General features: G+C 47.9%; 10 protein-coding genes across 24 annotated transcripts in view; 4 read left to right on the plus strand and 6 right to left on the minus strand.

Moving 5' to 3' along the window:
* Positions 1 to 8296: 8296 nt before the first annotated feature.
* TSACC (TSSK6 activating cochaperone) lies at positions 8297 to 15158 on the minus strand. 3 transcript variants are annotated; one of them, NM_001076989.3, is made up of 4 exons: positions 15048 to 15089; positions 14118 to 14177; positions 9958 to 10080; positions 8297 to 8587 (listed from the first exon to the last, which is right to left on the minus strand). In NM_001076989.3, the coding sequence occupies exons 2-4, from the start codon at positions 14152 to 14154 to the stop codon at positions 8370 to 8372; spliced, it is 378 nt and encodes a 125-aa protein (NP_001070457.2). In that variant the 5' UTR covers positions 14155 to 14177; positions 15048 to 15089; the 3' UTR covers positions 8297 to 8369. The 3 variants fall into 3 exon arrangements, with proteins under 3 accessions (NP_001070457.2, XP_015317848.1, XP_015317849.1); XM_015462362.3 differs by having other exon boundaries at positions 8357 to 8587; positions 15010 to 15158; XM_015462363.3 differs by lacking the exon at positions 15048 to 15089 and adding an exon at positions 14729 to 15003 and having other exon boundaries at positions 8357 to 8587.
* Positions 15159 to 15356: 198 nt separating this feature from the next.
* CCT3 (chaperonin containing TCP1 subunit 3) lies at positions 15357 to 29915 on the plus strand. The gene is given in 14 exon segments (NM_001017934.3): positions 15357 to 15460; positions 17457 to 17518; positions 18203 to 18253; positions 18343 to 18405; positions 19448 to 19544; positions 22547 to 22664; positions 24116 to 24302; positions 24936 to 25085; positions 25974 to 26106; positions 26287 to 26368; positions 27429 to 27609; positions 28331 to 28576; positions 28832 to 28963; positions 29582 to 29915. Coding segments are annotated over 14 exon segments (1638 nt in total). The 5' UTR covers positions 15357 to 15429; the 3' UTR covers positions 29687 to 29915.
* A 5208-nt stretch (positions 29916 to 35123) lies between these two features.
* Positions 35124 to 38009, plus strand: GLMP (glycosylated lysosomal membrane protein). Of its 2 annotated transcripts, NM_001105476.1 has the most exons (6): positions 35156 to 35270; positions 35723 to 35980; positions 36186 to 36386; positions 36511 to 36729; positions 37133 to 37389; positions 37504 to 38009. In NM_001105476.1, the coding sequence occupies exons 1-6, from the start codon at positions 35157 to 35159 to the stop codon at positions 37667 to 37669; spliced, it is 1215 nt and encodes a 404-aa protein (NP_001098946.1). In that variant the 5' UTR covers position 35156; the 3' UTR covers positions 37670 to 38009. The 2 variants fall into 2 exon arrangements, with proteins under 2 accessions (XP_005203658.1, NP_001098946.1); XM_005203601.5 differs by lacking the exon at positions 35723 to 35980 and having other exon boundaries at positions 35124 to 35270.
* A 266-nt stretch (positions 38010 to 38275) lies between these two features.
* Positions 38276 to 44323, minus strand: TMEM79 (transmembrane protein 79). Its single transcript, NM_001014920.1, has 4 exons — positions 44240 to 44323; positions 42642 to 43444; positions 42172 to 42385; positions 38276 to 39271 (listed from the first exon to the last, which is right to left on the minus strand). The coding sequence occupies exons 2-4, from the start codon at positions 43399 to 43401 to the stop codon at positions 39058 to 39060; spliced, it is 1188 nt and encodes a 395-aa protein (NP_001014920.1). The 5' UTR covers positions 43402 to 43444; positions 44240 to 44323; the 3' UTR covers positions 38276 to 39057.
* Positions 44324 to 46055: 1732 nt separating this feature from the next.
* On the plus strand, positions 46056 to 73730 carry SMG5 (SMG5 nonsense mediated mRNA decay factor). The gene is given in 22 exon segments (NM_001083679.1): positions 46056 to 46255; positions 49811 to 49909; positions 50426 to 50549; positions 51152 to 51308; positions 53182 to 53271; positions 54441 to 54530; positions 55224 to 55302; positions 59087 to 59212; positions 59311 to 59379; positions 59840 to 60048; positions 60693 to 60830; positions 60968 to 61567; positions 63059 to 63234; positions 64389 to 64464; positions 64904 to 65079; positions 66117 to 66275; positions 69092 to 69151; positions 69477 to 69636; positions 70034 to 70124; positions 70946 to 71020; positions 71988 to 72126; positions 72306 to 73730. Coding segments are annotated over 22 exon segments (3051 nt in total). The 5' UTR covers positions 46056 to 46181; the 3' UTR covers positions 72390 to 73730.
* A 1225-nt stretch (positions 73731 to 74955) lies between these two features.
* Positions 74956 to 79840, plus strand: PAQR6 (progestin and adipoQ receptor family member 6). Of its 5 annotated transcripts, none has more exons than NM_001046225.2 (8): positions 74956 to 75079; positions 76503 to 76578; positions 77024 to 77151; positions 77284 to 77489; positions 77599 to 77725; positions 78105 to 78201; positions 78402 to 78552; positions 78869 to 79486. In NM_001046225.2, exons 2-8 carry the CDS (start codon positions 76528 to 76530, stop codon positions 79141 to 79143), a joined length of 1035 nt encoding a protein of 344 aa, NP_001039690.2. In that variant the 5' UTR covers positions 74956 to 75079; positions 76503 to 76527; the 3' UTR covers positions 79144 to 79486. The 5 variants fall into 5 exon arrangements, with proteins under 5 accessions (NP_001039690.2, XP_005203765.2, XP_005203766.2 ...); XM_005203708.5 differs by having other exon boundaries at positions 74995 to 75895; positions 76503 to 76626; positions 78869 to 79840; XM_005203709.5 differs by having other exon boundaries at positions 74995 to 75895; positions 78869 to 79840.
* A 114-nt stretch (positions 79841 to 79954) lies between these two features.
* BGLAP (bone gamma-carboxyglutamate protein) lies at positions 79955 to 80999 on the minus strand. The gene is made up of 4 exons (NM_174249.2): positions 80909 to 80999; positions 80617 to 80655; positions 80348 to 80417; positions 79955 to 80193 (listed from the first exon to the last, which is right to left on the minus strand). The coding sequence occupies exons 1-4, from the start codon at positions 80970 to 80972 to the stop codon at positions 80064 to 80066; spliced, it is 303 nt and encodes a 100-aa protein (NP_776674.1). The 5' UTR covers positions 80973 to 80999; the 3' UTR covers positions 79955 to 80063.
* Positions 81000 to 82577: 1578 nt separating this feature from the next.
* On the minus strand, positions 82578 to 104355 carry PMF1 (polyamine modulated factor 1). Of its 2 annotated transcripts, none has more exons than NM_001038212.2 (5): positions 104168 to 104355; positions 87633 to 87738; positions 86444 to 86544; positions 84786 to 84981; positions 82578 to 83084 (listed from the first exon to the last, which is right to left on the minus strand). In NM_001038212.2, exons 1-5 carry the CDS (start codon positions 104326 to 104328, stop codon positions 83031 to 83033), a joined length of 618 nt encoding a protein of 205 aa, NP_001033301.1. In that variant the 5' UTR covers positions 104329 to 104355; the 3' UTR covers positions 82578 to 83030. The 2 variants fall into 2 exon arrangements, with proteins under 2 accessions (NP_001033301.1, XP_059740854.1); XM_059884871.1 differs by having other exon boundaries at positions 84786 to 84920; positions 104168 to 104338.
* A 188-nt stretch (positions 104356 to 104543) lies between these two features.
* Positions 104544 to 121405, minus strand: SLC25A44 (solute carrier family 25 member 44). 6 transcript variants are annotated; one of them, XM_015462082.3, is made up of 6 exons: positions 121245 to 121389; positions 120953 to 121077; positions 120205 to 120336; positions 115645 to 116289; positions 110653 to 110780; positions 104544 to 107206 (listed from the first exon to the last, which is right to left on the minus strand). In XM_015462082.3, exons 2-6 carry the CDS (start codon positions 121071 to 121073, stop codon positions 107015 to 107017), a joined length of 1218 nt encoding a protein of 405 aa, XP_015317568.1. In that variant the 5' UTR covers positions 121074 to 121077; positions 121245 to 121389; the 3' UTR covers positions 104544 to 107014.
* A 14471-nt stretch (positions 121406 to 135876) lies between these two features.
* Positions 135877 to 138443, minus strand: part of SEMA4A (semaphorin 4A) — a 19868-nt gene continuing 17301 nt past the window's right edge. The window contains exons 14-15 of one of the 2 annotated variants that reach the window (XM_005203690.5): positions 137557 to 137657; positions 135877 to 137181 (exon numbers count right to left, since the gene is read on the minus strand). In XM_005203690.5, the coding sequence (XP_005203747.1) occupies positions 136589 to 137181; positions 137557 to 137657 (694 nt within the window). In that variant the 3' untranslated portion in view covers positions 135877 to 136588. 2 annotated transcript variants of the gene reach the window in all.

Raw genomic sequence — 138443 nt, forward strand, 5'->3', positions numbered from 1 at the left:
TCACACATCATACCTTCTATCACCAAATCCTGAGAGCTATACCTTCAAAATATATTCCAACTCCAAACATTTTCACCACCTTTGTAGCTATGACCCTGTTCCAAGCCACCTTCACCTCTTGTCTAGATTATCAAATAGTGTCCTCCTCCTCCCTTTGCCTCTATCAATTTTCAACTCAGCAGCTACAGTCATTCTGTAAAAATATATTTCTGGGATTTCCCTGGTGACCCAGTGGTTTAGAATCCACCTTCCAATGCAGTGGGCTCAAGCTCAGTTCCACTAAGTTTCCACACGTTGTGGGGCAGCTCCAGGGCAACTAAGCCGCGAACGGCAACTAGAGAAGCCCACGTGCTGCAACTACTTCATCTAGAGCCAACGCTTTACAACAGAAGCCCTTGCAGCGCAACTCAGACCCAGCATACCCAAAAAAATAAGGGGATTTCTGACCACATGACTCTTCACAATCCTCCAGTGGTTTCCCATTTCGCTCAGCGTAAAAACCAGAGTCCTGAAAACATCCTGCAGTGCCCTACACGTCGTCTGGGGTTCTCATCCCTCTCTGACCTCACCTCCTTCCACTCTTCCTTGCAGTGATGTCACTGCAACCATTTTGACCTATCTGTTCTCCCAGAATTCCAGGCACTCCTCATAGCCTTTGCACTTTCTGTTCCCTTGGTCTGTAATGTGCTACTCCCATATGGCTCATTCCTTCTCTACCTTCCCATCTCTGCTCAAATGCTACTTTATCAGTAAGACTTCCACTGCCTCCCACAATCTCTCCCTTCCCCTCGTTATACTACACCAAGGGTTTTCACACGCTGATTTCAGGACCCCTTTCCACCCTTAAAAATTGAGGACCCCAAACAGATTTTGTATATATCTTTCAATATTTACCTTGTTAGAAATTAGAACATTTAAAAATATTCATGTATTCATTTGAAAATGAAAGCAACCTCATGTTAACAAATATTTTAATAAAAATATAGTATTCAAAACAAAATTAGTGAGAGCAAGAGCACTATTTACCTTTTTCAGTTCAGTTCAGTCTCTCAGTCGTGTCCGACGCTTTGCAACCCCCATGGACTGCAGCACGCCAGGCCTCCCTGTCCATCAACTCCCAGAGCTCGCTTAAACTCATGTCCATTGAATCGGTGATGCCATCCAACCATCTCATCCTCTGTCATCCCCTTCTCCTCCTGCCTTCAATCTTTCCCAGCATCAGAGTCTTTCCCAATGAGTCAGTTCTCCGCATCAGGTGGCCAAAGTATTGGAGTTTCAGCGTCAGCATCAGTCCTTCCAATGAAAACTCAGGATTGATTTCCTTTACAATTGACTGGCTTGATCTCCTTGCATTTCATGGGACTCTCAAGAGTCTTCTCCAGTACCATAGTTCAAAAGCATCAGTTCATTGGTGCTCAGCTTTTTTTATGGACCAACTCTCCATACATACATACATCAGATATCCATACATGACTACTGGAAAAACCATAACTATGACTAGAAGGACCTCTGTCGGCAAACTAATGTCTCTGCTTTTTAATATGCTGTCCAGGTTGGTCACAGCTTTTCTTCCAAGATGCATGCGTGTGTGTGTGTGTGTGTGTGTGAAAGTCGCTCAGTCACGTCCAACTCTTTTTGAGTCCATGGGATCGCAACCAGGTCTCCCACATTGCAGGTGGATTCTTTACCAAAGGAGCAAGTGTCTTTTAATTTCATGGCTGCAGTCACCATCTGCAGTGATTTTGGAGCCCAAGAAAATAAAGTCTCACTGTTTCCATTGTTTCCCCATCTATTTGCCACGAAGTGATGGGACCAGATGCCATGATCTTTTTACCTTTTTACCAATCTCTTTAATGTCTGGCTTAATAGAAAAGTAACTGGATTCTCATATCTGTTTCCAATCTGTTGTGATCTCACATTCCTGTCGCCTCTGGAAGATCCCACTGTATACTGAGAGAATGAGAATGCAGGCAAATAATGTCTTAGTATTACTTATTACAAAAATTGTCTTGACCTCACAGACCCCCTAAAAGGGTTTTAGGAACACTCAGGAGTCTCTGGTCCCACTTGGAGAACTATATACTATATTTTAATAGTTCTTATTGTCATCCAACATAACTATTTACTTGTTTTCTTACTATCAGTCTCCCTGCACTAAAACGAAAACTCCATGAGGTGGAGACTTTGTTCTGTCAACTGTTCTATCCAGCTCCAAAATCAATGCCTGCCACAGGCATTGTGAGAGGCACCAGTAAATGAGTGAATGAAGAAATGGGGGAAAAAAGGAACAACTGGTATCATTTTTAGGATTATCTCATCATGAAGAATGCAGAAATGCTGTAAAACACCTCATTTTTAAAACAATTCCATTGATGAGTCTACCCTAAGTCTGAAGTACCTATCAAACAGATAAAACAATGAGCCACTTGTGATCTATTTCATCCACACCCCAAACAAGGTTCTTTTGAGGCAAACCACAAACATCATCTGCATAAGTTTCTGTATGTGTCTTCAAATATACCGATCTTCATTTTCAAAATTTTATGATGCAAATATTCAAAATTACATAAAAGTTGACTTTTTTCCATGAAAACTCATAGATTACCACTACCTAAATTTTATAATAATATTTTATTCTATTTGTCACATAAATATTTTCCCATCCTTCCATCTGTTTTTTTTTTTTGGATGCATTTCAGAGTGAATTGTAGACATCACTAAACCCTTCTGTATGGACATCGTTGCTGCTACTGCTGCTAAGTCACTTCAGTCGTGTCTGACTCTGTGTAACCCGATAGATGGAAGCCCACCAGGCTTCCCTGTCCCTGGGATTCTCCAGGCAAGAACACTGGAGTGGGTTGCCATTTCCTTCTCCAATGCATGCAAGTGAAAAGTGAAAGTGAAGTCGCTCAGTCGTGTCCAACTCTTTGAGACCCCATGGACTGCAACCCACCAGGTTCCTCCGTCCATGGGATTTTCCAGGCAAGAGTACTGGAGTGGGGTGCCATTGCCTTCTCTGATGGACATCATTAATTAGAGATTAATATTTGTTTAGTTTCTTTCTTGTTTTTTATTTAATTTTTAAATTTATTTGGCTGCACTGGGTCTTAGCTGCTTAGCTGCATGTAAGATCTTTAGTTGTGGCATGGAACTCTTAATTGCAGCATGCAGAACTTAGTTTCCTGAACAGGGATTGAACCCGTGGTTCCCTGCATTGGAAGCTCAGAGTCTTAACCACTGGACCATCAGGGGAGTCCCTACAGTTTTATCTTTTTAAATTAAAATTTACATCCAATGAAATGCACAAATCTTAAGTGTATCATTTGATAAATTTTGACAAATGCATACACCTGTGTAACCCAACCCTATATCAAAATATAGAGTCATCAAACAGAAAGTTCTCTTTACCCCTTCCCAGTCAATTCTTATTCCCACTCCATCCCCAGAGGCAATTGTTGTTCTTAGGTTTTCTTCCATCGTATATTAATATTGCATGTTTTAGAGACTCAAATAAATAAAATGGTACAATGTATGCTCTTTTCTGCAAGATGTCTTTCCCTCAGTATAATGTAATGTTTTTGAGATTCGTTCACCTTGTTGCATGTATCAGTAGTTTGTTCCTTTTTATTGCTAAGTAGCAATGGCACCCCACTCCAGTATTCTTGCCTGGAAAATCCCATGGACAGAGGAGCCTGGTAGGCGGCAGTCCACGGAGTCACGAAGAGTCGTACATGACTGAGTGACTTCACTTTCACTTTTCACTTGCATGCATTGGAGAAGGAAATGGCAACCCACTCCAGTGTTCTTGCCTGGAGAATCCCAGGGACAGGGAAGCCTGGTGGGCTGCCATCTACGGGGTCACACAGAGTCAGACACGACTGAAGCGACAGCAGCAGCAGCACTCTATTGCTTGAATATAACAGTTTATCCTGACTTGTCATTATGAAATGTCACTCTTTATCTCTGGCAGTATGAATTTGTCTTGAAGTCCACACCATCTGATACTAATACAGCCCCTCTAGCTTTCCTCTGCTGTTAGCATTGTAGTTTTTTTTCCTACCCATTTACTTTCACCAAAATATATTTTTACAAGTAAAGTCTGCCTTATTCAGATTGACTCCTGAGTTCTTCCAACACAATTCTTAAACAGTTTCTTCCTACCTGATACGATAAGATATTCCAGGTCTATCTTGTATTTTTCCTGCCAGAGAATTGGAAATAGTCATTTCTTTAAGGAATTCTGCTTCCTTTAGTTGAAAAAAGTGGCACTTAAAGGCTATATTCTGGGTGCTAGGGGTATTCATTGCTTCAGAGTTGATCAGTTCTGGGGCCTTTTCAGTGAATATGACTTTCTGAGAAAGGTGTAAGCTCAGTGTAGACTCACTTTATTGCATGTGGATGCCCAGTTAACAGTTTAGAAAACACTATCCTTTCTCCATTGGATTGCCTTTACTTCTTTGTCAAGGATCAATTGACTATGTGGGTCCATTTTTGTGTTTTCTCTTCTGTTCCACTGATTTGTCTTTCATCAATACCATACTTGATTAGTGTAGCTTTATATGAAGTCTTGAAGACTTAGTAAGTCTTCCTCATTCTCTCCCCTCCTCCTCCTCCTCCTCCTTCAATAGTGTACTGGCTATGCTTAGTCTTTTGCCTCTTCATATAAACTTTAGAGTCAGTTTGTCAGTATTGACAAAGTAATCTGCTGGGATTTTGATTGGGATTGCATTGAATCTATAGATCAAGATGGGAAGAACTGACATCTTAACAAGACTGAGTCTTCCTTGAGACTTCTCTGGCAGTCCAGTGGTTAAGAATCTGCACTTCCAATGCAGGGGATGTGGGTTCCATCCCTGGTCAGGGAACTAAGATCCCACATGCCAAAAAAAAAAAAAAAAAACAACTCCCAAAACCCAAGATTGAGTCTTCCTATCCACGAACATGGAATACCTTTTCATTAAGCATGATTATAAATTTTTATTGAATATATTTGACAAATAACATTGTGTATGTTTGAGGTGTGTGCAGTATGTTTTGTTATGTTACTTTTGATATCTTATGTTACTTTTGATATCTTTATATTTTATACTATGATTGCTATTGTAGTTATACTTATCATATTACATAATTATGGTACAATACTGTTGTCTGTGTTCATTATAGGGTACATCAAGATCAGTAAGGCTTCAGTTTAGTTCAGTTCAGTCGCTCAGTCATGTCCGACTCTTTGTGACCCCATGAATCGCAGCACGGCAGGCCTCCCTGTCCATCACCAACTCCCAGAGTTCACTCAGACTCACGTCCATCGAGTCAGTGATGCCATCCAGCCATCTCATCCTCTGTCTTTCCCTTCACCTCCTGCCCCCAATCCCTCCCAGCATCAGTCTTTTCCAATGAGTCAACTCTTCGCATGAGGTGGCCAAAGTACTGGAGTTTCAGCTTTAGCATGATTCCTTCCAAAGAATACCCAGGGCTGATCTCCTTTAGAATGGACTGGTTGGATCTCCTTGCAGCCCAAGGGACTCTCAAGAGTCTTCTCCAACACCACAGTTTAAAAGCATCAATTCTTCGGTGCTCAGCTTTCTTCACAGTCCAACTCTCACATCCATACATGACCACTGGAAAAACCATAGCCTTGACTAGACGGACCTCTGTTGGCAAAGTAATGTCTCTGCTTTTCAATATGCTATCTAGGTTGGTCATAACTTTTCTTCCAAGGAGTAAGCGTCTTTTAATTTCATGGCTGCAGTCACCATCTGCAGTGATTTTGGAGCCCCCCCAAAAAAGTCTGACACTGTTTCCACCGTTTCCTCATCTATTTCCCATGAAGTGATGGGACCAGATGCCATGATATTCGTTTTCTGAATGCTGAGCTTTAAGCCAATTTTTTCACTCTCCTCTTTCACTTTCATGAAGAGGCTTTTGAGTTCCTCTTCACTTTCTGCCATAAGGGTGGTGTCATCTGCATATCTGAGGTTATTGATATTTCTCCCGGCAGTCTTGATTCCAGCTTGTGTTTCTTCCAGTCCATTTACTACTTATTGAAAGTTTGTACCCTTAAACAACATCACTTTTTTATCCCTCCACCCCCATCCCCTGATAACTACCATTTTACTTTGTGTTTTTTTAGATCCCATAAATAAATGATATCATACAGTACCTGTCTTTCTCTGACTTCTCTCACTTAGCATAATGTGCTTGAGGTCTATTTATGTTGTCACAAATGGCAAGATATCCTCCTTTCTTATGGCTGAATAATATTCCATTCCATACCACATTCATTTTCTGAAGGGCATTTAGGTTGCTTCCAAATCTTAGTTATTGGGAACACTGCAATATACATGGGAGTGCACTGCTCTCTTCAAAATACTGTTTTCACTTCCTTTGGGTATATACCCAGTAGTGGAACTGCTGGGTCACATGGCGTATCTATTTTTAATTTTTTCAGGAATCTCTCTATTGCTTTCCATAGTCACTGGACCAATTTACATTTCCACCAACAGTGTTTAAAGGTTCCTTTTTCACCCACATCCTCACCAACAACTGTTATCTTTTGTCTTCTTGATGCCATTCTAATGGGAGCATAACTCTTAAAATTTTTAGTGTGAATGGAGAGATCACTGGCTAAGGGAAGAGGGGACCCCATTCAGATCTTACTCAAAAATTGCATTTTAATGAAGATGATGAGATGATGAAATAGACATACTTCCAGACATAACATATCCTTCCTCTTTCCAAGCAGTTGGGTCAAAACTTATGCACAAATGTCAGAGCCTCTTTCTAAAATTACTTTATTTCTCTTTTCTCCACAAATAATAGCTTAATCAAAAATTTTCAATCCCCAACCCCAATTCCTCAAGCTTCACTTCAGCCTTATCCCTGCTGTCTTCCTTTTTTCAACTTTATTTTTAATTGGAGGATAACTACAGTATTGTGATGGTTGATGACATACATCTCTGCTCAGTCTTCCTTATTCATACACAATAAAGAACTCTCTCTGGAAGCAGATTCAAGATGGCACTCACCTTCTCCTGTCAGACCAAGTCATGCACTCATCTCCTCCTGCGAGACCATCAAAATCACAACTAGCTGTTGAACAACCACCGAGAGGAGGACACTGGAACCCAACAACGGTAAAGGACTAGGAGTCCCCAGAGAATTTTACTTTGAAGGCCAGCAGGATTTGACTGCAGGACTTTCACAACTGTTAATTGGTTATACCCCAATACAAAATATTAATAAAAAGTTTTTTTTAAAAAAGAAGTCTCTGAAAAACCATTCAAAGAGTTGAAGCCAATGTGAAATTCTCTTCTCAACCACTGCTTTCTCACTTTCTCATCTCTGAATTCAGGCTTAACTCTCCTTTTATCTTCTCCACATTCCATAGGAAAATAAGCTTCTGGAAAAAGGACCTAGTCTCAGTCTCAAGAATAACTTGCCAACACAAATGTATAAGAAAGCAGTGATCTAATGTGGTCCAAATGACTAAGCCAACCTCTGGTGTCCGCTTCTCAAACACTGAAAACATGTGGCTGGATTTGAACCCCCATGAAAGCTGAACTGATTTCCCAACTTAGAAATTTCAGGATGCTGTCGCTTGGTTCTTCAAGCTCGAGACTAGTCCCTTTCTACAATATAGCTAAGATTTACCCATTGCCTGTCTTTATATCTAAACCCTTTATCCAGACCCTGGTAGTTTCACAGGGGCCTCTCCACTTGCATCCTCCTTCCACCCCAAAATGTTTTGCCCATTTTGTATCCTTTGCTACCTGAAAGCCTTCAATGGCTTTCCGGTGCTTCAAATAAAACCAGAGCTTCTAACAGTTGTTAGCAGAACAATTCTCCAGGGAAAGCTGCTCTGTTCTCAGCTGCTCCAATTCTGCTTCACATCACATTCTACATTCTGGGGGTAAAATAATCCTCTTTTCCTAATTTTTGATGACTTATTCCCCTACCTCTCGGTTTTTGCCCAAGCTTTCCAACTGACATGGAACTACCTTACTTCATCTGCCCAGGCCATCCAATGTAGCTCCTTCATCAAGTGGCACCACTTCCTCTGGCAAGATTCCACAACTGATCCAGTATCCTACTAACCTTTATCTCTGAACTTCCATTCCCTCTTAGAGTACTGCTAAATTTTACAATGAACTGTCTTTTCTGCTTTGCTAGATAGTAAACTCCCTCCCCACAATTTCTCTCTCTTGTAATATGCATTCCCAAGTGCCTTGTACAGCGCTTTGCACTCAGTGAGCACTTAATACGATCTTGTAAACCAACCAACCACATATAGAATATATAAGCCCAGATTCCATCAATGGTTTACTGAGAAGACAGCAGGGAAAACATACACAATAACTTTGTTCCACAATTCATTTACTGAATTGGGGCAGGTGACTTAACAATAGATTGCGAGATAAGGCTGGGAGAGAAGAGTTCTTGTTTTCTTTCCCAGGAGCCAGTTGTGTCATGGATGCTTGTAAATTTTCCAAAATAGCCATCTGTTGTTGGGCGAGCTGGGTCTGAAGCTGGAGATTGGCATACATACATTCTAGGAGTCCTAGGCATTCCTTGGGCTTGTGGTTAATACCTGAAGGAAGAGCAATGGAGGTGCAAAGGGGACAAAAGAGATTTTATAATTGCACTGAGATGGGAAAGGTTCTACTAAGACGACCCCTCTTTCTGGGCACAACTCAACCCAGATGTAACTATGCTCAACTGTCACCTTCTCTATGAAGCCTACCTGGCCAGCCTATTTGAAACCAATACACTGGAATTTATTATTCACTCCCTTGCTTCACTTTTCCCCTTAGTACTTATGATTATTTGGTTAATTGTTGGCTAATTCCCCCTTCTAGAATGTAAACTCCAGGAAGGCATGGATTTTTGTCTGATTTGTTCACTTGTGTGTCCCCAGCATCTAGAAGGATACCTGTCATGTAAGTGTTCAACAGATATTTGATGAGTGAATGAAATGGTTTGAGACTGAGGCCTAACCTCCCTTTCAAGAGCTCAGGAGATGCCTCAGCCTTCTTCTCTCTGACCTGACACAGTAAGGTCATTAGCAGTGACTCGAAGTTCTTCCTGCTTTCTAACTTCAACGAGTCTTGCTGCACCCATTTTTAATGTTTTTAACTACATTATACACATCCAGCTCTGCCAGTTAACCCCGGCAGTTATTTATACCTTGTATATTCATTGGTCTTGACTTCTTTATTAAACCCTGAGGTCCTCAAACTCAGGAGTTATGACTCTCTAGGAGATCAGTCCTGGGTGTTCATTGGAAGGACTGATGCTGAAGCTGAAACTCCAATACTTTGGCCACCTCATGCAAAGAGTTGACTCATTGGAAAAGACCCTGATGCTGAGACGGATTGGGGGCAGGAGGAGGAGGGGACGACAGAGGATGAGATGGCTGGATGGCATCACCGACTCGATGGACATGAGTTTGAGTGAACTCTGGGAGTTGGTGATGGACAGGGAGGCCTGACGTGCTGCGATTCATGGGGTCACAAAGAGTCGGACACGACTGAGCAACTGAACTGAACTGAACTGAACTGAGTGCTGTTTGGCTTCCCACGGGTATGCTAAACTTGCTGATTTTTCTGTGGGAGGATGAATAACTGAAATGCAAAGAAACTGAGCTAATAGTTACTATTTCTTTCCCTAGTCACTTTTTAACTAACATTACTAAACAAGCAATGGAAGTCTTATTTCAGTCCTTCCAGTCTAATAAAGGCATTAATAAGCAAAACAAACAAACAAATGAACTGGTAAAATCAGGAAGAAAATGAAATCAACAGAACTGAATAATCAACAAACTACCAGCGAAAAATCTAAAGTTGCCTGGACCCAGAAGTCAGCACCAAAATCAATAAAAGAAACCTCCAGCCACCTTGTCCAGAAAACCCTCCCTGCTGCTGAGCCTATTTGGGAAATCCACCCTGCCTCCTTCCTTACCTGACGGCAACTTTGTTGGCAGGATTTTCAGTAAAGTGACTGGTGGGGAACTTGCTTGAAGATTAATAAAGCTGGGGGAGGGTTTGGCTCGACAAAGAGGCACAGCATTACCCTCCTCTTTGGCTGGAACAAAATCAGAGGCAACTAAGTCAGAGTTCATTCTGACTAGGGACAGCCTAATTAGAATCCTGCATCTGGTCTATGAATTCAAAATGCTGAGGCCCTGGCCTGAATGTCTCCAAAGAAAGTTATATAAGACAAAAAAAGAAACCACAGTGAGACTAAGGGAAACCAAGCAGAGATGGGATAAGCTAAAATCTAATTTGCTTACATTTTACAAGTTCTTATTGATCTGTGCTACATGCTGACTACTGCACTGAATGCTAGAGCATAAACATGACCCAAGACATAGTTTCATAGGTGTTTAATCAGACACTGGTGAAATGGTGATATAGCAACACAGAACATAAACAGTGAGTCTGATAGTCTTGCATGAAAATAAGTCCTTTTATCTTTTAGTTATACTGAAATGTGATCAAATGTAAAAATGAATGTTTTTGAAAGGGCAGGGGAGAGGTATCAACATGAGCACAATAGACAAAGACAACTCCAGGCAGGTGGAGGATATTTCCTAGACCTTGAAAACAGGAAGCTTCGGATAAGTGGAAAAGATAATTCAAGTGGGAGGGAAAAAGATGGTATGAGCAAAGACAAGGATGCAAGAATGTGGCTAGAATGATAAGGAGCCCTAGGAAAGTGGCCAGAATTAGGGTGGGGAGAGTGGGAAAAGCAGGATGGGTCATGGAAGACCCTTTCCAATATAAATCTGAGACTCTCTCAGAAAATCACTGAGCCTTTTTAGGGTTAGAAAATATGATACAATTTTTAATCAATACATTAGGATTAAAATGGGTTGAACATGGAAGTTCTTAATGGGGAAAAATAGATTACCTTTGGCAAAAATAGTTAAGTTAGAAGGAAGTTTTGATTTGTAGGAAGAAAATGACGAGTGTTATAAGAGACATATGTTATTTCTGTCTACTGAGCCACCCTTCCTCTGAGAAGCTACTCGTTCTCCAGATTCTAGGTCATACATACATCAGGCCCCTCTCCCTATTCCAACAGGAATGGACATGTGACCTAATATAGGCCAATCATGGTAGCCTATCCCACTTGGCAACTGGGACTGATCCAAGGGGTAAGCACATGAGGCAAACTGGGCTTGTCATGCCTTGGGACTGATAGGTAGATTCTGTGTCCAGGCTTGCTTTCCTCAATTTGCTCTGCTGGGAAGATGTAAAGCTGGGGTCAATGAAAGCTAGTGAATTTGGCTAGCATGTTTTAAGAAGCAGGTATAAGCAAGAGATTAGAGAGAAGAGACAGTATAAGAGAAAGAGAGATAGATGGGCAGATAGCTACAGGCACTGAATCCTCAGTTCCAGTCCCTGTGGTCCTCATCACTCTTATTCATTCTTATTCTCCAGCTATCTCATCAACCCTCCCAACTGCACAAGCATCTGAATTTCCTTTTTCACTCAAGGAAATCTGAGTTTCAGTAATATCATATTAACATAAATCACATTTTGGACATATTGGATCTGAGATGAGACAAGGCAGCCCAAACGCCTAAAAAACAGCCAAAGAGATGGTACTGAACTCAGGTGAAAGGTCAAACTTCCAGGCCAGACACAAAGAGGTGATGAAGGAGCTGCAAGAATAAATTAGCTCTCCAAGGTCAAAATCTGGGAGAGAAACCTGGACCTTTGGGGAACTCCTTCCCAAAGTTTGCAAGATGAAAAGGAAGTGGCAAAGTAGACTGAGGAGGGCTTCTCTGGTGGTCTAGTGGTTAAGAATCCACCTGCCGAAGAAAGGGACCTGGATTGGATTCCTGGTCCGTGAGTAAGCCCAAGTGCCACAACTACTGAGCCCACGCTCTGGAGCCCGGGAGCTGCAACTACTGAAGCCTGGGCACCCTAGAGTCTGTGCTCTGCAACAGGGGAAGCCACTGCAACGAGAAGCCACTGCAACTAGGGAGTAGCCCCCACTCACCACAGTTAAAGAAAGCCCATGTGCAGCAAGGAAGACCCAGCATGGCCAACAGTAAGTAAATAAATAAAAATCAAAAATAAAAAATCCAAAGAAGAGCAATGGATGGAAAGGCAGACTATCTGGCTCCACGAAAGAATTAAAGGGATCAAGACAGTGGAAATCCACAATTCACTGTCATAATAAGATCAAAGAAGATAGAAAACTCAAATTTACTCATTCATACATAGAAGACATAGCTTAGTGCTTCTATGTATCAACCACTGAAGATGCTACAGTGCATTAAACAGACATGGCTGCTATTCTCAGGAAATGACAGTATTACACTGTAGACAGTGCATTTTCTACTGAACTGTAAGGTTTGAAGAGTACATTACACACAATCCATATTAAAAGAACTATACTGATGACTACACAATGTATAATAGAGGACGAGACTGGGGAGCAGCAAAAGGAAGAACAGACAAAATAAATATAAAAAGTGATTTACATACATTATACATTTCTCATACTGACCCTATGAAGTAGGTAGCCTGTGGAAAATTCTTCAAGAGATGGGAATACCAGACCACCTGATCTGCCTCTTGAGAAATTTGTGTGCAGGTCAGGAAGCAACAGTTAGAACTGGACATGGAACAACAGACTGGTTCCAAATAGGAAAAGGAGTTCGTCAAGGCTGTATATTGTCACCCTGTTTATTTAACTTATATGCAGAGTACATCATGAGAAACGCTGGACTGGAAGAAACACAAGCTGGAATCAAGATTGCCGGGAGAAATATCAATAACCTCAGATATGCAGATGACACCACCCTTATGGCAGAAAGTGAAGAGGAACTCAAAAGCCTCTTGATGAAAGTGAAAGTGGAGAGTGAAAAAGTTGGCTTAAAGCTCAACATTCAGAAAATGAAGATCATGGCATCTGGTCCTACCACTTCATGGGAAATAGATGGGGAAACAGTGGAAACAGTGTCAGACTTTATTTTTCTGGGCTCCAAAATCACTGCAGATGGTGACTGCAGCCATGAAATTAAAAGACACTTACTCCTTGGAAGGAAAGTTATGACCAACCTAGATAGCATATTCAAAAGCAGAGACATTACTTTGCCAACAAAGGTTCGTCTAGTCAAGGCTATGGTTTTTCCTGTGGTCATGTATGGATGTGAGAGTTGGACTGTGAAGAAGGCTGAGGGCCGAAGAATTGATGCTTTTGAACTGTGGTGTTGGAGAAGACTCTTGAGAGTCCCTTGGACTGCAAGGAGATCCAACCAGTCCATTCTGAAGATCAGCCCTGGGATTTCTTTGGAAGGAATGATGCTAAAGCTGAAACTCCAGTACTTTGGCCATCTCATGCGAAGAGATGACTCATTGGAAAAGACTCTGATGCTGGGAGGGATTGGGGGCAGGAGGAGAAGGGGACTACAGAGGATGAGATGGCTGGATGGCATCACTGACTCGATGGACGTGAGTCTGAGTGAACTCCGGGAGTTGGTGATGGACAGGGAGGCCTGGCATGCTGCGATTCATGGGGTCGCAAAGTCGGACACGAGGGAGCGACTGATCTGATCTGATCTGATCTGAAGTTAGGAGATTTGCTTAAGATTTTTCACTGAGGCAGTGCTCGAATTAAATCCAGGCCTATAGACGCCAAAGTCATGTTCTTTACCACTGCACAATATAATCTGTGAAAAGAGCTAGTTCACTTATGTTCACGTTAAGACAGTACAGACCTCTCAGATAATCTATCCCACCTACAATTAAGTGAATAGGCTCTGGAGTCAAATGGTTTCAGGCACTTCCCTGGCCACTAGTGGGACTGTCCCACTCAGTTTGATTATCTGTTCACTCGAGTCAATAGTATGTCTTCTGTCCTAAATATTAAGAGGAGATGCAAAGGAATAATACACTTCAACTTATAATTACTGAGTATCTACTATTTAATAGATCCAGTTCTAGGCACTAGAAATACATTTAGTGGGAAATGCATAACAAATACAAATACTTTCCGACTAAGTAACAGGAAAAAACCATACATACAACTAGTTTCATTTCCCCAAAAGCTGGGCAATTAAGGTCTGGTTTTAAGGGAGAGGAAGCAGGGCATCTGACACACACCTCTTCTGTTAGTAGGATGACTAGGAAGCTGCTCCATCTGAACACCCATAGGTGTGGTGCCTGGGGAAAAAAATCATAGTATCTCATGACTGACAACCCATCTTACTGTTTTATTATTAACAATTTAAGTTCTCCCCAGCAGACCTCAGGCTGTTCCAATTTGGAGAGGGAAAAGTGTGAAAGGATGTACTGTCTTAGTTTATGGCGAAATAGAAGTAACTGTTCTTGAATTGTTTTTGGTCTCAGGGCCCTTCCTTTAGTTTGGAAAACAGCTATTTCCTTTTTTTCTGGACAAAACAGTACTTTAACCACGCCTAAACCTTACAAGTCTCCTATGAACAGGCAAATATTCCGTGTTCTCTCGTTTTAATTTCTGTAATATCAGTCCTTTTCTCATTCTGTAGGGTTATTTTAAAACTCGTGCTCTCCAGCAACTCTAATGAACCTGCAGTTGAGGCGATGAGGAGGGCAAGGGAGGGAATGGGCGTGGAGAAAGAAAATCTTGAGAGCACTACAGGGAACACTTGAAAAAGTCTTTTGGATAGGACAACTCGGGGAAAAACTTAAGCCACCTCCTGGTACCGCTGACAGCCTCAGAATAAAGCATTTACCTAAGAAAGGGAAAGTCCACGCACAGCAACGAGTCAGAGACAATAAACCACAATTCCCAGCGTGCCAGGAAGGATAGTCACCGCTCAGCCCAGCCGGATTGGACTACAACTCCCATTTCCCAGCATCAAACCGGCCAGGTCTTCTCTCAACAGCCGGTTTAAGTCCCGCCCCTCTATCGCTCGCCGTTGCTAAGGCTGGAACGAAAGCGTGGAAACTGCCACGCCTTTCTTGACCTTCGCGGCCCGAGAGAAGCCTAGACGCCAGAGTTTAATGACCTCACCTGCAGTGTTAATCGAAAGCCTCAACCCCAGCACCCACCCTTGTTGTTGATACACATGCGCAGTGGCGTGCCGACCAACTGCCGGAGCCTCGGCGCTTGCGCTGAGGTTCGCGCCGCACGCGGCCGGGAGCGGCCACCCTATTGCGCAAGCGCCTGTGCCCTCGCATTTCTATCATCGTGCTTTCTCTATCTAACTTGCCCTGCGTTCTTACGCAGGGGGTGGGGCTAAGAATGTCAATTGGTGTGTTTTCGTGCCGGTCAGTGACATGCATGCAGTGATTGGTGGTGACTCAGAGGGTAGCGGGTTTAGGTGTGAGCCCCGAGGAGGCAGCGTTTTCTGGGCTTCTCTCTGGTTCTCTCTCTCCAGAAGGTTCTGCCGGTTCCCCCAGCTCTGGGTACCCGGCTCTGCATCGCGCCGCCATGATGGGTCATCGTCCGGTGCTCGTGCTTAGTGAGTTGTGGGGAAGGTTGGGAAGGGACTCCCTTCGCCGCCCTCCCCTTTCGCACTTAACAGCCTTGCCCCAGCCCAATCGCGCCCTGGTTCGGCCGCGGAGCCTTCCAGTCGTTCATTTTGGAAGCCCCTTCTCCCGTTTCCCTCTTTCCTTAACCCATTCCCCTGTCTTCGCAAACGCCAATTGACCTTACCCTCGCCGAACGCGAGGCTCTGTCTTTCCGGGCAGTGACCTCGGAAAGATGCTTCCCACTCGGCGTTCCGTTCTTCACTCCCAACCCTTGCCCCTGCACGCTTCCTTGAGCGATTTTCAGTGTGTAGCTGAATGAATAAATATTTTTTAATTTGGCCTAGCTTTATAATCTTGGTCCATCCTTTAATAGTGGTGTGGTTTCGGCCAAATAAAGATCGAAATAGTTCCATCTTTATTATTAGGGTTAACAGTATTTCCTCGTAGAATTGTGAGGCTTAAATGAGATAAGTAGATACAATTGTTTAAAAGAGGGTCTGGCAAACAGCGAGTTTCCTTGGCCACTTTTTTTTATGATAACTGTTGTCTTGAATTTTCATTTGTTAACCCCTGTTCCTGATGTAACCCTGCTTCTCTCACTGATCATATTATATTAGATGTAATTATCCCTGCAAATGTCTCGTCCGTTGTAATCTTTCCCACTTACGAACTGAGTTTTCCCAAATTTCTTAATTAGTTCTTTTTACCTTCGGGAACATCCCAGATTTCTTGTTTACTTATGAGTCCCATTTCACTTGTCTTCCCCTGGTATGTTTCTATCCTGTGTAACTTCTGTACCTCATCCTGCATGATCACTTGACATGCTTGACTAGCCATTTTGCCTTTCTCACCATCTTCTGTGTAAAGAATGCTGTTCCGAGATTTTATCTATTTTCTCTACACCTGAAAAATAACTATTTTAAGACAAGCATTCGCTTAACTCAGAAATAAAAAATATTTTTTCCTGATGAATCCATCAGAAAGATCCATGCAGGATTTTAGTTAACAATGCCTGAAATAGGGATCTAAATCCAGAGAGTTGTGTTTAGATTTGATGGGACGGGATCGAAAATTTTACAACAAATTGTAAGGAAAATATAATTTGGAGAGAGGAGTGAGAAAAACAATACATTGGTTCAGTTATGGCCATTGGCTTGTCTCTCATTGAAAGGGCCCTAGGGTGAGTTAGTGGTGCATTGTGCAACCTTTCTGAGGTCCGTGTTAATCCTTGGCAGTAGCAGCTGTAACTGATTGTGCTCCCTATTAAAGTATATAGTACACTGTTACTGATGGTAAGTGGGTAACTGAGGCATTCTGAGTATATCCAAGCATGAAGTGACCATATCTTGCAAACCCCAATACTTGTGAGTGTGTGTGCTCATTCCACAGCACACTGGGGGTCACTGTCAATAATTTATGCTGGGACTGGGTATGGTTCACCATATCCTAGTGTGAGAATGTAAATCCCCAGACTCTTTCCCTTGTTATATAAAGGAGAGATTCATGCTTTTTTAGGGACACCAGCCCTTTGAGAATCCGATACAGTTCAGATTATGAATCCTTGCTGTAAGTACATGAATGTTTGGTTAAAGGGAAAGTGATGACCAAGATTCTGAAGTGAAGCTTTGTGGATTGTTCTTATTATACCAGGAATTGAAGTAAATAAGTAAGTAGCCATAAGTACATGTGTTTATTTTTTAACAGTTTGTTGAGGTATAATTGATATTTAAAGAGTACAAGTCGATAAGCTTTAATCAGTGTATACATTCATGAAACCTGGGTGTGTGTTTATTTTCAAAGATTAGGGAGTAGCTTATATACAGTGGAGCAATACTGGTGTGTCGCCTTTTTTTTTTTTTGAAGGATAATTGCTTTACAGAATTTCGTTGTTTTCTGTTGAAACTCAACATGAATCAACCGTAGGTATACGTATATCCCCTCCCTTTTGAATCTCCCTCCCATGCCTTTTGTTTTTATCTGTTTTAGGCCAGAACACAAAGCGTGAATCTGGAAGAAAAGTTCAATCTGGAAACATCAATGCTGCCAAGGTAGCATATTTTTTTAAGTTGTTTATAATAGTTTGCCTGTATTTGTATTTCTGTATTTGTGATTTGGTGGAAGAAAATTTGATTTCCTTTCCTTCAGGACATTTCCCTTTTGGTGGTAAGGAGAAAGAAGCCTTCCCTCTCTGAGATGTATCTAATGGTCTTCTCATATTGTGCATATTATATTGCATGTTTGTGTTTGCCTCCCATACTAGACTGAATTACTTGGGTAAAAGAACTATATTAATTCCCTTTTGTATTCCTAGTACTTACTGTAGATCCTGGATATGTATATTCAGTAAACATCTGTTGAATGAAAGAATAAAATAGCCCTGGATATAATTTAGCATGGGGTGGAAGCCACTATCATGGAAGGAAGTACAAATATGTGGACTTTCAGTTATCTGTGGACTGCTGGGAAACTGAAGCTGTGAGAGCTATGTCCCTTTTTTTTCCTTGTGAAAAGTTATTTCTTTGCATATCCAGAAAACATTCCCAAAGGGGGAAAGACAAAGAACAGAATCTAGCCATATGACACTCTATACTGAAAGTCAGTTGCAAACCCTACTTTAGAAGTGTCCTTGTTCAAACACTGGCTCTGTGAGTTGCCCATGCCCCTTCCCCTAAAACACACAATCACCATCCTCTGGTTTGTGCTTAACGTGTTTTGTATTTTCTTTCCAATAGACTATCGCAGATATCATCCGAACATGTTTGGGACCGAAGTCTATGATGAAGGTAGGCTTATTTCATACTGAAACTTCAGCTACACGTTTTCCCTTTCTGTTTTCTGGGACACTTAAATATAATCTTTGCTTTGGTCCTAGATGCTTTTGGACCCCATGGGAGGCATCGTGATGACCAATGATGGCAATGCCATTCTTCGAGAGGTAGGACTTTTCGTTTTGTTTTCTAACGTTTTACAAAAGATACATAAAGAGATAATGTAAATAATGGTTAGTTTCTTTGGGCTACTTAGAAGTTACCACAGACTGTGTGACTTGAAACAACAGAAATTTATTCTCATGAACTGGAGGCTGGGGGTCCAGACTCAGTGTGTCAGAAGTGACACACTCCCTCTGAAGGCTCTACGGAAGTACCCTTCCTCTTCTAGCCTCAGAATCTTGACCACATTCTTTGGCTTATAACCTGTCTTTCTGTCATATGGCATTCTCTTGTGTGTCTCCACCATCCCAGTGGTTGGATTTAGAGCCTACCCTGATTTGTCCTATAACCTCGTCTTAACTTGATTTCATCTTCAAAGACCGTATTTCCAAATATGGTTGAATTCACAGTTTCCAGGGAGTGAGGCATCAGCATGTTCTTTCAAAGGCCACAATTCAACCACCACAACGGTGCTCCCAATAAATTAGCTAAAAGATACTGTTCTGTTCTCGAGAAACTTTAATAGTTAAGTTGTCTAATGCATTCCTCCTCCTTCCCTCTGCCCCACTGCAAAAACTACTTGAAAAAGTGGTTTACTTAGATATCTTGGAGGCCAGTTTTAATCTTTAAATCTGTGATCAAACAATAACAGGGAGTAAGTGGAAGCAAGAATCTTTAAGAGTTAGGACCAAGCAGAATGGGTTAAGAGGTCTTTGAGTCGTGTTGATTCAATGAATTCTGCATTTTTCTTTTTCTAATTATTTGTGGCTGGGCTGGGTCTTCATTGCTACACCTGGGCTTTGTCTAGCTGCGGTGAGCAGGAGCTACTCTTCATTGCAGCGTGAGGGCTTCTCGTTGCCGTGGCTTCTCTTGTTCCCAACTACAAGCTCTAGGGAAGGCGGGCTCAGTGGTTGTGGCACACGGGCTTAGTTGCCCTGCAGCGTGTGGGATCTTCACGGACCAGGGATCAAACCCGTGTCCCCTGCATGGGCGGGCAGATTCTTTAACCACTGGACCACCAGGGTAGCCCTGTACTTTTCTTTTCAGATTCAAGTGCAGCATCCAGCAGCCAAGTCGATGATTGAAATTAGCCGGACACAGGATGAAGAGGTTGGAGATGGGACCACATCAGTAATTATTCTTGGTAAGAAGAGAATGGAAGGTTGATAAGGAAAATTAGATTGAAACATTAGATTTTTGCCAGAGATAATGTCAGTCTTTTTTATATTTTTGCCACACTGCTCAGTATGTGGGCTCTTAGTTCCCTGACCAGGGATCAAACCAGCACTCCCTGCAGTGGAAGTGCAGTCTTAACCAATGTACTACCAGGGAAGTCCCCTGAGTCATATTTTAAGAACATTTTTACTAATCCATTAATTATAACTATTTAAAGAACTTGTTGCTAATTTTCTATGTATTCTCTCCCAACTGAGCATAAAATGTTCATCATGGTAAAGAGTAAGTTTTTCAAATGTGTTAGAGTAAATTACAGTCTATTCTCATTACAGTAAATTATTTTCTATAAAGTCACCGCAAACACTGAATTAGTACTAAACCATCGCTCCCGGAGAAGGCAATGGCACCCCACTCCAGTACTCTTGCCTGGAAAATCCCATGGACGGAGGAGCCTGGTAGGCTGCAGTCCATGGGGTCGCTAGGAGTCGGATACGACTGAGCGACTTCACTTTCATGCATTGGAGAAGGAAATGGCAATCCGCTCAAGTGTTCTTGCCTGGAGAATCTCAGGGACGGGGGAGCCTGGTGGGCTGCCGTCTATGGGTCGCATAGAGTCGGACACGACTGAAGCAACTTAGCAGTAAACCATCACTCCAGGAGGTAATATGGGGTTAGATGCCTTTGAGCCTCTGGTCACATACTTTATCAAGCATAAATATGTGTTTTATGTTTTGTTTTAAAGTGAAGTTGCTCAGTCGTGTCCAACTGTTCATGACTCCGTAGACTGTAGCCCACCAGGCTTCTCCGTCCATGGGGTTTTCCAGGCAAGAATACTGGAGTGGGTTGCCATTTCCTTCTCCAGGGGATCTTCCCCACCCAGGGATTGAACCCAGGTCTCCCGCATTGCAGGGAGATGCTTTACCCGCTGAGCCATTAGGAAAGCTCTGGATGTTGTTTTTAAGTAAACATGGTTTGTTTTAAAGATACTGTATTTAATGTACATTGTTGACTCATTAACATTGAACTCATGCCCAATATCATTGTAACTCACACCTGAACTAAGCTTATCTAGTAAGTTCATTGTCTTTACAAGGCACATCAGAGCCTTCTTGCACGTGGGAAAACTAGATAGTACTTAAGGGCTTTCAACAGTGAAATCACCAAGAAAATGCACAAATTTGAGGAAAACTTGCCACTAAATATACCACATAAAGGACACTTTTTTACAAGATGAGAGCTGAAACAAGGCAGAGCATTCAGTCTTGCCTGGGAATTGTATGCATTGGGTGCTTTAAATTTTTCATCTCTGCGTGTCTGTGAATGACCATTTAAGTGCAGTAAATACTGATTTTGAGATTACAGATTTTAGTGAGTAGTAAAATAGAGAAATATAGAAACTTAAGACTGAGTCTTAGCTATACATGTTTTAATGGCCTAATCTTTCTGCATTCTGTGGGATCATAAAACATCCATTTGAAAACTTAGCGTGTTGCCTTAGTTTCATAAATTTTAAGTTGATTGTGAAATTTTTATAATAGCATTCATTTTGAAAATATCTGTAGCAACATGAGAATTTTCTGATGGTAATCTTACTGGCTCAGTAATAGAGAATCCTTGGCCACCTCATGCGAAGAGTTGACTCATTGGAAAAGACTCTAATGCTGGGAGGGATTGGGGGCAAGAGGAGAAGAGGATGAGATGGCTGGATAGCATCACTGACTTGATGGATGTGAGTCTCAGTAAACTCCGGGAGTTGGTGATGGACAGGGAGGCCTGGCGTGCTACGATTCATGGGGTCGCAAAGAGTCGGACACGACTGAGCAACTGATCTGATCTGATCTGATCTGAATAGAGAATCCACCTGCCAGCGCAGGAGGCTGGGATCCCTGGGTTAGGAAGATCCCCTGGAGAAGGATGTGGCAACCCACTCTAGTATTCTTGCGTGGGAAATCCCATTGACAGTGAAACCTGATGGACCATAGTCCATGGTGTTGAAAAAGTTGAATACCAACAACAGCAATCTTAGTTGAATCTTCTGAAGATACTAAATAGGTTAACTATCCATAGGTCTAGGTATTTTAGACATAGCTATTTAAAAAACACCAAAATATTGCCATTTCTGAAGATAACTTCTATGATACTATTCTGGCTGCTGTTTAACAGGGCATAGTCTTTTCTAAGTTATTAGAGCATCTTTTAAAATATTTGATTATCTTTTAATATACTTAATAGTCACTTATGAATTCTAAAGTATCAAAATCAAACATTTGAGCTCATGTCAGAGAGTAGATAGGTGAACTTTGACACATTTGTGTACATTTTAAGAATTACTGTCAAAAAAAAAAGAATTAGTGTCAGTGGACCTGATAATATAAGCATTTTGTAAAAGGCCCTTTTTTGACCAAAATTAATGGTGTTTTAGAAGCAAACTTTTGTATGTCAGTGTGTATTTGTATTTCTCTGTGTTTGTGTGTGTTTTAATTAGAATTAAAAAGTAAGGATAGTTTTTAAAAGAAAGAGGCATTTTACCAATAATTCCTCTTCCAAAGGGTAAGATTTTAATGGGTATTCTCTGGGTGTAGAGTTTTGGTGGGGGGGTTCAGTACCTGCAGTTTGACTACATCTTAGGTATTGAAATAATAATAAGCAAATAGATTTTCCTTTATGTATTTTTCTTTCTTTTTAGAGTCTTTGGAAAAATATTTACTGTTTAAGAAACTGATAACATAAGTAGTTAGATCACAGAATTAAGTAAACCCTAGGATCAATCTTTAGTCATTTAAAATGTATCTGATTAGTACTTTATTTCAGAGTTGGCTTGTACAGAGTACAAAATTTGAAATAGTGTTGGCATACCTTTGGGGCAGACCTGCTTTAGAAAAAAAGAGCAGGTATTTTAGAAGCTTTAATGAAGTTGTTTTGAAATCCAGATACTTTTTAAGATGTTATGGTATATATATCTTTTTTCAGCTGGGGAGATGCTGTCTGTGGCTGAGCACTTCCTAGAGCAGCAGATGCACCCAACAGTGGTGATCAGTGCTTACCGCAAGGCATTGGACGATATGATCAGCACCCTTAAGAAAATAAGGTATTGGAGGTGGGGACCAGAAGCGGGTGGTGTCGACCAAGGAAGGCCTGAAGACCGATCTGTTCTTAGGTGGTAAAGGAAGGCCGGGCACATCACCAGTAGTTCGTATTATTTTGCAAGGAGAAAGAGGGGAGCAAAATGAAGGGAAGGATAAGGGGAATAAAAGTTTTTAGAAAACGGCCAAGGATCCAGAACAGACAAATAAAAGGAGCTAGGTTCAGTTCTTCAAAACATGCTTTGGTTACATGCAGCCTGCTAGTTTCCATGTTATGCCTTGGGGAATGTATAGTAAGTGAACTAGAGTTTCACTCCAAAGTTACAGATTGTAGTAGGAGAAACAAGGAGTTAGATAACTGTGATTATTGAGGACTTAATATTAAAATATCCTACCATCATGTATGATTATAACTAATCCAGTCAGTACTCTCTGTAATACACAGCATTGTATAGGATAATAGTCAGCTATATTCATTAAAACGAAAAGGATGGTACTGAAAATGCTGTTTGAATCCAGTCTAGTTATCACAGAACTTGCCGTTGGTCTGTGTTTGCTGAGTGCTATAAGGTATAATAAAAAGAATATAAAAATGTGTGACTTCTACTTAAGGGAATGTCAGTTAAATGAGAAGATGATACAAAATGCAGAACTTTTTTATTAAAACAGTTGTTATAAAACCTATAATCTACTCATATTCTTGGGTTGTTGGATGCACAAGTACCCCGCAGTGTGGAAGCTTTGTATTGTACCGCCTGCTATTAAGAAACAAAGTTCTTGATAACTAGCACTCCTAGAGAATGAGGTGTTTGATTGCAGGTGATTTTATGAAGTAAGCTTTGTAAGAACGTAGAGATACAAAGAATTTATTGAATATTGGGAGCTGAGTCATTAACATTCTTCTTTTTGTCAAGCAATAACTTTTGAAGCTATTGCTTTTTTCTCTAAAATACATGATTCAACAACTATTTAATGATTGCTTATTGTGTGTCTTACACTGTTAATAACAGGGATTTCAGCAGTATGTGAAAATTCGGACAAGATAGTATCCAAGGTCTTCTACAACTTTCAGGATTTTTTAGTTAAGGGATGAAGTTTCAAAGATGAAATGTGTCTTGACTCAAGTTGTTAAAGTTATATAGAGTGTATATGGTTGGAGTAGACAGGAAAGAGAATATTGTACTGTAAACTCTTAAGTAAATGTGGAGGGTTGTCAGAGGAGGGAGCAGATTATTCAGGGATTTGAGACACCTTCCAGGGATGGGTTAATTGTAAGCTTTCTGAAAAGCAGAAGATGGACAAGGTTACTTCTTGATAACTTTAGTTTCCTATGAAGAAACAAATTTCCCCTTCTTCTGCCTGTTGGCCCACTGTTATAGCCATCAAGATGTAGATGAGGGATTTCTTAAATATCCAAGATCCACCTGACCATATTACCCGTTTTTCTTTTCTCCAGTATCCCTGTCGACACCAGTAACCGAGATACGATGCTGAACATCATCAACAGCTCCATTACTACCAAAGTAATCAGTCGGTGGTCTTCTTTGGCTTGCAACATTGCCCTGGATGCTGTCAAAACTGTACAGTTTGAGGAGAACGGCCGGAAAGAGATTGACATCAAGAAATATGCAAGGGTAGAAAAGGTAAACTCTTCAAGTGTGTACTTTGCTTGCGGAGGAAGTAAGTTTAAATCAGAGGAAGATACCTTTGTTATTAGAACCAGGAAGAAGAGTATTTACTACCTGGAAAACAAAAATCTTGAAAAAGAAGGTACTAAAGAGGTATCTGAAATAATTCTGTTAGCTTCACTGCTCTCTCTACCCACGGTTTACAGGGGCAAGGGAAAGCCTTTTTTTTTTTTTTGTCTGTATTTGTGTGCATATCAGACACTAGGTCAGGAAATAAGGGCTCTATACCATAGCACTAATAAAGCTTTCTCCATCTAAGATTTAAAAGAAGCATTAATAACTTGTGACCAGTAGAGGGAGCCCTATACCTAAAATTCGTGGAACTCTTTCAGGAGGTAGAGATATATGCCCCTTTAAATCTTGGTGAATCACTGAACTTCTGTTTCAGCCAACCTTCAAATTGTGTGTCATGGTCTAAGATTGATGTGCTTCCTAGAAAGAAAGAAAGGTGATTGAAGCTGTAGTTGTTTTTGAGGTTTGTGGAAAATTTAGAAATCTGAAATGGTGGTTATTTGGGAAGGATGAATGTCTGAAAAGGAAGTTGAGAAGTGTCTCCTGGTTGTGGATTAAAGTAATTCTTTTGCTCAGATACCTGGGGGCATCATTGAAGACTCGTGTGTTTTACGTGGAGTCATGATTAACAAGGATGTGACCCATCCACGAATGCGACGCTACATCAAGAACCCTCGCATTGTGTTGCTGGATTCTTCTCTGGAGTACAAGAAAGGAGAGAGCCAGGTAAGGGCGTCGGCCCTGTCCAGTCAAGTTGATGTAAGACTCTGTTTCTATACCAAGGAGGTAAGAAGTGCTTGGTACATGCCTGCTGTGTGACCTTTACAACAACCCTTAAGAGCAAATGATACTGACTTTCATTTTACAGATGAGGGATCTGTAGCTCAGAAAAGTTAGGTTAATTGCTTCAGGAACATACCTTGTATTGGCCAAATCAGAATTTGAACCCAGCTCTGTTTGGCTTCAGAGTATCATGCAACCTTTTCTAATGCATTAGTAGAACATGGAGTAGGAGTTAATTGAGCTTTGAAGTGCTAAAAAATTTCCAAAGGACAGGAAACTCAAGGCTCCATCACACTTGAATAAAAGTAATTGAAGCTTATCAAACGGTGATTGGGAACAAGAATCATTATAAGTTGGGAGAATTAAGACCCTGAGTTACCCTGCATGCTGACAAGTCAGAGGAAACATTGAACTAAGTGGCTATAGACCTTAGCCAAACTCTCCACTAATTGCATGTGACTTTCCTTCCAGTAAATAACTAAATGGGCTTAAGCTAGATGTAGATGATTCTTGGAGCTAAACTGGTGTACAAAGGTGTTGGATCATGGTTTATTCCAGCTCTTGCTTTCTGGGATACATGAGAGGGCTAAACAGAGGGGTCGGGTGGGATTGTGTGTGTTCGTGTGTGTGTGTGTGTGACTTGCTCGGTCTTGTCCAACTCTTTGCAATCCCGTGGACTGTAGCCCGTTAGGCTCTTCTGTTCATGGGATTCTCCAGGCAAGACTGGAGTATGTTGCCATTTCCTTCTATACCAGAGGGAGTGTAGTAGTAGCTAAAGAGCTTCACCAGTTCAGAATTTTTAATTCATGGTGACTTTTCTTCACCACATAGACTGACATTGAAATCACACGAGAGGAAGACTTCACTCGAATCCTCCAAATGGAAGAAGAGTACATTCAGCAGCTCTGTGAGGACATTATCCAGCTGAAGCCAGATGTGGTCATCACAGAGAAGGGCATCTCCGGTAGGACTCCATTCATTTTTCCAGACTGCTGTTGTGGTAGAAGAGGATGGGTAATTTTTTTCATCCCATGTTGTCATATACTGAACATAATTGACGGGTGATGGTTAGGGTACATGGAAGATAAAAGCAGTTCAGAACCCGGAATTTCTGGCTTCCAACTTGACATCTCTATTTCCACAGATTTAGCTCAGCACTACCTCATGCGAGCAAATATCACAGCCATCCGCAGAGTCCGGAAGACAGATAATAATCGCATTGCTAGGTGAGTAGGTCAGGTAGAAATAAAATTGTGCTCCTTCCCATGTGTTTTTATTTTGTAGCTTCATAATGTAGTCATCATTATCTGATAAAGCTTAACAGGATACAATCAGCCAAATCATTTACAGGTGGAAATAACCTGGGATTAGCCATCTGCCCTCTTCAGAGGTCCCCCAGAGTAACAATTATCTGCTGCATGAGATTCTGTTGCTCCTAACCAGAAGTGAACAGCTTATGCTTAGACATCTGTGATCACCACCTTGGTATAGGGGTCCATTTCAGAGTCGTCTGTTTTAACTAGCTCAGAATAATTAGCTTGATTGGATCCTCAGTTACTGTAATGCAACCTTAGATTGCATTCACTACTTCAGCATGGATATCTAGGCTTAGGTCCATCTTTTTTTTCTTTTTTTTTTTTTTAATGTTAAGTCTATCCTAACATCACATAATATGCCATAGATCCAAATGTGATTTTATACTTAAAACGCGATTTTATTCTTAAAACGCTTGCTCTGAAATGGCGCGGGGCATGCATGTGTATATATAGTTGACTCTGCATGCCCATGAGGCGGGGGGGAAGAATGACATAAAAAATTAGCCCTACATTCATTAAAATGGGGTCAGACATATATTTACCTTCCTTCTTGCTTGACCTTTGCTTTGTTTTTAGTGTAGTCCTGTTATTGGCCTTGAGATCTAACTAGGCAATATAGGACAAGTTCAACATAGAAATGACCACTATGTAACGTGCATAAGAACTCATTTGTCCAAATTTTAGGGTCTACTGAATATACTTTGAATTAAACAGTATCTCATTATAGTAATTATCTTAGGTATGTACACTTAAAAAACTATATTCGTTTAAGGAAACTTTATCTCTGTATTTGGAAATCTGTTTCACCAGGCAGCCAAGACCTCTCAAGTTCGGTAGAAATGTTACTAGCAATCCACTTTTGCCCTTCCTTTATCCCCCACCACAGACTCTAGGGACCAGGAAGGTGAGTCAAAGTATCTGACATCATCTGGTCTTCTCCCTGTCCCCCTCCTCCCCATCTAATCATTAGAGCCTGTGGGGCCCGGATAGTCAGCAGGCCAGAGGAACTGAGAGAAGAAGATGTTGGAACAGGGGCAGGCCTGTTGGAAATCAAGAAAATTGGAGATGAGTACTTTACATTCATCACTGAATGCAAAGACCCCAAGGCCTGCACAATTCTTCTCCGAGGGGCCAGCAAAGAGATTCTCTCGGTGAGTCAGCCTTAGAAGTGTGACTGAATTGAAGTAGGTCATTCCATTTCTTGAGAGTTTCCCAAAGGGCCTAAAATTTTCCTGTTTGCCATTTATAGTTATTCAGTTGTCATCTGAAGCTGCAAATGTTTTTATTTTAAATTGTGGTTAAAATTTTTTTAAATGTAACATTTATTGTCTTAACCATTTTTAAGTGTATTAGTTCAGCAGTGTTAAGTATATTCATATTCTTATGCAACAGATCTTTAGAACTTTTATTTTGAAAAAGTGAGGTGCTATACCCATTAAACTTGTTTCCCCATCCCCTAGCAACCATTGTTTTCTTATTTAAGTTGAAATGAATAAATATTACCTTTTTTTTTTAATGAGGTTAAATAACTTACGGAATGCACATAGCTAATAAGTACAGAGTTTCCACTATGCTGTGCAGCCTCCTAGAGTATACAAGTAGACAGGGCAGAGTAGGGTATAGGTCTTTCAAGCACAGGGGACAAAAGCCTAATATCCCAGAGTGACACCTCCTCCCCGTGGCCTTCTAGGAATTGTAGTTAATGTGTTTTTCCACAGTTACAGCATCTACCCTTCCCAAAAGGTTTGAAGGACCTTTCTTAGTCTGCCCTCTTTGGTGGTTTACCAAACTTGGCAATCAGGAAGTCCTTTGATGCTTCCGGTTTGTTCCTGAGTCATTGAACTTTGGCTTTATACTGTTTGCTTTCCCAAGGAAGTAGAACGCAACCTCCAGGATGCCATGCAAGTGTGCCGCAATGTTCTTCTGGACCCGCAGCTGGTGCCAGGGGGTGGGGCTTCTGAGATGGCTGTGGCTCATGCCTTGACAGAAAAATCCAAAGCCATGACTGGTGTGGAACAGTGGCCATATCGGGCTGTTGCTCAAGCCCTGGAGGTCATCCCTCGCACCCTTATCCAGAACTGTGGAGCCAGCACCATCCGTCTGCTTACCTCCCTTCGGGTGAGTTCCTTTCCACGCTGTTCTCTTAGGTAGGAAAAGCTGTGTTGGGACTAAGGGTGGTTCATGTCTGTCCCCCCAGGTTCTCCTGGTAGCTTCTTCCCTTAAAAACTGTATCTTAATTTTTACCTTATTTGCTGTCATTGGCATTTTCTCTTATTCCTACCTTATCAATCAGTGTATTTGGTTCTTGTCTAATGGTCTCTGTCAGTTCCTAATATTTTCCCCTTTAACTGTTTATGCTTGTTCCAACTACAGGCCAAGCATACCCAGGAGAATTGTGAGACTTGGGGTGTAAATGGTGAGACAGGCACTTTGGTGGACATGAAAGAACTGGGCATCTGGGAACCATTGGCTGTAAAGCTGCAAACGTATAAGACAGCAGTAGAGGTGAGGCAGTCAAAATCATATGCTGTGCTGTTTGAGTCTTCTTCAAAAGATCTCCCCGGGAATTCCATCCCCCTGCTTATTTTTAGCTCACTTCAAAAGCAAGGTAGTGGGAACTTTCCTGGTGGTCCAGTGGTTAAGACTTTACTCTCCACTTCAGGGTGCAGGTTTAGTGTCTAGTTTGGGAGCGAAGATCCCACATGCCTTGGGGCCAGAAAACCGAAATATAGAACAGAAATAATATCGTAACATTCAGTAAAGACTTTTTAAAAAATGATCCACATGAAAAAAAAGTCTTAAAAATAAAGAGCAAGGTAAGGAATTTCCTGGCAGACCAGTGGTTAGAACTCTGCTCTTTGACTGCCCAGAGCCCAAGTCCAGCCACTGCTCAGGGAACTAAGATCCAACAAGCTGTGTGGCACAGCCAAAAGGGAAAAAAAAGTTAACTAGCACAAGTAGCATCTCTTGCTTAGGGAGAACTCAATTTACATTCAAGACTATTGAAGGGTAGATTTCAGATAAAATGATAATTATGTAGGAGGAGCTGGGTGATAATGTCTAAAAGAAAACAAGTGTCCTTCCTGTCTGCTGACCTCTTTGGGGCTGTGGTTTTTCTTCTAGACGGCAGTTCTGCTGCTGCGGATTGATGACATCGTCTCAGGCCACAAAAAGAAGGGTGACGACCAGAGCCGGCAGGGCGGAGCTCCTGATGCTGGCCAGGAGTGAGCAATGGACAAGGCAACCTCAACGCACAGAGCCAACAGAGTCTCCCCCTTCCCTGGGCCAGACTGCCAGGGACACTGTGGATATCTTTGTTTGGAAGGGATCAGGTTGAGGGGCAGCCCCAGTCTCTTTCTGTCCCAGCTCAGTTTGCAAAAGGCACTGACATGTAATTCTTCTCTATTGTAAGCTTTCCATTTAGTTTGCTTCCGATGATTAAATCTAAGTCATTTGAGATGGTTGTTATGTGTTTTTCAACCTTGGGTCATATCTCTGCCTCCTGGCAAGGAGGGAAAAGGCAAAAAACCTTACTGGGGAGAAAGAAGGATGGGGATTGAGGTCATTAGGTAACTTTGTCTTCTTGAGAGGGTATTCTTCACTCTTCTCAGTAGATGCTAGTTGGGATTGCTCTTGAAATTCAAAGCTTGATACTGTAAAGCTTAAAGAAGCACAACTTTGCATTCACCACCCAAAGAACAGGAAGAACCTGTCCCAACTATGATATTCCTTGTGTGTGGTTGTATGTAGAGCGACACCCAATATGTGCCAGGGCTCTGGCGTTCATCCTCAAGAACATAGAGCATGTGTTTTTTGTACTGTATCCTGTAGCTTTGCAGAATCTTTCCTGTCATACCTAGAATTCTTTCTTAGCTGTCTCCCAGGGTTCTTCCTGATTCCAGTCTATTCTGGCTTGCTGGCTTATTTTCCTGGTGTGTTTGTGTCACAGGAGGATCTCTACTTTCCCTGCTAACATTAACAAAAGATGTCCCATTTTGTGCTTCATTTTTATCAAGACAAAAAAAACGTCTTGTGACCCTGAGACTCTGGAGGCTAGGTGGGGCTAGCCTTTGATTTCTTCAGAGACCTTCCTCTGCGCCGTTCCCTGTTCCCTTTGTCCTCATGACTCATGCAACCAGATTGTATCTCCTCCGTGACCACAAGAGTTAGTATTACTAAGTTGAATGTCAGGTGGCATGATAATGGCTAGCACATAGTGCTTATTGTATAATGGCTGTGTTTTGGTCACTTTGCATATATTGGCCAGTCCTTAAAAGGACCCTGAAAGATGGGTAATAACCCTGTTTTATTAGGAATCCAAACCATAAAGTAGTTTGTCCAAGGGTCACAAAAATGATAAGTAGCAGGCCTAGAATTCCTGTGTAGATGGTCTGGCTCTAAAGTTGCATTTACAACTAGCAATGATGACTGAACAGAGGTGTGCCTGAAAAGGGTCTTTGGAGATCTGCTCTCATCACACCTGGTATTTAACTTGCTGTTTAACCCGGTCTAAAGTTTTCAGCTTTTCCTTTTCTATGAGAGGCTCTGAAACAAGCCTACCTACCTTTTGCTGAAATCCCTGCCTCTACATGAAGTATTAATTCCCTCAAGAGTTTTCAGACAAAGAAAGATAATGAGTTAATTCTCAAAGATCTTGAAGAGATGGTGGGAGGAATTGCCTCCCATTTGTTCTTTACAGTTTTCTAGGTCCATTCTGGTTTTACCTCTAGTGGTTAAATACATGGATAATTGTACATAGTAGTCTAACCTATGGAAATTCCTCCTGAAATGTTAGATCAATCTCTATCCTTCATCAGAGCTTTCAGAGCCACTTTGTGATTTTCCAAGCCTTTAAGTCATTACCCAAACAATTGTTGCCTGCATGAGCTCTAAAGTGATTCCATGAACACAGTTGTTGCTGCCACCTTGACTGTCATGATTCTCTGGCAAATTCCTGGATTCAACTAAATTCTATTCTGCACCTGCCCCCTCATAAAGCAGTGTTTTGGGGGTGGGGAGAGCCTTGAATCCTGTTAAACACTATGTACTCAGCCAAGACACTTGCGTGTATCCTCACATGCCAAGCCTAGAGGTGACCCTTGAGAGGTGCAACTATTTTTTTCTCAAGGAAAGGTTTTTAAATCTTACTGAAGTATAGGTGATGTACAGTGTTAATTTCTATTGTACAGCAGAGTGACTTATATTGACATATATTCTTTTTCATGTTCTTTTCTGTTCTGGTTTATCACAGGATAGAGAATGTAGCTCCCTGTGCTGTACAGTAGGACTTTGTCCATGCATTCTACGTGTAATAGTGTGCATATTACTAGTCCCAAACAGCCGATCCTGCTGTCCATCCCTAACAACCCTAAGTCTGTTCTGTATGTCTTTGAGTCTGTTTCTGTTTCACGAGTATGTTCATTTGTGTCATTTTGGGATTTTTTCTTTTTCTTTTTTGGATGTGCAACACAGCATGCAGGTCCTAGCCTCTCTGGCCAGGGATCATGTCCACACCCTCTGCAGTGGAAGCACAGATTCTTAACCACTGGACCACACCAGGGAAGTCCCTTTGTAGACATTTTTGGTGTGACATGGCCATGGTGACTGGTGTGTGTGTGTGTATATATAAGCTCATAGTCTATAATTTTTATTGGAGTATAGTTGATTTAATCTAGTTTTGATTTGCATTTCTTTAACAGTGTGATGAGCATCTTTTCATCTGCCTATTGGCCATTTGTATGTTTTCTTTGGAGACACGTCTGTTTAGGTATTCTGCCCATGTTTCAGTTGGGTGGTTTTTTTCTTGCAGTGGAATTGGATTACCTGTTTGTATATTTCGGAAATTAATCCCTTGTCAGTCTCATCATTTGCAAATATCTTCCAGTACATAGGTTGTCTTTTAGTTCTGTTTCTGGTTTTCTTTGCTGTATAGAAGCTTGTAAGTTTGATTAGGTCCCATTTGTTTATTTTTGCTTTTATTTCTGTTGTCTTGGGAGACTACCCTAAGAAACCATCCGTATGATTTGTGTCAGAATGTTTTGCATGTGTTCTCTTTTAGGAGATTTATGATGTCTTAAAATTGTCACCTCCCTAGTGACTCAGATGGTAAAGAGTCTGCCTGCAATGCAGGAGACCTGGGTTCAATCGCTGGGTTGGGGAGATCCCCTGGAGAAGGAAATGGCAACCCACTGCAGTATTTTTGCCTGGAAAATTCCATGGACGGAGAAGCCCTGGTACAGTCCTTGGGGTCACAGAAAGTCAGACAGGACTAAGTGATTTTCACATACATATGTTTGTCTGTAAGCCATTTGAGTTCTTTTTGTGGCTCAGCTGGTAAAGAATCTGCCTGCCATGCGGGAGACCTGGGTTCAGTCCCTGGGTTGGAAGATCCCCTAGAGAAGGGAAAGGCTACTCCAGTATTCTGGCCTGGAGAATTCCGTGGATTGTATAGTCCATGGGCTCTCAAAGAGTCAGACACGACTGAGTGACTTTCACTTTGTGTATGGTGTGAGATGTGTTCTACCTTCTTGGATTTACGTGAGACTGTCCAGCTTTTCCAACACAGCTTGCTGAAGATACTTTCCTTCATTCTATATTCTTGTTTCTTTGTCAAAGATGAGTTGTCCATAGGTGTTATGTGTTTACTTCTGGACTCTGTTTTGTTCCATTGATTCATATGTCTGTCTTTGTGCCGGCATCAAGCTGTTTTGATTACTGTAGCTTCGTAGTGTTGTCTGATGTCTGGGAGGGTTATGCCTCCTGCTTTGTTCTTTTCCCTAAGGATTGCTTTGGCAGGTCTGGGTCTTTTATGGTTCCATATAAATTTTAGAGTTTGTTCTAGTTCCTGTGAGAAATGTCATGGGTAATTTGATAAGGATCACATTAAATCTAAATAGATTGCTTTGGGTAGCATGGTCAGAAAAAAAATGAAAATTTTCAGGAAACTTGAGTTGATCCTAGACTAGCCATCAGAGGGGAAAAAATGAAATTGGATCCTTTCTTTGTTTCTTACAGCAAAATTAGTTTCTGGCAACTGAAAGATTTAAATATAAGAGCACTAGAAAAAAAACATGAGATTTAAAAATACGTTCATCAGGATTTCCCTGATGGTCCAGTGGTTAATAATTTGCCTGCCAGTGCAGGAGACATGAGTTCCCTGGTCTGGGAACATTCCACATGTCTTGGGGCAACCAAGCCTGAGCACCACAACTCCTGAAGCCCACACACAGCAACAAAGGCCCAGCACAGCCACAAGTACATTTTAAACTATATGCTTACATATCAGGGGAATTCCCTGGCACTCCTTGGGACTCCATGCTTTCACTGCCAAAGGTACAGGTTCCATCATGGGTCAGGGAACTTAAGATCTTGTGCTGTGTGGCAATAAATGAATGAGTGATAGGGACTCAGAAAAATAGGCAAAAGGTATAAATAGCTCCAGGGAAGCAAAAATAAATGACTAATAAAACGTGGAGAAGTGTTTGATTTTATTCATCGGGAAATACAAATTGTTTGGTAAGCACTCATCAGAGTGTGGGGGAAATGGGCCCTCAAACATGGTGTTATCAATTGAACTTCATAGAAGGCAACTTGAGGCAATTCTGCTGAGTATTAATCTTAAAGATTTGGTTACAAATATATGAAATGCTGATCATACAGGGATATTCTTTTCAGTGTTTTTTGCCTGTAGCAAAATGTTGGATACTATCAAGGTTCTAAGTATATCCGTGGAATATCCCCCCTGCAATGAAAGACTGGAGAGATACAGAATAGTCCTCAATATATGTGAAAAAAATTTCTAGACAGTGGATTCCATGGTATCCTATTACACACATATATGTATATAGTATTATTAAGTATGTATGTATATATGCAGTCCAGTGGTTAAGACTGCTTCCACTGCAGGGCATGGATTCAATTCCTAGTTGGGGAACTGAGATCCCACATGCCATGTGGTGTGGCCAAAAAAAGAATACATAAACATGAGCACGCATAGAATATTTTAGGAAGGACACATAAGAAACTGGTAATAATGGTTGTCTCAAGGAAGGACCCAGGTTGCTGATATCTTCTGGTACTTTATAAATACTGTACCATATGCATTTTTTTTAGCTAAAATGACTAGGATTAAGGAACAAAAACCAGAAGTGCATTCATTCAGCCAGGCATGCACTGAGTTATATATTCAGTTCTATGACAATTATGTATCACTTTCATGTCTTGTTTTCTGAGGTTTCTTTTCTCCACAGTAAAATTGTGAGCTCTCTTCCAAGACAAGAACCTGCATAGCCAGGGGCTCAATAATTACTAATAATTGACAGAAAGAACCCTCTGAGGTGTGCTATTCCCTCACCGAATTCTTTCAAATTCTCTGCGCCTTCTCTGCCACAGTCGTTCTGTAGATTCCATTTGGATGTTTGAATCCAGATATCATGCCCCCTTGTAGGTAACTTTAGTGGAACCAGTTGGGTAGGAGAGGTTAGGAGTGTGTCTGCAAATCTAGTCTGAGATAGCTCGCTTGCTAGCTCAGTTGGGGATGACAAACTCCTAACCTTTCTGATTCCATTCTTAATTCAAATACGGGAGGGAGGCGGACTCTTTAAGAACTGTTGTGATGGCCCCGCCCTTTTAAGAGATCAGCTGAATCTGTGAGTCACATGACTCCAGCGTCTCTTCCGCCCTCTGAAGTTGGGACCACATGAGCGGCTATGAAAAGCCTAGCCGGGGTTGGGGGTTCTGTGCCCTCAGCCCCGTGCTCCTGAGTCTACTGATGGCAGCTCCACTTGGCCTGCTAGGGGAGGAGACCCGCCAGGTGAGGGGCTACAGCAATAGGTGTTTCAGCATATGCTGCCTTGAAGGGTGGTTGGAATCTAGGACAACGGAAGGGTGGGGATGAAAGGTGCTTGCATTGACGAGTCGGGGCAGCCGTGGGTCACGGTACAGGATTATGGAGTAGGACGGATGTGGTAGAATCTGGACCCTGACTTAGCCCTGAGTCAGCCAGGTCCAAGCAAGTGTTGGATTTTTTCCTTCCTCTCAGCAGTGTGCCCTGATCTCTCCTCCAGGGTTAGGGCAGTTTGGGCTCTCCCTGCCTCTCCTCCAACCCATGTCTGCCCTTGACAGTGAGGTTCTCTTAGCTCCCACAAACATTCCTCTTGCACTCTTTCCCCATCATTTTGCAAGCCCCCTCTCATCCCCAGACATCTTTGTCCTGTGTCTCTCCCTGACCCTGTTCCCCTGACCAGCTTCTACTCCTTGTTCCAGGTGTCTCTGAAGGTCATCTCTAACAGGCTGGACTTTTCCCAGAACCTGCTTCACATTCGGGCAGTGGGCACCAATTCCACGCTGCACTATGTGTGGAGCAGCCTGGGTCCCCCAGCAGTGCTGTTGGTGGCCACCAACACCCCCAACAGCACCCTGAGTGTCAACTGGAGCCTCCTGCTCTCCTCTGATCCTGACGGGGGCCTGATGGTGCTCCCTGAGGAGAGCATCCAATTTTCTTCTGCCCTTGTCTTTACCAGGGTGAGGAGGTTGGGGGAGATCCGAGGGGAAGAGTGCAGAGGAGAGGGTTCATTCTAGAGGGAGAAATTGAAGACTGGGAGTAGGTGAAGTAGAGTCGTGTGTGAGAGCCTGGGGTGGGGCCAGTGAGTGCGGGGTCGTGATTCAGGAGAAAGGTGGACTCGGGCAAACCTTGTCCCTCCCCACCCCTTCCCCTCTCCCCCCACAGCTGTTTGAGTTTGACAGCACCAACATGTCTGATGCGGCCTCAAGGCCTCTGGGAAAATCATATCCCCCGTACTCCTTGGCCAATTTCTCCTGGAACAACATCACTGACTCACTGGATCCTGCCACCCTCAGCGCCACATTTCGAGGCCATCCCATTCGCGACCCCACTGGGGCTTTTACCAATGGCAGCCTGGCCTTCAGGGTAAGGATATAGGGAATTTGAACTCGAAAGGCTGGTTTATGAGGGTGGGAGTTAATGATAGGGGTCGCCTTCAAACATATGCATACACCTGCTTCCCACCTCTCCCATGCCTCTTCCATCTTAGGTCCAGGCCTTCTCCACATCTGGCCGACCAGCCCAACCCCCTCGCCTCCTGCACTCGGCGGACACCTGCCAACTAGAGGTGGCCCTGGTTGGGGCCTCTCCCCGGGGAAACCGCTCCCTGTTTGGGCTGGAGGTAGCCACCTTGGGCCAGGGTCCTGGCTGCCCCTCAATGCAGGAGCAGCACTCCATCGATGACGAGTATACCCCTGCTGTGTTCCAGGTGAGGCTTCCAGCAGAAAAGCAGACAGGTGGGCGTGTGAAGGGGGACTCTATCAGGACCTCAGAATCATTCAACAATTTACTGTTTAGCAATACTTCATTCAGTTCCTTTAAGTGCTGAATGCTATGCTAATGCATTTAGCCCAGAGGAAAGGCGGTGCAGTGTGACTCTTGCTCTGACTGGTGGGATGTGCAAGGGCCTGGGGTCCCAGAGTGGGGAGCTGGTGCAGGCTTGCTGAGTGTTGAGACTGGGAAAGGACTCCGTGCCACCCAGCTGTGAGTTCTAGAACCAGGCCTAGGATTCAGGACCGCTCATGACAGAGGGAGGCTGTGAAAGGGCAGGGGAACAGAAGGGCCAAGCATCTGTTGTCTTCCTCAACCTGTGTGTTTGCGTTTCTCCTCAGCTGGACCAGCTGCTATGGGGCTCCCTCCCATCAGGCTTCATGCAGTGGCGACCAGTGGCTTTCTCCCAGAAGCGGGGCAGCCGGGACTCAGCCATGCCCTGCCAATCTTCCCCGCTTCACCCCACCTTGGCATACCTTCTCCCCCAGTCACCCATCGTCCGAGCCTTCTTTAAGACCCAGGACCACTCCTGTGCCTTCAATCTGACATTTGGGGCTTCCACAGGCCCTGGCTACTGGGACCAACACTACCTCAGCTGGTGAGAGTCAAGGCCTGGGCCATGGGTTTGGGAGGTTGCAGTGGAGGAAGGCTAGGCCTCTCGGCCTTCCCTCCTAAGCCTGACTCCCTCTCTTTCTCACTCTGCTTGCTCTAGGTCCGTGCTCCTGGGTGTGGGCACCCCTCCAGTGGATGCCTTGTCCCCACTAGTCCTAGGCATCATGGCAGTGGCCCTAGGTGCTCCAGCACTCATGCTGCTGGCAGGAGGCCTGTTTCTGCTGCTGGGCCGCAAGCGGGACTCTGAATACCAGTCCATAAATTGAGGCCTGCTCTCTAGAGGAAAGGACATTACTGGACCTGCCTTGCTGGTCTGCAGGTTTGAGGGTCAGTATTCCCAGCCAGCTCCTCCTCTTCCGTATCTTCCTTTTTGGTAGAACCTCAGATCAGCCTCAACTTCCTGGGGGACCCAGGTGGGGCTTCCTTCCAACTCTGAGGAGGGACCAGACACAGAATGATTGCTAGAGGGAGGGTCCCCTCCATGTGGCCTCCCCGTTGCTCCACCATCCCATTTCCCTTGAATGGGACTCACAGGCCTAAATGAGAGAGGCCTTCTGACTGTTTGGTGCCCTGGAAGGCATGAAATAGACTAGTTTTTTTCCCACAGGGCTTGTCTCTCAATGTGATGCGTTGTTGGGCAGGTTTGGACCTGGTTCCAGGGAATGAGAGGGCTGGAGGAGGGGCGTAGAAGGCAAGTTCTTTTTGAAGCCTCATTTCCTCATCAGGCCTAGTTCTCTCCCTTGCCATGGGACCAGGCTCCTGCCAGCCACTCTTCAATATGTAGAGCTGGGAGGTTTCTGGTGCAGTTTGAATCAAACAAGGAAGGGACACTTGAGGTTGAGGGGCAAACCCGACAGAAGAGCCAAGAAAGTCTGTGGTATTAATCGTTTATTATTATATACACATTCAGACGGGGTTAACATCAACCACCATGCCTTCCAACCACTCCCAGCCACCACACGTGTGGGCATGCACGCACATACACACACACACACACACACACACACCTCTTAGGAAGCAGGTTTCCCTGTCTGCTCCTCTTCCCACAGGAGAGAGATGACTGGGCACTTTGGAGGTGCAAAGTTACAGGGACCTAAAGGGTTGGAAGAGAGGAGTCAGCCACTCTGGGCTGGAGCAGCTGCAACTGACTTGGCTGAGGCTAAAGGGCCTATGAAGGCCAGTCATGGACGGTCCTGAACCCAGGTCCCCAGAAGGGTTTTCACCAAACAGGAAAGTCCTATTGGATCTGATGCCCAGCCTTCACCTAAGGCATAGGCAATGTTTCCAGTCTCTTGGAGGCCCTCTGCTTAGACACCCAGCACAGAAACGGTCAGAGTTTTGGCTATGCCCTGCCGGCTGCCTCAGGCAGGAGGCTGCAGAGTGGGGAGCAGAGTCCAGTCTCTGTGGGCCCTGGTGGCAGCAGTCAGAGGCTGCTAAGAAAGGAACCATGCCTCTGCCCCTGATCCCGTGTCCTCAGCATGGGACAGGAACATGGCTGTCCACCTCTTTCCCTGAAAGACTGTTTAAGTCCCTCCCACATAATTGTCCCAGGCTCCTAAGATGAAGGGGAGCACCCCACACTCTGATTGGATGGCACCCCTGTCAGGGCAGTAGGTAGGTTCATCCCACCCAGGGACAAAGCGGGTGGGGCAGCTCAGCCCCGGGAGCGGGGCCTGTAGTCTGAGGCAGAGCGGGCGTGGTCAGGGTAGTCCAGGCGGCTCTCGGAGGCAGTGAGCATGCGTTCGGGCTCCACCACGAACATGTAGTAGAAGTTCCACAGCAGCATGGACAGCAGAGGCAGGAACGTCAGGCCGTAGCCAAAGCCTCGGAAGGAGCGGCCCACAGCGAAGGTCAGCCAGTATATGAGCCTGGGAGGCGAGAAAAGGTCGGGCTTTCCTTGAGAGAAGTGCATCAGCGAACAGGTTGATGATACGGAGAGTGGAAAGTGAGGGAGGCAGATGGGGGTTGGTTGGCACAACTGATACCTCTAAAAACAACCAGTGTTCATGCACTGACATATGTGCCAGGCATGGTACTAATGACTTGAGGGGCACTATTTAATTTAGACCTCACATCTCTATGAAGCGTGTATATTATTCACCTCCCTCTTTGTATACTTCTCAAATTTGAATTAAAAAGTTTTGAGTAGGCAATATACATTTACACGGTTCAAACTTCAAAGGCACCAGTGAATATAGTAAAACGTTTTCCTTTACTGATTCCCAGATACTCTGTTCTCTTCCTTCACCTCCTCACCTCTATTCTACTCCCACCCCAGACATCATCCGTTATTATGGTTTCTTGTACATCGTGAAGTTTTCTGTGTATATAAGCAAGAAAATTTATGTTTTCCTCCCCTGCCTCTTTTTTTTTTTTTTTTTTTTTTGAGGTTTGGGAGCATACTATTCCATTGGGGTCACAGAGTCGGACATGACTGAGCAACTAAACTGAACTGAACTGAGCATACTATAGAGACTATTCTGCACATTGACTTTTTCCCCCCATTTAATGCATCTTGGAGATTATGTCATTGTGTGTGTGTGTGATCCATTGCTCAGTTGTGTCCGACTCCTTGAGACTCCATGGGCTGTAGCCCACCAGGCTCCTCCTCTGTACATGGAACTTTCCAGGTAAGGATACTGGAGTGGATTGCCATTTCCTACTCCAGGGGATCTTTCCAACCCAGGGACTGAACCCACATCTCCTGCATTGGCAGGTGGATTCTTTACCACTGACCCACCTGAGAAGCAATTGTGTCGTATCAGTATATAAAGAGCTTCATTATTTCGCAGCTACAGTACATTCCATTGTGTTTATTTCCCCTTTTATAGATGGAGAAACTAAGATTCCAAAAGGTTAAGACGGGTCCAATGTCACATATTGGGGAAACAGTAAAACCATGATTTGAACCCATGCCTGTTCATCAGCCTCTCTCCTGCCATTTTAGAGGGGCTGAGGGAAAGAAGAGACTAAGGAAGCCAGCTTCAAGAGAGCTTGAAGCCCAGAGGGATGAATCAGGCACAACTAAATTTCCCCTTTTGGAAGATCCATTCAAAAATACACACCCCTCAGTGGGAGGAGGGCAGCGGTTTCCTCTTAACTTACGAAGGACCATCTATTACAAAATTGAGATGCCCCTATATTTTTACCTGTAATAGAGGGAAGAGTACATGCTGCCAGTAACTTGCCCATAAAGAAGGACCCTGGATGAGAGAGGGAAGGGACTGGGGTTCTAGTCCTGCCTCTGCTGCTGACAGACCTATGCAACTCTTCTCCCCCAGTCTGTAGTTACTTCCTCTCATAGTCATTTTCTCTCTGTAAAACGGGTAAGATGGACCAGACAACCGCTGGTCCTTTAGCTCCCTGATGATTCTTGCTGCTTAAACCAAATTAAACCAACTTCTTATCTGAGATCAGTGTTCCCTGAGAAGGAGATGGGAGGTTGAGTTACATGAGCAGGAACATATTTATCTTGGAAAACATCTTCTGGAAGAGCACGCACGGCTGCATGACGGTCAGGAGACTTGCAGGACAGATGACCATTAGACTACACTTAGAAGGGACAGGAAGACAGATGTTAGCTTAATAGGAAGAATGCTTTAGCAGTTAAAGCCACCTGGAATCCTGTATGGAAAATAACAGGACTTCCCTAGTGGTCTGGTGGTTTAAGGACCCACCTGCCAATGCAGGGGACACAGGTTCGATCCCTGCTCCAGGATGCTGAAGCATGGTCCTACATGCTGTGGGACCCCTAAGCCCCTGTGCCACAACTACTGAGCCCCAGCCCTGGAGCCTGCGAGCCCCAGTCGCTGAGCCCACATGCTGCAACCACTGAAGCTCGCGTGCTTTGAGCCTGTGCTCCGAAACAAGCCCACACGCTGCAGCTAGAGAAAGCCCTTGCTCAGAAACAAAGACCCAGCACAGCCATAAGTAAATAAATATGATAAAATATTTTTAAAAAGAAAATAACAAAAGGAAATGTATTAGGGGGAAGAAATGGAAAGATCTGCCTTTCTGAAAGACTTCAGAAATTCAAGGGTACCTTTCTGGGTTAACATAGTTTACATGAAAATACCCCTAAGGATCTTCAAATTCTAAATGAAAGAGTAATGAGGCTGCTATGAGACCTATGTGCCCTCAGTTTGGATGAACAGGACAATCCCATGACCAGCCCCCACCCCCTCCCATTTGACAAGCAGAATTTCCTGCCTAGATGGAAAGAGACAGGCTAGAGAAGGGACCAGGACCATTTAGCAAAGTAAGCACTGGGAGAGTAGACTGTTGGGAGTCAGAATTGAGAGCTATTGTCAAAGATCTGAATTGACTAGAAAATTCCAGAGGTTAGAATCAGGGCAGAAGTTTTCAGCACAATATAAAAGAGAACTTTATAAAAACTAGGACTTTTGATAAATAAGACTGCCTTACAAAGAACAAAGCATTTGGTCACAGGGGATGTTCAACCAATGTTCAGCCAATGGCCACCCGACCAGAGTGTCATAGAGGAGTGGTTGCAATGGGTGGGAAGTTGGTCTAGGTGACACCCGAAAGCCCTTCCCTTCCCGTTCTAGGTTGATATATGTGTCTTACGAAAGACATAGGAGCTGCCAGGTGAGGTAAAGTGCAAGGCAAAAAGTGGACTCAACTTTCCAGGGTGCACATTTGGGCTGATTCAGAATCCAGAATCTCCCCGGCTCTCCAGACATTCGGATGCCCAGGTCCCTTAAGCACCACTACTTCCCCTTGTGCCCCACCCCCAGCCCCAGCTCACCGGGAGATGGCAAAGAGACCAGTGAGTAGAGGGAGCAGTTTGAGGGCATCTTGAGGCAGGTAGGTGGAAAGCACGGCCAGGTTGAAGAAGTAGAGGATGAAGAGCTGGACCGACTGGGCCACATATTGCCGGTGGATCTCCACCTCCCGCCGTGGCTCCCCAAAGGGCCGAAGGGCAGCAAAGCACAGCAGGCTCAGCCCGTACACCAGGATCCCTGGGTGGGGTTGGAGAACACACAGGATCAGGTGAGGAAGCAGGCGGCAGAGTCTGTAGCATGGGCATGGGCTCTGCACCCTGGGTGGGGCTGAGGTGGTCCTGAGTGGAGGTGGGCACACAGGGTGACAGGGTGTGGGAGGCCCTGAGGGTCCAGGTCTAGTGATGGAAACTTTCCTGCTCTCCAAGTCAGGCAGGCCCTACCCTCCAGCCCAACTCCCAGATGCCCCCTCCCTACCCACAGGGCCCAGGCTCACCCAGTACAATGGGGAAGGTGGCAAAGACCCCACAGCGCAAGGTGTAGATGAGGCGGGAACTCATGGTCGGCAGGCGTGGGGCATCGAAGGGCAGGAAGGCGTACGCCCCGTAGAGCAGGCAGGGGAAGAGGATGAGGGCGGCTCCCACTGAGGCCACGGCCCTCAGCGCCTCTCGGCCTCCACAGCCCCCACAGCCCCCACAGGAGTGGCCAGGCGGCTTCACCACTGCTTCGGCCCACTTGCACTCCGGGGGCTCAGGGTGGGTGGCCCGGGGAGGCAGGAAGGTCCGGCGGTGCTCGCCCTCACTGGCCTCACAGCACACAACGAGGTCCTCCTGGGGCCGCCGCTCAATGCACTGTAGGTCGATGGGCACGAAGGCCCGGGCTGCCTTCTCGGGCAGCAAGCTGGCTTCATCTTCAGGCAACTCCTCTAGTTTGGTGGGTGGCTCTGACTCGGGGGGCTCAGGCTCAATGTTCCTCCAGCCCGGGGGATCTGGGAACGGGGCACTGGGCTGGGGTCCAGTTCCCCAAGGCAAAGTGGCAGCCTCACTTACTGTGCTGTCTAGACCATCCTCGGTCCCCTCTCTGGCTGTGGGAGACTCAGCTGAAGACCCCACTCTAGAGGACTCAGCTCCAAGGGACTCAACCTCATCTTCCCCTTCCAGCTTCCGGCCATTGGGGACCAAGGCCTGGGGTGGGCTCTTCTCCAGGGTCTCAGGCCCCTTCACTTCCAGCAGGGCCAGGGTCTCGGGTTCTGTCATCCTGGGACCTGACTTCTGAAGTCTATCACAAAGTCATGTCACCCTGGAGGGAGCAGAGTGAAGTTCTGTCAGAAGCTGCCATCCTCTGGCCCTTAGGAGGGGTTGATAGAACTGCAACTCTCCAGGGCAGCTGGCCTCACAGGCTTTAGCCCCTTCTGGGATCTTAGAGAGAACCTGATCTGAAGGAAGGTGTTCAAACAGTTGGAGGCAGGAGAGAAGTGAGCAGCTGAAATGGAGGCACCCTTTCGACATCAAATGCTATTCAGCAGGAGAGGGTGAGTCAGGGGGCACAGGCCCTGGCAGCTATGGCCTCAGCCAGCCTCTACCCACGCCTTCTACCCACTCCACCAAAACCCCTGGGGTCATGGCCACCCTAACACAGGAATAGGAGGAAAGGGAGATATTTAGAATTTTGCCAAGGGCTTTCTTCCCATGAAGGAGCTTGTGAACAGAGAAGCTGCCCCTTCTCCTCCACACCTCCCCTTCCCATGCAGATCCCCAGCTGGAACTTTCCCGGCAGCTGACACCCATGATTTACCAAGAGATCTGTCCCAAGGAGCTGGCAGTGGCAGTGCACCCTGGTCTTTTGTCTCCAATCTGGATACTTGGTCTGTTTCCAAACTTCTCAGTAACCCACCCCCTACGTCTCTGGAGGGCCCGGGTGGATCCATTCTGACCTCTAAGTCTAATGAAGGTTGTTTCCCATGCCTCCTCTCTGATCTTTGTCCCCTCCCTGCTGTCCTCCATCTCACTGCTTCTGGATGGGGCTGATTTCCCTCTCTTTACCTCCCCAAGGACCTCCTACCCCCTACTGTGTGGACCCATGACACCCTCTTACTTTCCATCTGGAGAGAGGTAGAGGGTCCCCAGCGTCCAGGAAGGAGCTGCCCAGCTCTTCTGCTGGCTCTGCAAGTATTCCTTTCGGTCTCCCTCCCTTTACCTGTGTCTCCAAACCTGTCTGACCAGAGCAGGTGGGGCCCAGTTTAAAGGGGAAGGCCCCGCCCTGCTGAATCTGCCGACAAAAAAAGCATTAAAGGAGGACGTCATGCTTTCTGAGCCTAGAGGTGTGTGTTCTGGGAACATGGGATGTGTAGGAACTCCCAGCACAGGAAAGCAAAGGGGGCAGAGTGGGTTTCTGCATCAAAGGGCTCTTGAAATAGATTGGGATACCCCAAAAGAAGTAGAATTACTACCCTTATTCATTCAGTATTTACTGGGCACCTATTATTAGTTAGGCACTATTCTAGGGACAGACACAGGAAAGAACAAGATGACAGGCAAAGTCTCTGTGCTTAAAACCTGGCTCTACTGGGGTAACAGATAATCAAGAAGCCCAGCAACTAAACCAACATGACAATATCAATAGGGAGACACCTCTTTGCCAAAGTGATCGTTGAGCTGTGACCTGATGGGAAATCTGGAGAATAAGTGTTCCAGACAGAGGAACAGCAAGTGAAGGGCCAATGAGTGGGAAAGACAGGTTGTTTCAGGACAGAAAGGTCAGCTGATGTCCAAAAAGGGAATTTATGTTCCCACTACAGCGTGTACATGGGTCCACTGAACACTTTGCTTTTTAGGTTAGGTTTAAGGTTAAGAACAGAGAAGGCAATGGCAACCCACTCCAGTACTCTTGCCTGGAAAATCCCATGGACGGAGGAGCCTGGTAGGCTACAGTCCATGGGGTCTTGAAGAATCAGATAGGACTGAGCGACTTCACTTTCACTTTTCACTTTCATGCATTCGAGAAGGAAATGGCAACCCACTCCAGTGTTCTTGCCTGGAGAATCCCAGGGACTGCGGAGCCTGGTGGGCTGCCATCTATGGGGTCACACAGAGTTGGACACGACTGAAGCGACTTAGCAGCAGCAGCAGCAAGATTAAGAAAGCAATAGGAATCCAAGGTGATCTTTCCCATGGAAAGACCAGGCCGGCAGAAACATAAGGCACATGCAAACATAAGCAACAATGTTGCTTCTCATTCCTGTGGATCTTTTCCCCTAAAGTCATTTGAGCTTTATGGGGGGAGGGGCAGTGTCTGAGTTGCTCATGCCTGCGTCTCCAGAACCCAGAACTGTGGCTGGAAGACGGCAGGGGTTCAATAAATGTTTGCTGGGCTGGTTGGAGATTAACAGCAAATGGAAATCTTTGAGTTGGGGTAGGGGAACTGAAGGGCCCAGGTACAGAAGTTCTGTATTGGATGGCCTTTCTCTTATGTCATGCTTGACTGTCCAAGAAATTTTTCACATACACGTTTTTTGTTTAATAGGGAAAAAGGGAGAATTTGAATCAATCTATCCAGTAATCTGAAAGAGGCTCGGCTCAAACGGATGGGCCAAATGACCACTGTCGGACAAAGCAAAGTCATGCTCCTAGCTGTGAGCCCATCTGCCCAGATCCAGCTTAGCCTCAGCACCCTCACCGCAGAGGCCAGTGCTTGTTGTCTGGTTGTCGGGAGGCTGTGTTAATAAAGTTTTTCGCAAGGGCTCACCGAAGCCGAAAAGAGGCGAGGCTGCCCAGAGTTAGTTCTGGCAACTTCCTGGGAGGGAAAAAGAGTTTCGCGAGATTTGGTAGCAGCAGGCCACTGGCCCGCCACCTGCAGCCGCTATCGCGAGATTTGGCAGGCGGAGGAGGAGCTGTCGCGGTCAGCCGCCTCACAGCGATGGCGGCCGAGCAGGGCCGGCGGCGGCGGCGGCTGCGGCTACGGCCGGAGACAGCAGTGGTGGCAGTAGCGGTGGGTGGCGGGGGCCTGTGACCGGGAGCCACCCCTGGGCCCGGGCATCATGAGCCAAGGCCCCCCCACAGGGGAGAGCAGCGAGCCTGAAGCAAAGGTCCTCCACACTAAGCGGCTTTACCGGTGAGAGGGGCCACGGCGTGAGTGCAGCCGCCAAGGGAAGTGGGGGACAGCGAGAGGCGGGGCCTCCCGGACAGGCGGGCTCCGGTGCCGGGCTGGGGTATGGGTGAGGGAAGAGGGTGCAATTTTGGAGGGAGCAAAGGGGGCGGGGCCGCGTAACCCGGGATTGAGCTGAAAGAAGGAATTGGGTGGGTGGGAGGTTGGGAGGGAAGCACGTGGAGGGAATCTCTTCCGCAGTGAGCTTGGGACGGGCACCGAGCTTTGCGGATTTGGGGTAAGAAGGTGGAAATTGGGACTGCGGGGGCTGAGAAGGTGAAGGTGGGGTCACAGATGGGAGAAAAACCCGGAAGGGAATAGTGCGTAGAACCCTGTAAGGATTTACAGGGAAGAGCCCTGGACTGAAATCAAGAGAGGTCTTTGCTTTGCCGTTCACTGTGTGACCTTGGGCCTTAGTCTTCTCATCCTTAAAAGGAGAGATCTGGATTTGATAGGCTTTTAGGTCTCTTAGGGCTCCAAGTTTTGGGAATCTGAATGAAAATAAAGAGGCTGTAAGATTATTTGTGTTAGACTGGAAGGGAGGTGAAGGACTTTGAGTCCAGAGTTTTCGTAGGTCATCGGAGCCCGTTTCCGGGCACCTGGGGACTCCTGAGCCCTGCTTTCCTTCCAGCCTCATGACTGCGGTCTCTTGCCAGGCAACTCCATTCCTGGTTTCTCATTTCCACAGTGCCACTCACGCTCCTTAACATCTTCATTCAGCCTTTCAGCCCTCTGTTGGAAACAGGCCGGGGTGAACATTTCCCGCCCCGAGTGGAGGATATTTTTGTGTGGGGCAGCTAGAACACGGGTTCTGGATGTGGATCAAAAATAGAATGACACATAGAGACCAAACTGAGTTTTCCACTTTCTACTAGGAAGTTAGGAGTTTGGGGTTTTAATTTGGCTAAGGCTCTGGAACCAGAGGTGTTTGCATGAGAAGACTACCGTCAGAGCCATGAGCCCCATCTTGGCAGTGAAAGAGTCAAGAGCATGTTGTCTTTTCCTCCCTTGTGTAGGCATCCTGCCTGGTCTGGCTTCCTAAGCCAGAAGGCAGAGGGGAGTATCGGCTGCTCCAAAAATAGAAACGTGATCCAAGCCCTCAGCCTCTGGGCTCCCACTGTGGGCTGCCCCAAGCGGTCTCCGGGCGGGTGAAGAGACTGGAGTGGCACATGTGCCTCCTCATGCTGCCGAGTGTCAGTGCTGCCTGTCAGACGGAGCGTGGGCAGTGTCTGTGAGATTCCTCTCTTGTCTCCAGCTTTTGGAAATGGCTTTGGTCATCCTTCTTATCATTCTCAAATCTTGTTTTTTCTCAAGCCACTGCCCTCACAGAACTGACTGATTTAAGCTGATATGTTTGCATGTGTGGCTTACATGTATGCACAGGGGTCTCTCTGCTGGTAATTGTGCGTTGTTGGCTTTGGGTAGGGTGGAAATGTGAGGCAGCACATCTTTTTCTGTCGTTTATTATAGCAGTGGTGATTGGTGGGAAGAAATGGGGGAAGAAAGTTTGGTTTCTCGGCCCAAGGTACATATGTTGTTGGGCTATGAAACTGGCATTGGAGCTTCTGTAAATTTGGGAAATTCCCACAGTCTGTTTACAGAAATGAAATTCTGAAATGTTTGAAGCTCCTCAGAAAAGGCAGCTGGAAAAGGAATGCTGAAAGGGATGCAAGCACCAATTATTAATAATTAGGCAAATTTTAACTACTTTAAAAATGTTTGTAACATGTTTTTCTTCTTTAACTCTGTGCTTGACCTAAGATTACAGTAGTGAATGAGACACAAGACTGGTTTTTGCAGTTTTTGTTCTAAATGAGATTACAATTTAATGGAGGAGCTTATGGTCTGATGGGAAATGTAAAAGAAAGTGTGGAGTCCTCTAAGGTGTAAGAGCTTGCAATTAGAACTCCCTGGAGTAGTGGTTTTGAATTGAGAATCTTAAGGAAGGCTGTGGGGCCTATCCATGAAAACAGCGCCCCCCTCCCCCCCGCACCCCCGCCCCAGATCTGTGCATGGCCCTTTCCTGGGGACGAAACTGGCATATCACTGATGGCCGCTTGGTGCTGCCTTTGGCATTGAGAGCCTGGCTGGCTAAAAGAGCTTGGCTTCCATCTCTAGGCAGCCCAGGAGGTGTTTGGAGAAATGCTGGGCTCTTAAGATTGTCTTTGAGAAGGCCTTGATTACCATCCTACCCACTCAGCTGGGTGTTGGTGATCACTTCCCAAGTACAGGACAGCTTTTAGGGGTGCTGACTGAGCCACCACAAGATGCTAGCCTGCTGTGGCCCACTTTTCCTGGCCCAGGAGCACGTTTCAGTATTCTGAATCCATTTTGGACTATTTTAGGAATTGTAACTCACTATTTTTCGGTTGTTTTGTGTCCAAGAGCAGTGCCTGATTCATCTGTTCTCACAGCTGCTGTCTGTCATCCTCTGGGTTTTTCCCTTCCAGAGATGATACTTACTTAGGTACCTCTTGGCCATCCATTGCAGAGTTGCCCTGAATTTTTCTCTTAAGGCCTGGAGTATCCTCAGGATGAAAACCAACACTTACTAAACACTTACTGTGTACAAGGCATTGTTATGAATGCTTTATGTATTAATTAATTTAATTTGCATAAAATAAGTGATGTTACTAATCCCATTTTATAGATGAGAGAACTGAGATAAAGAAGTTAAATATTTGACCCAGGACTGTATAACTGGTAGGAAGTAGAGCTAGGATTTGAACCCAGGCTGTCTGATTCTAGAGACTGTACTCTATATTAAAACAACTGTTTGCTTCAGCAGAATCCAGGAGACTTTAGGAACTTCAGGGACACTCTCATTCCCCTTTCTTTTACCCCATTATTGCAGAACGGAATTTTATGTTAGGAATGCTTTTCCTTTATATCTGATAATAAGCCAGCCTTTTAATAATAATAATTCATTTCACCAATATATATCAAATGCTCACTATATACCAATGCTGTATTTAAATTATTTCATTTACTCTTCACAACAGCCCTTTGTGGTAACTACTCTTATCTCCATTTTTATAAATTGGTAACTAAGCCTTAAAGAGGTTAGGTAATTTCACCCAAAACTATAGAGTTAGTAAGACACAGCCAGATTCAAACCCTAGATTTTCTGCCTGGCATCAGAGCCTATGCCCTTTCCATTGAGAGAGCCTGCCTTCCCATATCACAGAGTTTCTCTACCTTGACAGTGTTGGCAGCATGATAGTTACGATGGTGGACTGTCCCGTGTATTGTGGGGTGTCTAGCAGCGCACACTAAATGCCAATAGCAGCGCCTCTCCTTCCCCTCCCCAGGGTTGTGACAATCAAAAATGTCTTCAGCATTGCCAGACATCTTCTGAGGGGGCGGGTGTATCAAGATGGAGGCTCTGTTCATCTTGTTTTGAATGGAGCTCAACCTGCAGCCATTTGGTTTCCCTACCCCTAATTCTGTAGCTTTTCCTGTAAGATTAGTATATGGACCATATACATGGCTCAAGGGTTGTTTGCCTGTGATTCCCTGCAGGGCTGTGGTGGAGGCTGTGCATCGACTTGACCTCATCCTTTGCAACAAAACCGCTTATCAAGAAGTGTTCAAACCGGAGAACATTAGCCTGAGGAACAAGTAAGCTGAGACTCTATACACATCCTTAGTTTCTCTCTTCCTCTACACCTGAAACCCTGTCATATACAGACATATTCTCTCTTATCTCCTGACTTCATGGTACATAAATGGTCTGTGACATATCTGACCTTCCTAAGAGGGAGAGGGGATCCCTCACTTTCTGCAGCTTCTATATCTAACAGACCGGTGCCATTAGAGTGGTGTTTGAGTTGGGGGAGTTGACTCTACTGCATAAGGAAAGAAAGAAAGAGATACAGAGGCTGAGTAGAAAGGAGAGAATGGTGCAAGGGAAGAAGATGAAGATTGTTAAGATTCTTACTGCTCCTGCCTGTGTCTTGGGGCTCCACTGCCTTCTAGGACTGCTTGTCTTGTGTCCTACTGAGTGGGCCTGGATGTCTAATGGGAGACACAGATGTCTGTCAGTTGGGGTGTTGGCAGGTGCCTTCTTGCCCTCAGTTCTTGTGTCCCACACGAAGGGATGGCCAGTCCCTCTCAGGCTTCTCTACATCCTCATAGGCTGCGTGAGCTCTGCGTCAAGCTTATGTTCCTGCACCCGGTGGACTATGGGAGGAAGGCTGAGGAGCTACTGTGGAGAAAGGTATACTACGAAGTTATCCAGCTTATCAAGACTAACAAAAAGGTAAGTGGAGGGCTTCTCTGGTGGCTCAGACAGTAAATAATCTCCCTGCAGTGCAGGAGACCTGGGTTGGATCCCTGAGTTGGGAAGAGTCCCCTGGAGAAAGGAATGGTTACCCACTCTAGTATTCTGGCCTGGAGAATTTCATGGACAGAGGAGCCTGGCAGACTACAGTCCATGGGGTCACAAAGAGTCAGACACAATTGAGCAACTTTGGCTTTTCAAGGGGAGGTCGTAGAGCTTGGAAAGAAGTTTGTCTAAAGAGGGGAAGCTAAGGAATGAAAAGAAAGCTAGGCAACTGGCCCAGAGCATGGCTGTAGGTAGCGATATCAAGGAAGCGATAGAAAGGAGGGAGGAAGTCATATAGAATTAGGATTAGGAGAGGAGGGGAGCCTGACCCCAGGTAGGAGACCAGAGAAGGAGATCTAAGGGTATAGGGTTGACTCGTGAGTAAGAGGAGAGGTGGATAAAGTTCCAGACTTTATCCAGTTTCCAGAGCCAAAAAGATATGTTTATTTCTTCAGTGAGATAAATAAGATTAGGGACAGGGGAGCAGAACTCGGATCTTGCTGCTTAACTGGCCCCTTCTTTTTCCCTATCTCCAGCATATCCACAGCCGGAGTACCTTGGAATGTGCCTACAGGACACACCTGGTTGCTGGTATTGGCTTCTACCAGCATCTCCTTCTCTATATCCAGTCTCACTACCAGCTGGAACTGCAATGCTGCATCGACTGGACCCATGTCACCGACCCCCTCATAGGTCAGTGAAATCTGAAAGGTGGGCTGGAGGAGCAAGTTGGTTTGTTTCTACTTTGGCATTCTTATCCCTCAGTATCTATGTACCTTGTGACCCAGCCAGGCTGTGAAGATTCTAGAAGACATACAAATGCTTCATGAAATTTGGATTTAACCAAATAAGCATGTGAGTTGGGGTAAAGATCTTAAGGAAAGAGAGAGGCCTCTTTAGTTTGGGGTTATAGACTGATGTAGAGCCAGTGGGAGGGATGGAACGATCTAGAGGAAGTCTGGCACTGGAAGATGATATTGATAGCATTTTTTTTTCTCCCAGTTGGATTTGACTGGCACTTTCTTTTAATTTTAGAAATTGTTTCCTAGTATTTGATGAAATTACTACAGTATTTAGAAATATTGGGAAAATCATGGACAGTCTTTCAAGATAGTGCAAATCTCTTCTTTATTTTCTGAGGTACTGGAGCTATGGTTTACCTCCTTCTCTAGTTGATGGTTTTCTCTTCAGTTTGACTATCCTTTGGAGCTTCTTCCCTCTTCCCGCTTCCTCCAGCTCCCCTTGCTCTTCATACCTCCTGCCCTCCCCCAGCCCCCCTGCCCCTCCCCTCGCCAGCAGAAAGACATTCTGGGTCAGAGATGGAGGTTATGTCTGTGCCACTGTGTGGCAGCATTCTCTGATCAGAAGGCACTCTGTTTTATCCATTTGAAACACTTAAGAACAAAACAATGGAGGGTTTCCTGGTGGCCTAGAGGTAAGGACTCAGCACTTTCACTGCCGGGACCCTGAGTTCGATCTCTGGTCAGGGAACTAAGATCCTGCAAGCTGCATGGCCAAAAATAAAGCAATGTTAATCCAAGGCAGAATTCATAGGTGTCATATGAGATTGCCAGGAGGGTCCATAGCCTGAACGAAGATGACGAACCCTTATTTCAAAGAATTACTTCCCCAAACAACTTTATCTCCTTACAGATATTTCTCATTCAGCCAACTCAGCAACGTCTCTATAGTAAATATCGGGGAGGGCTTCTCAGAATGGGAGCTGCATACCTAGGAGAGTGTCTGCAAAGTGCAAGGGATACATGGATGGCCTCGAGCCAGATTGTCATTTGGATCCCAACTCTGTCACTTACCTGTTATGTGACTTTGATTTAACTGTAAAATGGAAATAATAAGAGTAACTTACCTCTTGGGGTTGCCTTGAGGATCACTTCAGTTGGCCTTGTGATATACTTAGATCAGTACCTAGCACATAGGAGAACTGCCTCCCAAATAGCTGAAGCGCTTTGAAGTCCCAGGGCTGCCTGGGTAAAGGGAGCAGTGAGAGCCCAGGCGTCTGTGGCTCTGGCCACCACCTGTCCTCAGGTCAGACAAGTCTCCTCCACGGATGGGCTCTTCAACAGGCTGCCTTCTCCGTGACCTCCTCCGCCAGGCAGAAGGCAGCATTTCCTTTGGCCTCATCTATATGCCATTCTTCCTAGGCAAGTTTCCCATCTTTACCCAAACTTTTTACCCTTAGGTGGGGAGTAGCTCCCCAAGGCACCCACATACTTACACTTGACTTCACTTCTTCTTCCTTTCTAGTAACCTTCCTGTGATGAGCTTTCACATGACCTTTCCTCAGGCAGCTGTCCTAGGTTGAGGACCCTAGACCTTCTCTTCCAGTTCCTTCCTGTCCTGTGAATGACTTCTACCCAGGAGCCTCTGTCCCTACCTCTGTCCACCTGTGAGCCTGTGTCTTGGATGGGCGTCATCTCTGCCCCATAAGGCTGGGCTCCAGAACTAGACCTGGGTTCTTGACCTCCATTCTCCACCTAGGAAAGGTGTTTTCCAGAGGTAAGGTCAGAAGAATGCGCTTATAAACCTCTCTCTCTCTCTTTCTCAGGATGCAAGAAGCCAGTGTCTGCCTCAGGGAAGGAGATGGATTGGGCACAGATGGCATGCCACCGATGTCTGGTGTACCTGGGGGATTTGTGTAAGAATCAGAACCTTTCATTTGTCTCTGTTTGGGGCTCCAGGACAGGCTCCAGCTGTTCAAATTGTTGGTACCACCCTTTAAGCGACTGGAGGGCAGGAAGAGTAGTTTGGGCTCTGATAACTTTTTCCCTCCAGTCTGTTTAGTGTTTCTTTCTCTTCACTGTTGTTCCGTGAGTCAGAAAGGATGAGTGAATGCAAGAAGAAGGGGAAAATGTCTTTGTGCTTTAAGAAAGTCAGGGTGATAACCTGGTTTTAGTAGTAAGTTCGGAAGGTATTTTAATTTGATGTCCTTCTCTCTTGGAGTTTTCTTTTTCTTCATAGATTCCTAGGGGAATTACAGTTAGACCTCAGGGAGGACTTACCTACCTGAAGTACGTTTCTCAGAATGGAAAAGGACTCTTGCTTTATGCCCCCTGAGTCGCTAATCCTGATAGACAAAGACCTGTAGTCCTGTTAGGCTCCTGCTGTGTGGCTTTTGGATGCATTATCTGTAATTGACCTGAGGTGCCTCTCCCTGCCCTTATCCCACTCCTGAACCCTTTACAGGTGGGGGCACAGGGAGAATCAGGCTTCCCAGGTGGTAAAGAGTCCGTCTGACTGTGCAGGTCCCTGTGTCGAGAAGGGAGGAGGAAATGGCAACCCACTCGAGTATTCTTTTCTGGAAAATTCCATGGACAGAGGAGCCTGGTGGGCTGTAGTCCATAGGGTTGAAAAAAGTAGAACATGAGTGAGCAGATGCAGGCACATGTGTGCACACACACACAGAATCAGCTGCTTCACAGTAGATTGACCTAGTGTCATTAGTAATGTCTTCTCTCTAGAACTGAGCAGTTGAATTCCAGAACCAAATATCAGAAGTCATTTCAAGCATTAATATATGCTGTAGCTCCCCTTCCTTGGGAAGAGATAATCAAGAAGAGCCTCTTTACAAACACTAAATATTCTTTACGTTTTGAACCTACCAGCAAGGAAGTGAGAGTTGAACAATTTGCCCATAGTCATGTAGACTTCCAACTGTGCCAGAGACCCAAACAGCCTGCCTTCCAGCTCAGGTATCTTCCTCCCAGGCTCCTATTACAGCTCTCTAGAGTGGACTTCCAAACTAGGGGAGGTGTTTTCTGAAGCATGGAATTATCGTATTTCTTTTCTTCCTCCCCCTCCTTACAGCACGGTATCAGAATGAACTAGCTGGCGTAGACACTGAGCTGCTAGCTGAGAGATTTTACTACCAAGCCCTGTCAGTAGCTCCTCAGATTGGTAAGTGGACTCCCCACTGGGGCCTCCCAACCCAGCAGCATTTTCTAAGAGGAAAACAGTGTTGAGATGGCAGGCAGGTATACTCACTTCCCCCTAGGTCCTCCTCACTCAGTTCTTTCATACTTCACCTTGGTTCTGAATTCTTTCCCAAGTAACACACACTCAGAAGATGGTGGAAGAGGAAGAGAAATGGGAGAGTCTTGAACTAAGAGGGAAGGAGGCAGAAAAGAAGGGAAAGAAGATGGCTTCCTCATCTCTGGTGTCTCTGTAGAAAGAGGAGACTGTGCTTCAGCTGCCACTATGGAGGCACAGTGAGGGAAGAGATGAGGCTAAATTACAGGACAAGATGGGGACTAGCATGTCAGAAGGAGAACTCAAAGGCAAGAGACTGAGCCAAGATGAGAGGGTTCCAGGAGTTGAGTCAGTGTTGGAAGAGCCACAGCTGCTGTTGAAGGAGTCGCACCCGTCAGTGCTGAGTCCCTGAGGGCCAAGTGGGATTAGACTGGTAGGACGTGAGTGTGGAATCAATAACCCTCTGGGGGAACAGGATTAGCTGCTGACCACCTGAGAGACCAGTGTCTCCCGCAGAGCCACTGTTCTCCACATGAGTTCTCTGATGCTCAGCATGGGTTGGGCCGGCAGCTTTCAGTGAGTGTTGTGGCCACAGACTGTGTGACTCCTCTTTCTCTCCAGGAATGCCCTTCAACCAGCTGGGCACCCTTGCAGGCAGCAAGTACTATAATGTGGAAGCCATGTACTGCTACCTGCGCTGGTGAGTGTTTGGCAGCTCTTTCCCAGCTTTCACGTCTGCACAGTTCCTGCTTTGTCCTCTCTTTCCGTTCTCCCTTCTCTAGCTCCTGAGGAAGACAGATGGGAGAATGGTGAGGCCAGGGGAGCCTCCTCAGGGACCCTGCTTCCTGGCAGCCCCACTGCTTTTCGCACAGCCGCCTGGATTTGTAGGCACTTGGGCAGCTCATGTAGCTGTCTGCTATCATGAAAGCTAACAGGGTAGCTACCTTCCCGAAGAAGGAGATAAATTGGATGCAGTTGGTAAAATCGTACCAAAGTAACCTCTGATAAGAACTTCAAATTGTAGAGCTTTAGTGTCATGAAGTGACAGGCATGACAGACAGCATGGGGGGATCAGTTTAGCAGGGTGGATTACTGCTTCCCTGGATCTCATTCTTATTTCTTAGAATTAAAAAACAACAACAAAACACAGTTTTTTCAGGGCACCCACAGTTGGTTAGACTTAGTTTACTGAGTCACCGTAACCAAATGCACGTGAGACTGACAGGTAAGTGAAAAGGCTTTGATTAAAGTTTAGTGAGACGTGGACTGCCGGGAAGCGCACTGTTGCCACCTCATGAGGGCCAGCGTCTACCTGAGAAGCCAAAGCAGTCTCGGTAGTTACATAGTGAATTGGCTTTCAAGGCCCAGAGGGATTAAGGTGGTCTTATAGCTTAAATGATCGACTGCTGAAGTGTAAATTACGATACCTAATTCTGCCGTAGAATTCCAGGCTGTGGTCCTTGATTCACCTGGTCAAGGAAACCTATTTTCAGTGTCAATAAATATTTGCCCTTATCTAGATCAGGCACTGTATTTTTATTTATTTTTTAATTGAAGTATAGTTGATTTACAATGTTGGGTTAATTTCTCCTGTACAACAAAGTGATTCGGTTATATATACCTTTTTAAAAGTTTTACTTTTGGTTGCTCTGGGTCTGTCGCCACGAGCAGGCTTCCCTAGTTGCAGTGCCTGGACAGTTCGTTGCGGTGGCTTCTCCGGTTGTGGGATACAGGCTCTCGGCGTGTGGGCTTCAGGAGTTGCAGATGTGGGCTCAGTAGGTGTGCCTCTTGGACCCTGGAGCGTGTGAGCTTCAGTCGTGTGGCTCACAGGCTCTAAGGCGTGTGGGCTCAGTAGTTGGGGCACAAGGGCACAGTTGCCCTGTAGCATGTGGAAGCTACAAATGCCTGGACCAGGGATCAAACCCCATATGCTCTGCCTGGGCAGGCAGGTTGCTATCCGCTGTACCACCAGGGAAGTCCTGTACATTCTTATAGTCTTTTCCCTTATGGTTTATCACAGGATGGATGCTGAGCATAGTTGCCTGTGCTGTACAGGAGAACCTTGTTTATTCATTCTGTATACAATACTTTGCATCTGCTAACCCCAAACTCCCAGTCCATCCCTCCCCCACCTTCCCCTTGGCGACCACAACTCCCTTCTCTAGGTCTGTGAGTCTGTTTCTGTTTCACAGATACGTTCATCTGTGGCATATTTTAGGTTCCACATACAGGTGGTATCCTATGGCATTTGTCTTTTTCTGACTTACTTCATTGAGCAGGATAATCTCTAGTTCCATCCATGTTGCTACAAATAGCATTATTTCATTCTTTTTTTATGACTGAGTAGTAGGCCGTTACATAGTATAATATATGTGTGCCCTGTCTTTATTCATTCAGCTGTAGATGGATATTTATGTTGTTTCCATGACTTGGCTGTTGTAAATAGTGCTGCTGTGGCACCAGTGGTAAAGAACCCACCTGCCAATGAAGGAGAAGTAAGAGGTGTGGGTTTGATCCCTGGATCAAGAAGATCCCCTGAAGAAAGGCATGACAACCCACTCCAATGTTCTTGCATTTTTTTGGTGAATCCCACGGACAGAGGAACCTGGCAGACTACAGTGCCTGGGGTTCCGCAGAGTTAAGCACAGCCAGGACAGCCTAGTGTGCGCGCACGTGAGCACCGGGGTGCATGTGTCTGCTTGACTTACTGTTTTGTCTGGGTATACTCCCAGGAGTGGGATTGCAGGATCATGAGGCAATTCTGTTTTTAGTTTCTTGAGGAATCCCATACTGTTTTCCATAACGGCTGCACCACTTTACATTTCCACCAACGGTGTAACAGGGTTAGCTTTTTCCACCTTCTCCTGCATTTATTATTTGTGTATTTATTCTTACATATGATTACCAGGTTTCTACCCTCCCATGGAATCTTTCCCATTCCTTGTATGCCTTCCAGGGAATGCCCCCCTTTCTTGTCCTGGATCCCGTATCACATTCATAATTATGATTTAGGGTGAGTCACTTGCAGAGAGCCAAGTACATCCAGGTTTGGGAGGTGCCCACTAAGGTCCTCTTCTACGATGCCTAAACAGTTATATCTCGTGTTTTGTGGGTTAGGCATTTGCCTAGGGTCAGTCTGGCAGTCTTCCTCCTGGTGGCACTGTCTAGGGTCAGGCAGTGGTATTCGGCTGGTCTGGTGTCTGATGTGCCTGGAGAATTGGCTTATCTGGACCCCTTTCCCTCTCCTTTTAGTCTTGGGGCCTCTCCATGTGGTATCTTCCTCAAGGTAGATGGACTTCTTACATAGTGGCTCAGGACTCCCAACAGCAAATAATGACCCAAGAAACTTGAAACTAGGGTCTGCCCGTCTCTTAAGGCCTGGGCCTGGAAACTGGTGGCGTCACTCCTACAATGCGTTCTCGGCCAAAGCTTTTCAATGGTCGTTGCTTCCCACCCCCACCCCCTGCCAAGGTTGAAAGGAAGGTGACATAGAACCCACTTCTCAGTGGAAGGGATATCAAAAAATGAATAGCTGTATTTCATTCACCTCTAACATGTATTTCTTCTTTTCTATACCTTGCTTTTTATAGTTAAAAGATGTTTCAGGGACTTCCCTGGTGGTCCAGTGACACAGAATCAATCTCTATTTGGGGAACTAAGATCCCACATGCCATGGGGCATGACCAGAGGAAAAAAAATAATAATAAAAAATTTTAAAAGACATTTCAAACAACAAGACATTTTTAAAAAGTATAGCATGCTGTTAGTCTTTGTGGTAGGGAGGTCGGGGTTGGAGACTGAGCGGTACTGTGTTTAGCTGTGTGGCCTTTGCATTATACTCGATCTCTCAGGCTTCATTCCCTTGTCTGTACATGTGGGCAGTAGGAGGGTGCAGTGCCTGACAGAGTGGGGTGCTCAGTATATATTTGCATTTGAATGAATATTGTGAAGATTAACTAAAATAGAATATGTAAATACCCTTAATGCTTGTTAAATGCCACCTATTAAGTGCTCTGCTTTTAAAAAGATGAAAAATAGTGTATTTCAGCGATGGTGACTAAGTTATGTTTGTAACATTGAATGCGATTAATTGTCCCATATCTGGATGCAGAGGAGATACAGATGTCATCATTACTCTGATTAATCTGAAAATTGTATGTGTGTGGTTTTATTAGGAAAGATAGTTTTCACCCTCAGTCTGTATGTGAAAGAGGCGGCTGGGGGCAGCCTGTATTTACTAGAAACAGTGCTCCTGGGACATCCCTGATGGTCCAGTGGCTGAGACTCCACACTCCCAATGCAGGGGGCCCAGGTTCGATCCCTGGTTGGGGAACTAGATCTCACACGCCACAACTAAGACCTGGCGCAGCTAAGTACAGAAATAAATATTTAAAAGAAAACAGTGCTTCCTAAATCCCTGGAAAACTGACATTTCCCCTCTCCTCCTCTGCCAAGACTCAGTAGCTCACCTCTGTCTCCTTCAGCATTCAGTCGGAAGTGTCCTTTGAGGGGGCCTATGGAAACCTCAAGCGGCTGTATGACAAGGCAGCAAAAATGTACCACCAGCTGAAGAAGTGTGAGACTCGGAAACTCTCTCCCAGCAAGAAGCGGTGAGCGGGGCCTGTGGGAAGAGGGGGTCTTCCTGCAGTTTGTGCAGTAGGACCACAGGGAGCTGTTCGCCATCTACCTTGGGCTCCTCTTATTTCAGATGTAAAGACATTAAGAGGTTGCTGGTGAACTTTATGTATCTGCAAAGCCTCCTGCAGCCCAAAAGCAGGTGAGTAGAAGAGAGTGTGAGCAAGAACTGTGTCCTGGGAGCCCCGTCCACAGTGGCTCCTTTATGGCAGGGGACTTGGAGAGGAGGGCGGGGGCTGGTGAATTCTGTCTCTCAATTGGAAATTCTTGAGCTGGTTAGTCCTTTCTCGGCATCCCTCACTGTCTCACCCTAGGTTCCATGCCCATTCTCTGGGTGGCTCACCCTCTGGCAGATTAGGCGCTTACTGGAAGTTGAAGGAATGGCCGAATGGGAAGCCCACCCACATCCCTTCCACTGTATGTCTGCCCTTCCCGTGTTATTCTGTCTGCTTTAGAGATCAGCCAGCACTGAGTCCCCCTCCTCCTCTCTGAAGTCTCCCTTGTAGGATCCCATAGTCTTTTCTCTGAATCCTGTATTCCCAGCTCTTTGTGCCTGCCTCAGCCCCCATCACTGACCTCCCATTACTCCTGCGCTTCCACAGCTCCGTGGACTCAGAGCTGACATCACTTTGCCAGTCAGTCCTGGAGGACTTCAACCTCTGTCTCTTCTACCTGCCCTCCTCACCCAACCTCAGCCTGGCCAGTGAGGATGAGGAGGAGTATGAGAGTGGATATGCTTTCCTCCCAGATCTTCTCATCTTTCAAATGGTCATCATCTGCCTTATGGGGGTGCACAGCTTGAAGAGAGCAGGTAACTCTCCCTATGTCCCTCTTTTCTCTCCCACTGGCTTCTGGGATCCTCACTACCCTTTTCTGCAGCTCCTTATCCATAAAGTAGCTTCCACAAGTAGTCCCTTCACTACCTGTGTCTCTGCCTGTAGGAGAGAGCCCTGAAGGAGCTCCTAGTGAACAAACAAAGGCAACAGCATATTCCCACCCCCTCCACCCTCCCACACGCACAGATACATGCACCCTTGTCTGGGACCAAGGCAGACAGTGGTTGAGATGCTTAACTGTTGATCCAGATGGAATTCAGACTTGGTGGCAGTGGGGCCGGGGGCAGTTAGTTTCTGCCAGAGGTATATGTAGAGCAAGGTTGGATGGAAGGGAGGGAGAGACGGGACTGGGTGTGAACATGCTTGGGGAGGGGCCTGTGTGAACACATCAGAGCTGGGCAGGATGAGGTGGGACAAGAGGAAGCAGGATGAGCTGACACATTGCACATTACATGGTGGGAGTGCAGAGACCTGAGAAATCTTTTTTTACCTTAGAGAAAGTTTTTAGAGGTAATTAAATCCTTGGGAGAGTTGAGAACAGGTGAGATGAGGTTGGAATTAATGGTGCTTCCTACTCTTCAGGGCCATTAGCCCCTAACACTGGCTTTCCTGGGTTTAGGATCCAAGCAGTACAGTGCAGCCATTGCCTTCACCCTGGCCCTCTTCTCCCACCTCGTCAATCACGTCAACATCCGGCTGCAAGCTGAGCTGGAAGAGGGCGAGAATCCCGTCCCGGCGTTCCAGAGTGATGGCACAGGTACCGGGATGGGGGGGTTGTGGCTGTGGAAAGGTTAGCATGGGGTGTGGGGATCCTGGGAGGGGAACACAGGTGTGGCGGGGTGGGGGCTGTCAACGCCTGCCAGTGTCCCAGCGTTGACCCTCCTCTTTCCACAGATGAACCGGAGTCCAGGGAACCCTTGGAGAAGGAGGAGGAGCCGGGGCCTGAGCCTCCTCCTGTAGTACCTCCAGAGGGTGAGGTCAGAAAGAGTCGGAAGTTCTCCCGCCTCTCCTGCCTCCGCCGCCGCCGCCACCCACCCAAAGCAGGTGATGACAGTGACCTGAGTGAAGGCTTTGACTCGGACTCAAGCCATGACTCGGCCCGGGCCAGTGAGGGCTCGGACAGTGGCTCCGACAAGAGTCTTGAAGGTGGGGGAACAGCTTTTGACGCTGAGACAGATTCAGAAATGAACAGTCAAGAGTCCCGATCAGACCTGGAAGATATGGAGGATGAGGACGGGACACGGTCCCCAGCCCTGGAGCCATCTCGGGCCAGGTCAGAGGCTCCTGAATCCCTCAATGGGCCTCTGGGCCCCAGCGAGGCCAGCATTGCCAGCAATCTACAAGCCATGTCCACCCAGATGTTCCAGACCAAACGCTGCTTCCGACTGGCCCCCACCTTCAGCAACCTGCTCCTCCAGCCCACCACTGAAGCACCCGTCTCGGCCACCCTCAGGCGCTGTGTCAATGGAGATGTGGACAAGCCTTCAGAGCCAGGTATGTGGGCCTCTCTCCATTGTTCTGCGGGTCCACACCTATGTACTGTCAGCACTCACTTGAGAGAGGCTGCTCTTTTCTCCGAGTACTTCTCATCCCTACCCTTGCTGCCTTGCTTCCGGCCTCTGCCTGTAGTGTGGCCCAGGAGCTTTTCCCTGGAGATCCCCTCTCCTGCTCACTTGGTCATTCTCAACTCCCAGCTGATTTTGTGGTCCTATTCTCCTCCCATTCCCACCTTGCCCTGTGGGTTTGGGGTTTTCCTCCCCACACAACACTGTAGCAACAACTTCTCCTGTGCTATCCCAGGTGCTGCCAGGGCTCCTGGAAACTAGAAAATCCAGCACCCACTAGGAGGGCAGGTAGATTGGAACAAGACATTTCTTCTGAGGGCCTTCCCCTGAGGTACAGAGGGAGCACCTGGTCAGCGGCCACGAGCGTTTGTGGCGTCTACACTGTGCAAGCATCAGGCTGCACTTTTTAGGGTCTTGGCTTATTTAACTTTCACAGCAGTCTTTTTTTCTTACGAGTTTTTTGTTGTTGTTGTTTTGTGTTTTTAGTTTTTTTGGCCACACCTTGTGACATGTGGGATCTTAGTTCCCTGACCAAGGATTGAACCTGTGCCTCCTACATTGGAAGCACTGAGTCTTTACCACTGGACCCCCAGGGAAGTTCCCACGGCAGTCTTGTGGTGGGAGAGTCATCATCCCTGTTCTGAATGCTGTCCCACTAAGCTTTTGTGCAATGCTCCTTTATCCTGGAACATGCTTTCCCTCCCTTGCTCTGAGTGTGTTGCTTGGCTAATTGTCACTTGCCTTCTAGATTTTGCCTTATGAATCACTTGGTGTGGGAGTCCTCCGAGGGTCAGCTTCCTGTGGTCTCCTGTAGCTTCTATACCTCCACAGCTTCCAGCGCTTTCCCATTCAAGTGATGATGTCCGTTGGCTTGTATGTGTGCCCACCAGTACCATGAGCCTTTTGAGGGCAGGGCAGTCCATGTTTTGTCTGTTGCTGTATCCCCATTACCAAACACAGGGCTTGGCACAGTGCTGGGGCTTAGGAACTACTGAATGAGTAAAAGAAATGAGGAGGCTGATGCTCAGAGGTGGAGTGTGACCTATGTCGTGTTCTAACCTGCAGGCTTACAGAGCTGGGAGCTGGAAGTAGTTTTAAATTCTGTACCCTTTTTCACCCTACCTGTAGCTCCTTTCTGTCTGCCCTGCCTTTTGCACAGAATGAGCACATCATAGATGTCAGTTGAGTGAGTAGCTGTAGATCTCACAAATTAGCTCGTATTTTAAAAGGCACGAGGCTCTTGGCTTAAAAGCAATCAGTTAGTGGACCTAGAGAAATCAGGCCGGAATCTCATTCCTCTCTTCTCACGTCAGAATTCTTCAGAAGAGTCCAGGCAGGTGGGCGCACGCGCCTCTCAGAGCCGAAGTCTTGCCGTATGTCTGCTAGTTGCTCATCCCAGTTCTCTGTCTCCCACTCCCAGCCTCTGAAGAGGGCTCGGAGTCGGAGGGAAGCGAGTCCAGTGGGCGCTCCTTTCGGAACGAGCGGAGCATCCAGGAGAAGCTGCAGGTCTTGATGGCCGAAGGCCTGCTCCCTGCTGTGAAAGTCTTCCTGGACTGGCTGCGGACCAACCCCGACCTCATCGTTGTGTGTGCGCAGGTGCGTCACCCCACGCCACTGCCCTCTTTAGGTCCCAGGGTGTGAGGGGAGGGCTGGGCCAGCCTCAGCGGGGCGTGGGAATCCCCTCAGCTGGGCTGGGCAGGCAAAAGGTGTTGTCAAGTACCTGTTGTGTGCTGAATCCTAATGCTTTTTACAGGCTAGGCTTAGGCATGACCTTTACCCTCAAAGAGCCTGTGACCTGGGCTGGGATACAAGTCTTGTGGACTGGGAAAGTGAGAAAGCTGCTTATTCGGCTTTGTGTCCCCAGCACTAGGCATAATGCCGGCTGTAGTGAGTAATGCTGGTGAAAATACATGTTCAAGGGCTAACCTTGGTAGGTAAACATCAGCACCCAGAGAAAAGAGAGGGCACAGCGTGGCGATGAGAGATGGGCCTAGGCAGGGACAGGGTGCACAGACGAGGCGCAGCTGCTCTGGGCAAGGAAGTGGCTTAGAGAGTTCTGCAGCTGGAGCGAGCAGTGTCAGAGCGGGCGCCCATGGAGGCTGGCTGGATTATGGCGGCCTCCTTACCTTCTCAGGTTCAGAGTCTTCATCTCAAGCCTCTGGTGTTCTGAGGCTTTTCCTCAATGTGGTTTTATTCCAGAAGCAGACCTGCCTGCTGTGGAAGACCCTTTTCCCTGTCAGTTGCCCTCTTCCCTCAAAGAGAGAGTTAGGTCAGGGCCAGGCACACCCTGGGGCGTGTGCTTGTGCCTGAAAACAGCTAGTTAGTCACTGTTAGTCATCGAGGGTGGTGAAGTGAAGGTGGCGGCGGTACAGGCCGCTTCCCCAGAGAGCTGGCCCCATGTGTGCACCTGGAGGGCTGAAAGGAGAAGTTTGTGCTAGAGAGACGCTTCTTCCAGCGCTCTAGCTTTTTCCATTACCATGAACCAGAGAGTTCTTCCTGTGGTTTCACACCTTCCCTTTTCATGAAGCCTTCAACTGCTGATGAAGCTCACTGAAGCTTCAGGGTTCCCCTTCTTCATTCCTTCCTGTTTTCCAAGTCCTCTGTAAGCCCCACTTTTGTTAATTTTTTTGTTAACGCTTTTAGGCATGTGACCATAGCCCTATACCTCCCAAATCTAGTGCTTCTCTTGTTCACTGCCAGCCTCCAGTACTGCCCCAGCTAAAGACTTTCTCTTCTGTCTCTCTCTCAAGAGCTCTCAAAGTCTGTGGAACCGCCTGTCTGTGTTGTTGAACCTGTTGCCAGCTGCTGGTGAACTCCAAGAATCTGGTGAGTGAGTCCCTGGCACTGCCTTCCCTTCCCCTCTCCCTCACTGGCCACGGACCCCCCCACCCCCCTACCCCCCTGGTAACCTGGCGCTTAGGGTAAGGAGGTTAATGCGATTCACTGTGTCACCTCCCTAACACACAGCAGTCATTGTGGTCTGGGCTTCTCTCGTTCCCTGCCCGGACACTGCCCCACTGTGGGCAGGTGGCCTGGGCCACCAGGGAGTGTGCTTGCCGAGCGGTCCTCTAGCCCTTCCAGTTTTGGTCTCCTAAAGCTCTGCCTGATGGCCCTGTGGACCATCTCTCCTTTCCTCCCTGCATCTCTCCCCACCTTCTGTCCAAGGAGTATGTCCTGCCTGGGAGTTCCCAAAGGGAAGCACTGTGTGCCTCTGACCGGGGGCTCCCACAGCGCAGGGGCCTCATGTGTCCTCTTTTCTCCCCAGGCCTGGCCCTGTGTGCTGAGGTCCAGGAGCTGCTTGAAGGCTGTGAACTGCCTGACCTCCCATCTAGCCTGCTGCTCCCAGAGGACACGGCCCTTCGCAACCTGCCTCCCCTCCGGGCGGCCCACAGACGCTTTAGCTTTGATACAGCTCGGCTCTTGCTCAGCACCTTAGAGGAGGTGAGGCCAGCACTCCTCGTGCCACAGGCTTTGTCTTTGAAGATTCAGTAGCAAAGCAGGAGCTCGGGCTGGGGGGCAGGCTGGCACCCCTTCTATCCAGACATGGAGCATGTCCCTGGCTGCAGCTCTGAGTCCTTTTTCACTCAGTGAACCATCTGGGCTTCCTGTCATTCTTGGCAGGATGTCCATCCACAGTGTCTCCCTTTGTAGAACAAGCCATCTTCCCCTTTCCCCACCTTTTGGAGAGGACAGAACAAGTAAATTATTAGGGCCTTAAAATCTCTGTTGATCTCTTTTCTCTTCTGAGCCCAGCCTCCTCTAAGCTGAACAGCACACAGAGAAGGTTGGAGCTGGATGGGAATGTGCTGCCCATTTAGTCCAGAGACTTTCACCCTTGAGTCTGTGTCACCACATGGGCTGTCCGGGGGCAGCAGAGGGAAGCCAAGTGGACTGGCGTACCAGCACCATGCACACAGGCGCGCGCGCGCGCGTGCACACACACACACACACACACACACACACAGTACACACACGCCCTTTGGTTTCTCCTTCTCCAGCCAGAGCAGGTTGGCTTTATGCTCTGTTTTATATTTTAGCACTCTAGGTTAAGACTTTTGTTTGATTGGGAAAGAAGGGTTTTGCTGACCAAGAACTTAAGTTGGAAATGGTGACGTAGTCTGTCCTCTCATTGTACACGTTAGGATCGAGCCCTAGAGGAGAGAGATGCATGAGAACCCAGGTCTCGTGTCTCCCAGCATGTGGCCTTGTCGCTGTCTCTCTTCTCAGCCCTGAGTCCTGCTTCTCCAGTCCTTCTCAGAGTCTCCTCCCCCTGTGTGGTCCCTCTCTTTCTGGTAGCTACAGGCTCTGGGCCTCGGTGCTCCTCTTCTCCCTACACACCTCAGGCCTTTGCAGGGAGCCCGTGTTGCTGAGGGGGCTGGACTGGCGGAGGGCGGGGAGGGGAGGAGGAAGGAGCCCTGGCGGGGGCAGGTGAGCTTGGCAGACTCTGCTTAGCCAGGCTGGCTCCTGTGTCTCCACAGACAGTCGTGCGGATCTGCTGCATACGCAGCTTTGGCCACTTCGTTGCCCGCCTGCAAGGCAGCATCCTGCAGTTCAACGCAGAGGTCGGCATCTTTGTCAGCATCGCCCAGTCTGAGCAGGAGAGCCTGCTGCAGCAGGCCCAGGCCCAGTTCCGCATGGTGAGTCAGGCTGCCCCTCCCTGTCCGCTCTGCTCCCACAGGCTCACTGAGAAACCACGGCCAGAGGCTCAGAAATGCTGTGGCCCTCGACTGAAGAACCTGGTCACTGGGGCCAGGGCAACAGAGACCGAGCCTGGGGAGACCAGAGGGCCGGGAGAGAAGTAAGGGCAGATGGGGAGTGAGAGGTGCTTTGAGCAGGGGCAGCCTGGCACCGCCGCTGGATCTAGGCTGACTGGGGATTGAGGGCCATTTCTGTCACCTCCCAGTCTGAATTGAGCAAGTCACTTAACCTTGCTAAACCTGTTTCCTCATCAGTTACGTAGGAATAGTACAATCAGCTTTATGGGGTTGTTGTGACTAAGGCATGGTAGTGAACGTCAGGCACTTGGCGTGTTGTATTAGGCAGTGTGTGTGCTCAGCAAATGCTCCCTGACTGAGGTTCCTGCATCAAACACCATGCAGGAACCTCCCATCCCACAGGAGCCCCGAAGGGTAGGAGGCGGCCTCTGTGATTTCTTTCCCATTCAGTCGTTCGTTCTACAGATATTTACTGAGAATCTGCTGTGTATCAGTAGCCTAGGCCTGGGGGTTACAGCCGCAGACAAGACAGGCCTGTGTCCTGTGGTGCTGGTGCTTTGTGGCAGCAGCTGGGCTCTGGGGCCTGCGCAGCCCTGGCGTGTTGTCCTGCCCCAGCTCAGTGGCACCGGCACATTTGGGTGGTGGTGTCTGGCACAGCAAACACAGCCCGTGTGTCCTGGTGAGCCCAGGGCTTCCTCATCTCAAGCCAGTCTCCTCCCCCGTGTTCTTCCTTTCCCCATCCACAGGCTCCCCCACCTCTGAGCACCCCCTTCCTGCAGATGGGAAGCAGCACTGGCTCCCCAGAAACTCCCTTCCTTGCTGTGTTAAAAGCAAGCACATTTTGTTAAAAACTAACTTTTTATGTTAAGACTTTTATTCCTATTCCATAGGGGAAAACAAGGGGGCTTACAAAAATAATTATGGGGAAGTTACACAGCTTCAGAAAATGTGGAGTGTTTGCAGGCATTTCCTTTGGCCTAGAACTCCTGAAGACTCCTCCTGGGGGCGGGGAGTACTTGAGAGCCCCTCTGGTGTGCTGCTGGACCCACAGGCTGCTCTGGAGCCAGGCCACACTGCCTGCTGGGACTGCATCCTGCGCCACCCGAGGCAGGGTTTCCACCCCAAGGGGTTCAGCTCCCAGTGGTGACAGCAGCGGCTCCTTGTCATACTGCCACATCCCATCGTGTATTGAGTTCTCCGTGTGCAGAGCTGCTTTGCATGCGACATCTCAGGTGCCTGCATCCTCACTTCATAGGCGAGGATGCACAGAATGTCAGAGGGAGGTGTGGGCGGCTGAGCCAGGGCCCTGGAATTGGAAAGATCTGGCTCCTGTCCTTGTTCTAAGCTGCTCTGGGGGCTCAGCTTCTCCACAGGCCAGGGGGGGGCCGCTGCTCTGCTCTCCAGGCTCTCATGTCTGCTTGGGTTAGGGAACCCCTCGTTCCCCATCGCCCGGTCTTCTGCATCCCTTCTTTCCTTTCTCTACCAGTGTTTCTCAAAGGGGATACTCCGGACGGGGGTAAGAGGTGGACACTTCCTACCGATAGTATAATTACCAAAACTAAGAAAATAGGACTGGTGCAGTACTGTCAACTACAAGCTTTATTCAGATTTCACTAGTTTTCCTGCAAATCTCTTTTTTTATTTTTCCCGAGGATCCCACATTACATTTGATTATTAATGTCTCCTCAGTCTTTGCTTGTCTTTTATGATCTCGACACTTCTAAAGAGTACTGGTCAGCTGCTCTGTGGAGTGACCCTCACATGGCTTTGTCTGGCATCTTCTCATGATCAGGAGGAGGCTTACATCCCAGGTTACTGTTTTAAATCCTCACTCTGATGATGCCAGTTTGTTCATCAGAGAGTCTAATGGTTCCCCGTGTCTTCTAGAATAAGTCCCCATTCTTAATTTCATCTTTAGACCATATTCATCTAGAAGACAAAGGAAAACCATCACGGGGCTTTTAGTCAGGGCCATGGTGGACCACAGATGGTTTTTGAAAGATTTCTTTGGTTGTCAGCAGAGAAAATGGGTTGGAGGCAGAGAGCAGAAAGAAGGTGGTTTTAATAGTCTAGGTTGGGGGTACTGGCTTAGGCTAGGGTTGTGCTTTGAAAATAGAAGGATGCAAAGGGGTGTGCGTGAATTTTTTTTTTTTTTTAAAGGAGGTACAGTTGACAGGACTGGGAGGCTGATAACTTCTGGGGCTGAGAGGAAAAAGTCGAAGCTGGTTAGCTTTCTGACTTGACAGATGGTGGTTTATTTAGCAAGCTGGGGAACATGGGAGGATTAGAAGCAGCTTTGGAGAAGCAGATCGGGCTGTTGAGTTGGGTATATACTTCTCGAACTCAGGAGTGGTCAGGTCTGGGCTGCAGCTGTAGATTTTGGAAGAAGTTTGCAGGTGGATGGTGACAGAAAGTGAGGGGTTGCGTGAATGGTGTTCCCTGGGAGGAAGGGAGGATGAGGGGGCCAGAGGTGAGATCAGACAGGTGCTGGCCCTGCCTTTCCTTCCTGGGGGCGTGGGCTGCTAATGGGAGGTGTTCAGATTGCACCAGAGTGGTATTTTGGCTCCCACGCCTACCTTCCCCTCACTTAGCAGAAGCAATAGAGAGTTGACTTATATAAGGCTGTACCTATTCCAGACCCGAGGAATCCCTTTTGGAATTCTTGATCACTGGAGAAAGGAATATTCCCGCAGCTCCTTGTCCCAAGCTTAACACCTGTTTCTTTCCCCCCTTTGTAGGCACAGGAGGAAGCTCGGCGGAACAGGCTGATGAGAGACATGGCCCAGCTACGACTTCAGGTAGGAAGCCAGGGCCCAGCACTGCTTCTGCTCCTGACCTGTTGCTGCCTGAAGCCCCCGCTGTGGCCCTCCACCTCGCCCTGACTACCCTCAGCCTCGTAGACTGCCCCCCACTGCGACTGGTCACTGAGCCTTTGTGCTCCCGTCCTGCCTTTACTTCTCTTTTCCTTCTCTTCCTCTTAACCATTGTTCCTGTCTACTTTTCCTCTGAAGCCATTCGTAGGAAATGGCAGCAGGAGGAGTCCCATAAGAGCCACCTTGAGAAGCATTCTCCCCCAACCCAGCCCGCACACAGCTCCCCCCCGACCCTGCCTTCTCTCAACAGCTTGAGGTCTCTCAGCTGGAAGGGAGCCTGCAGCAGCCCAAGGCACAGTCAGCAATGTCTCCCTACCTCGTCCCCGACACCCAGGCCCTCTGCCACCACCTCCCTGTCATCCGCCAGCTGGCCACCAGTGGCCGCTTCATCGTCATCATCCCAAGGACAGGTGAGTGCATTGGAGAGGTCGGGGCACAGAGTAAGGCTGAAAGAGAATCTGGCTGGGGATTGAGAGGCCCTTATGCAGGCCCAGCTCACACACAGTGCCCTTGGTCAAGTCCAGCCACCTCTCTCAACTTCGGTCATGTCATCTGTGAAGGGGGCATGACCATCTCTGTCAAACCCTGACTCACAAGGAGGTTGGGAGAAGCAGGTGAGAAAATCTGAGGGAAAGCAGTTGGTAAGTTCCCAAGTGCACTGTTGGCAGGAGGTCAGTCAGACCTTCGGGGCTCCTGTGGGGGCTGCAGTGTGTCCTGGAGCGAGTGCAGGTGCTTCTGCAGAGCTCTCATCACAGCAGCCAGAGCTCATCTGTTTTGTCCTTCCCCCACCCTCACCATGTCCGCCAGTGATCGATGGCCTGGATTTGCTGAAGAAGGAACACCCAGGGGCCCGGGATGGGATCCGATACCTGGAGGCAGAGTTTAAAAAAGGGAACAGGTGAGTGCAGGCCTGGCTGGACCTGTCCTGAGCCCAGGTCAGCACAGATGCCTGTGTGTTCCTGGTGTAGACACATGCTCGTGGTCCCTGCTCACACTTGGCTCACGGCCTGGGGAAGGAGGCCAAGGATATAATTATTAGTCAGGCGGTTAGGTGCTGAAATAAACAATGATTGGAGGAGCCAGGAGCCCTGTTGGGGAGCATTGGCCTGCTGTCCATCTGCCTCTGGGGCAAACATGGGATCAGTGTCAGTGGGGAGAGGGGAGCAAGCCCCCAACTCAAGCCATGGGCGCTTTTGCAGGAGTTTCTCCTGCTTTAGGTGATCAGGTTGACCAGGGGGTTCCCACGGTTCAGGGGTGTGGGGTGGCAGCGTGTAGGTGCTCAGCCCAGCACAGGCCCTTCCTTCTGGCCTTTGGGGCCAGAAGAGGACTAGGCACTGGGTGTTGGGAGGAGGGAGGGAGCTCCCCGCTCTCTGCTGGCTGGCCCACCCTCCTCTGCATCTGCCCTTGCCTGGCCAGGAAGCCACACAAAGCTTTCTTGTTTGGACCTTGTCTCCAGAAGCACTAACTTGAAAAGCATCCGCTGCTTCTCCCCACCCAGCTCCTCTCCAGGGAGGAACCAAAGAAATGATGTTATCAGGAGGAGGAACAAGCGGGGCTCAGCAGCTGGGGAGCCACTTAGAATGGCTCCAGACGGACCTGTGACGTGGGAGAAACCCCTTCCCCTCCCTTGACACGGGGTCTCTGTGCCACAAGGGCCCACTTTGTGTGAGCTGGGCACCCCCACACCCCTGCCCCTGCCACTCTCCCATCTCCCTGCAGGTACATTCGCTGCCAGAGAGAGGCGGGGAAGAGCTTTGAGCGGCATAAGCTGAAGAGGCAGGATGCCGATGCCTGGTAACATTTCTGCCTGTGCCCCTGGAACCCCATATACGCTGCCTGCCTTGCTCCTCTGTGGGCACGCCCCAGGAGAGAGGGATAGGGCCAGAGAATCCAGTCACAGGCAGCAGGACCAGCCTGGGGCCAGGTGCCTCTGTGGATCTCACCCTAGAGGCAATGAGAAGTCACCCCAGCTCTGGAGCCCCTGCGGTCCTGAGATCCTTGGGCGCAGGGCCCTCCCTCATCGTATCTTTGCCTGGTTCCTGGAGCTCATCCTCCAGGCCAGCTCCCAGAACCCACTGCTTCGAGCTGCCTGGTAGCTCTTTCTGTCTCCTGGGCCCCTCCCCATCCCAGCTTCCCTTCTGCCCTGGGGATGTGGTATTCAGATCAGATCAGATCAGATCAGTCGCTCAGTCGTGTCCAACTCTTTGTGACCCCATGAATCGCAGCACGCCAGGCCTCCCTGTCCATCACCAACTCCCGGAGTTCACTCAGACTCACGTCCATCGAGTCAGTGATGCCATCCAGCCATCTCATCCTCTGTCGTCCCCTTCTCCTCCTGCCCCCAGTCCCTCCCAGCATCAGAGTCTTTTCCAATGAGTCAACTCTTCGCATGAGATGGCCGAAGTACTGGAGTTTCAGCTTTAGCATTATTCCTTCCAAAGAAATCCCAGGGCTGATCTCCTTCAGAATGGACTGGTTGGATCTCCTTGCAGTCCAAGGGACTCTCAAGAGTCTTCTCCAACACCACAGTTCAAAAGCATCAATTCTTCGGTGCTCAGCCTTCTTCCCAGTCCAACTCTCACATCCATACATGACCACAGGAAAAACCATAGCCTTGATTAGACGAACCTTTGTTGGCAAAGTAATGTCTCTGCTTTTGAATATGCTATCTAGGTTGGTCATAACTTTCCTTCCAAGGGGTATTCAGTGTTGTGCTAATGCTGGAACTTGGCCCTCCTTCCCCCTCCCCTCCCCGCTCCAGGACGCTCTATAAGATCCTGGACAGCTGCAAACAGCTGACTCTGGCCCAGGGAGCAGGTGAGGAGGACCCGAGCGGCATGGTGACCATCATCACAGGCCTTCCACTGGACAATCCTAGCACGCTCTCAGGCCCTATGCAGGTGGGTTACGGGGTGGTTCGGGAAAGAGTGGAGTGGGGAAGAGGTACCGGAGTCGACTCCCTCAGACCAGACAGCTGCCCTTTTCCTCTTCCGCTACCCCTTCCCCAGCCCCTCAACGACTTGTCCTGTAATTTAGGAGGTCAGGCCCTCCTCAGTCTGTCCTTCCCACAATTCCACAGGCAGCCTTGCAGGCCGCTGCACATGCCAGTGTGGACATCAAGAATGTTCTGGACTTCTACAAGCAGTGGAAGGAGATTGGCTGAGACTGAGCCCCAGGCCCTGCAGCGGGGCTGACTCCAGATCTCTCCTGCCCTCCCTGGCAGCCAGGACCACCACCTGTAGTCACCCCACCACACGCAGACTCACGCACGCACACAGGAAGGAAGCCCAGCTGCACACGGGCTGCAGGGAGGGCCCAGGAGCCAGCTGGGAGGGCGGGGTCCCCCTGTTGCCAACACGACGTCAGGAAAGCAAGGAAAGTGCTTGGAGCAGGAGAGGCCTGTGGGCCCCTAGCCAGCCTTCCTGCCTCAGCCCCCTGCTTTCCCCAGGGGCAGGTGGCAGGTGCGGTGTCTGTTTGATTGGAGTGGTTCCTGGACCTCTGAGGGGAAGGGACAGCAGAAGGGGCCCTTCCTCACCCAAGACGCAGGGTGGGTGGTGCCAGGAGTTGGGGCCCTCGGGGCCTGGGGCAGAGTTGGGTAACACCGGGTGTCTGGGTGGTTCTCTGCAGACCCTTCCTCTCCTCAAGGACCACCCGCCCCTCTCATCCCCCTTTGCAGGGACAGGCAGCTCTGGAGCCTTGGGGACTCATAAGGAAGAGGGGCCTGGGGCTGCTGGCACCGACAGCAGGGCAGGGCTTGGATCCCCTCCTCCTGCTGCGGGGGCCGCACACCGTTGCCCCACTCGTTTCCTGTCTCCCCTCTTCTGGCTTCCAGTGCAGGGAGCAGGCCCGCAGCAGCTACAGGCAGTCTGGCCTGTGTGCCAGGGAGGGCTCCTGTGCCCACCAGCCCCCGGTCACTGTGTGTTGTGCTCTGGGCTGGGACAGAGTGGGGTGCCAGTAAGAGAGGGGGCAAAGTTTGAGGCCACCACCCCCCTTACTATTGAGGGAGGGGCCTGAACTCAGATGGGCAGCAGAAAGGAGAGGCCCCTTGAAGTTGCCTGGCTGGGTGTCCTCTGCCCTAACGGGCTTCCCTACTTCTGTCCTTCACCAGGACTGAAGGCCTGGGGGAGCCGAGCGTGGGGCTAGCTTTTGGAGTGCCAAGGTGAATGTGAGCGCAGAGATCATGGATAGCTCAGGGCAGTGAGTGGAGCCACAAGAGCGGGGCTGCATGAAGGAGGCTTTGGCCAGGATTTCCTCGGCCCCTCCCACCTTGGGCTGCACACGTAGCGTGGGCTGGGGGTTGAGGGAGGGGGGTCTCAGCTCTGCTGTTCCCCACCCCAGTGCTAGCCCAGCTTCCCAGGCTGTTCTCGGGACAGCAGGCTTCCTGCATCCTTCCTCTAAGAAGGCAAGTCTGGGACAGCCTAGGGGGAGTGGGGTCACTCCCACTTCCAGTCCCTGGCAGAGACTTGAGACTAAAGCATCACTTAATAAAGACCCCCTGAAGCCCTCCCTGCCTCCCGGTGCCTTTCTGTACAGTTTTACTGGAACATGGGAAAGATCACAGGCTGAAATGGCAGTTTGGAAAGGTTTCTATGATGTGGCCCAGTTGAAGCAGGAAACCAGCAGTTGAAACACAAACTCCAGAAGCAGTTTTGACAGCTGTGAAGTTCATTGACTGCACTGAGCTGGTGCCTTCACAAGGGTGACGTGTTAGTCTCTCAGTCGTGTCCAATTCTTGTGACTTCGTGGACTATAGCCTGTCCATGGAGTTCTCTAGGCAAGAATACTGGAGTGGATTGCCATTTCCTACTCCAGGGGACCTTCCTGACCTAGGGATCAAACCCGGGCCTCCTGCATTGCAGGCAGATTCTTTACTGCCGAGCCACCAGGGAAGACCAAGGCTGACGGGTGAAGGCTATACAGATGACCATGAACAACATGTGGTTTTAGGGCACTGACCCCCATATAGTCAAGCATCTGCACATGGCTATCCAGTTGGCTTTCTGTATTTAGTTTCACATCCATGATTCAAACATGGACCATGTTGCACTGAGCACATATTTAGTGAAAAATTGTTTATAAATGCAGTTCACACCCATGTTCAAGGGTTAACTGTTTTGAAGGTGACAGCCTGGGGGTGGTTGGCTGTCTTCAGCTGGGTCCTCTGAATCAAGGAGAAGCCTCCTCACAGGAGAGATGAGGGTGAATCTTGAAACCAGCCTCTTGAGTCTTCCATCACCTGTCCTTTCGCTAGGATTGACACACCTCTCGTGTGTCTGGGGAGTGGAGAAGCTTGGTGAACCCCTCGTGGTTTAAACCAACATTTACCAAATGCATTTGCTCTGAATTCTGTCCAGCACCAGGCACTAAGGCAGCAAAGCACAGTGAGAAGTGATTTTGGAAAATCCAAAGTTGGGGTTGGAATTCCTCTGCCCAGCCTACGGCAGAGTCCCCCATCCTCAGGTGCTGGGAGAGCCTTGAACCCTGGAGCCGTGGGGCAGCCTAGGCTGAGGGGTCCCTCCATACCACCCTGGCTGCCTCCTGGATAGGGCCTGGGCCTCTTCCGGCCAGTCTGCTCTCAGTGGGGTGGGGTCAAGCTGGAGGGGCTGGCTGTGTGCTGGAGGCCGAGTGAGCTGCCTGCTAATGGGGCTGGGCCACCCTGCGCTGCTCCCTGAAGGCTGGACAAGGCTAGGATTGTTTCCCTGCTCCCTTTGTCTCCCACACCCCGCCCAGGCCTGGCCCGCCTGCCTGCCGCTCCTCTCCCTCCCTTTGGCCCGGCTGGCAAGAGCCAGGGATCCGCCCGTGGAGCCCGGGGCCTGCCGACCCTCTGGCTTAGGAGCGCCCATCAAGCTCTGGGTAAGGAAGCTCACCTGGGGGACTAGAGGCAACATACCTGCTCCAGCTGCACACCGCACTCCCCCCCACCCCCATTTCCTTGGCTACAGCTGACCACTCCAGAGACCTGACCCTAGTGCTGAGGGGAGGACCCTGAGGGGACTAGACCCCAGCATCGTCCTGGTCCACCCCTCCCCAAAGTAGCTGGGCTGCACCCAGGGTAGGTCAGGACACCCCCATCCCCGTCTTGGGAGGGGTCGGTCATCTATCTCGGGTAGTTTTTTGGATGCGGTCCGAGGTTTGTGGGGTCTTAGTTCCCGGACCAAGGATGGAACCCAGACCCTCGGCGGTGAAAACACGGAGTCCTGATCACTGGCATGCTAGGTCGTTTCAGTTGTGTCTGACTCTGTGGCCCCAGGGACTGTAGCCCACCAGGGAAGTCTAATCACTGGATGGCCCCGGAATTCCCGGGGGTAGATACCTTAAAGCTCAGCCGGGGTGCAGACTAGGGACCAGATCTGCCTTGTGTCCAGCAGGGTCCCCAGCATCCAGCTCAAGGGCAGAGGCTCGGGGTTCGGGCTGGCTGTGTAAGGCCCGGAGTGTGTGAGGCGCAAACAGAGCAGGCAAAGGAACAGCGGCAGGAAGAGGGGTGGGTCTGGGCTGGAAAGTTTTCGCCTGGAGAGGTGGGCGGGGTGTCCTGTTCTCCCTCCTCCCAGGACAGTTCCACCCACCCTGGTGGCCCAGCCCCTCCACTTGTGCCAAGGAATGTGCCTGGGAGAGGCAGCCTGGGAGGCAGGCGGGGCAGTAGAGCCGCGGCCACCCGGAGGCAGCACACAGGTCTGAGGCTGAAGGGCACGGGGCTCAGGAGGGACAGGGACCAGAACACCCCCGGGGGTGCAAGTGTAGTCGTGGAAGAGCTAGGCTTCCCCCAGTTCCTTGCCCCACCAGTGGGCATCTGGCCTTTCCCAGAATTCTTCCTAAGCTCCCTGAGTTTTCTGTGTTCAGCCCAGGCACTGGGGGCCAAGGGGCTTTTTGGCGGTGGCGGCAGCGGTGGTGGTGGTGTGCCTGGGCTCTCTCTGTGCTGTCCTTTGTAAGTCAGGGTTCTTCTGAGACAGAAATTTGGGGTTAGGGACTTGGATCCAGGGTTCCTGAGGCAGCCTTCTGGCTGAGGAGGCCACTCCACTCCTGATGGATCAGTCCCTCTCCATGGGGGAACTGAGTAGCCCCAGGTTAGGCTGAGGAGGGGCTGGGGTTATGACCACCGGGGAAGCTGGGAGAGCCTCCCCAGGCCTGAAGGAAGCAGCTTGGTGGCCAGCTACCACTGCATGCATGCCTGTACACAGCCCACCCTGGGACTCAGGGATGGGGTCCAGCCTGGGCCTCGGTGAAAAGGGACCCATGGATGGGGTCAGATACCTAATTCCCCTCTGCCCTTTGTCTCCAGGTCAACGTGGAGGTGCCGGGCCACCATGCTCAGTCTCAAGCTGCCCCAACTCCTTCGAGTCCACCAGGTCCCCAGGGTGAGGGATTCACCAGCTCCTACTTCCCAGGGTGCTGGCTGGCCGGAGGTGCTTCTCTTTGTGCAAGTGCAGAAATCTTTGCTACAGGCTACCTCATCCCTGTCAGTTTGGTGTGGGGCTCCTGTTCTCTAAGGAGCAGGGTTTGTGACCTGCTTCCTGGAGCCCAGAACGCTGCTTTATCTGGAGTCCCCAGCCTCAGAGGCCGTGTGTCCACCGACTCCCAACCCCATCTGGTCCCCTCCCTCTGCCTCTTCTGTTTCTCGCCTGCTCTCTGGGTTCTGGAACCTGTGGTGAGATGGGGTTGGATTTAGTTTGGCTTTGGCACCATGGTGATCTCCAGACCATTCCCTTCAACCCTGCTTCCAGAGATCTCTCTTGGAGAGAAAGGGTGGAGCACAGTGACTCCCCTCTTCTCCCCCCACCCCGCCCCCACCCACTACCCTAGGTGTTCTGGGAAGATGGTATCATGTCTGGCTACCGCCGCCCCACCAGCTCGGCCTTGGACTGTGTCCTCAGCTCTTTCCAGATGACCAACGAGACCGTCAACATCTGGACTCACTTCCTGCCCACCTGGTGAGGGAGGCTCTGTCCCAGGCTTGGGCCTCGAGCTCAAGTGGGTACTCAGGCGGGCCAGGACTGCCTGGGCCCACGGGCTGCAGTGGGAGTCGCCGGGGCTCCGGTGGCCTGAGCACGTGCCCGCCGCAGGTACTTCCTGTGGCGCCTCCTGGCGCTGGCAGCAGGCCTGGGCTTCCGGTCGGAGCCCTACCACTGGCCGCTGCTCGTCTTCCTGCTGCCCGCCTGCCTCTACCCGTTTGCATCGTGCTGCGCGCACACCTTCAGCTCCATGTCGCCCCGCGTGCGTCACATCTGCTACTTCCTGGACTACGGTGCGCTCAGCCTCTACAGCCTGGGTGAGCCCCACGGCGTGGCGGGCAGGGGGAGGGGCGTTTCGGGCAGGGCGGGGGTGTGGCACGGGGGTCCTGGGGCGGGGCCTCAGTTCCTGCCCCGCCCCGCCCCCAGGCTGCGCCTTCCCCTATGCCGCCTACTCGATGCCGGCCTCCTGGCTGCACAGCCGCCTGCACCAGCTCTTCGTGCCCGCCGCCGCACTCAATTCTTTCCTGTGCACCGGCCTCTCCTGCTACTCCCGGTGGGTTCTCGGCCAGTGGTGAAGGGGAAGGCGGAGGGGCAGACCAGGGCGCCCACAAACACTTGGACACCCAGGACCGCTGGGTGTGCCTGCGCCCCACTGCTCCTGAACAAAACTAGTGGCTGTGGGGCCGTTTATTGAGGCCTTAGTCTGCCCAGAGCCTGTGCACCAGCACCACCCCGGCTCTGTCTCTCCCACAGCGACCTAAGCGGCCCGTGTCTATCCCCATTTTATAGCTGTTGTCACTTACAGAGGAGTTACGTGGCCTAAGGGCTTTCGAAGCCACTAAACATTCCATGGTGGCCAAAGGTCCCCTGCCCTCCTCTCACCCCCATCCGAACATAGTGATGGTGACCAGCCTTTCCCTCTTGCCTCCCAGGTTCCCAGAGCTAGAAAGCCCTGGGCTCAGTAAGATCCTCCGCTCGGCCGCCTTCATCTATCCCTTTCTGTTCGACAACCTCCCGCTTTTCTATCGGGTAAGGCTCCTGCTTTCCTATCCTGACCCTCACAGTGCCCAGTCCCACCCCCTCGAGCCCTGACCCCAGCCCTGCCACCCACCCTCCTAGCCCAGCATCCAGTCCAGCTGTGCACCCCACCCCCCGTCCTCACCAGATCCCAGACACATGATGTCCAGCCCCAAAGCCCTTCCCTGCCAACCCTGCTTTTCCTTTGCCAGCTGGGACTGTGCTGGGGCAGGGGCCGCAGCTGTGGGCAGGAGGCGCTGAGCACCAGCCACGGCTACCACCTCTTCTGTGCGCTGCTCACTGGCTTCCTCTTTGCCTCTCATCTGCCTGAGCGGCTGGCACCAGGACGCTTTGACTACATCGGTGAGCGCAGACCTGGCCTGGCCGGGGGGCGGTCAGGGAGACAGCTCCCCAGAGCCCTGAGCGAACTAAGAGTGTTCCTGGCAGGGCCCTCAGGTTAACAGCAAAACCAGCAGCACGTATGCCAGGGGCTCTGTGAACAGCAGCTCACTCATAGTTGCTGATAACTCTGGGAACCTTAGGAAACCCTGGGTTTCTTATTCCCAGTTTTAGGGGAGTAGCAGGCCCAGATGATGGGATGCTCGCCATGGATCACAGTACGAATTGGGGCAGCTCTGGGGGTTGGATATGTGTCCTCACCTGCCCACCCTCCCCACAGGCCACAGCCACCAGCTATTCCACATCTGTGCAGTGCTGGGCACGCACTTCCAGCTGGAGGCGGTGCTGACTGATATGGGATCTCGCCGAGCCTGGCTGGCCACGCAGGAACCGCCCCTAGGCCTGGCAGGCACGGTGGCCACTCTGGGCTTGGCAGTGGCTGGGAACTTGCTCATCATTGCCGCTTTCACAGCTTCCCTATTTCGGGCCCCCAGTACATGCACCCTGCTGCAAGGCGGCTCACTGGAGCGGGGTACAAAGGCCAAACTGCAGTGAGGTCTCAGCTCTGAGTCTGCCCTGGAAAGAGGCAGAGGCCAGGCAGGCCCTCATGTAGGGGAGGAGCCCAGACCCAGGCCTGATAAGATGGGGGCACATCTGAGCCTGGAAGCAAGGGTGGCTGAGGACAGAGCGTGGAGCTGAGAAGGGAACTGGGAAGACAGAGGCGAGGAGAGGGCCTGGGAGGCTGGGAAAGAGCAGGAGGCTCAAGGAGGGGGCTCTTGATGGGGTTGGGAAGTACTGAGGGTCTGAGAGGGGAGGTGCGTGTGTCCAGGCTGGAGCTGCCCCACCTGCCATCGAAGGCTGGGGTGGGAGGCGCTGGGTCCTTTTATCTGGTCCCATTTCTGGTGCTCCTGGAATTTCTGCACAGCCCAGGGAAGAACTAACATGGCTAACCCAGCCCCCCCTGAATGCTTGTTAACCCAGCTCGGAGGCCCGCTTGTGCCCTGCCCCCAGACCAGGCAGCGCTGGCCGCCGGCAGTTCTTGGCCTGTGGCCATGAGGGCATCTGTCCTGGTCCCAACCGTGGACTCCGCATCCAGGCCTCTGGGATCTGGTCTGTTTGGGTGTGTCATGGATGGGGCAGTGGGTTGAAGTGGGGGGAGGGTGCTGGGCTAGAGAGAACCCTAGCTAGACTTTAGGGAGCTACCTTCAATGCTTCTGGAATCAGGCAGGGATAAATAAATAAATCAACAACAGATTTTGGGACACACTTTCTGGGACTGAAAAAGGGAAAACCTCTGGCTCCACTCGCCATCGTCCCAACGCCTCCTCCTCACACTCCACAGATGGACAAAGAATCACAGCCCCAGTTCCTCTTCTGGAGTTTATTCTAGAGCAGCGGGGATGACGGGGAGGGGAGGGGTCCTGGAGAGAAGCCAGAGCTGGGGGCTGCCAGCCAGGTGGGCAGGGCTGCAAGCTCTAGACTGGGCCGTAGAAGCGCCGATAGGCTTCCTGGAAGCCGATGTGGTCAGCTAGCTCGTCACAGTCAGGGTTGAGCTCACACACCTCCCTCTTGGGCTCCAGCGGATCTGGGTAGGGGGCTGGGGCTCTGAGAACCCACCACACCGGGCATCAGCCTCCATGCAAAGTGCCCGCCCCTCCTCCCACGGGACCTGGGGCTCCAGGGTGCCCCCACAGCAGCCGCTCCTCCCAGCCCATCCTGCAGATGCAGGGCCTTGGCCCAGCACCGCCCCTCCTCTCACCCCAGCCAGTGGTCCAGGTAGCGCCTGAGTCTCTTCACCACCTCGCTGCCCTCCTGCTTGGACACGAAGGCTGTGGAGCACAGGGGCAGGGGTCAGGTGGCTCCCAGTTTGGGTGGATAAGATGAGGAGCAGGCTGGCCTTCCTGAGAGCCAGATGGGAGGGAGCAGGAGGGGAGAACGGGACTGAGAGGACTGGGGTAAGAGCGGGTGCTGGGAGTGGGCAGCACCCTCGGAGATATGGGGCATACCCCCGTCCAGCCCACTTCATACCTGCGCCTTTGCCCGACTCTGCATCACCAGGCTTTGCATCTGCAAGGAAAAGGAGCCCAGTTCACCCCTGCTCATCCCTAGAGCCCTCCCCACCCTCCCCTGCCTCTGGCAGCTTGCTCTTCCCTCCTCTTCCTCCACAAGGAGAGAAGGGGGCAAATGGATTAAGACTACAGAAAGCTAGTTAGACTGTCACAGGGACTGCCCGTGGAAGGGGTGAGGAGAGCGTGAGTCCCGGGCACTTACTCTCCCAGCTCCCATGGGCTGGATCTGGGGCAGGGGTTGGGGCACTCACCTGCCCGGCCAGCGAGGCAGAGTGTGGCCAGGGCCAGCAGGGCGAGCAGCATGGGGGTTCTCATGGTGTGTCTGTCAGCGGCTGCGTGGACTTGGCCAGTCTGCTTCTCCCGGCCTCCAGCGCCATTTTATACTCTCTGGGCTGTGCCCCAGAGGCAGGGGTGCGGGCGGGTCATGGGGGAGTCTGCCAGGGCTGTTTGGGGCTCATCCGCCTCAGCTCTGTCGGCCAAACCCCAAAGGAGGTTGTGGTTGGAGCTGTGGCTCCCTGGGCAGGCTCCCAGAGTGATGGAGGAGGGTTCGCCTCAACCCAAGACTGCCAGCTTCCAGAGAGGGTCCCCAGCTCCTCCCCGCAGGGTCGCCCCAGGTCCCCCAGCCCCTACTCTCCCTCTGAGCCCCAGCCTCAGTTTGAGCCATCAGTGGGGCAGGCTGGGAGGGGAGGACGGGGATCCTAGAGAGGAAGGGGGGCCGGGGGTCTAAAATAGAACCGCGCGGAGTTGGGCTGCAGCCTCTCAGACTGTGATTTCCACCACTGGCCCCGTGGGCAGGAGCCAAACCCCAGGGAGGGCGGGCCTGCTGGCAGATGCCCTCATTCGCCCCGAGGAACCCTGTCCTAGAGAGGCCTCGACAGCAGGGGCGGCTCGGCTCTGTGCAGGCCCTGGGCATCAGGACACGGGAAGGGGTTGGGGCAGCACGGGGCCAAGAGCCAAAAGCCAACACGGGTGGGGCCGGGCCTGAGGTTAAGGACAGCCCTTTGGTCTGCCGCCGGCCAGGTGGGCCCTAAGCTGAAGACCTCCTGCCCCGTGCCCCTCACAGGCAGGGACGCAGGGTCTGCGTGGGGCAGGAAGATGGAGAGCACCCCTGGGCTCCTGACCACCCCATCCTCTTCCTGCCCTCACAGCCTCCTCAGTGCCAACCCTGGGGACCTGTCCTCCAAGGGACAGAATATCCAGCTAGAAAACCCGAGAGCTGCTTCTGCCTCAGCTCAGGCTGGAGAAGAGGGGTATGCTCACCCACCCCCGCTCACCGGGTGGAGGCCTGGCAGACACAGCACTGCCCGCCCACCCCCACCTGCGGCTGGGTGTTTGGATACCTCCAGGAGAGAGGAGCCACTGGGCTCAACGTAGGGGGTGGCGTCTGAAGAGGGGCCACCCTGACATCTCCCCAGTGTCCCTGGTGCTCCCAGACAGACCAGCCAGGCCTCTGTCCACAGTGAGGATGACGCTCTCACCCATACCCCTCTCACCCTCCAGTCTGGAGGAGACACCCACCCCACCTTTGGCCAAGTCTCTCCTGATGCCCTGTGGCCCTGGCTGGGGAAGAGGGGGCATGACGAGCCAGAGGACAAAGTCCCAGCCTTCTGGAGGGCCCACCACAGAGCCTCTCTCAGAAGCAACCCAAGAGAAAGAGAACGGTGGGCTGGCTTGGACAGAGTGACACTCCGCGGAGGCTTGTCCTGGCCTCAGGGAACCCAAGGGTCCTGGTTTTGGTGACAAGGGGCTTACCAGCCCTTCTGCACATGATGGTCAAATACAGCCCCCACCCGCCCTCCCCAAGACCTCTTGCAGCCCTGCAACCAAGACCTCGATGGGAGCCAGGGCTCTGGTCCAGGGCGGAATCTTGGCCTTGGAGAGTCCGGGGAGAGGCCCAGGCGGAAGCAGCACCCTCACAGATTACAGTGTAGTGGAGGAGGTTTATTTGCGGATGTGGGGAGAGCATGGCAAGGGTCCCTGGGGCTGGCCAGCAAGGGGGCAATCAGGAGACTGGAGACAGATTCCCCGAGCCAGGTCCGAGGGCGGGCTCAGGAACTGGCGGTGTGTGTCAGGGGGGTAGAGTGGCGGGTTGGCCCAAACCTATACGAGAGGAAGCATGGGGCCTGCCTCCCACGGCAGGAGCTGGCCAAGAGTCCTCAAGTTAGGAGAAAACAGGGAGGAATCTGAACGTCGTGTGTGTTTCTGACCCCAAGGAGCCCCAAAGTACAACAGCAATGGAGAGACCTCCTTCTCCAGCAGATTCCATCACTGCTGAGGGACTGTTCTCACATGCAGTTCACTCAGGCCCAGCATCCTGGACCACAGGCCCTTGACCTTGACTGCCCTCTGCTCCTGGGTCTGGCCCTCTCCTCCTCACTCAGGCTCCTTTAGTACGGCCAACAGCTCCTTCTGTTCTCTGTGTAGAGCCTGACATCAATGAGAAAGAACAGACAGATTGGGAGATGAGAAAACCCAAACCCCTTTCCTCCACTGTCCTTGACTCCAGGCCTGAGTTTCTACCAGAATGATATGGAAGGTGTCTGTAACTCATGTCATGGGCCCAGCAGAGCATGTTAGGAAATCCACTCCACTCAGGTGTTTATGGCAGGTTGGGTGGCAGGCTTGGGGCTCCACCTAGGCTGGGCCTCCACAGAGAAGAGCTGACCTTCAGAAAGGTCCCTCAAGTGTCCCCCTGACCCTCTGACCTAGTGGAGATTGCTAGCAGAGACGCTTTCTTAAATGGACTTTCAGCTGGGCTAATGGTTTAGTTGCTAAGCTGTATCCAACTCTTTTCGACCCCATGGATGGTAGCCTGCCAGGCTTTTCTGTCCATAGGGATCTCCAGGCAAGACTACAGGAGTGGGTTGCTATTTCCTTCTCCAGGGGATCTGCCCAACCCAGGGATCAAACCCATATCTCCTGCTCTGCAGGCGAAGCTTTACCACTGAGCCACTGGGGAAGCCCTTCAGCTGGACTAGACATGGAAATTGTGGTAGAAGGGGCTCTTTGGGCTCACACAGGACGCAGCGCTGAGCACACCTGACCCACTTCAGACAATGGCTAGGATCTGCACCTGTCGGGGAGAGGTATGGCTCTAAGAGCAGGGTGCGTCCTTCCTCTTAGAACAGAAGCACCAAATGTCACAGCTGGCAGGGCTCTGGGGATCACTGTTTGGCCACTTTGGAAGCCAGAGCCCAGTCAGGGAAGTGACGTTTGGCCTCACAGTGATGGAGTGGCAATGTCAGAGCAGCCTGAGGACCCAGCAAGGCAGCCCTAAGAGCACCCGAGACACAACTCTGAGCCATGGAACCCGCCCCAGGAGACAGGACCAGGCTGAGGGCCTCGGCTACCCGTCCTGGGCCCTGCCATGCAGACCTGGGCCACTACACAACACGATGCTGCACGACAGTACACCCCCAGGGCCGGAGGCTGAGGAGTGAAGACAAGAGGAAGCAGAGCAGGACACAGCCTTTCTCTCGCCGCCGCCTCTCTGAGGCCTCGGTGCCTTGCTGAGGCTGGGGCACAGCCTTCAGGTTCCCCTGACTGGTCTTGGGAGGAGACCAGGGAACCCAAGAGTCATGGATCTGGGGACCTATCCTGCTCAGGATCAGGAGGGTTTGCCCCAGGAAGGGAGCTGTCAAGTGGCCACAATAGACACCAGCTGGACATCTGAATGGTGGACAGAACCCACCGGCGGTTGGGTTCAAGCCCCACTAGAAGCCCTCTTTGGGAATCGTGCTTTGAGCAGCAAGGAAACCCCCTCATCACTCTGTAGCCACACTTGCCGTCTGTGTCACCCAGCCTGTCACCCCTTCCCTTTGTTTACCAACCTGGCCCCAAGTGACTTTGGGCCACTTTCAGAATAGGGTTTACCCTCAAGGACATGCTTTTTTTACAGGGAGGCTATGTTGTAGGTATGCTGACACTCTAGAAGTTGTTCTGAAGTACACATTTTAAAGGTACCGGGCAGTGGTCACGTGGAGTTGAGCCGCCATGGCTATGGAGTGTTGACCCTGACTGCGACAGGCAGAAGCCGCCCCTGGGCACGCCACTTGCTCTCTCTGGGCCCATTTTCTCCTCAGCTGCCACAGGGGACGGCGGGCCTGAGGGCCGGGCTGGGGCGCTCACCTGCCAGGCCTGCTGCCGGGCCTGGGCCTGCAGCTGCAGCTCCTCCAGCTGCCTGCGCCCAGCCAGGACGGCGTCCGCCAGCTGCCTGTTCTCGGCCTCCTGCCTCTGCACACGACGCTGCAGGGCATCCCGCTGCTGCAGCAAGTAGGGCGCCATGGCGCTGCGCAGGTCCTTCTCCGGGATCCCACTGGGGCGCCTGCAGGGGGCGCAGGGGTGGGGACAGGGAAGAGGAGGTGGTGGGGTGAGGCCTCTCCTCCAAGCCCAGGTGGCACGCCCACCTTCCGCTGAGCTGAGCTGGCTCTCGAGGCCTCTCCTGTGGTCCCTCACTCCCAAACCCAATCGCATGGCTCCTGCTCCTGAAGGGAACGCAGACCCCTGTCCCTCAGCTTCCGCTCCCAGGAACCCACCTCTCCCCTTTTCACCAGTCTGCACCCTAGCCTTCCTCCTTTCATCCACATACGCTCTCCCCAGCTCTACCCCTCCAGGGCTGGAGGCAGCTTTCCTCTGTGCTTGTGACCATGTGACCATGCGCCTTGCTGGGGCGTCCCTGCTGTCAGACTGTAAGCTGGAGAGATGGGCACAGGGTGGTGGCCCAAGAGCAGGCCCAGACCCCCAGAGGCCATGGCTGGCTAACGTGGGAAGATAAGGAAAGACAGATCTGAGAACGCAAGATTATAGGGGGTTCTGAGTGCCCAGAGTGAGGAGATGGGTCAGTTCAGATGGGCAGGGGCATAGAAGCCACTGTAGGTTCTTTAAAAATCCTTTGTCAGTTATAAAAGGTAATTCTCTTCAGTTATAAAGAACATAAAGCATTAAACTGGAAAGCACAAAAAAGGTTTTCCCTCCTCCTGACCTAGGCGTCTGCTCAGGCAGGGAGTGGAGGCAGGAGCTCCGGCCACTGTGATTTCGGTGGCCTCAGCTCTGCACTCCCGTCCCCAGGGCCCCCGCTCTGTCCTGCCCAGGACAGCCAGGCAGCGGGTCTGCCCCCGGAATGACAGCTCCCGGACAGCAGGTCTTTCCTGTCTTAGTCACTGGCGAACTCCTGGCATGAAGAACAGTTCTGGGCGTAGAGTAAGAGCTCCTAAAATATTTGTTGAATGAACAAATGAATAAAAACCAGATGCTTGGGCCAGACTAAACGACCTAAGAGTCCAAACGTCTCTATTCCACCTCATCCCACTCCCTCTGTCTACCCTCTCTCCCACAGGCCACGTGGGTCCTGAAACGAGCTGCCTGGGAAGATTTCTCTCATCCCAGGCACCTCAGCCCCCAGGATGACACACGTTTGCCCCCAGCTCTCCCTCCCCAGAGGGGCTACGCATTTGTCTCTCTGTGCCGGGGCACTGTTCGGTGTTGGCCCTCTCCACCTGTCCCTGTCACAGGGTCCTCTCAAGGGCCGTGAGCCCACAGTCTCATGAACGTGGTTCCACCAGAAAAGCTCCCTCAAAATGCTGAAATGCTGGGACTTCCTGGGTGGGCCAGTGGAGGCCCGGGTTCCATCCCGGGTCACAAAAGTAGATCGATCCCACATGCCGCGCAACTAAGACCCAGCACAGCCAAATAAAAGAAAAAAAATTTTTTTTTCTAAGATGCTGAAATGCTGCCTCTTTCCCTATGAGCCTGCCTGTGGCCAGGGGAGCAGGCAACGCCCTTCTCACCAGGCTTGCTCCTTGCGGTCTTTGCTTTCTTCCACAATCGCGTCCAATGCAATCAGGACAGCTTCCAGGTTTCCCTCAGCTTTGATTTCAGAGATTTCCTCCTGGAGGGAAAACAGGAAGGAGCTATAATGATACTAGACAATTCCATATGCTGAACTACTAACGGCACTTAGTAAAATTCTGGCTGATTTAAATTCTGTCTTCATACAAGCAGTCCAACTTTCCTACATGTGACTTTTATAAGTAAGGAAGTACAACACAGAAAACACTTTAAAAGAGTCTGCATGGGCTTCCCTGGTGGTCCAGTGGTTAAGAATCCGCCTGACAATGCAGGGGACGCCGGTTCAGTCCATGGTCCAGGAAGATCCCACGTGCCACAGGGCAACTAAGCCTGTGTGCTACAAGTATCGAGCCTGTACTTTGGAGCCCATGAGCTGCAACCTCGAAGCCTGTGTGCCACAGAGCCCGCGCTCTGCCACAAGAGAAGCCACTGCAGCAAGAAGCCCGAGCATCGCAGCTAGAGAGTAGCTCCCACTCCCCACAACTGGAGAAAGCCCACAATCAGCAACAAAGATCCAGCACAGTTAAAAAAAAATTTTTTTTTTAAAGAGCCTGCAGCAATACGCCCCTCCTGCCCATCATCTCTGAAGGCTGCAGCCCCTGCAGTTCCCCCCACGCCCGAGCGCCCCCAGCTGACAGCACACACACATTCTGATGCTTAACGAGGCCCATCCTGGAGCGTGCCAGCATGGAACTGAGACTCCCCAGGGAGAGTTCATGGCACCCTGTCCTTTCCTGTGCCCCCTCCAGCATGCAGTTCCCGTGAATTCAACCATTTGCTAAACGCATCCTCTGCCAGGCTTTGCAGCAGGTGCTGGAGAAACACAGGGAAAAAAAAAAAAAAAAAAGAAACACAGGGAAGCAGAACCAGGCCTGCCCTCGCTGAGCTCCCAAGGTCAGGTGGGACAGCAACTATAACCACCATTACAGCACAGGACAGGAGGCACTGGAGACACCCACATCATTTGGAGGGAAGGGAAGGCGGCCACTGCAGCCCCTGGGCACAGGGGATAGTCCTGGGGACTGAGGGTAGACGGAGGCCAAGGGCAGGGTCCCTGCCTTCAGGGGGCTGACGACCTGGAAGACAGGACCCGAACCGAGAGTGCCTGCGGGCATTCTTGCCACTCACCTGGATAGAAGTCTGCAACTGAGTTACAAACTTGTCATAGATGCGCTGGGTCATCTCAGGCTGCAACTGGTAGAAGCGCTTGTAACAGTCAGTGAACCTCTGGAAGCTGGTGGGAGGGGAGAAGGCGCAGGTTGGGGATTCAGAGTCATCAGCTGGCGCCTGGGCAGCCCTGCCCCTCATCACAGGGCTCGAGGCCTCGTCTCCATGACTCTGGCTAATGGCAGTGGGGGCAGAGTCTCATCTGCAGCTCTGGTCACTGAGGATGGCTCAGCCCCTCCAGTCTTCCCACTCCCTCTCAGCAGAGCCCCGGCTGAATTCAGGTGTCTCCCTCTGAAGGGTGGGTCACAATCGGGCCAGCCACAGTACTTAAACTCGACCTTACAAAGCACCAAATCACCAGGAGGGCTGATGAAGACTCAGACCACTGCCCCCGCCCCCATTCTGAACAAGCTCCCAGGCGATGCTGATGCTGCTGGCCTGTGCCCCTCACTTTGAGAATCTCTGGTCCTTCCAGTGCCCTTGCAGGGCTGCATTAGGACAGGGTATGTGGCCGCTGGGAGAGGTTTCCTTACTCCTAAAAAGAGCCACACAGGAAGAACTGATGCCCATTCTGTGGGACTTAACTATACCTAGGTGATGCTCCAGCCCCCAGCAACCACAGAGGCAGAGCAGGAAGAGGGAAAGAACCGGGTCTCAGATCATCAAGCCGCTGGAAACATCAAGCTGGAGCCATCCTACCTCGGGGCTTCTTGTTAGTGAGGTAATGGATTTCTCTTATTGTTTGTGGCATTTAAAATCAGGGCTCTGTCACTGGCAGCTGACACACTCCTTGTAGCTGCAAAGGTCAAAGGGTGCCCAGTATACTCCCGATGGCTGGCTCCTCTTGGGCAAAGGAACTGAAATAACAAACGAACTCTCATGGCTGTTTCCTCTCCCCCCTCCACCAGCCTCTCTGCCTCTCTCAGGCCCTTCCCATCCACAAGTGTTCACTTAGCATCTGCTATGTGCTGGGTGCTCTGGGTCAGTGAGGCTGGCATGGCCCTCCTGGTGCTTCCAGTGGAGGAAGAGATGGCAGGAAGTACAGGAACTCACAGGCGAACGTGGGGATGATTACTAGTGAAGAGTGCTTGGAGGGAAAAGGGCTGGGAGTTAGGCGCCCAGAAAGTGCACCGTGGGGATCACCTTTAAGTGTGGGGGTGGTCAGTGAAGGCCTCTCTGATGAAGGAATGTCAAGGGACCTGCAAAGAGTGGCTGAGGAGGTGTCCGGAAACACACCCTGAGGCTTCACTGTGGGCTCAGATATTCCTCAGCCGTCTGGGCCAGTAGGGGCTCTGGACAAACAGGACGTTGGGTACCTGGAGCCCAATGCACAGGCCCCACTGCAGCCAGGGCGTCACTGCTGGGTCCTCCCTTTCTCATGGCTCTCTGGGCCTCCTGGCCCCGTTCCTGCCACCAAAACAGAGTCCTCTGAAACGGACGCAGAGAGTGGCGCAGTGGTGTGCTGCGGCCAGCTCACAGTGGTTGCAAGAGATAACCGTTAAATTTCCAGGAAATCCGTGAGGCAGTTGTTAAGCACAGTAATTACTGAAAATTAAATTAGGTAAGACTACAACGAATTACACTAAAAACAAAGGTACTGGGGCTTTCCTGGCGATCCAGTGGCTAAAACTCCGCACTCCCAATGCAAGGGGGCCAGGTTTGGTCCCTGGTCAGGGAACCAGACCCTGCATGCTGCAACTAGGATCCGGCACAGCCAAATACATGCGTAAGTATTTTCTAAGAAAACCCACAAGGTACTACCTGCTCAAAACACATGATGTCCAAGTCATTCTACACACTTTACTCTGCTCCGGAGGCCGACCCCATCCATGGTCTCCATCTGTAGAAACACTGCTGCCCGCCCCTCCTCTACTGTATGCAGAGATGCTATGCTGCTAGGCTTATTTACACCCGGGAAGCTGGCAGACACCGTGAGCCAGGGCTTCATTTCTGGAGGGCTGGCTGTACACACCTACCAGCGTACCTCTGGCTACGGGCGACCGTCTCCCATCCTCTTGAGGGTACACATTTGCTATCCGTGCACTTTGGGGGAAAAACTAAGGTACCAAATACAAAGACGACAGACATCCTTTCACCCTCGAGAGCCCCAGACATCCTGTTGTTTTGCCGCTGGCCCCACGAGCCACGCAGTCTGCGGCTACACAGAGGAATATGGAGGGACACACGATGCCTGAAAAAGCGCGGCTGGAATGGAAACCGGGTAATTGTGGCCTGAAATGGGTCTGGCTCAGAAATGGGAGATCCTGTTCCTCCTCCCAGCCCTCTCAGCCCAGGCTGGCAGCAGACAGGGCCCAGGGCAGGATAATTCTGCTCACCAGTGCCGCTGGTCAACTCTTCTGGTATCCCCTTCCTGGTCTGCGAGATCAGTGAAAGTGACGGACCCAGAAACACACACACTGATACAAACACACAACACGGGAAACGTGCTCCAAGGACGTGGAGGGAGAGCAGTCAGGCTGGAAGCGGGGAGGAAAGTGGTTTCTTTTCTTTTAGTTTCACTGAGATGCAATTGACATATGGCACCCTGTAAGTTTAAAGGGTACAGTATAATGACTTATATATACTGGTAAATGATTACCACGGTAAGTAAACATACACCATCTGAGAAACAAAAAGGACTTCCCTGGTGATCAGATGATAAAGAATCCACCTGCAGTGCGGGAGACCTGGCTTCAGTCCCTGGGGTGGGAAGATCCCATGGAGGACGGTATGGCAAGCCACTCCAGTATTCTTGCCTGGAGCATCCCCATAGACAGAGGAGCCTGATGGGCTACATACAGTCCATGGGGTCATAAAGAGTCGGACATGACGGAGCGACTAAGCATACACAGAGAAACAAAAAAGAACAAACAATTGGATTTTCCTTGTTATGAGAACTTGCAGAGTCTGCTTTTTAAACAGCTTCCACACACACCACACAGCAGTGATAACTGCAGTCACCAAGTTCTGTGGCATTCCTAGTGCTGATTTGTCTTATGATTGGTAGCTTGTATCTTCAGACCACCTTCATGCAATTCCTTCTCCCCTCAGCCCCCAGGGATTCCTTTCTTGAGAGCCAGTGTAGACTTGGGAATACTGTGAATGCTCCTGTAAATTTCCTGAAAAAACGCACTCACAGAGAAATGATGCATTTTAGAAAACATTCATGGCCACTACCGCCAAGTGTCACCTTTTATCTTCTCACGTAAATTCTAATATCTCTGTGGACAGGGATGCCATCCACAATGGCGCTGGGATGTCCAGGGTACCCAGACAGTGTTAGAATCACAGCAGCACGCAAGACAAGCTGCAGACCAGGTGAGTGCGACTGCGCTGAGGCCCGGGCTGCCCGGCCTCAGGCGTGCTCCATTCCCAGCCACCTCCCCTACCCCGGACCCTAGGGTACCAAGGCTTGGACTGCTTGATCAGAGGTGCCCTCTCCACAGAGCGTCTCCATCGGCCTCTCTGCCAAGTCCTCCTGTGCCCTGTGCTGGAATGGTCTTCTGGCCTTGGCCTCCTGAGGGTACACAGGGGCCCTCCAGCTATCTCTGCCGGGCGAGTGCACCAGCTCTAAGGCCTGCCTGTCCTTTTGCCTGGGTTCACATCCTGCCTCTGCCACTCATCAGCTGAGTGACCCTGGACAACTTCTCTACCTTTATAAGCATCGCTCTCTATCTCCATCAAACAGAGATAGTAACTACCCATAAGTCACAAAATTACTGTGAGGATTAAATGAGGTTACATATGTAAGCACTTAGTACAGTGTACAGGGAAATGCTCCACGTTAGCTACAATTGTTATTACAATTTTCAAAGCAACAGTCCTCACCACCCCTGAAAAGTGTAGAACACAGCCAGTAACTGCATTTCCCAGGGCTGGGAAGTCTGAAGAAGGCAGGTTAGTAAAGCATCTTGATTGCAACTGCATGTGCAGGAAGAACCCCCTGACCCCACTGCAAAGAAAAGGCTACACTGTGGTCCCCAAAAAACGGCCACATTTTTCACCAATGAAAGTATTTTCTTATTGGAGTATAACTGCTTTACAATGTTGTAACTTCCTGCTGTATAAGAAGTGAATCAGCTGTATGTACGCATATATCTGCTCCCTCAGACGTTCCAGCCCGGCCCCACCCCGCCACTCTAGGGCCTCACAGACCACCACGCTGAGCTCCCTGTATCACACTGCCAGTTCCCACTAACTCCCTGTTTTACACATGGCAGTGTATTTATATCAAACCCCACCTCCCAATTCATGCCGCCCTCTCCTTCCCCCGCTGCGCCCACAGTCCGCTCTCTATGTCTGTCTCTGCTCCTGCCTTGGAACTCGGTTTATCTGCACCATTTTTCTGGATTCCTCATACACACTGGCTATATATATAAAACACATATATCGTTAATGTACGATATTTGTTTTTCTCTTTCTGACTTACTTCGTTCTGTGTAACAGATTCTAGGTCCATCGATACCTCTCCAAATGACCCAATTTCGTTTCTTTCTGTGACTGAGCCGTATTCCATCGTATTCATGTACCACGTCTTCTTTATTCATTTCTCTGTCAATAGACCTTAGGTTGCTTCCATGTCCTGGCTGTTGTAAATAGTGCTGCAAGTAACTTTAAAAACTGCATTTACTGAATTTCAAAACAGAGATGACTATACATTCACTGATTTTAACCTGTTTCTTCCTCTTATTATGCAATATCTGAGTCACCATCACTGTTTTTGAACTCACCAAAAAAGCATGTCATTCACAGCACTAAAAATTAATCGCAGGGACTTCCCTGGTGGTCCAGTGGTTAAGATTCCACATCTCTCTGATGGGGGCCTGGGTTCTATCCCTGGTCAGGGAACTAGATCCTGCATGCTGCAATTAAAAAGATCCTGCATGCAGCAACTAAGACTCAGTGCTTCCATATATAAAACAAAACAAAACCAAACAACCTCACTGTAAACTGAGTTTTCACATATGTTTAACTTAAAATATTTAAGGTCAAAATCAAGCTCTAGTGGCTAGTCAATCTGTCAGTTTACATACGCAGATAAATTGTGCAGGAATGGAAAGACAGAGGCATAGACAAGTAAACATGTGTACTGCTGCTGCTGCTGCTAAGTCACTTCAGTCGTGTCCGACTCTGTGCGACCCCAGAGACGGCAGCCCACCAGGCTCCCCCGTTCCTGGGATTCTCCAGGCAAGAACACTGGAGTGGGTTGCCATTTCCTTCTCCAATGCATGCAAGTGAAAAGTGAAAGTGAAGTCGCTCAGTCGTGTCCGACTCTTAGCGGCCCCATGGACTGCAGCCTTCCAGGCTCCTCCGTCCATGGGCTTTTCCAGGCAAGAGTACTGGAGTGGGGCGCCACTGCCTTCTCATGTGTACTAGTGCTAAAGAAACCCGGTGCGCCCTCCTCCACGGTAACCAGCTTGTTGCCTGCCTGCCCGCCTGTTCCACAGACTGTCCACCAGAGGGCGGGTGAGAACTGGCGTTTTCGTTCAATAAAGGCATGGAGGGTGAAGACAGCAATACAAATATACAGAAGCTGGGGAGCACTGTGACAGAAACCCATGCTCTCCACCTGCCACCCGCCACCTGTACAGCCGCCCTGTTTTATTAAGAAATGTTTCTCTAAAATGAAAAAAAAAAGAAAGAAAGAAAAGAGAAGAAAGAAATATTTCGCTGCTTGGTCTTTCCCCCTTCCCCCTTTTCAGCCTCAGGACTGAGAAAGAAAGGGGGGCAATAAAAACCAGAAGTGTTCCCTGATGAAAATAAGAGGTCAGTCAGCCGCATGTAAATCCAGCTAGAACATTTGCTCACACCATACATAAAAATACACTCAAAATGGCTTAAAGACTTAGATATAAGACCTAACACCAAAAAATTCCTAATAAAGAACATAGGCGAAACATTCTCTGACACAAATCATACCAATGTTTTCTTAGGTCAGTCTCCAAAGGCAACAGAAATAAAAGCAAAAATAAACAAATGGAACCTAATCCAACTTACAAGATTTCACACGGCAAAGGAAATCAGAAACGAAATGAAAAGACAACCTACGAAGTGGGAGAAAATATTTGCAATGATGTGACCAACCACAGGGTTCCCTAGAGGAAGAAACATCCAAGAGCAGCAGGAGTCTTTGAGGGAAGGACAGAAGGCCCGGCAGCAGCGTGAAGATTAGAGTGCACGCGCGCCTGGGGTGCAGATGCCGTGACGAGAAACACGCACGGGGTGCCGCCTGAGCCAGGCACTCTACGTGAAGCAACTCACTTAGTCCTCATGGTAACTGAGGAAGGGTCTACTCTCGCCGTGCCCATTTTTCAGATGCAGACGCTGAGGCAGAGAGGAGCCTGCCCAAGGTCACAGAGCTGGGACATGGTGGAGCCGTCAGCTCTGGGTCAGGCGTCCTTGGCCGCCACACAGTCTGCAGGCTGGTGGGTCAGACACACACAGTCTACAGCGTATCATGATAGGAAGAGCTGGAGGAGGGGGCTTTGGGCAGGGCTGGGGCAAGATCAGATCTGTATGTTAGAAACCCCTCTGGCTGCTGGGAGGGGGACTAAGGAGGCACAGCTGAGGTGGCGGCCGACACAGTGGGGACAGGGTGAGGTGGGTGATCTGGAAACACACGAAGAGCAGACAATCAGCACAACGGGCTGAAGCCACACACCGCAGTCTGTGAGTCACACCCACACTTCAGAAACTAGCTGCTGCCAACAGCACGCGTCATCTGCACATTCAAAGAGTGCGAGATATTTCTGAAGCACTTACTTAATCAGAATATTTTAAATATCAAACCACTCTTTTTCCTGTGAAGAACTGTTTCCTATGAACACCAACAGTCTCTGCCATTCGTTTAAAACTCAACCAGTTCACGTACACATGCGATTAGCTCTCCTTCCTTGGTCCCTGTCAGACACAGGCTTCAAGTCAGTTTCTACACATCACCCTCTGTAGCACGTGTTGGGCAGGAACGGCACCCGGACAGGCACTGGGCCAGTCTGGCACCTCAGACTCAAGAACTGTCAGTCACCGCTCACTCCCTCAGTGCCCCCGGGACGAACACCGCACGTGGCACCACTGCCGGGGGCCGTGGGGACCTGTGGCAGACTGGGCGTGCCCTCAATGGTGCCAACTTCTACCGGGGCCCCACCAACACCAACTCTAATCAACTGTCTCTCTTGGCGGGTCCTGATTTATAACAAAACACAGCAAACCTCATCTACTTGCTTTAGCTAAACAGGAAAACAGCTGTTTCTCAAGGTCCAGGAGGCTGTATGGACAAAATGAACCCTTCATTTTCAGAAGATAAGGGAGAGGTCACATATGGTAAGCTCCAACGGGGCCACATTTCTATGTCCTGAAGCCTACGAGAGGACAGATTTGGACGTCTCTGCCTCAGCTGATCCAGTGAAAGGAAGACACCCTAACTGAAGACAGGGGTATGGGTCTGTGAGGTCTGACAGCCCAGTGAGGCCAATAATCTCCCAGTCACTCTGGAGTGTATCATATAATTTGCCCCTCTGGTCAAGCTAACATGGATGGAAAAACATGAGTTGTAGGGGAATTCAATCTGCAGTTTGAAATATCCCTTTGGATAACTGACATGTGAATAGACCAGCTTTTACTCTGTAGAGATTCCTGTCCTCTGTATAAATTCTTGGTCTTTGGGATTGAGGACTTTTAATGACTTGGGAGAGGGTCAAGCATTTGGATACATCTTAAAAGGCTGTATTCATACATGACATTTGTTGAGCCCTTTCTAGGTGGAAGCCAGCCGTAAGTTCCTACTTAACTGAGAGAGGGGAAGGGCGTTCTAGCAATGAGAAAAAGCAAGTGGAAAGAGCGGGTGGTGTGTTTGCACACCAAGTGTGCCTTGCTGCACACCCACGGCCCTGATCACAGCTGGAGAGATGGGAAGGGCCAAGGGGTGAATGGCCTTTACACTAAGCTAAGGAGCTGAGCAGTCCTGAGCCAACTGAACATTATAAGCAGAAGGACATGCTCAAATCTGAGCCATAGACTGGAGGGAGGGAGCAAGATTGAGGATGGAGGGCCATTTTGGAAGCTGGTGCAATAATTCTATGAGAGACAGTGAGGGCCTGGACTGAAGCATTTGCATGACGATGGAGAGGAGATTGAGGAGACAGGCTGAAACCAACAGGGCATGGTGGCTGACTGGAAGCAAGGGGTCAATGAGGAATCCCAAATCTCTGGCCTAGAGAATGAGTAGATGGTGGTATTTTCAACCAATGTGGGGACCACAGAGGGAAGAGAAATCCTGTTTTGCTGAACGTGATGGTTCTGTGGGATACCAAGTAGAGATTTCTAGTAGTAGACTGTTAAAGATAGAGGCCTGAAGCTCGGGAGAAAGATGTGGCTTGAGAATCCTCACTTATTCCAAAGCTATTTACTGAATGTTTACTATGTGCCAGGCACCATAATAAGCAATGAGCAGAGAGTGATGAATAAGACAGATAAGATCCTGTCCTCAAGGATCTTACGTTTCATGTGGGGAAGACAGACCACAAACAAACAACAGAACAACATACTATGGTAAGTCTTTACAAAGGAATGAAATAAGGTGTTGTGATAAAGAATAACCAGGGGAGAAAGGTGGCTTTAGAGAAGATCAAGAAAACCATTTCTGGCAGAGCAAACATCAAGTGCAAACAGCCTGAGGCAGGAAAGCTCTTGACACTCTAGGGAATGAGAAGGTTAGGATGACCAAGTATAGCTGCAGAGGGGAACAAGAGGCAGGCAGGGGCTAGAACATGCGGGGCCTTGAAAGCCACAGTAAGGAGCGATGAACAGCCACTGAAGGGCTTTCAGCACAGCAAGATACCAAATGGGCTGTGATCTGCACACGTGCCGGTGAAGCAGGAGAAGGGCAATGCTCGCACATTTAAGGGACAAGTGGACGAAGAAGAGCCCGAGAAGGAGCAGCCAGTGCGGTAAAGGACAGAGGATGGTGTTGGAAGCCAAGGGAGAAATTTCAAGGACAGACAAGTGGTTAATAGTGTCAAATGCTACAAGGAGAGCACGTACATTAAAGATGAAAAAAAATCCAAAGTATTTAACAACAAAGAGTTATTATTGACCTTGAAACGAAGGTTTTAGGAGAATGGTGTCAAAATCCCCTAAGCAGAGGGAAAAAACTGGAGATGGAGAACTAGAAGCTGGGAATGCAGAGACCCAAGGTCACAGCCTGGGATGTGAAGGGAAGGACACTGACAGGGAGGGAGCTAGGAGGATGCAAGACCAGGCATCCCAGCCAAGTTTACAGGCGTCTGAACCCCTGCCTGGTGTCTCTATTCTCTCTGTGGACCAGGTGTTGAGGCCGTTTTCAGTGAGCGTGTAGAGGTAGCAGGGGAAGGGCCTGGGGGACAGGGTAAACATTTTAAATATTAATACTTCTGTGGAGAAGGGGAAGAGAGCTGACAGGAGACATGAGGATAATGGGCTCGCTGAGCGCCCAGATGAATCCCAAGAACATGGCTGTGTGGAAGCACCATTTTCCACCATGGGTGAGACTCTACAGCTGCTCAGAGGTTGAGTGCAGGGGCAGAGGAGTGCAGTCAGGACCCTGAAGGTGGGTTTCACAGCTGGTGGGGTAGGAGGATGAGGGGGCAAAGGAGCTGAGATACACAAGTGTGGCTGCCCTGCATCTCCAACTGAAACTATCCAAACAGAGGTCTTGATCTCCAACCCCGGACTCATTTCTCTCCCCCAACTCACGGGGGAGTGTTTCTTCCTCATCTCAGTAGATGGTAAAACTGCACTCAACCACCATCAGGAAGAGGCAGCATCCTCCTGGAGGTCCCCTCCCCCTCACCTTCCCTTCCAATCCAATCCGATTCTCTCTCTGATCAGCTCATATCCACCCACCCCTCTCATCTACACCATCTCTTATCTGGACTGTTTCAGCTCCTACCATGCAGTTAGCATCCCAGGCACAGGACCGTGACCTGACAAGTAGGGCAGACAAGATGATTTAGACTTAAAAATAATGGGAACGGCTTCAAAAATAAAAGCTCAACACTGACCTAATAAGTGTCATCTTAGAGTAATAAAAAATATAACACATCACCTAGTCAACTACAATTTTAATATGACTAGATAAAAATTATATTTAATATGGGATACAGATACTTCTCCCCATGACATAACCTGATTTTTAAACTTACCGTTATAACATGATCATTTTTTCCATAAGTCAGTATTATTCAAAATGGAATTTTAAATAACTCCATAGTCATGTGGCATAGGAGATCTTAGTTCCCCGACCAGAGATCAAACCTGCACACCCCGGGCAGTGGAAGCATGGTGTCTTAACCACTGGACTGCCCTCAACAGGATTTTACTAGATAGTTATTATACCTACGTAACCACCATCCTTCAAATGTTGAACATTTTTGGTGGTTTTCAACTGTTTTCTACTGAACATGCTGCATAGATATTTTTTGTACTTTTTATGATGTAAATTTTTTGACAATTTTATTTTGAAATAGTAATAGATTAGAGGAAGCTGCAAAGAAATGTGCTCTCCCCAATGTTAACATCTTACACACCATAGTACAATATCAAAACCAAGAAGCTGACACTGGTACAATCCACAGAACTCATTCAGATTTCAACAGTTATACATACATTTGTTTCTATTTGTGTATCTTTACCACATGTGTAACCTTGCATAACCACCACCTCAGTCAAGACACTCAATGCTTTTTAAATATATCTGTCATGATATGGGTTGAGGTCGCAAAAAGAAAAAAAAAAAAAAAATCAGAGTCTAGAAGCCTAGAAAGACCTTAAGGTAATCCTACCAACAATCCATTAATATCCTGCACAGCAGTCAGAGTACCTTTAAAAGATCAATCACTGTATCAGAGCATTACAAATAAATAGATTTTTAAGCCCGTGGAGAGCCATCTCCTAAGTACACACACACACACACACACACACACACACACACACACACAAAAGGATCACTCATGCCTTAAAAACATCAATGACTTTCCATTTCTCTTAGAATAAACTCCCTTGCATCTAACAAAAAATAATAACCCCTATATATAATGTAACAAAGACAGACAATGGGAAAAAAGAGATATAAACAGTTGTGATGAGATTTTTTCTTTTTTTAACTTTTTAATGTATTTTAAAAATTTATTTATTTTTTAACTGAAGGATAATTGCTTTATAGAATTTTGTTGTTTTGTGATGAGAGATTTTTAAAATGAAATGAATGGCTCAATCAAGACCATTTTTAAAATGAGTATATTCTCTCTCTACACACACGCGTGCGCGCATGCCTTTGGCCACATCTTGGGGCCTGTGGGATCTTAGTTCCTAGACCAGGAATCAAAGAACCTATGCCCTGGGCAGTGGAAGTGGAGTCCTAACCACGAGACCACCAGGGAATAACTAAAATACTTTAATAGGAAAATTTAGAAGCTCAAACTAATAAATAAAATAAAATTCTATACCCAGGAAACACAAACTGTATACTCTTTTCAAGTATACATGGAATATTCACAAAAATTACCTGTAGACTTAGCCATAAAGAGTCAGAATGTCAAAAATTCCCACAAAATCAGCATCACACAAACTGTTATTTCACCACAAGATGATAAAATTGGAAATTACAACAAAAGGATAACTCTTTAAGAATTACATGTCTGGGAGCCAAATAACATACTACTAAATAATCACTGGGTTACAGAGGAAATGATAAGGAAAATTACAAAGTACATAAAATTAAATGACAATGTCTATATGTAAAAAAATGAAATTGGATCTCTTTCTCATACCATACAAAAACTACCTCAAAATGGGTCAAAGACCAAAATGTCAGAGCTAAAACTATAAAAGTCATAGAAGAAAATATACATATAAATCTTTATGACCTTGAATTACACAATGGTTTCTTCAGTTCAGTTCAGTTCAGTTGCTCAGTCGTGTCCAACTCTTTGTGACCCCATGAACCGCAGCATGCCAGGCCTCCCTGTCCATCACAACTCCTGGAGTCTACCCAAACCCATGTCCATGAGTTGGTGATGCCATCCAGCCATCTCATCCTCTGTCGTCCCCTTCTCCTCCTGCCCTCAATCCCTCCCAGCACCAGAGTCTTTTCCAATGAGTCAACTCTTCACATGAGGTGGCCAAAGTATTGGAGTTTCAGCTTCAGCATCAGTCCTTCCAATGAACACCCAGGACTGATCTCCTTTAGGATAGACTGGTTGGACCTCCTTGCAGTCCAAGGGACTCTCAAGAATCCTCTCCAACACCACAGTTCAAAAGCATCAATTCTTTGGTGCTCAGCTTTCTTTATAGTCCAACTCTCACATTCATACATGACCATTGGAAAAACCAGAGCCTTGACTAGACAGACCTTTGTTGACAAAGTAATGTCTCTGCTTTTTAATATGCCGTCTAGATTGGTCGTAACTTTCCTTCCAAGGAGTAAGTGTCTTTTAATTTCATGGCTGCAATCACCATCTGCAGTGATTTTGGAGCCCAAAAAAATAAAGTCAGCCACTGTTTCCACTGTTTCCCCATCTATTTCCCATGAAGTGATGGGACCGGATGCCATAATCTTAGTTTTCTGAATGTTGAGCTTTAAGCCAACTTTTTCACTCTCCTCTCTCACTTTCATCAAGAGGCTCTTTAGTTCTTCACTTTCTGCCATAAGGGTGGTGTCATCTGCATATCTGAGGTTATTGATATTTCTCCCGGCAATCTTGATTCCAGCTTGTGCTTCCTCTAGCCCAGCGTTTCTCATGGTGTACTCTGGATATAAGTTAAATAAACAGGGCGACAGTATACAGCCTTGACGTACTCCTTTCCCGATTTGGAACCAGTGTATTGTTCCATGTCCAGTTCTAACTGTTGCTTCCAAGAGCTTATAAACATTGATCTAACTAAATCCAACTATATATTTTAAATACATCATATTCAAGATTTATTCCAAGAATGCAAAGACAGTTTAACTTTCCTAAAATCTACCAATGTAGATCATAACATTAACAAACTGAAGAAAAATGACAAGATCTTCCTAACTGAGGAAGAAAACATCTGATAAAGTTCAACACCTAATCATGATCTTCTTAATAATTCTCAGAAAACTAGAATGAGACAGGGACTTCCTTAATTTGCCAAAAATATGTACCAAAAACTGCAGAACCCATATGCACTGGCACAAAGACAGGCAAATAGATCAGTGAAACAGGAGAGAGACCCAGGGGCACTAAATGCAGAGGGACTTGCCATATGATAAAAGATGAATGAACTGCTTAGTTGGCAATGACTGGGAACACTAAAAAAAAAAGTAAGAGTAACTGAAACTACCATTTTACACCTGTGATCAGACAGATCACAGACTGAAAGAGTAAAATGATAAAACAGCCAATAGAAGAAAACACTGCATATCATCTTTGTGATCTAGGTGTGGGTACAGCCTCTATAAGCAAGATATCATAAGCACAGGCCATAAGATTAAACACAGGAAAATTGAGGGTTTTAAAATACAAATTGATTAGGTGATACCTAACAATTTATTAGGACTGTTCGAGGGATGTGGACTTAGTGCAAAGGCTGAGTAGAGTCATGAGTATCCACATAGCTTGGGAGAAGGCCCCCCTGGGATGACTACATTTCTCTTTCTGCCTCATCTTCCTGGGGTAAAGTGTAAATGATTAAAATCTGCAATTTTAATTTAACTAAGGATTTCTGTTACTCAAAGAACATGATAGACAAAGCTAACATCTCACAGAGATAGCTATTTCCTCTTCAGTCTAAAACTGACAAAATGATTGATATCTAGACCATACTGGGAACTCCAGCAAATCAACAAGATAAAAAACCCAATTCTAAAAAAGTACAAAAAAAAATTACAGGAAATAAGTAGGCAGTTCACAGAAAAGGAAGTCAAATGACTAATGAGGTATACAAGGAATTGCCCACAGCTTATGAGGAATTAGAAATGTGCAAATTAAAATAATAATGAAATACCCTTTTCACACCTTCAGAATGGCAAACAGAATGGTGGGTTTGGACCAGGTTTTCCGGAAAGCACTCTGACAAAACATAGGTAGGTGTAAACCCTTGGATCCAGGGATTTCAGTCCACTGTACACCTCAAAGAAATTCTAGCACTAGTCTGTGAGGGGAGGCACCCTGGCATAATCTGTGGAGGAGGGAGTTGGAAGCAATCAAGAGTTCATGATTGGGAATGGGCAAGTGCTGGACGTGTATCATGAAATGATAAACAGCACTGAGAAGCTATGAACCACATGCATTTACAGTATATGGTTATATCTTAAAATCAAAAATCTGTTGATTGAAAAAGACATGAGCACGATTATGATTCATGTAAATGTAAAACCTATATAAATTTACCGACAAAACAACACACTTTACAAAGGCACAAACTTACTCAAATGTCAGGTCCTTGCACTTACACTAACCCAGACCTATCCCTATTGCTCTCTATTCCTTTTTGCTGATTTATTTTTCTTTATGGCACAAGAAAGTCTATTCCAGGAGAGCAGGGACCTTCCTATCTTCATCACTGCGGTATTTCCAGTTCCTAACACAGAGCCTGAGACACTAGAGATATCCAGTAAATATCTGCACATGAATACATGAAAAAAATGGAGGACACACAGCAAGCGGAGAACAGGGCCTATGGGGAGGGGAGAGGAGGGCAAGAATGAGCAAGAGAAAGCCAATTAATCGATCAGTAATAGAGCCTGCCTGGACATACAATGATGGCGTGTCATGAATGGTCCATAAACATGATTATAAATTATTTACCAAATGTATTACTCTGGAAACTGTGCCCTGCTGGATAAGCCGATCACCTGCCTGTCCAGCCTCCTCTTATTGTTCTCTCATTTTGCTACTTCCTAGAATCCCCTGACCATTTCAAGGCCTTTGCACAAGCTGTTCCTCCTTCCCACAAGCTTTTCCTCTAGTTCTTCAGAAGACTGGTTCCCTCTCATTCTTCAAGTTTCAGATCAACGTCACTTTCTCAGACTGGAATCCCTATCTTATCTAGTGTCTTCCTTCCCCTAATTTGCCTCTTCATTAGCTTACCAAGCTCTGTGATAATTTTGCTTACTTCATGTCTCTACATATTGAAGGCAAGCTCCAAGACAGGGGCCTTGTCTACTTTATTGTATCCCCAGCACTTGACACAGTGTTTGGCACAGGCACTTAAATATTTGCTAAGTGAATCAATGAGTGATGAAATGGATCCTAAGGTCTTGGTGGGAAACAAAGTCCTAAAACTAGGAAGGAAATCAGAAGATGAGAGTCTTGACGAGGTCAAAGAACAGAGGTAGTGGGGACATAGAGGGTGGATGGAGAATAGGCTGTGGTCAAACCCCTGAAGGTCCTGATAACAGTGTTTCAGTACTAATGTTCTGGGTATGCGACCATGGACAAAACTCGTCCTTTAAAGTGTCCAATACTGTCGTGACCGGCTGGGACCTGGGTCCCTTTGCTGCAATGCTTGCAACCTGGGCAAAAGTCTCCTCAAACAGCAGAATACAAAGAAACTATAAGGAACTAAAACTAACCACATACAGGCACAGTTAATGGCAAGTTATGAATAAGATACAAAAAGACCAAAAATTCCAACCGTTACTTCTGAGCTGTTGGAAGTAAAAGCTGGGTACTGCACATGATCCCGGCACACAGCACCACTGAAGGGGTAGGTAGAACACTTAAGCCTCCTCTCCAAGCTGGACCAATGGATCCACCCCTGTCCTCTCCGCATTTAAGGGACCAGCTGCCTCTCCCGCAGGAAAACCAGCAAGGACTCCTACAACCTTTTTTCAAGCCCTCCTGCTGCACCACAGGTCTCAATAAAGGCTTGCCTGAATTTCTCCTCTTACCAATCTCTATTGTTTGAAGTGTTCAATAACCCACGTCAGTAACATTGTTACAATACTGTTCATAGACAGTAGACCGGAAGCGTTTCTTTCTATTGTAAGACATTCAGTCCTCACACCCACCCAGTGAAGAACGTATTACTATTTTCATAATAAATTCTATGATTCTAATGCTTTCTACGTGGCCGGCACTGTTCTAAAACCCTTACGACTATTTACTCATTTAAATCTCGGAAAGAACCTATGAGAAAGGTACTATTGTTGCTATTTTATTCACGCTGAACAGAAGCACAGAGCAGTTAAATCTTTTTCAAGTTGGGCCATGATTTGAACCCTAAATCTAATTCGAAAGCCTGTAACGTTCCTTCCAACCACCTATAATCAACACCAGGTTTACTGGAGAAAGGAGTAGCTAGAAGTTAGGTCTGCTCCACAGTACCTGTGTTAGCAAAAAACCAGTGACCCGTCCCAACCCCCAAACATCCACGTGACTCAGCTCTTTGCCCCCAACCCACCCATCACGGGCCGTCCTGATCTCGCGAGGTTTAGATTCCAGTGGGACAATCTACAACGAGATTTACACTCGGCCTCACTTCCTCTACCTTACCTCCCGGCAGCGACCAACTTCTGGAGGAAAGTGTCCACCATGGTGTCGAAAAGCTTCACCCTCGAAATGTTAGTGCCGGGGCGCGCAGGTTCCTGAGACAATTCCTCGGGCCCTTTTTCTGCACAGCCGCTGCCTACGTTGACGCTGCTCGCTTCAGCCATGTTGAAATAGAACCGCCAAAACCGACTGACCCGGCCGCCCCGCCCACCGAAGCCTCCGATTGGCCGCTCCCGACCGTTGGGCGCCTCCGATTGGAAGCAGCAAATGTCTATCACCCAGCCGTGGGGAGGGGACACTGCCGGACGCGGAGGATTATACAAACACAACAACCGTAGTCCTTTCTTGGCGAGAAGGCAAAATAAGCTCGAAACTCGGGGACTCGATAAAAACGTTTAATTACACTTTTTAGAGAATTCGTACAGTGCAACAGTGAATGTTCGCCGTTAATATTATTCACAGGAGTCCATTTTATCAAATGTTAACTATCTGCATTTTTATTCCCCTGTCCTTCAATACTCCCATCAAGTTTCCCGTCTTGCCCAGTCTCCCGGAAGTTCTTCCAATTTTGGCTACAGACCAATAAATCACTCCAATTGGTCCGATCCATGGTCCTGGGAAAATGGAAGGCCACGGTCCCATCCCCACCAAGCCATATTTTAACCAAACCCAATACCAGTCCCTAAAATATTAGATGGAAAAGTAAGGGGCCATGGGTCCCTTTTAGTAATATGCACATCACCTTTTAAAACACCCGTGCGCGTGTGTATGTGTGTGTGTGTGTGTGTGACAGAGAACAGGAAACAAGATTGAAATACTTTACAAGAAAACAAAACATAAGAAAAAGAGTTGAGGAGTCTGGGTCGAGAAATAATCTAAGACGAGAGAGGAAGGAGGCTACCTGTTGTCCATTATACCTCCTTACTCACTTTGCAATGGTGGGGAAGGACTGAATATAAGTCTCTAGGAAGGGGAAGGTGTGGCGCTGAGAAAAATCAACCTCCAAAGGTCTCAAAAGAATGAGTTTAAAGAGAAAGAAGGGACCCCTGGCTTCTCTTATCTTCATGGTTCTTAGGGTAAAGGAATGACTGAGACACATAAGATTCAGAATGATGTGCAGACCCAACCCTTTAGATGACCATTTGCGAACAGAAACTGGAGGACTCTGGACAAAATCTAAGAAGGGACAATGAAATGAATGAAAGAGAAAATAACCTTCAAAGAGCACAAGCTGGGACGTGGTGGTAAAGATAGAGAATTCAGATTCTGATCTAGCCCGGGGGGGATAGACTGTGGGGCAGCCATAAGAAATATCAAGGCTTCAGGTAGCTAGCACCTTTCAAATTGGCACCGTGGCCTCTCCCAGGGGGTGGGACCAAATAAAGTTTGAAGGGTCATCCAAGTCAGATGTTTCAAGCAGAAGTGTGGGTTTGATATGCCTTCTCATTCCATTTGCTGCACCTCTCCTCACCTACCACACTGACTTGGTAGAGGAGGTGTATGTTGTGGGGGGGAAGGATGAGGCAGGAAAGAAGCACTCATCACCTAGCTCCTGAGAGCTTCAGTAGATAATCTTGGCAGTATCAGGCTGGTAAATGCAGTGGTCCTGGTATTGAGTGACTTCCCAACCCACCCTTTACCCTCCTCCAAGCATCGCTCCAGAGGGTACCATGACCGGGATGTCTCCTTACACTGGGGAGAAGAAAAACAGTTCCACATCTCAGAGATTCCCATTGTGAGACAACATCTGTTTCTGTGAGTCCAAGTGATTGGGGGTCTGTGTGTGTGTGTGTGTGTGTGTGTGTCCGCGCATGTGGGATGACTGCCTGGGGTTAAGAAGCTCCACTACCCTCTGCTAGGAGCTGGTCAAGGGAGATGCACTGGAGCATACATATCCTTCTGTCACTTTCCAAACCAACTACTCTCTCAACCAGACTTTTCCGAGTAGTGTTCCAAGTCCAGTGTGTCCCAGACAGTCTGATTTACTTAGAGCTGTGCCCACCACTGTAGTCATCTGGGCCAGGGGAAAACAGCAGCTTGTTTGTCCTAGGGCTGCTGGGACTGGAGGGACTGGGAGGGATAGGGAACTGGGATTGAGGGAAAAGCTACATTACATTTTTCACCTGTCTGAGGAAGGGGTAGGCTCTGACTGCAGGATTGGTGCTTTAGCAGGACTTAGACAGTAGCCTGGTTCACAGAAAAATATACACACAAAATAAAGTATCAACATTTCTCCCCAACCTAATAACTCTCCAAAGAGAGGACAAGTGCTCTGGAGAACCAGAGGTTGTTGCTGCTCCTACTCCCTGTGTAAAAGTGCCTGGCACCTTGTCCCCAGTGGCAGAGAAAAGCAGAGGAGTCTGGTGGGCAGCTCAGTCCCGAAAGAAAAATTAGCAAACCTAAGAGATGAAGGGCTGATGGCAGCTGCTTGGAATTCGGACTGAAAGCCCAAAAGGAAGAACTAGTGCTAGTAACCAAGTTCTGTGTACAGCTCTCCTCAGGACCTCAGGGACACAGATGGAGGGAGAAGGCAGAGAAGGGCTAGCACGGGATCCGATGGAGTGGGATTGGCGGGCAGAGTGGATTTCCTTAGGGCAGGACTGAGTTACCTGGACTGAGTGAGGAAGCCCAGCTTGGCAAGAAAATTAAAAACAATGAGGATGGGGGATCCAGGCGTGGAGCCTCTTCAGCAAGAGCAGTTCAAAGTCTCTGTCCCCGTCCCAGACAGGCCACCTGGCCCACAGCAGGACTAGGTCTGCGGTGGGGGCACTTGGAGAGGGTGCTAGCCTCTCCTCTCGCCCCTGACCCAGAGTAGTGTAGGAAGCAGCAGGCTTCTCTCCCCATCACTGGTTACCAGTGTCTCGAGTCAACCAGCTCAGGTCGGAGGCTGAGTTTCTTGAGGCTCTCATAGCCCACCACAATGACAATGGTGGAGGGCGTGGCTGAGATGATTCTGGCGGACAGGCCTTTCATGAGCCCCCAAGGCCCCTCTTCTGCCATCAGCTGTCGGAAGGTCAGGATGATGGAGTTCTTGCCCTCAACCTGGAGAAGTCAACACAGTGGAGGATCACAGTCTGCAGTCAAAGTCCCTACACCCAGTCTCTCCTATCTGAGCCTAAAAGTGGAAAGAATTAAGACTTGGGAGTCAGAGGGCTGGACTCTGCTTCAGCAGGACAGCTCAGCACAGTGAATGAGTGTGGCCTCTGGTGCCAGAATGCCTGGTATGAATCCTGCCCCCTAATTTACTAACAGCATAATCTCAGGTAGTTTACTTAGCACTTTGCATCCCAGTTTCCTCAAATATATAATAATAATGATAGTACCTACACCGTACAGTTGTTTTATGCAATAAGCAAAAGAATTCTTATAAATGCTGAGAACAGTGCTGGGCAGACAGTAAGTATTCAATAAATGTTAGCTTCATTAATATTACTACATAAACTACATAGTGATGAGTCTGGACCAGGTTCCCCTCTCTGGTCTCAGGGAGGCTGGATTAAATCACCTCCAAGGCTTCTGCAGACAAATTTTGATTCTGATCATCTCGATTCCTCCGAACCCACATGGCTAGAGTCCTCCCCTCCGTCCCTGCCACCTCCCACCCTGTGACCTGCCTTCCCTATCGCACCAGAAGAGTGGCTAAGGCAAGGATCTTTTCTCTCTTCTTTCCTAATACTCTTGCCCTCTTCTCCATACCTACAACCAAACACATTTAGAGACCACCCCACTCAGACCCACAGCCAATGCAGGACAGAGACCCTGTTATACCTCTCCCTATTCCCAAGGTGGGCCGATCTTTGACTAAGAACATCTCCCCATTCCTCTCTGCCTCCTTTAGCACCCGCCTCCACATTCCCTCATTCCCTTCTTCCTCTGACCACTTGTGCGCCTCTCATCTTCCACTTACCTAGACACGTGAAGGACTTTTTTAGCTATGGCCCTGGTCCTCATACGCACTTTTTCTCTTCTAGCTTGGGAACGCCTCAAAGTAGTTGTTTAGTTGCCAAGTCATATAGTAGGGAAATGTTCTTTCCCTTGATTCTCCTCATGGAACCCCCATAACAAGGCTAGGAGAGAATAAGGATGGAACTTGTGCACTTTACGATTTGTAAACCAATCAGACACCATTCATTTTAAAATGTATGGGTCATAGCAGGGACAATCTTTCCTAGAGATAAATATACAACTGACCCTTGAACAACATGGGTTTGAATGATGTGAGTCCACTTATATGCAGTATTTTTTTTTTCAGCAGTAACACTATTAACAGTACTAATAAAAATTAAAAATAAATAAAAAATAAAATAACCAGAAAGATTTTACCATTGATTTTTAACCTCTATGTATTGTATATTTTGAAACATATCAAGATATATTCTTGTTTCTCTAAAGTATATACTTGGTTAATTTAAGAATTTCATGCTTATACTAACATTAAATTTAAAGAGATTATTTAACTTCTCTGGAAATAAATCAAAATTTTACATAGGTAGCAGAGTTATTACATAAAAAATTGAATTTAGGGAATTCCCTGGCTGTCCATGAGATCATGGCATCCAGTCCCATCACTTCATGGGAAATAGATGGGGAAACAGTGTCAGACTTTATTTTTGGGGGCTCCAAAATCACTGCAGATGGTGACTGCAGCCATGAAATTAAAAGATGCTTACTCCTTGGAAGGAAAGTTATGACCAACCTAGACAGCATATTAAAAAGCAGAGACATTACTTTGTCAACAAAGGTCCGTCTAGTCAAGGCTATGGTTTTTCCCGTGGTCATGTATGGATGTGAGAGTTGGACTGTAAAGAAAGCTGAGCACCGAAGAATTGATGGTTTTGAACTGTGGTGTTAGAGAAGACTCTTGAGAGTCCCTTGGACTGCAAGGAGATCCAACCAGTCCATCCTAAAGGAAATCAGTCCTGAACATTCATTGGAAGGACTGATGTTGAAGCTGAAACTCCAATCCTTTGGCCACGTGAGGTGAAGAACTGACTCACTGGAAAAGACCCTGATGCTGGGAAAGATTGAAGGCGGGAGGAGAAGGGGACGACAGAGGATGAGATGGTTGATGGTATCATAGACTCAATGGACATGAGTTTGAGTAAGCTCCGGGAGCTGGTGATAGACAGGGAAGCCTGGAGTGCTGCAGTCCATGGGGCAGCAAAGAGTCAGACACAACTAAGCGACTGAACTGAACTGACTGAACTGGCTGTCAAATGGTTAAAACTCCACACTTCCACTGCAGTGGGCATGGGTTTGATCCCCAGATGGGGAACTAACATCCCACATGCCACGGTGGGGTGGCTAAAAAAACCTGAATTTCAAACTGAACTGCCTGCTTATATTACCTGCAATGTAATTAAATGTCTTTATGACTGTAACCGATACCAAAATTGTTTAAGTAAAAATTCATCTTTATTTATACTTAAAAGAAACACCTCCCCCCAAAAAAAATCCTGCAGTACTATACAATCTGTGGATGAGGAGCCATGGATTTAGAGGGCCAAGTTACACTCTGATTTTCAACTATGCAGAGTGTCGGCTTTCCTAAACTACATGTTGTTCGAGGTTCAATTGTACCTAGATTTACCAATCACCCCCGTCCTAACATCCATATCAGAAAAGCTGACTTCACCTCTAACCTGTTTTAAGGTTATCATCCTTCCTTCTCCTCCCTCATTCTCCGGCTTCCCTAGTGGCTCAGAGGTAAAGAACCTGCCTGCCAATGCAGATTTTGGAGCCGCTGGCTGGATCCCTGGGTCAGGAAGATCCCCTGGAGGAGGAAATGGCAACCCAATCCAGTATTCTTGCCTGGAGAATCCCATGGACAGAAGATTCGGATGGGTTACAGTCCATGGGGTTACAAAGAATTGGACATGACTGAGTGCGAGTGTGTGTACGCGTGCACACACACACTCCACCTAAAGCTTTATAGAGCGAAATGTATCATTTGTATATTATATATTATTATCTAGATTCAATTTCTTTGGCCTTCAGGTTGTGAAACTGTCACTGAGCTGACTAAAGACAGGGTCTATAATTTCTGGACAGCACCACCAAGGCCTTTGTCTGTATTTGTGCTGAGTCCATACAGAACCATCTGTGAAAACTGTTCAAGAACAGTCACTCTCACTGTAGAGAGCTCATAGCCAAGTGGCAAAGCCAGAGAGACTTATGAAATAAACTAAAATCGTGTTTCTAGTATCGACAAACCTGCAAGGTAAGGAAAAGGTGGTTGATACGCTATGCTAGGGCTTCCCTGGTGGCTCAGATGGTGATCTAATAGGACAAAAGCCTCGAGGACAGCAGTAAGAATTCCTGGGGGCATGGGCAAGGAAAAGAGGCAGCACGGTGGTAGACAGGGTGACAGGAACATCTGAGGTGGTTCAAAGTGCTCAGCTGGTTTCTGTAGATGGTGAGTCATAACCACGGGGAAAGGCTTCTCGTGGCTTATCTGGCAGCTGGGGAGAGAAGAAGACTGGTCTTACCTGTACTCGGGTTCGGATGACGTCCATGGGATTGGTGAGGATGGAAGCAGTGGCTGCAGCCAGAGGCCCCGAGACGGCTTGAAAGACAATGTGAGGGCACTCCTTTGGGCAGAGGGATGAGAGCTGCTCTGGAACCGAGGGAAAGACAGCGCCTCAGGACACGAGCCGCCAGCCCACGTGCCCCTCACTGCTTCTACCAGTTGGCCCAACGATGACAAAATTTCCATCCTTGGCCACCTTAGACCCTGTAACTTCCGTCCTGTCTTTTCTTCACGTCCATCAGAACCAACAAAAATTTATAAATCTCAGGCCCCTTCCAGAAGTCAATTTGAATAGGACAAAAATTCCTCTGGAGAAGGGGATTTCAAAATCCCTTTGCTTGCTGACTCCTTTCATTTGCTGGACAGAAATCCTTCCTGATGTGAAACTCTTATGCCGATACTCCACTTCCTCCAACTCACAGGATAAAAAAGCACACGCTACATATTTTCTTGTATGTGCACTGGATAACTGGTAGAATACATGAGAAACTGGTCACACTGACTGTCTCCACGGAAGGGAGCGGGGTGACTACGGTAGACGAGTGTTTCCACCGCACACCTTTCTCCTACCTTTTAAATTTCAAACCATGTGAATATTTTTAAAAATAAAAAACAATTACAATTAAAAGAGAAAATCATATCCTACAGTGAAAACTTTTCTTCAGCCTGTATCAAGGAAGGAAAATTCATTTTTCAAAATGGTGACGGAGCAGATGCAATAACACCCAGATTCACCCAACCCCAGTGTCACTTGGAAGTTCACCTGCAGTTGAACTCTTTTGCTTTTTCCCTCTCTGGAGGTGAGAGATGAGAGTCTGTTCATTTATTCAACAAAGATTCACTGAGTGACTACCAAGAGCCAGTCAGCTTGGGTTCTGAGGAAACAACACTAATAAAAGAGCCTCAAGTCAGAGTCTGAGGAGAACACACGGAAGCCACAAGGGTCACTGAGCCCTCTCCTGGACCTGGCCATCCTTCTCAACGCTCCACAAACAGTATGATGTGGACTGTCCCCACTTATCTCAGCAACTTCATTTCCCTCTCACTGTACGTTAATGAGAAAAGTAAAGTTGCTGTCAATGCTTGCCACTGGGGAGCCTGCCTCCAGCTGCTCCTGGGACAGACCTGCCCCAGGAAGGGCCACCCAGATGTGTGGGTCCTGAAGGGCGAGATCAGAGGTCCAAATTTTTATCTAGTTAAACTGGGGCTATGTATAGGAATATTAAAATTTATCAGATTAAAAAATCTAAAACAACCTTACAATATTGAGGAAGAAAGTGACAATAGAAGGAAAAAGAACTTTTACTTCACCAAATAGTGTGTATTTCAGGGTGGATTGTTTTTTTTTTTTTTTCCAACTTTTATAAATCCAAATTGTAATGTTTAAAAAAAAAAAAAGCTTCAAATCCCTGCCCTTATGGAATTTACACTCTTCTGCTGCTGCTGCTGCTAAGTCGCTTCAGTCGTGTCCGACTCTGTGTGACCCCATAGACGGCAGCCCACCAGCCTCCCCCATTCCTGGGATTCTCCAGGCAAGAACACTGGAGTGGGTTTTACACTCTAGAGGGGGAAAACAGACAATAAATAAAAAATAAAATATATCAGAAGGTGATGTATGCTAAAATATACATTTATATGTATATCTTATATACATATAAAATCATGGATGTTTTTAGGTATGGATAAAAATAAAGCAGGAAAAGGAGATAAGAATGCCAAGGGTAAAAGGTGAAGTTTAATCAAAGAGTTAAAGCAGAGTGTAAGCCTTATCGATCTGTGGAAAGAACTTTCCCAGCAGAGGCAACATCCTATGCAAAGGCCCTGAGGCACGCGTATGCCTGAGATCTTCAAGGGGCAGTGAAGCCAGTATGTCTGGATGAGTGAGGGGAAGAAAAGCAGATGAGGTCTAAGAGGTAGGTCATTTAGGGCCTCGAAGCCATTGCATGGACTTTAGCTTTTACTCTGAGTGAGACTGAGTGTCAAACAGATTTAAGAAAAGAATTAAGAATTCTTTTCTGGGAGGAGGGGCATTATAGAGGTAGGGGATTAAAAGGTACAAGCTATTGGGTGTAAAATAGCTACAGGGAAATATTATATAACACAGGGAATATAGCAAATATTTTATAATAACTACAAATGGAGTATAACCTTTAAAAATTGTGAATCACTATATTGTACCCCTGTAATTTATACAATATTACATATTAACTATCAGTTTCAGTTCAGTCGTTCTGTCATGTCTGACTCTTTTCGACTCCATGGACTCTTTGTGACCCCATGGACTGCAACACACCAGGCCTCCCTGTCCGTCACCACCTCCTGGAGTCTACTCAAACTCATGTCCATTGAGTATGTCCATTGAGTCAGTGATGCCATCCAACCACCTCATCCTCTGTCGTCCCCTTCTCCTCCCACCCTCAATCTTTCCCAGCATCAGGGTCTTTTCAAATGAGTCAGTTCTTCGCATCAGGTGGCCAAAGTATTGGAGTTTTAGCTTCAGCATCAGTCCTTCCAACGAATATTAACTATACTTCACATTAAAAAAATAATAATAACTTTTTTCTCATGCTCCTACTTTTGGTAATTTATGGCCAGGCAACTAAAGATTGGAAAACAAGTAGGAGGGTAGAGGTTGGCAGGGCAGAAGCGAAGGCTTCCAAGACCCAGCGGCATGACAGAATTCCTTAAGCCCTACCAGAATCACCTCTCCCCTGATTTCTGATCACTTTCTTCCCCAGGGTTAGAATACAAACAGAAACAAAGTGAACTGGCAGCTGTGCCTCAAGGGTGTCTTGCTCTCCAGAAGAGAAAACATTTCACAAGCATTAGAAGGTAGCATCTGGACTGCCACTGCCAGCTTCCTGGGGCCTGTCTGCCTTGGCATCCAAGCCAGCAAGCTGCAGTGGGATTCAGATTCCAATTCTAATCACTCACGTATGCCATTTTCCCGGGGTTTAGGAAGAGGGTGAAACAACAAAGACAAGAGGGTGGGAGAAAGAGTCCCGAGTCTTTCCTTCTCCGTTATTCACTCAACAAATGTTTATTGGGCATCTATTATCTGCAAGGCAGAAGATAAACCTAGGCTGACTTGGTTTAAGTCCTTCCTGGCTAAACGACTTTGGGCAAGTAATATAAATGAGCATTTATTTAATATTTACTATATGCCAGCCACTGTGAAAGCACTAGGCAGAAAACAGAGAAATGGGCAGGGAAGTAACTTCATGGAACTTACAGTCTAGTTAAGGAGCTGCGTGGGAGCTAGGGATAAAACAATTGCAAATTATGATAAGTGGTCTAAAGGAAAAGGTGCTGAAAAAGAAAACAGGAAGCGCGCTCTTTCCAGTTGGGTAAAGGTAGCATGTATGCCGATGCCTGAGGCATGAGAAGGGCCCGGCCACATAAAGAAAATGGGGAAGGGTGCTGCAGGCAAAAAGAACAGTATCTGCAAAGGCTAGGAGGTGAGAACGGAGCTTGCTGTATCTCGGGAATTGAACGAAGGGCAGTGAGGGTGGACCAGAGTGAGTGAAGGGAGAGGAGCGCAGGATGGGGTGGAGAGGGGGACAAGGACCAGGTCACACACACCTGTACTGACTGTGAGAAGCATTCGATTTTATTCTAAATACCCACATGGAAGCATTGGTAGATTTTAGCAAAACGGAGTGACAAGAACCAATCTACTCACTCGACAAGTATCTACTGAGCACTTACAGTTCATCAGCCCCTGAGACACAGTGTCACAGAACCTGGCACACAGTGAGGGCTCAATAAATGTTAGTGGGGACAAGGAAGAGGCAGGAGCCAAGCGCGACGCGCAAAGCCTCCGTCTCGCTGATCTGGAGAATAACCTGGCCACTGACACCTGAAAGTCAGTCAGAAAAAGAAAAAGTTTGGGATGAAAAATGTTATAGTTGAGTAAAATTTCAGAGGTATGTGCCTGCCTTCAAGTTGAAAGGTCCAACAGTCAGAATATCTGTCCAGAGCTCTGGACAGGTTAGTCTGGGAAAAGAAATAGAGATTTGGACATATTAGAAAAGGACAACCCTAATTGTAGATGAAATCAAATGAGGAGACAGGGGTGAAGACAGACTCCAGAGAAAATTTTTCCTAGGATGCTTCTCTAACATTAAGATTACCAGCATCTGTTCCAAAGAATCTGATACAAAGGGTCAAGGTGGAGTCCATGTATTTAAATTTTACCAAATACTCTAGATGAAAAACTGTTAAAAGAAAGAGACAAAGTTACAACGCTGTGGATGTTTCAGGGTAGCAAGCGCCTACAGGTCCTGCTCTTGGCAATATGCTTTGCCCTTTCAGAAGGAAATCTGGCGGTATGTTTATTAAGACCCTCAAAAATGTCATCTCTTGGGACTTCCCTGGAGGTGCAGTGGTTACAATGCCGTGCGTCCAATGCAGGGGGTGCAGGTCTGAACCCGAGTCAGGGAATTAAAACCCCATATGCTGCGCGGCCATTAAAAAAAAATGTTATCTCTGGACACAGTAATCCCATTTCTAAGAAATACTTGTGAACAAAAAATACAGGATTATTTTTCAAGATTATATTACATCTTGAACTTAAATTTAAAAATACCCAGGAAAGGCATCCAACTCAAAAGCTCACACTATCACCACTGATTCCATCTTTAAATCCCATGGATTTTGTCCCTCTCCACCCATTCTCTGCCAATATTCCACAAATCTTAGTTGATCCTGATGCATGGAGAACATACTCAATGTTCTACAGTCAAAGATTTTACTTGTCTGATTCCCTCCACTATAATATTAGCTCTCTGAAAGCAAGAACCATATCTTATTCATCTCTGAATCCTCTTGAATTCAAATGTTTGCTGTATGAATTCTCCCATTAAATCTCCGATTCGAACATGCCCGGGGCGATAGCGTCTGTCTCATTAGTAACCCATCCTCCAACCTCAGCCTCCTAGTTCCCGCTTACCTGCATAGAAGTGGTAGAAGGGCCACCAGACAGCACTGTTTGGGATGTAAGTAAGCAGTGAAGCCACGTAGCCTCGGTAGAAGCCACGAAGTCCATCAGCCCGCAGGATCTGCCTGATGATGTCCTTGGTTTGGCCAAAGGCAACTACCCCTTGTCCCTCTGGATTCCCTCGCACTTGGAAGCGGCCCATTTTTTCACCCTTGCGCTGCATCATCAGATGCTGGGAGACCACGTCAATGGGCACTGTGATGCTCTGGGCCACGAGAGAGGCCGAACCACCAGCCACCAGTGATTTGACTGTGTTGCTCTGGCTGTAGTCAGCTACGAACTTCCGGGTGAGCTCATAAGTGGTGACATAGCACTGGCCAGATATGAGGGTGAAGGTGTTGACCAGGAACCCCCGGTAGAGGCCAGTCACACCATCCGCCCGTAGGATCTTGATGAAAGCGTCGAAGGTCCCATGGTAGAGGCTCCTGCCTTTCTGAACCTGCAACCGAGTGCGGATGAGGGTGAACGGGTAGACGCTGACGCGGATCATCATCGTCATTGCCACACCGAACACGTAGAACTTCTTCTTGTCCAGGTGCTCCCACTCGATGATCTGGATGTTACGTTTGTCCTCCATTGTGCCTGGAGACCTGGGGGCTGGAGCAGGATGGAGGGAATATGAAGGAGATCAGAGTTCACACTTTCTCCTCTTGGCTAGGCTCTGAAACGCTATTCTCAGGCTTCATCTCCTGGGGTACTCACCTCCCAAAGCTTAGACTTCAACTAATCTGGCTCTGCCAACCCCTGCCTGATTCTTCCTTCACAGATCAAGATGCTCCCCATCCTTTACCAGTCCACGCATATTCAGGACCCCTCCTGTGAAAGCTGTTTCTCACCTCAGGGACTCCCCTGTCCCCAGTCCCACCTCAGCTCCCTGCTCCCAGCTTGCTGGACTCATCTGCTCTCTCTGCCTCTGCCAGGGCCCTGGTGTCAGGCCATACTCTTTTCCCTTCTCTCACTCACCCAGACAGCTCAGGATGCTGTGGACAAACCAACCATGTGACAGGAGGCAAGACCTTTAGGTGGGCTAATGGGATGTCACGAAGCGACATTCCAGGGGTTCGTAAAACCTCAAGGGAAGCGCTCCATTTCTGACGCCCCTAGGCCTACTGAGAAGGCAAGGCTTTCAGCCTTCAGCCACTGAGCCTCAGCAGACTACCTCTTTTAGCACCATTTACCAGCTGACTCACCTGACTTTATTTCTGGTTTCCTGCGTTGGCCCCTCTGAGCTTCCCTGACCCACACTCACTACACTTACATTGTCTCTGGTCTGCATTAGAAGAAAATGTGAGGAAGAAAGCCAACAGGGCTTTCATACCACAGCCACCACCCCCTCCCTCCCTCCCCTTTAATGAAAGAAATTAGGAAGTCAGAAACAAGTCAAAGGTCAGAGTCCTCTTTGGTTATTAGATAACTCACCCGAGAGAAAGAAATGAACCACCTGAGAGCTAAATAGCTTCCCTGAAAAATCTTGACAACTGTAGAGAACATGCGTGGCCCCCTTATCCCCAAGCACAGAAACAGTAACCTCAGCCCTAGACAATGCAGGGAGATTCCAGTGACAGAAGACAGACAGACTCTGCCTTTGATACACTCAGTCTCTTCAAGGAGACTCAGTATCCCTCTGGGGAATGGACATAAGAAACAGAGATAAAGCAACCAGGGCAAATTAAATACATGTGGCCCTCATGTTACGTGTATCCAAAGAGTAAAGTTTCAAACAAAACTCATAAGCTTACAACTGTAATAACTATATAAAATCAGGAGCTTCCAACTTAAGAAATGTCAAATGAGACCACATCATATACTGGACATAGACCCAGTGACAATGTGATGTGCTCCTGTGTAGGATACTGGACATTTGCAGCCAGAAGGAGAAAGTGGAAAGTTAAATTCCAGGAAGTGAGAAGTCAGGGGCTCCCCAAATTTTAAGTAGCTTCTTGGTTTACAAGGTTAGCTTTTTGGAATTCCCTTAGCTGGACTGCAAGGAGATCCAACCAGTCCTTTCCGAAGGAGATCAGCCCTGGGATTTCTTTTGAAGGAATGATGCTAAAGCTGAAACTCCAGTACTTTGGCCACCTCATGCAAAGAGGTGACTCAATGAAAAAGACTCTGATGCTGGGAGGGATTGGGGGCAGGAGGAAAAAGGGACGACAGAGGATGAGATGGCTGGATGGCATCACCAACTCGATGGACGTGAGTTTCAGTGAACTCCGGGATATGGTGATGGACAGGGAAGCCTGGCATGCTGCGATTCATGGGGTTGCAAAGAGTCGGACATGACTGAGCGACTGAACTGAACTGAACTGAGTTGGACTGTATCACCTTCATTAAAATACAAAATACCTGCAGTATAAACTCAGTACATGTGAGCTGAAGGGAAAACCTCAGCTTCAAGGTGAGACATGCATGAGGCACATGTAACCAAGATAGGCTTCCTGGAGGAGGACAAAGCAGGTGAATGGAGAAATACATGTGGACAGTGGAAGGGAGAGAAAAATGGCTGAAACCACGGAGTTAACCAGAACAGAGAACTGAGGTCATGGGGAATGAACTAGAGATTGAGTTCTAGGAAGAGAACCTTTGGAAACTGATGTCCCACTTGCTGTGGGCCCTTCCTCCAGCCTCAGCCTACGACACCCACCAAGTCCAGTGGAGAAATCTTCTCCTTTGAGGCCCTTCAAAAGAATGGGATCACTGTACCATTGAAAAGCTAAGTGGGTGTTTGTCATCCAGGGTCCCAAGGTCATGTGTCCATTTCTACTGAGAGAGGAGGAAAGAGAGGGAGATACTAGGATTCACTGAATGCATGTTACCTCATATAATCCATACAACTTAACTTGTGTACAGTTAGACACTTCTGCTAAATGAGAAAGCAGAGATACAAACAGGTTAAAAGAAACAGGCCTAAGGTCACACAGTTGTTCAGCGGTGGAGGCAGGACATGAGCCAAGCTTGCTCCTCTGCTCCATCATGCCCTCTGCCCTCTGGGAGTTGAGGAGTTCCAGCACAAATCACCTCTGTTCTGTCTGAAGCTAAGTCATTCCAACCCTGGGAGGCAAAATTAATGCCCTCACAACTGCCAGTCACGCAAGGGTTAAGCATAAGCTCCTGGCCGTGCAGATGCCCAGGGATTTCTCTCAGCTTTGTTCCAGAGAAACCAAGAGCTGCCTCTGCTTTCCCAGCGTGTTTGTGGAGGGACTGAGCAGAGCGGCTGGGCAGGCCTGTTGTCGTCACAGGACAAATACAGCAGGACTCAAGCAGGAGAGCCTCTGCCCGGCTCATGAGTAGTGCGTGACAGGCAGGGCAACAAAGGACTCTGTCCCAGAACCTGGTTTTGAGGGCACCATCTCAACTTAGGAAACTGAATGACAGAGAACCAACATCTTCTGATTACAACAGCACCCGGTGCCTCACTTCCCCACTTTCCTCCATCTCCATCTCTCACATGTGCCAGTCTAGTTTAAATTCCCAGAAAGAAAGAAGGATGCTCCATGGCCAAAGCAGGAAGCTTCCACCATTGCCATGATGACAGAGGAAGCCGCTATGGGTCATGCCACAAAGGGCTGAGCCTCTACAGTTGAAGGTGAAGGCACTGCATCTACTCTCCCTACCCCTTTGAAAGGTAGGGCTGGTCCCAAAAGTTGGGATCTCAACCTGCTCTTTGTTCTATAACCTCCCAATGTCATGCAGAAATGTCAAAACCAGTTCCTTCTGTCTGTCCCTCAGGAAAATCCTTCTTGCAGATACCTGTACGCTCACTTCCTGCAGCCTTCCAACTCAATCAGTCCAGCTTCTTTATGACTCTTTCCCAGACCCTCATTTGTGTGGGTGTGGACATGCTCAGTTGCATCCGACTCTTTGTGACCCTATGCACTGTAGCCTGCCAGCCTCCTCTGTCATGGGATTTTCCAGGCAAGAACACTGGAGTGGTTGCCATGCCCTCCTCCAGGGGATCTTCCCAACCCAGGGATCGAACCTGCGTCTCTTATGTCTCCAGCATTGGGAGGCGGGTTCTTTTACCACTGCACCACATGGCTCGCACCACACGGCTCCAGTTGTGAACTGTCTCCAATCTTTTAACATAGCTTAGACACAAAGGTTAAAGTGCTTCATGTGGAGACCCACCAGATGACCCAGGACGTCCTGAAGTCATCAAATGAGATGTCAGAGGCAGAGGCCTCATTGATGAGCCTATCAGAAGAGAGGGACAAACTGGCCCAGGCAGGTATACTCCCCCTCCACTTCACTCTCCCTGTACCAGAAAAACTACACCAGACTTCACTAGGATCTCAGATAAGGTTCTGGTTCAGGACAACACAGAATCACCTGGAACGTAAGGTCATTCTATGGAAAGAACACTAGTAGTCAGGAGATCCAAGTGTGAGTTCCACTACCATTACTTTCTAGTAGGATTGGAACCAAATCACTTCTTTGAAATTCAGTTTCCTCATCTCTGAAATGGGGCTAATAAAGCCTGCCATAGCTATACAACAGTTTGGGGCAACTCACCTGAGGTAATATGTGTGAAAGCATTTTGTAAACAACAAAATACTTCTATTATTGCAGAAAGCTCTGCTGAACAGTGCTGCTCTAAATCTCTGCTACTCAGAGTGCGGCACAGACCAGTAGCATGGGCGTCACCTGGGAGTTTGTAAGAAATACAGAATTTCAGGATGCTCCACAGACCTGCTGAATAAGAGCCAACAGGATCTTGGGTGATTAATACATATATCAGAGTTGGGAAAGTACTGCCTTAAATATTAAGGACTGTCAGTATTATGACAATGGTAACAACTACTCTAGGATCCAGGGTCATCTGACTCCATCCTGACTGGTCACCAGGACTGGGCTCAATGATGTCTACTAGGCTCATTCAGATCTTATCAGTCAACAACCCCCACCAAATCAAATCGACACCTAAAACTTCTGACAAGTCATCTGTGGGGTTTGGGCCCCACTTCTGTGCTGGAAACAAGATCTTTGCTTCCTCCTCTAAATCTTACTGAATCTGCCTGAAGGCTCTGCATCCTGGGAGCTATCTACCACATGAATGTGAATGTATTTCCACGCTTGCCCACCAGTCTTAATGAATATGCATTTCCTTAGGGAAGTTCCCTGGCATGCCTCCAACCTCTCCCTCCAAGAGAATCTCCGCTCTGGGACATGAAGAGATTCCCACCCAGCCTTCCTTTGGTCTTTCATAGGCTCCCATGTGATGCTTCACGACAGACACCACATGACAATCCTCTTCACCTACTCCATATGACACACGCTTTAAGCTGCTTCTGTCCTGGCCCCCGAACTGCCGCCTCTGGATCCTCGGACTTGTCCCTCGCCATGCCTCTCGCCATGCTTCTTTCGTTGTCAGCGAACCTCATGCTCCTCCGACAGAAAGAGATGACTAGTTGGAATCGTCCCTCATTCCCCAAACTGCGTGGCGGGCTCCCACTGAAGTGCAGCCGGGCACTGCAGGCACCCGCTGCCTCCTTGACAGGTCCAGCCCCTCGGAGACCTTAGTCCTCAAGCACCCCAAGCAGGTGGTTTCTTACCTCCTCAGATCAGGGTGGTTCCGCCGCGTCTGAGGTGAACTCCAGGTGCGGACCTCTAGGCTGCAGGTCCCATTTTATCCTCTGTTTCTGGCGACTGATGGCCTCCGGTCGCATCTTCCTCCATCTCGACCGGGCTCCCGGTACTGACGGAACCGGAAATTGGGACCTTGTCACTCCCTCCCCTTGAAGGGGCGGAGATGAACGGCGCCAATTCCACCAATGGAGTTCTGAATCTTCAGCCTCTCCCCCCGCCCCCGCAGCGAGAGTGGAAGTTCCTGGAAGCCATCTTGGATTTGGGCAGAGGCCACGCCTTCATTACCTCGGACATGCCCTCGGCTGTACAGCGCATGCGTTTTCTTTCGCCGGCTCTTCTTGAGTATCTTGTTCTAATTGGGTCACCTTGTGTTTCGATGCTATTGGAATCCTTAAATTCAAAGCTAATCTGTTATTTTTCTCATCTGTTGAGCCAAAACAGAGGCTAATGTGCTGAGCAGGAAGGACTAAATTTCGACAACCAATTTTAACGTTTGAGAGCTCAAAGAATTGCAGGAATAGAGGACATCCTGGAGGTGGAGTAGTCTCTCCCAGCTCTAAAACAATTTGCCTATACATGGATTTAAAAGAAGAGGCAGAACCCTTTAAATAAGGGACTGGGAGGTGGGGTATGGGGTGGAGAATAGATTCATTTCAAAATAGATACTTCTACACCGCCACAAAAAGACAACCCAATTCTTTAAATGGGTAAAGGACTTGAATAGACATTTCTCTAAAGAAGGTGGCCAAAAAGCACAGGAAGAGATGTTCAGTATCATTAGGGAAAAACAAATCAAAATCATAAGATCTCACTTCACACCCACTCAGGTGGCTAAAATTAAAACAAGCAAGCAAACAAGAACCTGGAAAGTAAGGAGTGTTAGCAAGGATGTGGAGGAACTGGAACCTTCAGACATTGCTGGTGGAAATGTAAAGTGGTTTAGCTGGTGTGAAAAAGTTTGATTGTTCCTCAGTAGGTTAAGCTACATTAATATATGACCAAACAATTTCACTCTGAATAAGCATCGAAAGAGTTGAAAACAGATGTTCAAACAAAAACTTGTAACACAAATGTTCACAGCAGCACTATTGCAATAGCCCAAAAGTAGAAACAAGGGTTCCTTGTTTATCTATACAATGGGGCATAAGCTATTTAAAATAAAATATGGATACATAGTACAATGTCGATGAGAATTTTGAAACCATTATGCTAAGTGAAATAAGCCAGACACAACAGTCACATATTGTGCAATTGTATTTAGATGAAATATGCAGAATACACAAATCTACATAGACAGAAAACAGGTAAGTGGATTAGCGATTCCCAGGAACTGGAGGGAGGAGGAGTGGGAGTGACTGTTTAATTAATACAGAGTTTCTGTTTGGAGTGATGAAAGTGTTCTGGACCTAGATAGTGGTGATGATTATACAACATTGTGAATGGCTAAATGTCAGCAATAGTAAATTTTATGTTATACGTATTTTATTAGGTGGCACTTCTTGCCTGGAGAATCCCGGGGACGGGGGAGCCTGGTGGGCTGCTGTCTCTGGGGTCGCACAGAGTCGGACACGACTGAAGTGACTTAGCAGCAGTGGTAAAGAACCCACCTGCCAATGGGCTTCCCTGGTGGCTCAGAGGGTAAAGAATCTGCCTGCAATGCGGGAGACCTGGGTTCAGTCCCTGGGTTGGGAAGATCCCCTGGAGGAGGGCATGGCAATACACCTCAGTACTCTTGCCTGGAGAATCCCCATGGACAGAGGAGCCTAGCAGGCTACAGTCCATGGGGTTGCAGAGTCAGACACCACTGAGAAACTAAGCACAGCCAGTGCAGGAGATTTGGGAGACATGGGTTTGATCCCTGGGTCGGGAAGATTCCCTGGAGGAGGGCATCAGTATTCTTCAGTATTCTTGCTGGAGAATTCCATGGACAGAGGAGCCTACCAGGCTACAGTCCTTAGGATTGCAGAGTCAAGCATGACTAAAATGACTTAGCACGCAGGTACAAAGAATTTGATATAGAAACTGTTCTAGGAAAGATCCGTCCTGAACACCAGATTTGTATTGATGACTGCCACAAAATATCTAATGGGCATTTCAAACTTAATGTGAAAGTTAGTCTTATGTCAGTCTGGCTAGCACTAGGAAGGTGAAAGTGAAAGTTCCTCAGTCATGTCCGGCTCTTTGCCACCCCATGGACCAATCCATGGAATTCTCCAGGTAAGAATACTGGAGTGAGTAGTCTTTCCCTTCTCCAGGGGATCTTCCCAAACCGGGGATTGAACCCAGGTCTCCCGTATTGTGGGTGGATTCTTCATCAGCTGAGCTATCAGGGAAGCCCAGGACTATAATACTTATTCACTAATAGATGTTGCTGTGAAGGTGTTTTGTAGGTGTGATTAACGTCTACAATCAGTTGACTCTTAAGTAATGATTACCTTGATAATGTGGATGGGCCTCACCCAGTCAGGCGAAAGTGTTGCCTTTGGAGCAACACTGAGGTTTCTCTGGGAAACCTCAAGGATGTAAGGATGTACAACCAGCAAGGATGTACTGTATAGCACAAGGAACTATATTCAATACCCTATAATGAAATATAAAGTAATACCCTATAATAAAAAAGAATCTGAAAAAGAATATTTATACATATAGCTGAATCACTTTGCTGTATACCTGAAACAACACACCATTGTCAATTAACTACATTTCATTTTTTTTTAAGGGTAAAAATAATAAAGACTGCAGCATCAGCACCAGTGTTCATAGCAGCACTATTTATAGTAACCAAGACATGGATACAATCTAAATGTCCATCAACAGATAATGGATAAAGAAGATGGGGTATACAAACAATAAATCCTGGAGAGGAGGTAGAGAAAAGGGAACCCTATTGCACTGTTGGTGGGAACGTAAACTGATACAGCCACTATGATGAGCAGTATGGGGATTCCTTCAAAAACGAGGAATAAAACTACCACATGACCCAGTAATCCCACTACTAGGCATAAACTAAGAAAACTACAATCCAAAAAGACACGTGTACTCCAATGTTCATTGAAGCATCACTTACAGTATCCAGGACATAGAAGCAGCCTAGATGTTCATCAAGAGATGAATGGATAAAGAAAATGTGGTGTGTGTGTGTGTATATATATATAGAGAGAGAGAGAGAGAGAGAATAGAATATTACTCAGCCATTAAAAGGAACAAATTTGAGTCAGTTATAGTGAGGTGGATGAACCTAGAGCCTGTTGGGCAGAGTGAAGTAAGTCAGAAAGGGAAAAACAAATATTGTATATTAACACATATGTATGGAATCTAGAAAAATAGGACTGATGAATGTATGTTCAGGGAAGGAATGGAGATGCAGATGTAGAGAACGGACCTGTGGCCACAGTAGGGGAAGGAGAGGGAAGGGAAAATTGAGAAAGTAGCATTGACATATATATATATACACTGTCGGGGGAAAAATAGATAACCAGTAGGAAGCAGTTATATAACACAGGAAGCCCGGCCTGGCACTCTGTGATGATCTAGAGGGGTGGAATGGAATGGGGAGAGAGGGAGGCTCATGAGGGAGGGGATACATACATACTTATGACTGATACGCATTGTTGTATGGCAGGAATGAACACAACATTGTAAAACAATTATTCTCCAATTATTAATTTTAAAAAAGTAATAAGAAATATGCCAGCAAATTTGGAAAAGTCAACAGTGACCACAGGACTGAAAAAGATCAGTTTTCATTCCAATCCCAAAGAAAGGCAATGCCAAAGAATGTTGAAACTACTGCACAATTGCACTCATCTCACACACTAGCAAAGGAATGCTCAAAATTCTCCAAGCCAGGCTTCAATAGTACGTGAACTGTGACTTCTAGATGGTCAAGCTGGATTTAGAAAAGGCAGAGGAACCAGAGATCAAATTGACAACATCCGTTGGATCATCAAAAAAGCAAGAGAATTCCAGAAAAACATCTACTTCTGCTTTACTGACTATGCCAAAACCTTTGACTGTGTGAGCACAACAAAGGGTGGAAAATTCTTCAAGATATGGGAATACCAGACCACCAGACCTGCCTCCTGAGAAATCTGTAAGCAGGTCAAGAAGCAACAGTTACAACTGGACATGGAACAACAGATTGGTTCCAAATCAGGAAAGGAGTACATCAAGGCTGTATACTGTCACCCTGTTTATTTAACTTATATGCAGAGTACACCATGCGAAATGCTGGGTTGGATGAAGCACAAGCTGGAATCAAGATTGCCAGAAGAAATATCAATAACTTCAGATATGCAGATGACACCACCCTTATGGCAGAAAACGAAGAAGAACTAAAGAGCCTCTTGATGAAAGTGAAACAGAAGAGTGAAAAAGCTGGCTTGAAACTCAACATTCAAAAAACGAAGATCATGGCATCCGGTCCCATCACTTCATGGCAAATAGATGGGGAAACAGTGGAAATAGTGACAGGCTTTATTTTCTTGAGCTCCAAAATCACTGCAGATGGTGACATGAAATTAAAAGACGTTTGCCCCTTGGAAGAAAAGCTATGACCAACCTAGACAGCATATTAAAAAGCAAAGATATTACTTTGCCAACAAAGGTCTATCTAGTCAAAGCTATGGTTTTTCCAGTAGTCGTGTATGGATGTAAGAGTTGGACTATAAAGAAAGCTGAGCGCCAAAGAATTGATGCTTTTGAACTGTGGTGTTGAAGACTCTTGAGAGTCCCTTGGACTGCAAGGAGATCCGACCAATCATAAAGGAAATCATCCCTGAATATTCATTGGAAGGGTTGATGCTGATGCTGAAGCTCAAGCTCCAATACTTTGGCCACCTGATGTGAAGAACTAACTCATTGGAAAATTCCCTGATGCTGGAAAGATTGAAAGCAGCAGGAGAAGACGATGGTTGGATGGCATCACCAACTCAATGGACATGAGTTTGAGCAAGCTCCAGGAGTTGGTGATGGACAGGGAAGCCTGGAATGCTACAGTCCATGGGGTCGCAAAGAGTCGGACACGACTCAATAACTGAATTGAACTGAATAAAAAAAGCAACATAATGGAACAATCTAGTCATGAGATTAAGGGTGTAGAAGGATGATGTAAATTCTAAAAGCCTATATAAAGGTGGACAGTATTCCAATCCTAATTTTTAAAAAAAGAGATGTGGTACATATATACAATGGAATATTACTCAGCCATGATAAAGTATACATATATAAATTATAGAATTGTTTTATATTATTTTAAAATATAGATTCGGTGCAGTTCAGTTCAGTCACTCAGTTGTGTCCGACTCTTTGCGACCCCATGAATCACAGCATGCCAGGCCTCCGTGTCCATCACCAACTCCCGGAGTTCACTCAAACTCACGTCCATTGAGTCAGTGATGCCATCCAACCATCTCATCCGCTGTCATCCCCTTCTCCTCCTGCTCCCAATCCCTCCCAGCATCAGAGTCTTTTCCAGTGAGTCAACTCTTCGCATGAGGTGGCCAAAGTACTGGAGTTTCAGCTTCAGCATCATTCCCTCCAAAGAAGTCCCACGGCTGATCTCCTTCAGAATGGACTGGTTGGATCTCCTTGTAGTCCAAGGGACTCTCAAGAGTCTTCTCCAACACTACAGTTCAAAACCATCAATTCTTCGGCACTCAGCTTTCTTCACAGTCCAACTCTCACATCCATACATGACCACTGGAAAAACCATAACCCTGACTAGATGGACCTTTGTTGGAAAAGTAATGTCTCTGCTTTTAAATATGCTATCTAGGTTGGTCATAACTTTTCTTCCAAGGAGTAAGTGTCTTTTAATTTCATGGCTGCAGTCACCATCTGCAGTGATTTTGGAGCCCAAAAAAATAAAGTCTGACACTATTTCTACTATTTCCCCATCTATTTCCCATGAAGTGATGGGACCAGATGCCATGATCTTCGTTTTCTGAATGTTGAGCTTTAAGCCAACTTTTTCCCTCTCCTCTTTCACTTTCATCAAGAAGCTTTTTAGTTCCTCTTCACTTTCTGCCATAAGGGTGGTGTCATCTGCATATCTGAGGTTATTGATATTTCTCCCGGCAATCTTGATTCCAGCTTGTGCTTCTTCCAGCCCAGCGTTTCTCATGATGTACTCCACATATGTTAAACAAGCAGGGTGACAATATACAGCCTTGACGTACTCCTTTTCCTATTTGGAACCAGTCTGTTGTTCCATGTCCAGTTCTAACTGTTGCTTCCTGACCTGCATACAGATTTTTCAAGAGGCAGGTCAGGTGCTCTGGTATTCCCGTCTCTTTCAGAATTTTCCACAGTTTATTGTGATCCACACAGTCAAAGGCTTTGGCATAGTCAATAAAGAAGAAGTAGATGGTTTTCTGGAACTCTCTTGCTTTTTCCATGATCCAGCGGATGTTGGCAATTTGATCTCTGGTACCTCTGCCTTTTCTAAAACAAGCTTGAACATCTGGAAGTTCACGGTTCACGTACTGCTGAAGCCTGGCTTGGAGAATTTTGAGCATTACTTTACTAGTGTGTGAGATGAGTGCAATTGTGCGGTAGTTTGAGCATTCTGTATTCAATATCCTATGATAAACCATAATGGAAAAGGATGTGAAAAAGAATGTATATGTATATGTGTGTGCTCAGTCAAGTCCAACTCTGTGACCCCATGGACTGTAGCCCACCAAGCTCCTCTGTCCATAGGATTTTCAAGGCAAGAATACTGAAGTGTGTTGCCATTTCCTCTTCCAGGGGATCTTCCCAACCTAGAGTTCAAACTCCTGCATTGGCAGACAGATTCCTCGGTAGCCCATGTATATGTATATGTATGTATCTGAATCACTTTGCTGTACAGTAGAAATTAACACAACCCGTAAATCAACTATACTTCAGTAACATAAAATTTTAAAATGTCCAGAGCTTGAGTACTTCCCACTACCTCCATACTACCATCCTAATCTCAGCCACTATCATCTCTTACCTGGATCATTCCAGGAGCTTCCCCACTGGTTTCTTTGCTCCCACCCTTGCTTCTGCTATGTACTAACCAGAATAAAGCAGCCAGAGTGATACGTTTAAACTTTAGGTCAGATCAAGTCCCTCGTCTGTTCATAATCCTTCAATGACTCCCCAGTTTATTCCAAGTAAAGGTCAAAGTCTTTACGGTGACCAACAGGGTCCCATAACCTTCCCCCACGCACATACAGCATCTTTCTCATCTCACCTACTATTCTCATTCCTGCCTCAGGGCCTTCGCATTGGCTCTTGCTTCTGTCTGGAAGTTCTTTCTTCAGGCGTGCACATAGCTCCTACTTTCACCTACTTCATTGTTTTATCGTTCAAACACTGTCTTATAAATGAGACCTACTCTGAATTTCCTATTTAAACTTGTAGACACTCCTCTCACTCTCAACCTTCTTTCTCCAATTCAAGTTTTGTTTTTTTTTTCCCTCCATAGCACATCACCATTTAAAGTACCCCATCCGAAGTTCCTGGGCGGCCTAGTGGTTAGGATTCTGGGCTTTCACTGCAGTGGCCCAATTGGGGAAATCCTGCAAGCTGCATAGTCAAAAAGTTGCTTATATAGTACTCTATTTTATTTCTCTCTCTTCTGCACCAGAATGTAGACTCTGTGATGGCAAAAATTGTGTCCGTTTTGTTCATTGACATGCCCACAGTATGTAATAGTGCCTGTCACACAGTAGGTGCTCAGTAAATATTTTTTAAATTATTTATTTTAATTGGAGGCTAGTTACTTTACAATACTGTAGTGGTTCCTGCCAAACATCAACATGAATCAGCCTTGGGCGCACATGTGTCCCCCATCCAGAACCCCGCTCTCACCTCCCTCCCCATCCCATCGCCCAGGGTCATCCCAGTGCACCAGCCCTGAGCACCCTGTCTCATGCATCGAACCTGGACCGGCGATCCGCTTCACACATGATAATATACACGTTTCAATGCTACCCTCTCAAATCATCCCACCCTCACCTTTTCCCACAGAGTCCAAAAGACTGTTCTATACATCTGTATCTCTTTTGCTGTCTCGCATATAGGGTCATCGTTACCATCTTTCTAAATTCCATATAAATGTGTTAGTATACTGTATTGGTGTTTTTCTTTCTGGCTTACTTCACTCTGTATAATAGGCTCCAGTTTCATCCACCTCATTAGAACTGATTCAAATGCATTCTTTTTAATGGCTGAGGAATATTCCATTGTGTATATGTACCATAGCTTTCCTATCCATTCATCTGCTGACGGACATCTAGGTTGCTTCCATGTACTGACTATTATAAACAGTGCTGCGATGAACATTGGGGTACACGTGTCTCTTTCAATTCTGGTTTCCTCAGTGTGTATGCCCAGCAGTGGGATTGCTGGATCATAAGGCAGTTCTATTTCCAGTTTTTAAGGAATCTCCACACTGTTCTCCATAGTGGCTGTACTAGTTTGCATTCCCACCAACACTGTAAGAGGGTTCCCTTTTCTCCACACCCTCTCCAGCATTTATTACTTGTAGACTTTTGGATCGCAGCCATTCTGATTGGCGTGAGATGGTACCTCATTATGGTTTTGATTTGCATTTCTCTGATAATGAGTGATGTTGAGCATCTTTTTATGTGTTTATTAGCCATCTGTATGTCTTCTTTGGAGAAACGTCTGTTTAGTTCTTTGGCCCATTTTTTGACTGGGTCGTTTATTTTTATGGAATTGGTTGCTCAGTAAATATTTGTTAAACAAAGGAATGGATTTCAGCACTGAGAGAGTGCTTACCATACACCAGGTACACAGAAACACAATGAAGATACAGCACTGTATGAAAATGGTTATACTGGGGTAAGCATTGGTCACTAACTCTGCATGGGAACTTAGAGGCCAACCCACAAAGAGGATGCTGTTCTGGGGGGAGTCAAAGCATGTCCAAAGGAACCTGACTGCTGGTCCCTCTAGGCAGAATGTCTTTTCATCTCTGTGTCATCAAGGCCTGGAGTAGTGCTAGGCACTCAATAAAGCTTTCTGCAAAGCTGTGTAGAGAAGCTCACGATCTACAAATAGTGTCTAGGTGTGGATGGGGGAGCTGGAGACCAGCCATACCATACCAAGGGGTTTTCATCTTTATCAATCTGGATTTAATGAAAAGCCATTTAGAGTTTTAGGCAGGTTTTACTTTTTCCTTCCTTCCTTTTCTGTCTTTCTTCCTCCCTCTCTTCCTTCCTTCCTCTCTTTCTTTCCTTCTCTCTTAAGCTCCCTTTGACTGGAGAGTGGAATGCAGGATGGGAGTAGGAGAAGGTGGCAGAGACTGGTCAGGGATCAGCTCTGGCTGTCATAGTAAGGGGTCTGGGCCAGTGGGGATGAAGAGGTACTGAGGAAATCCAGGGAGAGGGAGGAGGAAGAGGGGATGAGATTGGTGGTATACTAAATGCGGAGGACATAAGAGAAAAGAGGTCCCAGGCTTCTGCATTGCAGTGTGGTTAACCAGCATGGGGAACAAAGGAGGGGAAGCAGGTTTGAAAGGGTTGATAAATTCAGTGTGGACACATTGCATTAGAGATGTCTGTGGTGTATGCGGGTGGTGGTTGGGGTGGGGGGTACAGAAGCCTGAGCTCGCAATACTCTGTCCCGCACCCCACTTCTCCCCCACCCCACCCTGGGCTCTGATTGTTTCCATCTATCCCTTTTGCTGGATTGTAAGCCCTTCGAGGGTAAGAAGCAGGTCTGACTAGTGTTTCTCCCCAGGTCAGATTCTCTCTCTCTCTCTTTTTTTTTTTAAGTAAAAAGAAACAAATTTTGACTGTAACACCTGGCACGTGGGATCTCAGTTTCCCTGACCAAGAATCGAACCCACACCCCCTATAATGGAAGCCCAGAGTCCTAAGCACTGGACCATCAGGGAAGTCCCTAGGCCTGATTCGGAACCACAGAAAGTACTGAGTGCTCGTTTGCTGAATGAATGAATGTGCATCCTTGATTGAGAAGTGAAAGTGGAAGCAATAGGCATGGAAGATATTATCCAAGGGGACTTTTCAAGGGAAACAGAAAAAGAGAAGCACTTGGAGGGTGCTGAAAAGCACGGCCAGAGAAGTAGGAAGGTACGCAAAAGCAGTGCAGCCAGGGACCAAAGAGTAGGTATTACAAGAAGCAACTGTCACTGATGTCAAAGACTGCAGAGAGGTCAGGTAGGCTGGGACTGAGCAGGGTTTTGCTGTCATAAACGGTAAGCGTTTTCCAAGTGCCTGCCCTCACGAGAGCATCGTGCTTCACACTGTAGGCTGTGGAGATGGGAAGCAGATTCCCCTGTCCCCAGGGTGCTGAGCGTCCAGCAGGAGCAACTACATGTGCCAGCCCGTGCTGTGTTTTACATTCTTCACAGAAACTCTCATATTTAGAAGTACCGGCTGGACTCGGTTTAGATGATCCCCGTTCTATTGGCAACCTCCAAAGAAAGCATCGTTGTCGGGAGCCAGTTGATCATAGGCCTTCTTTGCTTCATCAGGCCTGATCAGAGTGTTGACCTTGGCCAGAGAGCCTTTTCACAGCCTGTTTAGTCTGGTGCTTCTTGGTCTTGACATCCACAGTGAACCCCAGTGTGTTGCTGTTTTCTGTCTTCTTCCTGGCTGACGCAGTGGTGAGGGGGACCTTGTTGATAACATAGTGGTCAAGCGTGTTTCTCCCAGGGGTGCTCTTCCAAGGATTTTTGGGCTGCCTCCTGAGCCACAGTATTCTGGGTGGCGGAAAGGTAGGTAACGTCAGACTGTCTTTTTTTGGTAGCTCTGGACGCCTTTCAACACTGCTTTCTTGGCCTTCGAAGACTTTGCTCTGGCTTTGACTTTCAGAGGGGCAGGGGCCTCCTTCTTCGCCGTCAGCACCATCTTTGTGAAAAATGGTATTTTACATTCTTGTGGTTGGGTCTAAGTACCTCTGAACAATACCGACTATGAGTGCTGGGGAAATCTTAGGGAAAAACTCATCAGCCAGAACTGGAACAGACTGGGAAGAGAAGGAAGGGACAGCCTCTAAATTGTGCCTGAGAGGGAGATGCGGAAAGAGTATCCAGAGTGATGTTGGCAGGAGGTAGAGGAGGGAAGGAGAAAACATGGGGTTCCGGGAGCCCCTAGGTCATCTGGATGAAGATGTCCAACAGTCTTATCCTTGTCCTGGCCAGAGCACAGGAGAAGGCTAGGCTCTGGAGCTGTATATCTGACAGAGAGGAATCCATAACACTTAACGCAGGAAGTTTCCTGTGCATCCCTTCGCCCTGAGACGTGAAGACATTGAGGTGTAGATGGGAAGGTGCCCAAGTCTATTGTCAGCAGATTAGAGGCCCTGTGCCCCTTCCACTGGCCCACAGCCCTTGACCTAGAGGCCATGCAGGAGCCATACGGAGACAGTCTGGAAAGGATGCTCAGAAGAGTGAAGGCTGGGTCTCAGGACAAAAGTGATGAGAGGAAGGAAAGGAGCCAACAAGGGAGAAAGAAACAAAATGGAAGCCAAACACCTCCACTAAAGGATCCGTGGCAGACAGGATCTTGTGATATCTGCACACCCATGCTGATTGTGGCATTATTCTCAACGGTGAAGAAGTAAAAACTACCCAAATGTCCATCAACAGATAAGCAAACAAATTGCGGTCTGTACATACAATGGAATATTCAGTTCAGTTCAGTTCAGTCCCTCAGTCATGTCTGACTCTTTGCGACCCCATGAACTACAGCACGCCAGGCCTCCCTGTCCATCACCAACTCCCAGAGTTCACCCAGACTCATGTCCATCGAGTCAGTGATGCCATCCAGCCATCTCATCCTCTGTCATCCCCTTCTCCTCCTGCCCCCAATCCCTCCCAGCATGAGTCTTTCCATTGAGTTAACTCTTCGCATGAAGTGGCCAAAGTACTGGAGTTTCAGCTTCAGCATCATTCCTTCCAATGAACACCCGGGACTGGTCTCCTTTAGGAGGACTGGTTGGATCTCCTTGCAGTCCAAGGGACTCTCAAGAGTCTTCTCCAACACCACGGTTCAAAACCATCAATTCTTCAGCACTCAGCTTTCTTCACAGTCCAACTCTCACATCCATACATGACCACTGGAAAAACCATAGCCTTGACTAGACAGACCTTTGTTGGCAAAGTAATGTCTCTGCTTTTGAATATGCTGTCTAGGTTGGTCATAACTTTCCTTCCAAGGAGCAAGTGTCTTTTAATTTCATGGCTGCAGTCACCATCTGCAGTGATTTTGGAGCCCAAAAAAATAAAGTCTGACACTGTTTCCCCATCTATTTCCATGGGACCAGATGCCATAATCTTCGTTTTCTGAATGTTGAGCTTTAAGCCAACTTTTTCCCTCTCCTCTTTCACTTTCATCAAGAGGCTTTTTAGTTCCTCTTCACTTTCTGCCATAAGGGTGGTGTCATCTGCATATCTGAGGTTATTGATATTTCTCCTGGAAATCTTGATTTCAGCTTGTGCTTCTTCCAGCCCAGTGTTTCTCATGATGTACTCTGCATAGAAGTTAAATAAGCAGGGTGACAATATACAGCCTTGACATACTCCTTTTCCTATTTGGAACCAGTCTGTTGTTCTATGTCCAGTTCTAACTGTTGCTTCGTGACCTGCATATAGGTTTCTCAAGAGGCAGGTCAGGTGGTCTGGTATTCCCATCTCTTTCAGAATTTTCCACAGTTTATTGTGATCCCCACAGTCAAAGGCTTTGGCATAGTCAATAAAGCAGAAATAGATGTTTTTCTGGAACTCTCTTGCTTTTTCCATGATCCAGCGGATGTTGGCAATTTGATCTCTGGTTCTTCTGCCTTTTCTAAAACCAGCTTGAACATCTGGAAGTTCACAGTTCACGTATTGCTGAAGCCTGGCTTGGAGAATCTTGAGCATTACTTTACTAGTGTGTGAGATGAGTGCAATTGTGTGGTAGTTTGAGCATTCTTTGGCATTGCCTTTCTTTGGGATTGGAATATTAATCAGCCTCAAAAAAGGAGGAAAATCCTGTCATATGCAAGAAAATGGATGAACCCGGAGGCCAGTATGGTGAGTGAGATAAGCCAGTCACACAAGATCAAATATGAGACACCTAAAGTAGTTAGACTCATAGAAAACAGAATGGTGGTTGCTAGGGGTTGAGAGGAGGAAATGTTCAATGAGCATCAGCTTTTAGGTTCACGAGATGAAAAAGTTCTAGAGATCTGTTACACAACGATGGGAACGTAGTTCACACACTGAACTGTATGCTTAAACTGTATGGTTTGTTGCTGTTTAGTTGCTAAGTCATGTCTGATTCTGTGACCTCATGGATTGTAGCCCGCCAGGCTCCTCTGTCCATGGGATTCTCCAGGCAAGAATACTGGAGTGGGTTGCCATTTCCTCCTTCAGGGGATGGAACCCGCATCCCCGCATTGTAGGCAAATTCTTTACCACTGAGCCACCAGGGAAGCCAAAACTGAATGGTTAAGGGGGTAAATTTTATATTACCATGTTCTTTTTTTTAACCACAACTGAAAATTTTTAAAACATCTTCTAAAGAAAAAGCCGTAGAAGAGAGTTACGAGGAATCTAAAAAAGAGCGGATATATGTTTAGGTATAACTGATTCACTTTGCTGTACAGCATAAACTAACACAACATTGCAAATCAACTATACACCAATAAAAATTTAAAAAGAGTGAGTTGTGAGAAGAATAGCATGGCCAAAGTGTGAAGACTACACAGAGATCAAGGCCAGCAAGAGGCTTATGGAAAATCATGAAGAGTCATCTAAGCAGAGAGGTGGGGGAAAAAGCCAGCCTACAGGGATTAAAGAGGGTGAGGGTGACGCTGGGGGTGCTGGAGGGACAGAATGAACCCGACCTGCTGTTCAGTAGTTGACAGGAAAGAGTTAGTGAGCGTGGCAGGGGTTGACTAAAAGTGTGGGGTTGTAGGAAGGATCGTTGATTTTTTCCCCTTTGGTACAGAGAACACCCAGCACACTTGTGGGTGGAAGAAGGGAGGCTAACAGTGAGGGAGCAGTAAAGTGGGGAGGGCGGGGGAGGGCGTCTTGGCGTGGCCCGTGGAAGGGCCAGTGCACCTGTTAGCCTTGGATGGAAAAGGGACAAACGTCGTGACAGGATGGAGAGTGGGCGGGTGATAAGGGGGTGTGCACAGAGCATTTGTCAGATATTAGGAAGGATGTGGCCAGGATGGGGGTGGCTGCATGGTCTTTCTATAAATTCAGTCCTCCAAGGGTTGAAACCAACTGCTGCCGAGGGGTAGGGGGACTGAGTAGGAGTCTCGAGAAGTGTGGGACAGCTGAGATCAGCAACTGTGGGGCTGCGGCACGGAGTCCAGGACGGATGAGGTGTTGCCTGGCCAGCAGACACAGATGTGAGTTGGCCCCAAAGACAGAGTTGGAGGTGCTCTCCAGCAGTGTCTGGAGTAGAAGGAAGGGCTGTGGGGCTGCTTGGGGGCTGGGAGGGAGCTGGCAGGGAGAAAGGGGTGGTTTGGAGCTGGAGAGAACAATCATCCCACAAATCTACTAATGTCCTCAGACTTCCTGCTCCCCTCCCCTCCCACGGTCCCCAGCTGGAGTGCTCTGCTCTGACAGAAAAACAGCACCAGTCACAAGCTTTGTCTTTTTAATAAAAAATAAACTGTCTGTGACAAGCAGGTTTTGAATTCCAAAACAGAGGAGAGGGGAGAGAAGAGAGTCCAGGGGTCAGCCAGGGAAAAGGAGTGATCAAGGCTCAGATTACCCCTGCCATTCGAGCCAAGCCAGAAGGGGCACAGATTAAATGTGCCCCAACTGAAGCAAGATGGAAGGAGGTGAGACTTCAGGAAAGACCTCCCAGTGGAGCTGATAAGGTGAGCTGGAGGGAGCGGCTCCCTGCAGAGTCCTGGAGAGTCCTTGGAGAGGGGAGTGTTGGTATCCAAGGTGGCAGCTGCTTTCAGAGTGGAGTCTCCAGATGTGGTGTGCTCACGCGCTTGTTGTTTTAGGGTCTCCTGCAGCGGTATGTTCTGGACGGTCCCAGGATGCCCAGAACTGAAGGATCCTCTCTGGGTCCTCCTTTCATGGCCTAGACCAGGTCTGGGGCAGCCCCGCTTAGAGAGGCCACGTGCTTGGTAGAAGCAGGTTCCACAGGGGAGCCAGCTCTGCTGTGCCCAGCCTCACTGAGTGCTATCAGTGGCACAGAATGGCAGAGAAGGTCCTCTGGTTGGGGAAAGCGGTCTTCGGTGCCACTCCCAGCCTAGTCAGAAAGGAACAGCTCCCAGCTCCCCCAGCCAATGGCCACACGCCCTGCCCTATCCAACAGCCCCAGCCTGTACCCAGAGTTTAAGCCACCTCTGTGCCCTGGAGGTTGTTGTCGGCGTCCATGTCACTGGCAGACGTCCTGCCTTCCTTGGAGGGTTGGAGGCACTGCTCGCTGCTCAGTGGGGCTTTCTCCCTGGAGGGCAGGGTCCCACAGCCTTGGACTTTGCCCCGGGCTCGGAGTGCCCCCAGTGGGGATACAAGGAAGGTGACGAGGGCTCCTGAGAGCACCAGGGCAAGGAGCACAGTGACGGTGAGGAAGTGGGGCCAGTAGGACTTCGGGGCAGCCAGGGCGGCCCCGCCGCCAACCCTGGTCAGCGGGGCCTCCATGCGCTCCCGGGGAATGCCCGCCAGTTTGGGGTCCAGGGCGAGGGGCTGGTCCTGACTGTGCACCCAGTAGGAGACCACAGGGTACGAGAAGTCATTCTCAGTGGCCCAGCACTGATAGAGACCCCCCGCCCCATCTCGCAGAAGCAGCAAGAGGGAGCCATTGTAGACTGTGGAAGGGGCCTCTGGGATGGCTTCTACCCCGTGACTCCAGTGGTAAGAGGCCAGAGCCGAGCTCTGGGGACAGGGGAGCTCCAGGATGGAGTTGGGGACAGCCAGGACTTCTTTAACTGTAGGGGAAGGAAAGGGGCCAAAGGTTAAGGGGAGAATGCAGGCCCCGACATTTGGGGCCCCATTCCCGTCTCCGACTTCTATTTCAGGTCCTAAACTCAACTCTGACCCCTTTCCTGTCTCCAGTCTGGGCCCCAAACTAACCCCCAGTTCATCTGACTCCAGCTCTGACACCAGAACCAATTTCAACCCCAGTCCTGAATCCCAGCTTAGAATTTCTATCCCTCCACCCTACAGCTGACATTCAAATCCATCCCAACTCTGGGTATTCAGTTCTCAAGCCAGGCAGATGCGAAGGGAGAAATTGATGCAGGAGTGTCCCCACCGCTGGAAGTCCTCTCTAGCCTCTGCACCTCCTCTGGCCCCACACTCACTGATTTGGGGGCGGCTCCTGGGCCCCAGACTCCTGCCCATGGGGCCACTGGCACATGCCCACTCTGGGTTCCCTTGCTGCATGTCCTGTTTCCAGGACTTCCTGAGGAGAGAAAGCAAAAATTATCCCTTGAAACAGGCAAGAGTGGGAAGAGGAGGGAGCAAGAGAGGGAAGTGCAGTGGGGAGAAAGATGGGTCGGGGTGACAAGGTAGAACAGAGATCAGGGGAAGAGAAGCCCAGGGTGGGCTGAAACAGCTCAACAATGCCGGGTATAACTCCATCCCTGGAGGAGCCCCCAGAGGCTGGGGGTTGTCTTGGAGGCGATGTGTTAGTATTAGGTTGATGAAAACGTAATTACGATTTTTGCATTGTTGAAATTTGCCATTTGATATTGGAATACATTCTCAATAAATGTGGTTATGTTATACATCATTTTAATGTATATTTTTTGCTTTATGTTTTTTGCTAATGACCTACTACTTGATGTTTATTTTATATTTATTTTGGACTATGGAAATAATATTAGACAAAAAGCAAATATGAGCAATTTTCTTACTCAAGTTCAAAATGGGTCGTAAAACGGCAGAGACAACTCGAAACATCAGCAATGCATTTGGCTCAGGAATTGCTAGCAAACGTACAGTGCAGTGGTGGTTCAAGAAGTTTTGTAAAGGAGACAAGAGCCTTGCAGATGAGGAGTGTGATGGCCGGCCACTGAAAGCTGACAACGACCAGTGGAGAGGTCATTGAAGATGATCCTCTTACTATTACACAAAAAGCTGCCAAAGAACTCAATGTCGACCATTCTGTGGTCATTGAGCATCTGAAGCAAATTGGAAAGATGAAAAAGCTCAATAAGTGAATGCCTCATGCGCTGGCCACAAAGCA

The sequence above is a fragment of the Bos taurus genome, chromosome 3, assembly GCF_002263795.3.
Source record: "Bos taurus isolate L1 Dominette 01449 registration number 42190680 breed Hereford chromosome 3, ARS-UCD2.0, whole genome shotgun sequence".
Taxonomy (NCBI): domain Eukaryota; kingdom Metazoa; phylum Chordata; class Mammalia; order Artiodactyla; family Bovidae; genus Bos; species Bos taurus.

Excerpts from the sequence above, each read along its gene's own strand:
- PMF1 (NM_001038212.2), bottom strand. The coding sequence starts at position 104,328 with ATGGCTGAAGCGAGCAGCGTCAACGTAGGCAGCGGCTGTGCAGAAAAA. Across the intron at positions 87,739-104,167 it reads AAGTTGGTCGCTGCCGGGAG|CTTCCAGAGGTTCACTGACT; the intron begins GTAAGGTAGAGG and ends CCCTCCCACCAG. Across the intron at positions 86,545-87,632 it reads AGTTGCAGACTTCTATCCAG|GAGGAAATCTCTGAAATCAA; the intron begins GTGAGTGGCAAG and ends TTTTCCCTCCAG.
- SLC25A44 (XM_024986200.2), bottom strand. The coding sequence starts at position 121,073 with ATGAGGTTCGCTGACAACGAAAGAAGCATGGCGAGAGGCATGGCGAGG. Across the intron at positions 110,781-115,644 it reads CTTCTACCACTTCTATGCAG|AGCAGCTCTCATCCCTCTGC; the intron begins GTAAGCGGGAAC and ends CCTCGGTTCCAG. Across the intron at positions 107,207-110,652 it reads TCATCCGAACCCGAGTACAG|GTTGAGGGCAAGAACTCCAT; the intron begins GTAAGACCAGTC and ends TGACTTCTCCAG.
- TMEM79 (NM_001014920.1), bottom strand. The coding sequence starts at position 43,401 with ATGACAGAACCCGAGACCCTGGCCCTGCTGGAAGTGAAGGGGCCTGAG. Across the intron at positions 42,386-42,641 it reads CACCTTCCCCATTGTACTGG|GGATCCTGGTGTACGGGCTG; the intron begins GTGAGCCTGGGC and ends AACCCCACCCAG. Across the intron at positions 39,272-42,171 it reads GGTCTCTTTGCCATCTCCCG|GCTCATATACTGGCTGACCT; the intron begins GTGAGCTGGGGC and ends CTCGCCTCCCAG.
- GLMP (NM_001105476.1), top strand. The coding sequence starts at position 35,157 with ATGAGCGGCTATGAAAAGCCTAGCCGGGGTTGGGGGTTCTGTGCCCTC. Across the intron at positions 35,981-36,185 it reads CTGCCCTTGTCTTTACCAGG|CTGTTTGAGTTTGACAGCAC; the intron begins GTGAGGAGGTTG and ends CTCCCCCCACAG. Across the intron at positions 36,730-37,132 it reads ATACCCCTGCTGTGTTCCAG|CTGGACCAGCTGCTATGGGG; the intron begins GTGAGGCTTCCA and ends GTTTCTCCTCAG.
- BGLAP (NM_174249.2), bottom strand. The coding sequence starts at position 80,972 with ATGAGAACCCCCATGCTGCTCGCCCTGCTGGCCCTGGCCACACTCTGC. Across the intron at positions 80,418-80,616 it reads AGAGTCGGGCAAAGGCGCAG|CCTTCGTGTCCAAGCAGGAG; the intron begins GTATGAAGTGGG and ends TGTGCTCCACAG. Across the intron at positions 80,194-80,347 it reads TACCTGGACCACTGGCTGGG|AGCCCCAGCCCCCTACCCAG; the intron begins GTGAGAGGAGGG and ends GTGGGTTCTCAG.
- TSACC (XM_015462362.3), bottom strand. The coding sequence starts at position 14,166 with ATGGGTGTTCAGATGGAGCAGCTTCCTAGTCATCCTACTAACAGAAGA. Across the intron at positions 10,081-14,117 it reads TCATCCTACTAACAGAAGAG|CCAAAGAGGAGGGTAATGCT; the intron begins GTGTGTGTCAGA and ends ATTTTGTTCCAG. Across the intron at positions 8,588-9,957 it reads GCCAACAAAGTTGCCGTCAG|GTATTAACCACAAGCCCAAG; the intron begins GTAAGGAAGGAG and ends CTCTTCCTTCAG.
- PAQR6 (XM_005203708.5), top strand. The coding sequence starts at position 76,528 with ATGCTCAGTCTCAAGCTGCCCCAACTCCTTCGAGTCCACCAGGTCCCC. Across the intron at positions 76,627-77,023 it reads AGGGTGCTGGCTGGCCGGAG|GTGTTCTGGGAAGATGGTAT; the intron begins GTGCTTCTCTTT and ends CCACTACCCTAG. Across the intron at positions 77,490-77,598 it reads GCTCAGCCTCTACAGCCTGG|GCTGCGCCTTCCCCTATGCC; the intron begins GTGAGCCCCACG and ends CCCCGCCCCCAG.